At 42.8% G+C, this 142468-nt stretch overlaps 5 protein-coding genes across 27 annotated transcripts in view; 4 read left to right on the top strand and 1 right to left on the bottom strand.

Moving 5' to 3' along the window:
- The window catches only part of SKOR2 (SKI family transcriptional corepressor 2), a 26453-nt gene extending 22500 nt beyond the window's left edge, over positions 1-3953 (top strand). Inside the window, exons 7-8 of the mRNA XM_065662663.1 lie at positions 1892-1956; positions 3891-3953. Coding sequence (XP_065518735.1) covers positions 1892-1954 — 63 coding nt within the window. The 3' untranslated portion in view covers positions 1955-1956; positions 3891-3953. The remainder of the gene's footprint in view (positions 1-1891; positions 1957-3890) is intronic.
- A 21233-nt stretch (positions 3954-25186) lies between these two features.
- IER3IP1 (immediate early response 3 interacting protein 1) lies at positions 25187-29595 on the top strand. The gene is made up of 3 exons (XM_065663373.1): positions 25187-25321; positions 27049-27150; positions 28002-29595. Exons 1-3 carry the CDS (start codon positions 25231-25233, stop codon positions 28055-28057), a joined length of 249 nt encoding a protein of 82 aa, XP_065519445.1. The 5' UTR covers positions 25187-25230; the 3' UTR covers positions 28058-29595.
- Positions 29596-30999: 1404 nt separating this feature from the next.
- On the top strand, positions 31000-43404 carry HDHD2 (haloacid dehalogenase like hydrolase domain containing 2). 4 transcript variants are annotated; one of them, XM_065663369.1, is made up of 9 exons: positions 31004-31061; positions 32567-32700; positions 32847-32971; positions 33763-33867; positions 36825-37033; positions 38932-39016; positions 41026-41242; positions 41568-41631; positions 42623-43404. In XM_065663369.1, exons 4-9 carry the CDS (start codon positions 33767-33769, stop codon positions 42724-42726), a joined length of 780 nt encoding a protein of 259 aa, XP_065519441.1. In that variant the 5' UTR covers positions 31004-31061; positions 32567-32700; positions 32847-32971; positions 33763-33766; the 3' UTR covers positions 42727-43404. The 4 variants fall into 4 exon arrangements, with proteins under 4 accessions (XP_065519440.1, XP_065519441.1, XP_065519442.1 ...); XM_065663370.1 differs by lacking the exon at positions 32847-32971 and having other exon boundaries at positions 32567-32696; XM_065663368.1 differs by lacking the exons at positions 32567-32700; positions 32847-32971 and having other exon boundaries at positions 31000-31061.
- Positions 43405-44849: 1445 nt separating this feature from the next.
- On the bottom strand, positions 44850-81510 carry KATNAL2 (katanin catalytic subunit A1 like 2). 12 transcript variants are annotated; one of them, XM_065663362.1, is made up of 16 exons: positions 81501-81510; positions 70533-70603; positions 69761-69927; positions 68345-68387; positions 67811-67934; positions 66629-66739; positions 66073-66171; positions 65053-65130; positions 62798-62896; positions 62255-62318; positions 60428-60546; positions 57380-57471; positions 55239-55349; positions 48588-48750; positions 47394-47496; positions 44850-45279 (listed from the first exon to the last, which is right to left on the bottom strand). In XM_065663362.1, exons 2-16 carry the CDS (start codon positions 70595-70597, stop codon positions 45140-45142), a joined length of 1578 nt encoding a protein of 525 aa, XP_065519434.1. In that variant the 5' UTR covers positions 70598-70603; positions 81501-81510; the 3' UTR covers positions 44850-45139. The 12 variants fall into 12 exon arrangements, with proteins under 12 accessions (XP_065519434.1, XP_065519427.1, XP_065519429.1 ...); XM_065663355.1 differs by lacking the exon at positions 81501-81510 and adding an exon at positions 77773-77942; XM_065663357.1 differs by lacking the exon at positions 81501-81510 and adding an exon at positions 77773-77942 and having other exon boundaries at positions 66644-66739.
- Positions 79220-115855, top strand: PIAS2 (protein inhibitor of activated STAT 2). 9 transcript variants are annotated; one of them, XR_010608830.1, is made up of 15 exons: positions 81568-81700; positions 94288-94753; positions 97456-97540; positions 98159-98209; positions 98329-98419; positions 102684-102818; positions 106116-106221; positions 106795-106868; positions 108015-108175; positions 108783-108916; positions 109348-109516; positions 111699-111838; positions 112312-112367; positions 113595-113632; positions 115040-115089. XR_010608830.1 is itself a non-coding variant. In XM_065663349.1 (14 exons), the coding sequence occupies exons 2-14, from the start codon at positions 94291-94293 to the stop codon at positions 115208-115210; spliced, it is 1818 nt and encodes a 605-aa protein (XP_065519421.1). In that variant the 5' UTR covers positions 79220-79582; positions 94288-94290; the 3' UTR covers positions 115211-115855. The 9 variants fall into 9 exon arrangements, 7 of the variants coding, with proteins under 7 accessions (XP_065519421.1, XP_065519423.1, XP_065519426.1 ...); XR_010608829.1 differs by lacking the exon at positions 115040-115089 and adding an exon at positions 113115-113276 and having other exon boundaries at positions 109348-109532; XM_065663349.1 differs by lacking the exons at positions 81568-81700; positions 112312-112367 and adding an exon at positions 79220-79582 and having other exon boundaries at positions 115040-115855.
- The last annotated feature ends 26613 nt before the right edge of the window (positions 115856-142468 follow it).

Below are 142468 nucleotides of genomic sequence, written 5' to 3'. Positions count from 1 at the left end.
ATTAAGAACAGTTAATTTCTGACAGAATGTACCCCATTATATTATCTAGGTCAGTACAGCCTGGGAGATGTCCTATATAGTTGGTAGCCATACAAACTGGTGTTGCCTGTTGGACATCCTGAGTGGGAGGGAGAAGGAAAGCAGTTGGTGAAGCATCGTGGGTCTCAGATGAAATGTGCTTGTTCAGGCAGTTTGTTTGTGGCTCCTGTTTGAATTTCAACTGTAAAAATGGGTGATCAGGTAAACAGTTTGTTTGCAGACATCTCTGCTGCAATTTGGACAGGAGTTTTCCAGCCTTTGCAAACACTGTCCTGGAGGCAGCTCTGTTTGAGAATATGGTGGAGGAAAGAGCTCTGGTTTTGGGGGGGGAATCTGTCAGCAAGCTTCCTGATAGCTTTTCAATTCTGTCAAGACAAGGGGTTATAAGAGTAGTCAGACAAAACATCTGGATCCTGGGTCTTCTCAGGTCATTGGTGGTTTTGGCCTCTCAGTTCATGCACACACATTTCCCTTTCCCCAGGGCTGTATAGTGTGGGAAGCAGCATGCCCCTATGAAAGGCTTCTGCTTTCATTCAGCCAGATGGCTCATCTTTGCAGATGCTGCTGCTTCCTGGTGTTGCTGCTTTCAATCAGATTGACCTCCTTTCCTGAGAGATGAAAAGGTTAGCTCCTGAGCTGCAGCTGCTCCTTTCTTTCCTCTCATCCTGAGCCTTCCCTACTCTTTTCATTATTAAGGCAGGCAGGGATGGATACATCTCTTCATGTAATTGCAGATACTACACTTTACACCAGCCAGGAGACATGCTGAGCACAATTCATACAAACATCCTCACAGACTGTGGGCATAATGTAAGTAAAAGCAAAACAGGGATATACAAGAATGCGTGTTAGGTGTATGGTCAGTAGATACGGACGTAAATTGACATGTTTTCAGCTGTGTGGGATAGGTTGCTTCAACTCTATGCGTTTGCCTGGCTCTTCCTTTTGCTGTTCATGCAGGTTAAGGCCTTGCTCCTGACTAAGCTCATCATATTTGTCATCTTGCACTAACATATTTGACATTATTTCTGAATATATTGTGGAGTGCCTGACAGCTGAAGAAGGTCACCTCAGTGTGCAACAGTGTCTAGGAATGGAGAGACATAGATTTCTGATCCCAACCTGAATTCCTCCAAAGGTCCTTCCAAAAGGCAGCATCAAGGAATAGTGAATTTGTAGTCGCTTGGATTCCCAGCTATGGAGAAATCTCAAAGCAATTTAGTTTTGCTGCATTCTAAAGGCCCAGCATTGGAAAAGAGCAGCCCCGAACCATATTCCCAGTAGCCAGCAAGCACATCATCCCACTTTCTTGCTAAATATATCTCTGTTCCCTAATATGCCTATGTATGTTCTCTGTTTTTCTCTAATTATTTGTTCCACTTCAGTGGCTTCCCTCAGATTGATGCAAGTCAGAGATAACTATTAGGAACTTCCCAATTATGGTGCTATAAATACATGAAGCCTCATACTCCCAACATGCTATATTTTGGCTGTGCAGAGATCAATGCATGTTGCTTGCTCTGTTACGAACAGCTGATTTTTGTCATCTTGCAGGCAGCATAATGGGTGGTGGATTTAATTTTTGACAGCAACTGCTAGAAACAAAATATTGGAAGACATCTTTTACATTGGATTTTAAGATCTGTTGTTTTAATTTGGGCCATTTCTGTTTTGTTTCTGAATCAACATTCTTGTGGTTTTGTAAAGAGCTCAATCTTTTCATTTAAGGCACTGTTTCCTAAAATGATACAGGGAGGAAAACAAAACCCTTCATCTGCAGGGATTCCAGTTTAGAAGTTTCATTAGCCAAACCTTGGCTTAAAGCAGTGGCTTTGTCTCTGTGTCATTGCAGATTCCCTATGCAGCAAGCTTGATCAGGAAAGAAAAGCTCGGCACACACCTCAGCAAAAGCTAAAGGTGAGCTTATGAAAGATGAGACTTTATTCTGTCTTACCTGGATGTCATGTTTTTCTTAGCAGCCATTGCAAGATTAAGGAGATCATTCTTTGGCTTGATGTTACTGATTCTGGTCTAAAAGTTCTGTCTGTGAAGGTGTGCTACTGTCTAAAGCTGATAATTGACATGTCACATAAATTCCTCCCACTGGGGTAGGACGTACTGCTCAGAGTTGACCACTGAATGAATCCAGGGCTCATTGCTTGAGCATGTGCTTCAGCTCTGGTGAATAGTGGTGTAAAGGTCATGTACCATCAGTGGAAGGAGGGAAATACTCTGGCATTCAGAAGGCACTAAAAGTTCACACACAGACAGGTAGAAATGAGGTTTTCTGCCCATAGTGGAGCCTTTTCTTGAGAAAGAGCAGTGTATTTTGGGAGCTTTACAGAACAACACAGACTCTCTGTCTTCTGTAGCTCAGTCTCCTGCAGAGGGCAGTTACCCTGCTGCCCTTGTGCAGGATATTCCCAAACCCAACACTGCATTTTTCAGGAGTGTTCTTTAGAAGCATTCAGTTAAAAGAAGCACCATCTCCATCACCATGGTTGATTGGAGATTCCAGTTTCAGGTGCTACAGCCTCAACATTTAAACATTTCCTCTTTTTCTGGTAAAACAAGACATGGAGAGGCAGAAAGCTGGTAGCCCTACTACTGTGATGTGGTACAAAATACGGCTTGTGGATTTACTGAAAAGATCCCTGAGGTAGAGCAGGTGAATTAGAAGAAAAGAGCTATTCATAGGTAGAGGTCTCAGTAATGCACAAAGTAGAGGTTCTCAAGAGAAAATCTGGAGCATCTGAGAAGGTGTTGATAGTATAGATGATGGATGTTTGCCTGAGCTATGGAAGAAGCAGATACTTAAAACATTAGGAGTTAAGTATAGTTACCATATAACCAGTATCTGGCCTTGAGCTCTGTCTGCTGAGATAAGGGGATTAATCTAAGCATCAAGTTGGTCTGTTTTGCCTCTTCTGCATACTTTATTACTGTCTGCCAGCATTTTTCAGTTGAGTCTCATTAATCTGAGCGCTGATTTAAAATAAATTCAGTGGTGTTAATATCCCAAATAGAACAGTACGCTTCCCAGATGAGAAGCAGCAGGTCCTGCCCTGAGTGCCTTGTCCAAAGCACTGATTTACAATAAAAGTCTGCCTGAGGATGGCAGCATCAGATGAACGGCACCATTTGTTCCCATCATAAGGTTTTCATCAGCAGACAGTCCCTGCAAGGAAGGTGCTGGCATCACAGCTACGAGCATTTCCTGATTATTTGCTGCGAGTGTGGAGGATGGATGTATTTCTCATGCTGTTTTTGTTTCCAGTGGCACACCATCCCCGCAGACAACAGGATTTCTCTAAGTAGGCCCTAGTGTTTTTGAAAGATTAGTTGTTACTTAACTGCTAAGCTAAATCAGTCAAGCAGAGAATCACAACTATATTGTTCAGAAGCAATTGCAGATTCTCCATGTGCCAAGCAGAAGAGAGAGTTGCCTCAAGAAGGAACGTGTATGCATACACATACCCACATCGTACACCAAGGAGGTGAAAACCCTGTGCGTTGCAGAGCAACTACTCAGTTAATACTCAGTGCTTCTCTGCTACCCTTGTTGGGCTTTGTGTTCCTTTCCACAGCAGTTCTTGTTGTGTTTAGTGGTACTTCAGTCAGTTACAAGTTGCACTTCATCTTTAATTTAAAAGTATTTCCACCTGGCTCTACAGATGCTCACTAGCAAATTGTCAGAGGATGCTTCTGGAGCAGGTGATCTACATGTATCCCCTTTTCAGGGATTGCAAATTAATGTTATAATTCTGTGAGTAAAGAAATCTCAGGCTTGGGTTTAGTGTTGTAACATTTTCTCTTTTTTCCTTGTTTTTTTTTGTTTCAATTTGCAGCAGCACAGGATCTTTTGCCGCCGTTAACCTTCTAAGTTATTACTTGCCAGTCAGAAACCTGACTTGTTTAAAGACTGAAACAAAATGGAAGATTGGGGATACAGGTTCCTTTGAACCCGAGGACAAGTGACCTCAAAGCATCATGGACAACCATGTAAAATAGAATGTAGCAGCCATTTATTAGTAAAAGCAAAACAAAACAAAAAAATTAAAAAAAAAAAATGCCTGTCCTGGATCTTTTTTGGTGGTACCAAAGTTTAAGTCTTTGTGTTTTTAGAAGGACTACTGAACCTGATAGAGAAAATGCTTTCAATGAATCGTACGGATAAGCTGTGAAAGGAACTGATGCTCCTTTCAATGCCACAAACACTGACGACATCTGTCAGTTCATCTTTTGCTTTTGAATTGTGATTGTTTTATGGAAAGAAATGTGTGTCTTACCAGATGGGCCAGAACCACGTTTGGATGGATGGATGGATGGATGGATAGGGCAGAGTTAGCCATACACAGTGCTTTTTAAAAGCAGACTGGAAATTCTCACACCCCTCTCCCTCGGCCCTCTCCTCCTCTGGTATTTTGCCTGCTGTATGAATTAACGATTGTACTCCTCTGGAAATATTTTACAATTTAATATTGAGTGTAATTAAGAATATAATCGCTGTTATCAAAAAAGGTATTTAACTCTGTTGTAGTTTCTTTATCATTCATGTGGAAAAAAGTCTATAATAAAAAAAAGAAAACTATGAGATCATAGTTGAGCTTCGCTGTAATTTAATGCTGTGATTACTCCACTAAAGAAAAGAACTGGGAAATTTATCCCTAAGAACATCTTTTTAGAAGTATTTTAATTCACAAATAACGTGTCAAAGTATTCCGTGGCAGAAATCCTCTGCCTTTGGTTATTTAGAAAACATTTGGAAGTACATTTAGTGAAATTTCAGGATATTCCTTGTGGATCCACAGAAATAAAGGGAGACATGCCAAAGTGAGTTGACTTCTGAAGACCACAGCAGCAGTATTCCAATTCTTTTCCTGAATGTGCAACATTCTTGTCCATAGTGGCAACACCCCAATTACTAGGGCTTTCCTGTGTGAAATTCCTGCCCCCAGGAAATTCCAGTCGTGGTGTCATCCCTGAGCATACAACAGCATAGAATGTTGTCCACACCAATACAGCACCACCAGATCCGAAAGCAGTTTCAGCCACCCCCAGCATTTGGATGTGCCCCAGAGGTGCTCTCTCAATATTCTCCCCATTCCCAGCAAATCCCTGGGAGATTCAGTCACCTAGTTTTATAGTTCCTTATATCCTAACAGATCGGGAAGGCAGGGAGGGGAAGAAGGGCACAGCCTGTTTTCATGCCCTTCCCTGCACAGTTTGCTCACACAGTATGTGAGCTGGCAGTACTCAAACACAAGACTCACTGAGCTGGCACCATCATGGCTTTTGAGCATGGAAAAAAGCAATGAAAGCACCAGAAAAGCTGGACCAGGTCAGACCAAAAGTTCATCTGTGCCAGTACCCTCTTCCCAATAATAGATGAAATCAGATACTTTCTGAAAGCATGCAAGCAGTTTGAATTATATTCCCAGAATATAGTTTTAGCTTCTAATGATTTACTGCTCATGGGGTTTTTTGATCTAGACATGATGTCTTGTTTTTAATAACCTGCAATGGATTTTTTTACTTACACAAACTCATCCAGTGACTTTTTAAAACCTAGGCACACTTTTAGCAGCTTACAGCATCCTGTGGCAATAAGCTCCACAGCTTAAATGCAGGCTGTGGGGGAAAAGCAAACCAGCTTCTGATGTAAAGAGCTGCCATCCTTTAGCCTCATTTTACGACCTGAGACCAGTTGCCAATTGACATCTGGCAGTTCCTGTCCACTTTTCTATGTCAGTTGTGATTTCAAAGGCATCTATTGAACTTTTTGGTTGTCTTTTTCCAGGTTGAAGAGTCACAGTCATCACAGAATCACAGAATGGTTTGGGTTGGAAAGGACCTTAAAGAACATCCAGTTCCAATCCCCTTCTATGGGCAGGGACACCTTCCACTAGATCATGCTACCCAAGACTCTGTACAACCTGACTTTGAACACTGCCTGGGATGGAGGATTCACCACCTCTTTGGGCACCCTGTACCAGCTCCTCACCAGTAAAGAACTTCTTTGTTTTATCCAAACTGAACTTCCTCTGTTTAAGTTTGAACCTGTTTCCCCTTGTCCTGTCACTACAGCCCCTGATGAACAGTCCCTTCCCGGCATCCCTATAGGCCCCCTTCATAGAATCATAGAATCATAGAATAGTTAGGGTTGGAAAGGACCTCAAGATCATCCAGTTCCAACCCCCCTGCCATGGACAGGGACACCTCACACTAAACCATCCCACACAAGGCTTCATCCAACCTGGCCTTGAACACCGCCAGGGATGGAGCACTCACAACCTCCCTGGGCAACTGATTCCAGTGTCTCACCACCCTAACAGGAAAGAATTTCCTCCTTAGATCCAATCTAAACTTCCCCTGTTTAAGTTTTAACCCGTTACCCCTTGTCCTGCCACTACAGTCCCTGATGAAGAGTCCCTCCCCAGCATCCCTATAGGCCCCCTTCAGGTACTGGAAGGCTGCTATGAGGCCTCCACGCAGCCTTCTCTTCTCCAGGCTGAACAGCCCCAACTTCCTCAGCCTGTCTTCATACAGGAGGTGCTCCAGCCCCCTGATCATCCTCGTGGCCTCCTCTGGACTTGTTCCAACAGTTCCATGTCCTTTCTATGTTGAGGACACCAGAACTGCACACAATACTCCAGGTGAGGTCTCACAAGAGCAGAGCAGAGGGGCAGGATCACCTCCTTTGACCTGCTGGTCACGCTCCTCTTGATGCAGCCCAGGATATGGTTGGCTTTCTGGGCTGCGAGCGCACACTGCAGCCGGCTCACGTTTATTTTCTCATCGACCAGCACCCCCAGGTCCTTCTCTGCAGGGCCGCTCTGAATCTCTTCTCTGCCCAGTCTGTAGCTGTGCCTGGGATTGCTCCGACCCAGGTGTAGGACCTTGCACTTGGCATGGTTGAACTTCATAAGGTTGGCATCAGCCCACCTCACAAGCGTGTCAAGGTCCCTCTGGATGGCATCCCTTCCCTCCAGCGTATCAACCGGACCACACAGCTTGGTGTCATCGGCAAACTTGCTGAGGGCACACTCAATCCCACTGTCCATGTCAGTGACGAAGATGTTAAACAAGACCGGTCCCAACACTGATCTCTGAGGGACACCACTCGTTATCGGTCTCCAGCCGGACATCGAGCCATTGACCACAACTCTTTGCATGCGGCCATCCAGCCAGTTCCTTATCCACCGAGTGGTCCATCCATCAAATTGATATCTCTCCAATTTAGAGAGAAGGATGTTGTGTGGGACAGTGTCAAACGCTTTGCACAAGTCCAGGTAGATGACGTCAACTGCTTTACCCTTGTCCATCAATTCTGTAGCCCCATCATAGAAGGCCACCAAATTGGTCAGGCAGGATTTCCCCTTAGTGAAGCCATGCTGGCTGTCACCAAGCACCTTGTTGTTTTTCATGTGCCTTAGCATGCCTTCCAGGAGAATGTGCTCCAAGATTTTGCCAGGCACAGAGGTGAGACTGACTGGTCTGTAATTCCCCGGGTCTTCCATTTTCCCCTTCTTGAAAATGGGGGTTATATTTCCCTTTTTCCAGTCATCGGGAACTTCACCTGACTGCGATGATTTTTCAAATACGATGGCCAGTGGCTCAGCAACTTCATTCGCCAGCTCCTTCAGGACCCGCGGATGGATTCCATCAGATCCCATGGACTTGTGCACGTTCAGATTTTTAAGATGGTCTCGAACCAGATCCTCTCCTACAGTGGGCCCAAGGTCTTCATTCTCACAGTCCCTGCATCTACCTTCTAAGACCTGGGTGGTGCAGTCAGAGCCTTTGCCAGTGAAGACCGAGGCGAAGAAGTCATTCAGAACCTCAGCCTTCTCCAAATCCTGTGTAGCCAGTTCTCCCGAAAGCTTCCTCAGGGGGCCTATTTTGTCCCTAGTCTGTTTTTGTTTGCTACGTACCTGTAGAATCCCTTCCTGTTATCCTTAACATCCCTGGCTAGGTTTAATTCTAACTGGGCCTTAGCCTTCCTAACCTGGTCCCTAGCTTCCCAGACAACATCCCTGTACTCTACCCAGGCCGCCTGTCCTTGCTTCCATTTTTTATAAGCCTCTTTTTTCCTTTGAATTTTCCTCAGCAGCTCCTTATCAATCCAAGGAGGTCTCCTGGCCCTCCTGCTGCACTTCCTTCTAGTTGGGATGCAGCACTCCTGAGCTTGTAGCAGGTGATCCTTGAATATCAACCAAGAGTCTTGGCCCCCCCTGCCCTTCAGGGCTCTATCCCATGGAAAGTTACTAAGCAGGCTCCTGAAGAGGCCAAAGTCTGCTCTTTTGAAGTCCAGGGCAGTGAGCTTGCTGCACGCTCTTCTCACTGTCCTGAGGATCTCAAATTCAACCATCTCGTGATCGCTGCATCCAAGGCTGCCCTGGAGCGTCACATTCTCAACAAGCCCTTCCCTGTTGGTGAGCACAAGGTCAAGCATGGCACCTCTCCTTGTCGTCTCCACGCAGCCTTCCCTTCTCCAGGCTGAACAGCCCCAACTTTCTCAGCCTGTCTTCATACAGGAGGTGCTCCAGTCCCCTGATCATCCTCGTGGCCTCCTCTGGACTTGTTCCAGCAGTTCCATGTCCTTTTTATGTTGAGGACACCAGAACTGCACACAGTGCTGCAAGTGGGGTCTCATAAGAGCAGAGTAGAGGGGCAGGATCACCTCCTTAATTCCTCCAACAGAAGCAGTCCCATAGCTTGTAGCCTTCATGCACCTTTACCTGATCAGCCATATCCTTTTTGAGATGGAGAATTAGCTATTAGAGTAGTCAAGATGGAGGATACTATATAGCTAATAGTACAGAGTGACTTGATGATACTTTCTGTGATGAATGAACTTGACTGTATTGTGGTGGTAAGATGTCTTACCACTACAGATCAAAAATTTTGCCCAGACATAAAGTAATCCCATTGCTCAATAAGAAATTAACTGTGCTAATGGCTTCTGAGTGCCAGAGCTCCTGGATGTGGTCAGACGTGCAGAGTAACCCATTGTCCCTCACCAGCTGAAAACCAGCCTGTTCAGACCCAGGAGCAGAAACAAAGGGTCTACAGCAGATTGATTTGTTTTCTACTCCCTGCTAAAGCAGTGCTCAGACCATCATGTTCCCCAGTGACTTCCATCAGCAAGTAAATAGTGAGTGAGTAGTGTGTTGCTGAAGTTGTGAAGCTGTGTATTAAATGCACAGTTCACAGAAATGACAGAGTGGATATGCAACAAATAGTTTCAAATGGAACATTCAAAGTTAAAATGTCCAATTTGCTCTCAGTTAAGCTAAGCTCCCCAATCAGTAAATGGAAACACCACTTGTCTGGTTTGTAACTGATCTACAGACTGCAGCTGCAAATATTATGATGGAACATATGTCCCAGAATTAAGCATGAATGGAGTGTTTTGAATTAAAAAGTCATCCCTTGAACTGATAAAGCTCAAGAACATGATCCTAGAAAACAAACACAGGGCAGCCACCGCCTAGACAAATCTACTTTGGTAAACAGCCAACAAAGCTTCTTATTACCATTTGCTTTTTGTTTGCTTTCCTCTTGTGCCAAAGTTTGCACACATTACAGTGATGAGGATCCCATAAAAAACTTGTGTTTCACATACTCAACCCTCAACCTTTACACCACCTTGCATCATAAAGGAAAGACAAAGAAAAGGGTACAGAAAGATTTACCCAGTAGCTGATACGGCTGTTCATGTCTTAAACCTACCCTAAGGCTGTGTCTATACTAACGTCCCCTGTACTTAACTCACCTGTATAGTTAAAGCATTGCAGTGGCCCTGACAGGGTTGTGCTTGAGCCCGCTGATGTCCTAGGCAGCCGTTCTCAGCATGGCTGGTAAGTCAACCTATACTGCAGCCATTCCCAAAGGCACTCTGGACATGGCCACCCTGAGCTGAAAGATGAGGGCTTTGTGGTGTGGGTACAGCTCTTCAGTGCCATGTGGGAATGGCCCCAGACACGGTTAATTTACTGGTACAGGTTAGCCCATATGGGTACCGTCCTTGCTATAAAATAAGAGTTACTGTGGAAATTAAGCATTCAGATATTCTTACACCTGACAACACCTTTAAAAAACACTTGTGGTTGACCAAATAATCACTTCTACAGCTGCTACCACAAGAGAGGAGAAAGGCAGCAGGTGTATTACACATCTTAGTTTTAGCCTTTCTTTTATCAAAACCCCAAGAGAATGGCAAAAACCACAGCACAGGCTACTGAGCTGTGATTTGAGTTTTCCTGGGTGCTTGAATAGACAATAAACAGATTCAAAAGGCTCATTAGCAATTGATGGTCATTTTATTATTCCCTCACAAAGCTGTGTTTCCATGAACTGCCCACAATGTCTCCAAACTGAGCTCTGTCCTTCAGATATGAAAGCACTTCCCCAGGACTCAGAACCTACCCAGTTTGGTTCCAAGATACTTTAGCACAGTTATTAATGTTGAAGAAGTAGTGCACCAAGAAAAAGCACAAAGATATGTGATTTCCCTTACTCATGAGCATTGGACCCTCTTATGGGAATGTATACATTTAGGTGCCTTCAAACCATCTCCCTCAGGTTTTTTTTACCTTTTGTTTTACTTGTTCTAAGATGGGAGGTGCAATTCAGTGACTCATAAACAAGTTATTTGAAGTAGAAAGTATATGTGAGCATTTACTGCTCTTCAGATGGACCATACCAACAAGTACATACCTTGATTACTATAAAAAAGTTATCTCTGCATGAATTGGCCAATTAAAGATGTTAGCAGTGAAAATTTGGAAGTTTCGTCTGAACTGGGTATGGCAAGCAGCACAAGGCCCTGCTATTTAATAGTAAATAAAATGTTTGTGTTGTTTGTGCTACTGAGCAACTCTTGACTGTTCCTGTGCCTTTTCTCTTCTGTGAGAGGTTGAAATTCAGACTTACGCTAAAGTTATTCTTTCTTTTCCAATACTTTTAATAAATCTTCAAGGAAGTTATAGAATCACAGAACCCCAGACTGGTTTGAGTTGGAAGGGACCTTAAAGCTCATCCAGCTCCAACCCCTGCCACAGGCAGGGACCCCTTCCACTAGAGCAGGGTGCTCCAAGCCCCTGTGTCCAGCTTGGCCTTGAACACTGCCAGGGATGGGGCAGCCACAGCTTCTCTGGGCACCCTGTGCCAGTGCCTCAGCACCCTCACAGGGAAGAGCTTCTGCCTAAGAGCTCATCTCAGTCTCCCCTCGGGCAGGTTAAAGCAATTCCCCTTGTCCTACTGCTACAGGCCCTTGTCCGAAGCCCATTTTGTATAAATTCTGCAGTGTACAAAAATTAGCACCTCCTCAGCAAACTTGTATTTTTTAGGCTGTATCAAGAAGGAATTAACAAAAACAAAGCCTGGCAATTGCTCTGACCCTCTTGGATAACCACTTTCACCCCACTGCTTTCACAGCAGAATCACTCTGCTAATCAAAACTGAGGGAGAGCTCCGAAAGGGTATCTCATTATTTGTCTCATCTCCTCTGGCTTTTCTTTCCCCTAAGGAGTTTATCCATGGAGTTTATGCCCAGATGAGCATGGCAGGGTGGTTGGAACTAGATGATTTTTAATGCCTCCTCAACACAAACCATCCTGTGATTCTAAATGTTGTTTGACACAATTTTACTCAACTGGCTTGGATCATTCAGTACTTTTTTGAGAGATTTTTTTTTTTCTATGGTAATGCACACACCAATGTCATACAGTCACAGAATCCCAGACTGGTTTGGGTTGGAAAGGACCATAAGGCTCACCCAGTTCCAACCCCTGCCATGGGCAGGGGCACCTTCCACTAGAGCAGCTTGCTCCAAGCCCCTGTGTCCAACCTGGCCTTGAGCACTGCCAGGGATGGGGCAGCCACAGCTTCTCTGGGCACCCTGTGCCAGTGCCTCAGCACCAATTTATGTTTTATTTTGAGCTTTCTGTTTGATAAAGAGGGAACACACTGGCACCTGCCCAAGTGAAAACTCGTCCCTTCTATGCCTTTTGTGGCATGTACAACATGGAACTGGTTTTTAACATCAGGCTTGTTCTGACTCAAAGCCAAATAAAAGGCCAGTAATGCCTTGGAGGACAGGAGAAGGTATTTATATATTGAGTGTCCTCCTCTATGGATAGTATAGAATGGGTCATTGACCACTGATCACCTTAACCAAGAACATATCTCCCTTTACCTGCAGGCCGATCACCTTAACCAAGAACATATCTCCCTTTACCTGCAGGCCTCTTCTCCACTTGTCACCTCTCCAAAATCTGTTTAATGTAGTTCATTCACTGATTTCTTACATCATAGAGAAAAATTCACAGCAGTGGTCATTATCTAAACATGCTCAGTGATTTGGACTGTGGACATCTGAAACCCTGCCAAACAATCTCCAGGGACCTGGAGAGGTGTTTTGGTCCTGTTTGATATGAGCACCGAGGCAAGAGGAGCTGAAATTGTTTTTCAGCTACCTATCAAGGCACAGCGGAAAAATGAGTCAATCTTCTTTGTTTGTTCTGAAGTATGTGCCAGCCCAAAGTGTATTAATGTTGTGTGTTGAAGGCATGAATGAGAAAGGAGTGTCCACCCTGGAGCACCACTCCTTCTCTGGTCACAAAGCACAGGTAATTGCACTTTTCAGCAGATAACTCAGTGTAGTTGCCAGCTCAGCTCCAATCTCCAGCAAGCACTAGGGATTTCTGCAGAGCAAAATGAGGTCCGCATCTGCAGAGATGTGACTTCCTTAACAGAGGCATGTAAAGAGGTGCAGAATAACATTGATGATATCCTCGTGCCCATGGTGCATTGAAGAACAGCTAAGCCATGCTGCAAGAAACACTTAAATGAAGTATGTTTGAAACCCATCACTAAATTGCCCATCACCAATTAACAGCTCAATGGCTTTTTAAATCCCTCACCGAAAGTGTGAAGACCCAGGTTGGTCTGCCAAACACCCAAACAACGGAGATGGGGCTCAGACTTACTGTGGTCCTGTAGTCACCCCTTTCCCTCACCTGTAGACCACCCAGACCAAGCAGCTGCCTGCCCTCACCCAGCATGCTGGAGGAGACCCAAAGGCACATCAAAGGCATGTTTCTTGGGTTTGTTTCTTGCATGTTTCTGCACTGACTCCTGAATGAGGCAGTTTTGTTGGAGGAGTTCATGCAATCAGCACACCAGGAAGGGTCCAGTGCCCAACAGAAGGGCTGGCAGGGTTCTAGATGGAGACCAGCCATGTCTCCTTCTCCACCAGAAAGATCATGAAAGGAACTGCAACAAAAGCATAGGACCCACCTCCAAACTTCATTGATTGGCTACAAATGGAAGAGATTATTCTGCCCTAACAAAAAACACAGAGAGAAGGAAGTAATCAACAGAGGCAAATGAAGTGAGCAATTAGCCTGAAACCCTTCAGACCAGCTTTACCTTCACACAAGGTCTCAGCAGCACAGTGCTAATGCAAGGATCTACAGCAGTCACAAGGTAACCCAGAAATCTGTAATATTATTCTGCTCTATATTTAAATCACTGTGGTTTATTCTCTTTTTTCAAACTGAAGGGTGACACTGAGGACATCTTACTGCTGTGACAAAAAGAGATTGTGTCATGGGGGCTGGAGGATTCTGTAGTAAGCAGGTGATCTTTTACTTTCAGTAATAGCTCAGCTTTCCTTACACCAGGGATATTTAATGTGAGATCCTGAAACAGCTTCTAGGCCAACTTTTCTGTTTATTCACAGACAGATGCACAAATAGATAAGAGGCAAAGCCTGGACAGCCTGCTTAGCCATAACATTATGCTGCCTGGTTTTACTGTCCAAGCTTTATGAAAACAGCAGTTGTTGCAGATCCATGTTAATAGGAGGGGTGATGGTTGTAGTGACAGGACAAGGGGTGATGGTTTTAAACAGAAAGAGGAAGGATTCAAAGCAGGTAAAAGGAAGAAATGGTTTATGATGAGGATGCTGAGGCGCTGGCACAGGGTGCCCAGAGAAGCTGTGGCTGCACCATCCCGGGCAGTGCTCAAGGCCAGGCTGGACGGGAATTGGAGCAAGCTGCTCTAGTGGAAGGTGTCCCTGCCCGTGGCAAGGGTTGGAACTGGATGAGCTTTAAGGTTTCTTCAACCCAGACCAGCCTGGGATTCTGTGATTCTATGTCATATACAATACTTCCATGGGAGCAGCATTTCAGAGCTGGTGTTATTCCTCATATAAACATGAGCATGGATTTGGCTTGGCTTTTCCCCTATGGGATTGCATTTTCTTCAGTCACTTGCTTTTTTCTAATGCAACCTGTGGCTACACAGATTTTCCACTGTAATTCCATTTTGAGTTAAGCATATTGATGCAAAGAGAGGAGAGCCTGTAGTGCAACATCTAAGACTTCAGATATAAGCTCCTTTTATTTCTGAGAACATATTGGCAATTTATTCTTGAGTTTATTAACTGAATGTCATCAGGGTACATCCTCTGACTCCAAATTTTTTTCTATAGAAAAAGAGCTAGAATAGAATACAATAATTATTGGAAATCCGTGTATCACACAGCAAGCTGGAAATAGGGCTGTGCTTCGGAGTGTGTCTGTGTGGCAGCATCAGTACAAGGTCACACCTGAATCTGACTTGAGCACTTGATTTTTATACCTTTTACTTTACAGTAATAAGCTGTGCGATAGTTTTAAGCTTCTACAAGAGGAATATTATCATAAAAGCAAGAGGCAGGAGATCCCCTTGAAATTCCCAGCCATGCCACAGGCTGTCCAACCGATACGAGGCAAACTGTTCCCCTCAGTTTCCCCAACTTGACATTAAGTTCATGATTTATCCTTGCCTCACATACTTGCTGTTAAAGAAAGCTTCATTCATCATTTTTAGAAACTGCATTCTTGGATGAGCGTTTGGAACGAGGCAGCATTTCTGTGGTAACATAATGTTATTTGCACAAAGCAAGAAATGGTATTTGTGACACCCATTACCTTTCCATCCAGCTGTTGGTCATTCCTAGCTATTTTCTTATGCGGTGGCTGAGGGTTTTTACAGGAGTTAAGCATTCCACTTCTGGAGGCAGTAAAAGAAAAGGTATAAGCTCCACTCAAGGAACCTGGTCTCAGTTACCCTTTCTGCTAAAGTATCCCTGTGCGTCCCATGGCAGACTGGTTTGGGGTTAGATAAAGTGTGTGCTAGATGTGCTACAGTGTGATGCCAACATGCTTGTCCATGCCCAAATTAGATACCATAGCCAAATACAAAGTCAAACCTCAGACACCTCCGGAAGCTCACTGCCTAGAGGGAAACGTTCAGGGTTTTGATGTCAGATTAAATTCTGCCTTTTTGATCTGTCCCGTACCTCATCTTGCTTTGGTTTCCAGTCCGCAAAATGGCTATAGCAGAATCTATCTCACAAGGAAGTTGTCAAGATAAGTTCACATTAGAGGTGAAAGACTCAGACGTCATAAATAGATCTAAAATAAATACACTGGGTTTCAAAGTTACACCTCAATTCAAATGTCTGCTGGCTTTCTTTTTCAGGATGGCCAGTGCTGGTGATGAAGGTTTCCACAACATGGTGGTTTCCACGGAAGAAGGTGTTTCACTCTCCTGTTTGTTTTCATTAGCATTTAAAATCAGTTCTGCAGTGTTCGTGTGGTGATTGTGTGGTGACACTGCTGAGAGGTGCCAGGCAAAAGCAGTCTTATCAAGCATGAAAGATTAGCAGAAACCGAGTGCTGCATGGACTCGAGAGGAATAAATCAGCCATGTTAGACCTGTTTCTATTGAGGTTTTAGAGTGGGAAGAATGGTGGAAATAAAATGCTGTTGCAGCAGAAGAGAGTGTGGGAGACTTGGAGGCACAGGCGTGGACAGGGGATGTAAGACCTATCCACCAAGGAGTGAAAAAAATTCACTCCTTTAAGTTTGGTATTAAATCAAAGAACAAAAAAGGACAGAAGCAGATTGAAAAGGGTGGAAGTGGATGGAAAGTGCTGTCTAGACAGGCAGTAAGATTCAGGATCCTGCTGTGTCTTTACTGTGAGTAGGTAGATAACATACAGAGTAACTTTGTGGTTTGACAGTGCATGGCAGACTTTTCCACCCTCAGATCCATAGGGCTGGGTTTCAGTCTCAGACTTGAAAAGCAGTTTTGCTTTGTACCTTGGTAGATAAAGACCCATCAGTCAGTGAACTGATCTGTGATATTTAAAAGAAGAAGTAGTTCCCAGTTATGCGTTTCGGATAGCTCCCCTCCCTCCATGGTTTGCAGCAGGACTGTCAGTATTTGCAGCCTGTAGCCACCTGGGGTCATTTTGCAAAAACTTTAGATTCTTAAAGCTGTTTGTTGGCAGAATTCACCTGTGATTTCCATACTCTCTTCAAGGTTCACCACCATCTACTTACGAGATTATCATGGTGTCTCTCAGTGGAAGCCTCTTATTGTTGGTTGCCATCAGCGTAGCAATAAGTGTTCTCCGGAGGTGAGTGTTTGGGCAGTAGGAGAGGACCTAGGGCTGCCAAGGAAATGTGTGCAGTGAAGAATTCCTGCAGGAGCCAAGTGTTGTCAGGGAGCCCATGGGAACAGCCTGCCAAACCCTAGTGCTTCTGGGGCTCCTCCAAGGCTCCTTCTCCATCAGACCATCTCGGGGTGCAATAATGGCGGCTGGAGAATCGCTATGGTGGGTGCTTGGGGAATATCAGTTGAAGGCAATGACATTTGGTTTTGTTTTATATCTGGTCCAAATTCTTTTTCCCATTCCCAGACTTTATTTATATATGTGGACTGAAATTTTATTGAGGTAAAATAAGAGACCCAAGCCCTTCATTTCTCACTACTTGCCAACATTTTCTGCTTCTTTTCCAAGAGCAACTTGAGCTCACAGAAGAGGGATGTTCCCTGAGATAATTATTTCTATTATGAGAAATTATGTTTTGAGAAATCTCTTCAACAAGAATTCTGCTTAGCTTTAGTACGAATGCATCCAGCCAAATGGAGAAGAACAATGGGGTCATAAGACATATTTTATACTAAAGGGTGGAAGATTGAGGGAGAGAAAAAGGTCACCTCCATAATGACTTAAATCAGCTCTATCCCAGCTGCCAGTTCTGTACTGCTATTAGTTATATCCTGTTATTAACTGAATTGCATCCGAAATACAAGCAGCTCTTCATGGCTTGTTTTGCTCCATTTTTGCCATGCCAGGTGCTGCACGTCGAATTACTCATCCAAAAATCTCAGTGCACCTGCAGTGGTGGAAAACATAACAGTGGCAAACAGAAGCTCTGATAAGATTTCGACAGTGGATTTCAGTGGTCCGGTGTGTATCAGCTACATTTCTGGCACGAGAACTGTATCCCTGGCTGGAGTTTGCCATCCATGAAGGGATAAGTTCCATTGGTGAGCCATTGTTCTCCTTTGCTGTCTCAATTATGTGTCCCAATCCAGTGCCAGAGCAGTGATGACCCACAGCTTCTTCCACCTGTAGCTTTCTTCTGGAGACAAAAGGGCTTTGGGGTGTATGATGGGGAGCTGACAGACTGACATAACCCACCATAGATTTGGACTGTGAACTTCTACTGCACGAGTATTGGAAAATGCAGGAAAATGGAATTTTTTAATCAAAGTGGAATTTTTTAATCAAAGTGGAGGAAAAGCTGCCTAAGGAAGTCGTGGCTGCTCCATTCCTGGAAGTGTTCAGGTCGGACAGGCCTTGAGGAACCTGCTCTAGTGGAAGGTGTCCATGCCCATGGCAGGGGTTGGAAATGGATGAGCTTTAAGGTCCCTTCCAACTCAAACCAGTCTGGGGTTCTTTTCTTTCTCAGCTGCCTTGGCACTAGGGAGGCTCTCCTTGCCCAGCCGTTTAGTTTTCTCTTTCCCTCCATCATTTTCCTTTTGCTGCTCTTCTGCCTGACAAGATTACTAAATTCTCATTGTAGCCTTTGCGAAGAACAAAGGGCTGTAAAATTGTAGTGCTTTAACTTTTTTATTTGAATACTTTTCACTCTTATGTACTTCATCTCTGTGATGTGTGGTGTTAAAAATTTACCATAAAGACATGCATCTTTCCATAGTATCTCTTTCTGTGGGATGAGTCATGAGGAAAAAAAGACTGGAGGGGATTTCCGGTAATTTTTACAAAGATTTCCCAATCCCTCTGACTCACAGGTGAATCCCTCATGCTGTGCTGAGACCTAACCTTTTGCACATGGTTTCCTTCTACATACATTCCTACTTCAGTTGTGCTGAAGTTATTGGACAGACTCCAATCTCTTAAGGCACCAGGTCTGTGGTTTTGTTTTTGAGTCTGCCCACTTTTACAGCCTCAAGGAAGATACCCTCTATTAATCGTTAAACTGAGAGCTCCAACCTTCCTGGCACTGACGACCTCTGCCCCTTTTGTGGCATCGCTTGCTAAGGAACAAGCCAGGCTGTTCTCCTTGTTCAGGTGGCAGTTACAGGGAGCAGGTTAGTCTGTGATCTGGTATGGAGAGGGGTAAGTGTGTTCCTTGGAAACGGCCAGCCTTGTCCAACTCATTATAGAATCAACTGGGTTGGAAAAGACCTTTAAGCTCATCCAGTCCAACCATTGCCCAGCACTGCCAAGGCCACCACTAACCCATGGCACGGAGGGCCTCGTCTCCACGGTGTGTGAACACTTGCAGGGACGGTGACTCCAGCCCTGACCTGGGCAGCCTGTTCCAGTGCCTGAGCACCCTCTGGGGCAGGAATTGTTCCTCAGCTCCATCTAAACCTGCCCTGGTGCAGCTTGAGGCTGTTTCCTCAGATACCCCTTCTCTTTGCTCTCCTTAATACCCCTTCTTGCTCTTCATGCTGCTCAATGCACAGAGACAAAATCCCCCCCTTTCAAAATTCATGGAGATGTTCCCTCATCCTTCTCTAAATCCCTCCTTAAGACCTGCTGCTGCCTCAATGCCTGCAGATCCTGACTGTCTGTCAGCAGTGAGGCAGGGCAAAGCAGAGGCTTCCAATTCTCTGACAAAGTCTGCTCGGTGGGCCTGCTTTTGATATCCACCATCTTCCAGCTGAGATATGGACTGGAAAATGCCTACTCATGTCATCTCTGAAAGGTATCTATGTGGTACTGCACACAACAGGCTTTGTTTCTGGGCTGATGTGCTCCAGCATGAGCACAATGCCAGCGGTGACTGGGGTGAAGATGCCAATATCATAGTATAATATAATGTAACATAAGGTAATACTGATCTGTTGATTACACCAAGATGAGCAGCAGTGTGTGTGTGTGTGCACATGCACTAGACAACAAATGACATTTTAAGGCTGTTAATGTATAATAAACTTAGGAAATGGCATCAATAAATGCAGGTGTAAATTCAGAATTTTGTCTTTGTTTTTCCCCTGTTCTTCAATCCCCAGGCAGTCCTTTTGTGTGTGAATTAATGTCCTCTGAAGGCACAAAGCTGGCAGGCTGTGTTGTGGAAAGGAATGGCTATTCACTTTCCAAATGAGGAAGGCAAGAGAGGGTACTGCACAGCACATTTGATGTCACAGATAATACAAAAATATTTTCTGCAGCTGCTCAAGGATAAAAACCAGATCTACTGGTTCTTACCCCATACTCTCAAATGTACAAAATATGCTGCATTCCCAGTTTGGATAATTAAAGCAAACAACTTGACATTCAGTTGTTCTGTCCTGGTTACATACTCAATTTGTGCTTGCAAAAGATGCCTTATGTCTGTAGGATACATCATTAACCTTTGCAGCCGTTTGACAGTGCAACAAGTATGATGAATAAAGGATGACAAAGGCTTTAGTACAATTGGGGTTTATTTATAACACCAAATTGAGCCACAGAACCTAAATTTTTCACATACACAGAGTTTTTCAGTTAATGGAGTTTTTCATGGTAGAGATTGTTATGTGGGAGGCAGTTTTAAGGATTCAGTTCCTTGATTCAATACAGTTCCACACAGTACAATGGTTCATGACTGTTCACAGACCCATTAAGGTAAAACCACAATATAGTGAGCTTTTTTCTGGGCTCTGAGGGTGGGTATTTTAGGTTTGCTGATTTTCAGCTATTGAGGGATGACCAGGGCCACTGGCAAAACTCATCTGGACACACACATTTTTTAGCAACCAGTTAACATGAAGCACTGAAAATAGTCCAATGCTGTGTTCCCAGTAAGAGTCTTCATTGGTTATTAGAGAAGTCAAATAAAGGTGAAAGAGTTGCCACCAACAAAACATTTCTCTTCACTTTCAGCTTGGGATGGGTTGGGCCCATTTCCAGCCTTTCCTGCGTCTTAAAAACAATATTCTGCTAATAGTAGGCCAAGTGCAGGGTCCTGCCCTTGAGCTGGGGCAATCCCAGCACAAACACAGGCTGGAGGAGACTGAATGGAGCAGCCTGAGGAGAAGGACTTGAGGGTGTTGGGTGGGGAGAAGCTCCCCATGATCTGGCTTCAGTGAGCACTTGAGCCCAGAGCCCCCAGAGCATTAGCAGCAGCTCAGGGAGGGGATCCTGCCCCTCTGCTGCACTCTGGGGAGACCCCTCCTGCAGCCCTGATCCAGCTCTGGGGCAGCAGCACAAGAGGGACGTGGAGCTGTTGGGGCGAGGCCAGAGGAGGCCAGGGAGATGCTGCGAGGGCTGGAGCAGCTCTGCTCTGGAGCCAGGCTGAGAGAGCTGGGCTGGGGCAGCCTGGAGAAGAGAAGGCTCCTGAAGGGGAGACTTGAGAGCAGCTCCAGTGCCTAAAGGGGGTGCAGGAAACCTGGAGAGGGGCTTGGGACAAGGGCCTGTAGGGACAGGCCAAGGGGAATGGCTTGAACCTGCCCGAGGGGAGACTGAGATGAGCTCTTAGGCAGAAGCTCTTCCCTGTGAGGGTGCTGAGGCGCTGGCACAGGGTGCCCAGAGAAGCTGTGGCTGCCCCATCCCTGGCAGTGTTCAAGGCCAGGCTGGACACAGGGGCTTGGAGCAAGCTGCTCTAGTGGAAGGTGTCCCTGCCCATGGCAGGGGCTGGAACTAGAACCCAAACCATTCTGTGATTCTATGGTTCTATAATAGTGTATATAAAATATCTAAAGGAGGAAATTGTCAAAGCCAGTTCAGAAGACAAACTCAAGAAGATGGTGGCAAGTGAGCAAAGGGTGTAGGGATTGATGTCACGAGGATACTGCCTTTGATATTTACTTCCTTTGGTATTTACTCACCAGGAATAAACTAATCCAGTCCTGAAAACTTGCATGCAACAAGCTCGAGTCTTGCTGCCTGTAGAGGACGGTTACAGAGCTATGCTCTGTCTGATGCTATGGAACAATAAACAGAGAATAAAAAACACCGAGGTCTTCGCAATCCTTCACCAGCCTGAAGTTTAATCCTTTGACATCTGTAAGGTGGTTTAAAACTCTCCTTTATGGTGATGGACTGCACTCTCCACATGACACCACAGGAATTTACTGCACTGAAATGTAACATCTTAATGAAGGAAAAATATAATGCTTTCTTTCTAATGCAAGCAACTCTGTCTGGTTTTGCCTTCAACCATGATTCAGAGATCCCGTAACTCATGATTCAGAGACGAGGCTCATGTGGTCGTTAAGTTGCCATGATAGATTTTACAAGGGGGAAAATCACATCAGGTTTATGTAAGCTTGATTGCAGCTGCTCTTTGGAAATATATCTTAATTATGGGTAAAAATACTAAGCCATAACTTGTATACTTACCTTAAAAACCTCTTTTTTTTTTTTTTTAATCTCAGGGCCATAATTCTAAACATTAGCTCTTTGCTGGGGTTAGTATTTATTTATAGTTGGATACAGTAAGGAGATAGCCCAGGAAATGCTGCTTGAGGATGGTGGTTATTAGATGTGCCTGTTAGTGACCCATCATATTTATCTGTATTTAATTATAGAATTACTGCCATAATGCCCTAAGTCATGCCTGAGAGCAAAAGGCAGTTCCATTTGTGAGACCACTATCTGTCAGCACTCACAACTTCTTAAAAACTGTAATGACCTTTGGGATGAAATCTTTTCAATATTGACTTTCTCTGTGTGTAGGGGGTTTGGTAAAAATCAGGATCAGGTTTTCTTTTATTTATAGATACACAGAAAAAGATGGTTTGAATGGTTAACAAAAGCTTTTTGTAAACTTTGGGGTGGGCCTGGGTAAGTAGAAATGGCTCCATTTTGAAGTGTTAAGATGACAGGGGTTAGGGAGTTTGTATCCATACCAGATTTAAAAATCTAGATGAGAAATACAGAAGTTATTTTGGGATTCCTGAGCCTGCAAAGTGTGTGTTCATGGTGCTGGTGTGCTCAAGTGTTCCCTCTGTCAGCATGAGTTAAGTCAATCCTACACAAAAGTGTTTGCAAAATCAGAGCCAACATTTGGGAATGTTTTTAGCTTCCATATAATAAAAGCTTCAGTATATGCTGAAATAATATTGATCTCACTGAACTGCAATAGATATTTTACTTGCTTCCCTGAACGGAGATTATGTTCCTTTTTGAGACTCAAATGTTAAATAATTTTGACAAGGTGACAAAGCTCTGATGAATAGATTTGACTTTTTGTTCTCTGTTCAATGTCTCTTATGTAAAGGTAGTAATTTGGAGGTAAGTTAGTACAGTAATATATGGTATGGGTCTGATGATCGGGGACCACTTTCTCTTGCTTCCAGTTCCAGCTGTTAAAATACGATGTTATTTAATAGTAATGATAATTTAGAGGCATCATACTACATCATCAGCTATACTGTATCATTGACCATACTATGTCATCAGCTGTACTAAAGGAAGTGTTTTGGAAAGGAAAGGAGAAGACAAGAAGAAGCTGAGTCCTGGGTTACTTCATGGCTAATTCACATGCTGCCTGAGCATCTATTGATCCCAATGCTTAATTAATCACAGAAGTATTAGGTCACCTCATGCTGGTGAGTGGAGCTCTGAACCCAGAGCTGAAGCACAGAGAGAGAGTATTGAAAAACTGTGAATAATTTGCCCACATCATATAATCATATCAGAAGTCTTTGGCAGAGGGAAGAACTGAGGTGGGGTCTCTCCAGTACACCACGTTAAGCACAAAGCTGCCATTTCTATCAAGGTGATAAGCCCAATAGCCATCACAGCACAGTGGTTATACAAATATTGTACCCTGATGGAGTAATAAAAGCCATCAACCATCAGGATTGAAGGGGTTTGCATAGTGTAAGATCACTGAGAAATTAAATCAGCATGATCATGCAAATTTCCCCCTTCAGCCAATGGGACTGAAAGATACAAGGGAAAAAAATGTGTATTTATGCATTGATAACTATACAGTACCCCTGAGTTCCAGTTATTATTGTTATTTGGCCGCAGAAGCAATCAGAGGCCCTGATCAATCCAATATAAAATAACTGTTTTCTTCGGGACTGTGCTAAGAATCCTGACTTCTGCAGTCCTGATGTTTTGGATGAACAACAGTTGGGATCTGAGGTAAACGTGTAAAGGAACATATAGAGAAAATATACAGGGAAAAAAAAACTTGATATTGTCCATATGAAGTATATATATATAGACACTATATAGTGTATATAGTATATACACATATATAGGATATATAATATATATTATGAAATACAGTATAGAATCATATAATCCCAGATTGGTTTGGGTTGGAAGGAAACTTAAAGCAGTTCCAACCCCCTGCCATGGGCAGGGGCACCTTCCACAAGAGCAGGCTACTCCAAGCCCCGTCCAACCTGGCCTTTAACACTGCCAGGGATGGGGCAGCCACACAAACAAATATAAATAAAATGTAAGTAATATACCTTATAAATAGAATCATAGAATCAACTACGGAAAAGGTTGGAAAAGTCCTTTAAGTTCACCAAGTCCAGCCTTTATCCCAGCACTACCAAGTTCACCACTTAAACATGTCACTAAGGGCCTCGTCTCCAGGGTGTGTGAACACTTGCAGGGACGGTGACTACAGCCCTGCCCTGGGCAGCCTGTTCCAATGCCTGAGCACCCTCTGGGGAAGGAATTGCTACTAATCTTCACCTGAACGTTCCCTCATGCAGCTTGAGGCTGTTCCCTCTTGTCCTATTATTAGAATCAGAGAACGGTTAGGGTTGGAAAGGACCTTAAGGACATCTACTTCCAACCCCCCTGCCATGGGCAGGGACACCTCACACTAAGCCATGCCACCCAAGGCTCTGTCCAACCTGGCCTTGAACACCACCCGGGATGGAGCAGTCACAGCTTCCCTGGGCAACCCATTCCAGTGCCTCACCATCTCCTTCTCACCTGGGAGAAGAGACTGACCGCAGACCCCAGTATAACCTCCTGTCAGGCAGCTGTAGAGAGCAATAAGGTCCCCCCTGCTCCTGCTCTTCTGCAGACAAATATGTGTGTATTTCCATATTTATGTATTTATGTCCATCCTGGAGCATTGTGTGCAGTTCTGGTGTCCTCAACATAGAAAGGACATGGAACTGCTGGAACAAGTCCAGAGGAGGCCATGAGGATGATCAGGGGACTGGAGCACCTCCCGTATGAAGACAGGCTGAGGAAGTTGGGGCTGTTCAGCCTGGAGAAAAGAAGGCTGCGTGGAGATCTCAGAGCAGCCTTCCAGTACCTGAAGGGGGCCTATAGGGATGCTGGGGAGGGACTCTTCGTCAGGGACTGTAGTAACAGGACAAGGGGTAACGGGTTAAAACTTAAACAGGGGAAGTTTAGATTGGATATAAGGAGGAAATTCTTTCCTGTTAGGGTGGTGAGGCACTGGAATGGGTTGCCCAGGGAGGTTGTGAGTGCTCCACCCCTGGCAGTGTTCAAGGCCAGGCTGGACAGAACCTTGGGTGGGATGGTTTAGTGTGAGGTGTCCCTGTCCATGGCAGGGGGGTTGGAACTGGATGATCTTGAGGTCCTTTCCAACCCTAACTATTCTATGATTCTACGATTCTATGAAATATACAGATATGCAAATGAGAATACAAATATAAAAATATATAAATGTGCAAGAATGTAAAAATCTAAATGTGTAACTGTACAAACACATAAAGGTAACAACCTCCTTCCTTGGGTGACCCTACCGGTGTCGGGCTCGCGGGCGGACCCAGCACCCACCCCAGAGGCCTCGCCCCCTCCGAGGCCCCGCCCCTTCGCGATTCCCCCCTCCCCTCCCCGCCACGTCGGTTGGCGCGGCGCGGCGGCGCTGGGCCATGGCGTTCATGCTGTACTCGCTGCTGCAGGCCGCGCTGCTCCTCGTCAACGCCGTGGTCGTGCTGCATGAGGAGCGCTTCCTGCGTCACGGTGAGCCCGGGCGAGCGGGGCGCACCCGCGGGGCCTCCCGCGGGCCGGCACCGCGCGGCCACCGCCCATGCGCGGAAAGGCCTGCGGGCTTCGCGGGGACCCCCGGCCGCCTCACCGAGCCGGTGTTGGGCACCCGCTGCGCGGAATGCCGTCGGGGTTTTGGGTCCTGAAGGCCGGGCTCCCGTCGTTGTGTTGTTTCTTTTCTTTTTAAAAAACCCCATAATTTTAGAGGTTTGGTTTTTTTTTTTTTCTGTGCTGTTTGATTCTTCCGCCCTCATTTGCGCCATACCTCGCGATAGCGTGAGAGGGTTTCTTGTGATAGCATAAGAGCGTTTCTTTCATCCTGTCGTTGCCCTTCCCGTGATGAGATGGCACCTCTCGGTCTTGGCACCTTTGTGCTTCCGCGGTACTGAAGAAATTACTGAGGCTGCGCATCTTCTTTCTCAAAACAAAGCCCCACAAAGCACACAAAGATCTGCACAGCCCCAGGAAAAATGACTTGTGATCCAGGGTTTCACAGTGTCCTCGTGGGGAGAGTCCTGGCTTCTCCGAGGCTGAGTGAGGTTTTTGGCAGGAGTGCGGGCAGTTAGCCTGTTGTCCTGTTCCCTGGTAGGATTTGCAGTGAGGGATCTGTTCAGTTTGTGTTTGGGGTTTTCTTGTTGAGCAGCAGTTCGATGAAAAGGAAGATGTGCGGATTGGCAGGATGGGTCAAGTGTCTTTGTGAGCCCCGCGTGATTTGGGAATAGCAAGGGAGATGGGAAAGGGGGAATAAATCTCTCGAAAGTTGTCTGGAGAAAAACACAGAGGTTGTGAATGGCTTTAACCTGCCCGAGGGGAGACTGAGATGAGCTCTTAGGCAGAAGCTCTTCCTTGTGAGGGTGCTGAGGCGCTGGCACAGGGTGCCCAGAGAAGCTGTGGCTGCCCCATCCCTGGCAGTGCTCAAGGCCAGGTTGGACACAGGGGCTTGGAGCAACCTGCTCCAGTGGAAGGTGTTCCCTGCCTGTGGCAGGGGCTGGAACTTAAGATCCCTTCCAGCCCAAAGCAGTCTGTGATTCTACGAATGTCAAAGGCCTCTCCCAGCTCTGCTCTTGAATATTCCCAAATGGTCAAAGGACTCAAAATTCCCTGGACCCATTGCTGGCACCACATGCTTGGCCTTCCTGCAGCAGGTGGGGAAGTTTCTCCCTTGAAGGGCTTTGTAGACCTGCAGCACCTCAATGTTCCTCTGAAAACCTCCCAAGTAACTGTAGTCACAAAAATCACCATCGTGGTTTGGAATTTGTGCTGAGCGTTTTCTGTCACGTAGCTCCTTTCTCACTGCTGAAGCATCATTTCATACCCCACAAATATTTGCTATTTTATCTTCTAGTAAAGAACCATGAACAGATTGTAGTCTGGTTTTATTTTGGAGGGTATTTTTAAACCCAGATACACTCCTTTGTTCCTGTGGCGTGAAGAGAATGGTAGCCTATTAAAAAAGTAAGGGTTTCTTTCAGAGAAACATTGATCTGTTTAGTTATCTGTTGTTAGTGTTGCATTCATGAAAATGTTTTTTAAGTTTTCAGTATATTGTATTAAATTCCGATTGTGAACTAAAACTAATTGGTTTACGTTAATTAAAATTAACCCTATTCAAGACAGATCACCCATTAATATTGCTGACAGCATTTGTTGCGTGGTTTTGGGGGTTCTTTTCTAACATGTCTGGCTTGACTTACATGACACAGTTGGCTGGGGAAGTGATCAAGGGATTGGAGGATTTGGAGAAGAACCAGGAATTAAAGCTCAGCTAACGAACCTCATTCGATCCATACGAACTGTAATGAGAGGTAAGGCTTTGGTTTCAGATATTACTGGCTGTGAAGTTTCTGTGCTTTAGTGAAGTACCATCATTGTCTTCACTCTTCTTTTCTAACAAACAGTTGCTATTTCTGCTCGTCATTCCCAATCTGTCCTTCCTTCATGCCTCGATTCTCGGTAGAAGGGCGCAGGTCCCAGCTAAGGTGCCCTAATTTGAATAAAGTTTAAGACATTCCCTTATTCCAGCTTGTGGTGCCACTGCTGTGTCTTGTCTTTCCTTGGAATTTGGGAGCTTGGTGGGGAGGATCAATCAGAGGGTGCAGTTATCTTCACCATGTGCAGTTCCTGGTGAGGGAAATATAATTCCTGGTATTCTTAAGGGTAGGCCAGGCTTATATACCTCAAAAGATGAGGGGCAAAAAAGAAAAAAAAAAAGACTTTAATTTGTAAGTTACTGGTGGTTTTTCCCTATAAAGCACGCCAGAAATTCTTTTTAAAGGTGATGATAAAGTAACAAATCTTTATTTTTTTTGCCCACACAGAGTAAAAACTGATGCATTTCTTCTAAATCAGAGCAAAGCCAAGGCTAAAAACTGACTTTGAGACGGTTTAGTTTCATTTGGTGAAGGGGTTGTTTGGGTTAGAGTTAAAACATGATGGGCCACAAAAAGATATTAATGATGTTGCTTCTACTAATTTTTAGCTTCCTAAGCTTCGATCCTGGCTCCTTCCACTAATCCTGGATTTTGGCAGCCAAATTAATTGCATTTTTAAGATTTTGATTGATTTTGCTCCTTAGTTTCCTGAGATAATGCAAAGTTCTGTCATTTGGATGCGGAAAAGGAAAATTTTTACAATAACTCCTCTTCTTTCCCTGCAGTGCCACTCATAGCAGTGAACTCCATTACAATCATTCTCCTCCTGTTGTTTGGTTGAAGACACCCGGGGAAAAACATTTTGGATGGCCAAAGAAGCAAGTTATGAACCATCACCACTGAGTTTTTGGGGATCTGGCACGGTTTAGCTGTCAATCTGACATTCAACTTAACATAATAAAGACACTATTTCTATTTATCCTATTTCCTAATTGCAGTTTCATTACACAAGATACGGGGATCAATGCAACAACACTGCAAATATGTTGGACTATGACAAGTTCTGTTGCTGCCTGTTCATAGTGCTGGCTGTTGGTGTGCGCATCACCAGGTGTTGCCGCGGTTGTCGATCGTATGCGGTTTTTAAATATCTCATTCCTCAGGGATGAATTTCCTTTATTATCCTTCACAATTTGTTGTTAAATTAAAAAAAAAGGTGTGTTTTACACTTGCTACCACAGTACTGTTCAAGAGAATGCGAATTAGGCTCAGAAAACATTATAAATTACTGAGGTCCAATTGTGATACTGAGAGACCAAGTGTTATAAATTCTGAATTCCAGTTTTATCCCCCTCAATATTACAAGATGTTATAAATTAGTGAAGTTCAGTTGTGGTACAGAGAGATTTGTGATATTGAGAGGAGATAAAGCATGTCATAAATTACTGAATTCCAGTTGTGATGTTAAGAAGAGATCAAACATGTTTCAGATTTCTGAATTCCAGTTGTGATTTTGAGAACAGATCAAACTGGGTAAAATCCTAATTCAGTTTACATTGGAAATCAAATTTTCCTGGTTTGATTGATACCAGGATTTTCCCTTTGTGTTTCATAAACTTTTCAAACCAGTAATGGTGGCAAAGTAAGTTGAAATTGGGTGCAATTGCTATGCAAAACCTAAAAAAGCTGTATCTGGAGCTGGGTTACTGTGCTGATTTAGACTAGCGAGTGATATTAGTGACTAGTGTTTGTTACTGCTCTGTTAAGGATTATTATACATTTCTTAAAATGTGTGTTAAAAATTGTTTGTGGTGATTAGTGTTCTGGAAGTGGGGAATCATTTGTAGTCTGAGCTTCTGGGGAGGGGAATACTGTACCCTTTTCAAATGCAGTTTTTGTTTAAAAACAGTGTATTTGCAGCTTCTGTTACTGCTGCTTCTTCGCTGCCCTCCATCTTCATTAAAGAACAACTTGGAAGTTGAAACTGAGTGCGATCTGGCAGTTCTGTTGAAGAAACACTGCTAACTGCTTTGGTACAGACCTTGTCTGAGTTAAGCCTGTCAAGTGAGGTCTGATGTTACATAGCGAGTGTGAAATTAAGAAGGCCAATTCTCGTGTATCTTTTCAGAAAAGCTAGAACTCTTACATCTGTTCCTGTGCTGAAGTGTTTTAGCTATTATAAAGCAGTTTATCATCTCTTCTTCCGGCACCTTGATGGCTAAAGCATATGCTCTTTGTATACAAAGATAAATTTGTGAAATGTGTAAATGATCTTCAGTCTCAGTGACCTGCAGAGTAAAGATTATCCAGGAGGAGGGGTTTATGTTGTTTCCTGTTTTTAGTGAAAACTTGTCAATAAATTGTGAATTTCTAAATTAAGCACTCTCTTTCATAACTCACTTTATATCTGTGTACAGCGGGAGTACCTCCAAATTCAGCTCCATCCTCTTCCAGATACCAGACATACAGTTCTTACATAGAACACTCCTCTTTTTGTTTTTCCTCATGCTTGTGGCACTTGCAACTATCATCTCTTCACTATGAAGCTGTATATTGGTTTATATAGCTAATGAGCCATAGTAACATTGGCCTGAGGCAGAATACGATCGTGCTAGTCTTTAAAGTAGTAGATCTGTTATGAAGTATTTGTAATAATCTTTGTGTAGTTCAGTGGCAACGAGGGTAGAGGCTCAATCAGTTATATCTATCATGGAAACTGGACAGTTTGTATGTGGAGCGGATAAAACATGGAAGGTATACAAGCATTTTTGTAAAATCATTGCAGAAAAGCCATGGTAGATGTTTCCATGGTGGATGCACTGGATTGGAGCACTAACTTTGAAGTGAAGCCTGCATTCCATTTCCTTTTCATGCATACTGACTGTTAAAAGACAGCTTGTTCTAAAACAAAGCCAGTACTAGATTACAAACTACAGCTTTAAAAAATGGATGAAAAGGAGTTCCCCCATCTTCCTATCCTTTCAGGAGCACTAAAGCATCAACGTGTGTGACAGCACATGGGCAGATGATTTCAGAATCTATTAGGCATGTGCAGTACAGAGGAGCAGTGGCTCTGCGCAGCAGCAGTCCTGCATTTGAGGCAAAACTGGGACACGTTTCTCTAGGCAGATGCAGAACTGATTCAAAGTGGGGCAGCAGCTGAAGATCGTCTTTCCCAGCTAATGAGCGGGGAAGAGGGCAAAAGGGTACTGAGGATAGAGGCGGGGAAGGGGGCGTAGAGAGCAACTGCAAGGGAATAGCTACACTGCTGGTAGTGGCTTTGAGCAGGTCTGAAGCAAGGCTGCTGTGATGGAGTTCAAAGGCGGCGAAGCCACCTCAAAGCTGGCTCTTAAGCAGGAGCAAGCAGGAAGTGAAAAGGAGCCTGTGCTGCTGTAGTGATTTCGAAGCACAAACAGCATGTTACCGCTCATACCTGGTGCAGGAAGGACAATACCCAGAACGTTTTAAAGCTCAGGATGAGGATGGATTTTTGATGTACCACCACAATATAAACCTATGTGTACCTAACTCACTGATGTCCCTGCCCGCGGCAGGGAGTTGGAACTGGATGAGCTCCGAGGTCCTTCCGACACCCACAGCCATACACTGCACCTCTCGAGCACGCCCCCCTCCCGCAGCCTCAGAGAGGACCCCCTCGCGTCCCTCCTGCCTCTCAGGGGGGCGCCTGCCGCGTTGCCTGTCTGGGACAGGGGCCCACGGAGAATAAGCTCCGCCGCTGCTGCGGCTACGGGCTCTTGTGCGGCCAGCCCCGCTCCGCGAGGACCCTCCGAGGCGGAGCGGCGACGGGCAGTGCGCAGGGGCGGCGGTGGGGCTGCTGGAGGCAGGTGAGTGCTGGGGAGCGGGAGTCACCGCCACGCTGTGCTCCCCCCACCTCGCCTGAGTGGGCCCGCCCGGCTTCTTCGGCCGCGAATGGGCGGGCGGAGCGATCGCGTCACGGGAAAGGGGAGCCCGGCGGGCGCGGAGCCTCCCCTGCTACAGAATGGACCAGCCCATCTGCCCGTTGGGAACTGGCGAAAGAGGCGGTACCATCTCCTTGTGTGGGGGTAGTGAGGGTAGTTATAGCCTTTGTAGCTTCATAACCTTTCCAGTATACGAGGGGAGGGAAAGGCAATCGCCGTTGAAGACGCTGTGGGACAGGGGACCGGTCCTTGGGGACAGGGAGGTCCACAGGGGAGGCTCTGGGGGATGGCCCTGAAACCCGCAGCCCCATCCCCTCAGGGCAGCCTGATCCGGACATGTGTTATGGTTCGCGCATGGCTTCAGGGGCTCCTGCTTCACTGCCCATTGTGCTGCTGTGTCCTGACCAGCCTGAGTTACCGTGTGGCTTCATCCTGTGTGGCAGAATCCTGGGGTGGTTTGGGTTGGAAAGGACCTTAAAGCTCATCCAGCTCCAACCCCTGCCACGGGCAGGGACCCCTTCCACTGGAGCAGCTTGCTCCAAGCCCCTGTGTCCAGCCTGGCCTTGAGCACTGCCAGGGATGGGGCAGCCACAGCTTCTCTGGGCACCCTGTGCCAGCGCCTCAGCACCCTCACAGGGAAGAGCTTCTGCCTAAAAGCTCATCTCAGTCTCCCCTCGGGCAGGTTAAAGCCACTCCTCTTGTCCTGTCCTTACAGGCCCTTGTTAGAGCCCCTTTCCATGTTTCCTGTAGCCCCTTTAGGCACTGGGAGGTGTTGCTGACATGAAATTCCACTCGTGTTAGGTTGCCATTGTGAAAACTGAGGTATTGAAGTTTTTTTAGGACTTCCTCGCTATGCTGTGAGCTCTATACTTAAAATAAGTCCATTCTGAAAACTGGTTCTGCAAATAACTTCCATGCTGCCCAAATAAATATACTGTGGAGACCCAATGGAGATGGATGATAAAAGAGGTGTAAAACTTCCCCCCCATCAATTTCTGCTAAGCTAGGATATTCTGTCCCTATCTGTAGCTGTGCTGTCCATGCAGGTGTGGTGCATTTGCTCTGCAGTCATTGTCTTTAGCTACAGAATTTATGTAATAGCACCTTCTTCAGTTCTTTCTCAGTCCTCTTTTTCATCTCTCTCAGTATCAAAATTCCCTGTGCCAGAGTATAAGCACCTGAGGGAAGACAGGTTTTTTGTCATGGAGATAATGTGGAGTCATGCAAATTAGGTTCTGTCCAGGTGTTTTGTCTGTGTTAAGTATTTTATCGCAGAAGATGTCTTAGAAACCTGGTACCCTCTTTTCCCGCACAGTTGATGAAGCTCCCTTAGAAGTTCCGTTACCAGCTTTATATCATAGATGTTTAACCTTGGACTGTGTAGCAACAGGCATACTATAAAATAAGCATGTTTATTCTTCTTATTGCAGGGAACCAGCAGGAATAATGAAAGCAGAATCCCACAAGTTTTCTGTGCATGTGTCTTGTACCTGAGACATCGAGTTCACATCATCTTGATCACTGATAAAAGCATGCAGATAAAAAATGAGACTTACTAAGGCAGGTTCTAATCACAGTGTTGACTACTCAGTGTGTTTTTTTAAAAGCACATATATGTTACATGTTCTGTCTGTAACCAGAAAAGCTCAATGTGAAGTTGTCATCACTTGGTAGTGATGACAGATCACATTGTTACTGTCTCACAGACAGGAGAAAAGCTTCCACAGTGGGCTTTGGCTAAGAAATAGCCCAGCAGACTTGCTTGTGGAGTAAAATACAGCCCTTGCAGCACACATAAGGAGAAGTACTAGTTCTGAAGACAGCTTTTTAGTCAGGTGACTTGCGCATGACCTCGCTGTTTTCTTCCCCAGTGCCTTTACCCTCTGAATGCTGGCTTCTACTTGGGGCTGAGTCTCGTGGACCTGTTTGTGTGACACAGAAGCTTGCTGTAGAAAAACTGCTTGACTGTCCCCTTTACAAGAGGAGGGGGTAACCCTTTGGGGTGCTGAATATCCCTGAGCGCTTCCAGTCTAACAGTCTGCAAAATCGATGCTGCCACACACATAGTCAACCATCAGCCTGAGTTAGCTCACCTGAATTGTGTGGTGGGTTGCATCACCCTAGGTCTTGCTTACAAAATTACAGTTAACAATATCGACTTTTGCAGGGCATTTTGAGGTTTACAGTTATAGCACTGTATCATCATTTAGTGGTGTTGCATTCATTTTCACTTGAACAGCGCTATTGGTGTCAATGGGACTTGCTGGAATGTGCTTGCTGAGGCCTTGAACCAGCAATACCAGACCTAATGATCCTCTTCCCAACAGTCTCAGTTGTTTAGAGAATTTTTTGACATACACAAATAAAGGCACTTTAAAAACAAATAGCACCTGATTTCCATATATAGAGTCTTTGGGAAAATACCACCCCATCAATTATGGGTTTTTTTTAAACACTGCCTTTTATTTCTCTGTCTAAAGGGGCCCATTTAATACTGCGAGTAATGTTCTGAGTAGTGCCGGGCTTGGCACAAATGAGGCGCTTAACTGAGTTCCTTATTTTTATTATCCATTGTCTGCTAACCAGTTTTCTGTTGTTTCATTTATTTGCCCTCTCCCTGGGGAAGGAGGATGGCAGCTCGGCGTGCGCTGAAAGCTGTCTTGGTGGATCTCAACGGCACACTTCACATTGAAGACTCAGCTGTGCCAGGCGCTCAGGAAGCTCTTAAAAGGCAAGTGACCTTTTTAGATTCCCTCTGATAGGCTATGGCAGCACTGTTTGCACAAAGATGCTTCTTCAAGTAGACAGGCCTGAAGCTTCTGTGCTTTTTGTGCTTTCGTGGATAAGCAAACGTGGCCAAATTCTGCTTGTATTTACACCTGTATTAATACCAAGAGAAATCACTGAAGGGCACTGAAAAGTTGCCTGAGCCCCTGCAGCTTTCCTAAGTTGTTCCATAGGTCTTGTAGTTCTAAGTTTTTTGACACTGTCAGGTTAAATATTGTCCCTTCCAACCCAAAGGATTCTATGATTCTATAGTATTCAGAGTGTTTCTGCTGATGGCAATACAGCCTCAGCCAAAGCGGAATGTAGTTCACTTAACCCTAATTATCCCACGCACACCAGTCACTTCAGCTGACCTGTTCCTTGCTGCTTTGTTTAATCACAGGAGTCTGAGTCCTTAGGTCTGTGGTAAGCTAAAGTGGAATAACAGAATAACTTGGCATAATGAACAGAGCATCCTTTGCAGAGTTCTCGTTTCACTTGGTCTTCCAGCCAAAGCTTTGCTTTATTATTTGTTAAGTTTCTGCTAGGTAAAGAGCCTCAGTTTGGGAAACATCTGATAATAGAGCCCACCTTTGGTAGGTATTCCAATGTGTTAATAAACAGGACAGTTTAGTACTTCTTTTTCTTGTAATGAAAGGGTGTTTAAAGAAACTGAGGCATAGTAAAATGACTTCATCTGGCCAAGTCAGTGGCACAATATGATATCCAGCCCCAGGGATCCTTGTACTGTGTTATGAGACTGCTGGCCTGGAGAAGACATCTTGCAGTGGATGAAGTTAAACACAAAGTGATGTATACTATTGTGATGAGTGAGGGAGGATGCCTTAAGGTGCTGGGATCAGGAAAGAGGAATAGGGCTCACTTAAAGATGAGAAAGTTTTTACTGGAGTTGTATTGGCTGCTTAGAGTTTTTATAAAGATACTGCTCGGAGGAATAGTTCACAGAGGGGTGAGGAAACTCTGCATTTCTATTCACAAGTAGCTCTGTGGAAGTAGTTATCTCCTGAAGGTATACAATTGCAAGGAAGTAAAAACTGCCAAAGTCCTGGGTACTTATTCATCACTGATTCACTGGACCCTGTCTGCTTGGTGTTTCATGCTAAGGGACACATTGTGCCAGGTGAGAGTCAACATTCTCAGAAATCCATCTATATATATATATACATATGTATATAATATAAGTTCTCATATATTGAGAAGAGCTTGGTATCTGTTCTGTCTGCTGCTAGTCCAACCCCTTAGGCAGTAGATTGGACATAAAAAATGGCTTCTGTAGAATCAGAAGACACACTGTTCTCTAAAGTCCCTAATTCTCCTTTGTCTTTTGCTTGATTCCTGCTGAGCTATGCTCATGTGGGCCCTGTAATGGATTTGGCATGTGAGGGGGTCAGAGAAGATACAAGGTGCAATCTGGTGCTGTTTCTCAGCTTCAACCTGCTGGCACAAGTGTGGAGAGGGGGTGCCATTGCATTACAAGGAATGGGCAGATCTTTTTGCATAGAGGTTTGAATAAAATATTTTCTCATATTCTTCTCTGCTGATTCATGTCACTGTCCTTCCTAGAGAGAAGCTGGAATGTTTGGCAGGAAGGGAACAAATAGGTACATTCCATTTTTAGGGTTACTTCTCAGTACTGAGGTCCAAAGGGAAAAGAAAATTACGAATTTTTAATTTATTAGCAACAAGGAGACTTTTTTTACTAGTTCATATGTCTGATGGGTCAGTGTATCTGAGAAACAAGAAGTGGCAGGTGCAAGCAAGTCTGCAGTGTTGACCAACTTTATCCTGATGTTCTCCATGCAGCCTTGACATTAGGATTTGTTTCTATAGCAACAAACAGAAAAGTGATGGTGGGGGAATAATTAAAGGGAACGCTGTTGAAACTGTCACTTAAAATTATTTGATTGTTTGGTAGCATGTATTGTCAGTGTAGGACAATAATATGGGTTTATGTTATAGCGGTGTTCCTCATTAAAGGGAGAAAAGGCTGCAGAAGCTGACACAAAACCACCACAAGGGTAAGGCAAGCTCCTAGAGAATCCTGCATCTCTGAATGAGACACAGTGCTGTGAAATTCACCCAGCATGTGGAGTTCAGTACATTAATTTAGCAACAAGGTTCTTTTGTGTATTTACTTTGGTTCAGGATGCTGCTGAATACAGAATACAGGATCCAGAATACAGGACTGTTTTTTCATAGTGGCTTTCCGCTGTTAAACGGCCTACAACAGAGCTGCAGAGGGACTTTTTACAAGAGGAAGTAGTGGTAAGACAAGGGAGAATGGCTTTAACCTGTCAGAGGGGAGATTGAGATGAGCTCTTAGACAGAAGTTCTTCCCTGTGAGGGTGGCGAGGCGCTGGCACAGGGTGCCCATAGAAGCTGTGGCTGTCCCATCCCTGGCAGTGTTCAAGCCAGGTTGGACACAGGGGCTTGGAGCAAGCTGCTCTAGTGGAAGGTGTCCCTGCGCATGGCAGGGGGTTGGAACTGGATGAGCTTTAAGGCCCTTTCCAACTCAAACCATTCCTTGATTCTATTACGATTATCTAGCTTGAATTAAAAGGTTTTTCATACTAGTTGTTGATCATAGATGTGTTTGCTACTGCTATGAAAATGGAGTTTAGAATCACCATACATTTTCCAGACTTCTCCTGATAGAAGCAATGCAGGGGAGGCTTGGTCTTGTTCTGTTATCTATAATTCTTGCCATCTGTTTCACATTACCCTCCAGTCCACAGAACTTAACAACCTCATGGTCTGGTGTGGCACCGTTACTCTGGGATGTGTAAAGTCTTTTCACCTGCATCCTTTAGATAAACAGTCCCTTTTCTGTCCCAGGTTGATGTATGAGTGTGTAAATAAAAAGATGCTGTGTCCAATATGCCTTTGCTTCTCACCTATCAGGCTGCGTAGTGCTCCAGTTACCATTCGATTTGTGACGAACACAACAAAGGAGTGCAAGAAAGAGCTGCTGGAGAGGCTGACGAAACTGGGCTTTGACATTGCAGAAAATGAGATCTTCACATCTCTGACTGCAGCCAGGAACCTTCTGGAACAAAAGCAAGTGCGGCCACTCCTCTTGGTGGATGATAAGGCCCTGCCTGATTTCACAGGTAAGGTGATCAGAAAACAGTATGGGAGAAGTCATTGATCAGCTGGGGGAACATAGTGCCCTCTGTTTTGTAGAGTGACAATCGTATATGTACTACTCGCCATGATGAAGCCTGAAATAAGGAACTCTCCAGAGTCATAAAGGTTCTCTCTTCTTTTTAAGTTACCATTAAACATTCTGAAGTCATAGCTTCTTGAGGAGTTGTAGAAATAGCAGCCAAAGCCTTCAAAAAGTCAGAATTTGTGTAAAACTTGATGGTTTTTATTACTTTCCAGTGTAAAAAAAAACCCCAAACTTATCATTAGGTCATTGGAGATATATTGCTAATTTGTTTTATAGCAAGGATATGTCAATTTGTTGGAAATAAACTTTCCCTCAGCTACTGTACAGAGGTTTTGCTCATAAAGAGCTGAAAAGCCAGTGTGTAGGCACACACAGGAGGCTATTTCTCTCTTAATAGGTTATTATTAAGTGTGAAATCTCAAAGTAATTATTGTTACTTACATTGTGTTGAACATCTAGGTCTCATTCCATGTACTTTGATAGCTTAACTGGTGACAGAAGGTTCACCATGCTGACTTCTTTAGACTGTCCTCCCTAAAGACCTCGTTAAAATTTGCTTTACTTGCAGATGTTCCCATTTCACTCCCTCAACAATAAGGGCAGTAGAAGACGATATATTCTAATCTGGACAAATCTGGCAGGTGCCTGAAGCAATAGCAATTAGTCCTTGCTTAACCACAGTGTTGTTTCAAGAGCAGTGAAGATGCTCACATTTTTAAGATACTCAAAGTTGAAAACTCTGCTAGTCTTTCATTTAGCTTCAAAAATGTGAATGGTTTACCACTGCTCCCTGCCTCTTGCCTCATGAACTGAAATCCTTGTGGCAATTTAACTTACGTAAAATCTAATCATGCTAGGAGCTGGACATTCCCTGAGAAATTTTAGTGCCATAGGCTAGTTGTTAATCTTCAGAAAGGTAGATGTTGAAGGAGAAAAGCCTCTGTGGGCTCTGTGAGCAGTGAAACCTTGATAATCTGTTCTACCTAACATGGCATCCAGCGAAATATGCCCCCAGCAATATTCTTAGTTTGTATTCTTGGGAAGGCTTTCCTGGGTCAGAAACAGCAGAGACAGCAGCTATTTCACGGGAGGTAGATCAGTTTGATCTCCATGTATTTGGGATCTTTCCATCAGTTTCAGAGTAGCTGGTGCTAATTTTGTAAAAGATGGCAAAGTACACTGGTGGCATTATCTGTATTGCCTGGGTCTGGAATGGATTGTTTTGTTTCTTTTTGCTCTAAGCAGTTTGACTTGTATTGAAACATCTTGAAACATCTAAATACAATGGAGAATGCTTTAAATTCCTGTTAATGGCTGCTGTTGAACTATTCTTGGCTGATATCTCCATAAAGTTGGTCATAGATGGATGAATGCAACCCATTCTTGGTTAAGGAACCCAGATGCTCGTGAGTGGTGTCACAAACCCACACGGCATCTCTGCATGTATGTTTTGCTGCCTGAGTTAACTGAAGGACAGGCAGCAGGAGACATGAGCTGCAACAATGCTCTCTGGAGACCCAGGAGCTCTAGCTGTCCCAGTAAAGGTGTAGAGGATGTGCTGTGTGAAGGCAGAACAGAAACCCCATGAAGTGCAGGATGCAGCTGATAACCTGTCATAAATAAAACTCTCTGGTACTCCTGTGTTCATCGTGAAGGATGGCAGAGTCAGTTCCACAGATGCTTTCCTCATTTCGGAAAAACCTAAAACTAGTCAGTATGATGTGCCTGTGTCAGAAAATGGTCATGTTTCTGTAAAGTGATTAATTGCTCTTATTGACTCAGTTGCTATGTATGAATAAAATTCAGTTCACTTGCAGTCATGTTTTGATTTTCCAGGGATAGCCACTAATGACCCCAACGCGGTGGTGATAGGACTGGCTCCAGAGCACTTCCACTATGAGATGATGAACAAAGCATTTCGGTAAGTTGTAGAATCACAGCTTGACTTGGGTTGGAAGGGACCATAAAGCTCATCCAGTTGCAGCCCCCTGCCATGGGCAGGGACACCTTCCACTAGAGCAGCTTGCTCCAAGCCCCTGTGTCCAACCTGGCCTTGAACACTGCCAGGGATGGGGCAGCCACAGCTTCTCTGGGCACCCTGTGCCAGCGCCTCAGCACCCTCACCGGGAAGAGCTTCTGCCTAAGAGCTCAGCTCAGTCTCCCCTCTGGCAGGTTAAAGCCATTCCCCTTGGTCTGTCCCTACAGGCCCTTGTCCAAAGCCCCTCTCCAGGTTCCCTGCAGCCCCTTTAGGCACTGGAGCTGCTCTAAGGTCTCCCCTTCAGGAGCCTTCTCTTCTCCAGGCTGCCCCAGCCCAGCTCTCTCAGCCTGGCTCCAGAGCAGAGCTGCTCCAGCCCTCACAGCATCCCCATGGCCTCCTGTGGACTTGATCCAACAGCTCCGCATCTCTCTTATGTTTTTGCCCCAGAGCTGAATCAGGACTTCAGGGGGGTTTCACCAGAGTGCAGCAGAGGAGAATCCCATCTCTTGGCCTGCTGCTCACGCTGTGGGGGTGCAGCCCAGCACATGGTAGGGTTCTGGGCTCAAGCACACACTGAAGCCAGATCATGGGGAGCTTCTCCTCACCCAATACCTCCAAGTCCTTCTCTGGGCTCTAGCAGTGCTTTTTAGCTCTGCTGTAGAGCCGTGGCTTGAATGATCACCTTGTAGGAAGCTACTGGGTTGATATCCAACATTAGATTGGTAAATCTAACCCAATATGATTCCCATAACAAGATACGTGGAGTAAGGCCATTCTCTAGGCTCCATTTGAAATGTCTGAGACTAAATTTCTCTTTTTGCATACATGGGAATTTGATGTCACATTTAAAAGAATTCTCTCAGGTGAGATTTTTCTTTAGGCACTGGAGCTGCTCTAAGGTCTCCTCTTGAGGAGCCTTCTCTTCTCCAGGCTGAACCAGCCCAGCTCTCTCAGCCTTTCCTCACATGCTGCTCAGTCCTTGGATCATCTTTGTGACCCTCCTCTGGACCCTCTCCAGCCCATCCACATATCTTTTGCATAGCAGGGCCCAAAACTGGGCACAGTGTTCCAGGGTGGTCTGACCAGCACTGCATTATGTTTTGGTTAGTGTAATTTAAAATTTTTGCATGGGGAAATCAGATAGGTTCTAATGCTACGATGTTCACCTTAGTGAGAAGTGAGGCTGCTTAGGGCAATGGATCTAACTGCAGGAGAGGTAGACAGGATTTAAATATTCTTGTAAAAATCCTAGAGATAATAAACTCTTTATTTGGGGCATCTCTTCTATAGTTGTGTCTCTGGAAAGGAAGGAGCTGTATTTAATGTCCGACATGAATGACAGAACCATAGAATAGTTAGGGTTGGAAAGGACCTCAAGATCATCTAGTTCCAACCCCCCTGCCATGGACAGGGACACCTCACACTAAACCATCCCACCCAAGGCTTCATCCAACCTGGCCTTGAACACTGCCAGGGATGGAGCATTCACAACCTCTCTGGGCAACTCATTCCAGCACCTCACCACCCTAACAGGAAAGAACTTCTTCCTTATATCCAATCTAAACTTCCCTGTTTAAGTTTTAACCTCTTACCCCTTGTCCTGTCACTACAGTCCCTAATGAATAGTCTCTCCCCAGCATCCTTATAGCCCCCCTTCAGATATTGGAAGGCTGCTATGAGGTATCCACGCAGCCTTCTCTTCTCCAGACTGAACAGCCCCAACTTCCTCAGCCTGTCTTCATACGGGAGGTGCTCCAGTCCCCTGATCATCCTCGTGGCCCTCCTCTGGACTTGTTCCAACAGTTCCATGTCCTGTTTACGTTGAGAATGAATGCTAGGTTTTGTTACTATTTGGGCCTTCATGAAAGTCAGTGGGAGTTTTGTATTCAACAAAAGCCTTCAGCTGTAAATTCAACATAGCTTTTGTACTTTGTTCTTCATTCATTCTGTAGGTTGATTTTGGATGGGGCTCCTCTTATAGCTATACATAAAGCCAGGTATTTCAAGAAAAAAGATGGCTTGGCTCTGGGACCTGGACCTTTTGTAACTGGGCTGGAATACGCAACGGACACCAAAGCAACCGTGGTGGGGAAGCCAGAGAAAACCTTCTTCCTGGAAGCTCTGCGGGGGACTGACTGCACCCCAGAGGATGCTGTCATGATCGGTGATGTACGTATGTGTGGTATGAGTGCCATTATCACCTGCACTTGTCTGCGTTGTGTGTGGAGCCTCCCAAATGCTGCAGAGAGATCTTTCTAAAAGTGCTGGGATTAAACAAGGGGTGAAAACAGAACCATCCAGCCTCACAGGATTTCGTATATAGTCCGTGGGGGTCACTGTCTGATCAGGCAAAAGGCACATAGTAATTCATTCCTGTGACACTTTGTCTAGTAGGTAGCTAAAAGATTTGACTCAGCGTAGCTGCTGGAGAATGTTATGAAAAACTTTGTTAAGAAAGTGTCCACTAACCAGCTGATCTCCTGTTCTGCCCCAGGACTGCAGGGATGATGTTGGAGGTGCTCAGAAAGCGGGTATGCGTGGGATTTTGGTACGGACTGGTAAGTCCTCCACAGATCAGTTGTTTCAGGAGGCAGTGGTGCATTCCATGGTCTCACCCTGGGCACTGGCAACCACTGTGCCCAAAGATCTGGTACTTGTGCTTTGCAGACTCCTGCCATTGCTGTGGGTGAGTCAGGATCAGTGGGGGTGGCTGATCTTGCAGATGTGAATTTTGTGCTTTAATGACTGTAAATCCCGAGTACTAATCAAAGAACAGAGAGAACTGTTACTGCGACATCTTAGATTGCCAAAATCAGTCATAGCAAAGTAACCTCTGATCATTCAGAAACTCTGGTGACATTCCCTAACAATTACGCTAGTAATTATAGAAGTAATTTTGCTTCAGAAAAAAGTGGAACATTAAGGGACTGACAGGTATTATCAGTGTTATTGATGGTACTGTGGATGGGGAAAGGGCCTTTCTGAGGTGGCAGCTGCTCATGCCATAGAGTCCATTACATTAATAATGGAAGCAAGTAATCCTACTCTTCCTCATAAAAAGCCATAAGGAAAGATGGTAACATTATTATTTCAAGAACCTACAAAATGAATATCTGAATACTCAGTGAAAGGATAGTGCCAGTACAGCAGAGTGAAACCGGTGCATAAGTAATTCTAAGCCAGAGCCACCACTGGAGAGTTCCTCAGGAAGGCTCAGTCTTCATTTAGGGAATACTTTTGTGGGGTATTTGTTGCAGAACCTCAGATCACAGAATCATGGTTTGGATTGGAAGGGACCATAAAGCTCATCCAGTTCCAACTCCCTGCCATGGGGAGGGACACCTTCCACTAGAGCAGGTTGCTCCAACCTGGCCTTGAACGCTGCCAGGGATGGGGCAGCCACACCTTCTCTGGGCACCCTGTTCAAGAGATGGACATTCTTCCTGCTGTGTCTGGCTGTTACTGATCTGAGAAGGCTGTAATGTTCAGGGGAAGAAAAGGATACTCAAGGTACCTTGGTAAATGCATTATTTTGTTAATCTGTTACAGGTAAATATCGACCAGCAGATGAAGACAAAATCAGTCCAGCTCCTTACTTAACCTGTGAGAATTTCCCAGAGGCAGTGGAACATATCCTGGAGCGCCTGCTATGAGAAGGGGGGGTGTGCTACAAGGAAGGAAATAGTTAGTTTGAAGAAACATCTGTTTCACATAATTTCCTTTACTCTTGCTTCATAAAATTATCACAGGATCAGTGCATGTCTTGCATCAGAAAACTAGCTGTGAGCTCCTTCCACTCTCATTGTGAAAGGGCAGACGATCCACAAAGCCCTTTTCCTGTAGTAGTTTCAGGAGGATGTGATAAGGGACTGTGGACACTCACAGGTGAGACAGGCTGCAGCCTCCTGAATGACATGAGGAGCACTGCAGAGTTCTGTTTATTTTCAGTTTTCAAGAAATAACTGATGAAAAGCCCTGTCTGGAAAGTGTCATGGTTCTGCTGCTGAATGAGCTAAACTGAACTCCCCCTCACTAGAAGTACTCACGTAAATAAACCTCAAAGACTAACAGAGCCTCAGTCAGCCTGTAGTGATTTCACTGAGGATGTCCCTGCTCTGCTCTAATTTAAGGGTGGAGATTATGCATGTTTAGAAGTGACTTGAAAATACCACCATCGTTTAATAATAATTACTGTTGGTATCTTTCCTCTCATTAAGAACAGATCCTGGGTTTTTTGTTTTGGAAATTTGACATAAAATTAAAAACTGTCAGCATTTTACAGATGTTTTAATTAGGTGCTGTTATTAAAGAGAATGAAACTGAAACAAAAACCTGGTATTAAATGCCTTTGAGACTGTGTCTTTTAAAATTACACTTCAGCGGGGTCCTATCGTTGCTACAGTTGCAAAGTGTCACTGTTACTGGAGGATTTTGTTTCTTTTTAACATTAGGGTAAAAATCCCTCACAAGCCATGGGGACAGATTCCAGTTTTTACACAGTTGGTTAGCAGTAAAATGAAATTTAATTCTGCAGTATGCAGTGCTTCTCCTATGCACCAAATCCCCCAGTACGAACCAACTTTGTAATGATGGTAAATAGCTTTTCTGGTCCATTTGCAAACTGCAATAATCCAAGTCCTTTACAGTTGTTTTACAGTGCTCCCGAGTGTTAATTATCAGATTTGTAATTATACATTACTGGATTATTAACCTTATTGAAAAATACAGTTTTGTGTTAATGAGCCATGCTCATTCTTGTTAAGAAAAACCATTGTGATAGATGAATTTCCTTACATGACAGAGTGTGTTGCTGCAGTTGCATGTGGTGGGTGGTTGCCTACGCTCACATTTAATCTCCCTCAGAGACAGGACACGTGGATGGAGTACGCTTTGCAGTGGAAACACAAAAACTGATAAACCTTCCCACCTAAGAACATAAGACATCTTCAGATACCATTTGTGTGCCCTCATAAATTGTTAACCTAGGGTTTTGAGTAAATCCACACATCTCGTGTTCATGCTAACAGTTCTGAACCTGTGTTGGTTTCTGCTTGGAGTACAGAAGGGAGGTCTGTGGCTTGCAGAAAGAGATCCATAAGCAAAGTCCTGTGAACACATTTCTCATAAAGACTTCTGACAAACCAACTGGAAAGTAATACATTTGGCACATCAAGGCTTTGATCTTGGCTGAAAACGATGACAGACTAATCAAATTTACAAGGCACTGCTAAGATGCTGGACTTCACTGAAAGCAGTTAACATTTCATTGCAAAGATGCTCTAGTGAGTTTCAGAAGTGGAGAATTACACTAATACCACAGAATCCCAGACTGGTTTGGGTTGGAAGGGACATAAAAGCTCATCCAGTTCAAACCCCCTGCCATGGGCAGGGACACCTTCCACTAGAGCAGCTTGCTCCAAGCCCTGTCCAACCTGGCCTTGAGCACTGCCAGGGACGGGGCAGCCACAGCTTCTCTGGGCACCCTGTGCCAGCGCCTCAGCACCCTCACAGGGAAGAGCTTCTGCCTAAGAGCTCATCTCAGTCTCCCCTCGGGCAGGTTAAAGCCATTCTCCCTTGCCCTCTCCCTGCAGGCCCTTGTCCAAAGACCCTCTCCAGGTTCCCTGCAGCCCCTTTAGGCACTGGAGCTGCTCTGTCTTGCTGGAATCTTCTCCATATCTTACTGTTTATATAGTATCTAATTATTTTTAAGTGTTCTGTTCCCTTTTTTCTACCCCAAACCTGTCAACAACTGTTGTGAATAAAGACTGAGAAACAATTGATCTTTTAAATTTTTATACATAAAATTAAGGCTGGAGTCCTCGTTACATAGCAACTGCCATTACATTAATTCCATGAAGAATGTTTCTGGAATGGTAATTAAAAATAGCTAATAAAAAATAACCAACACCACACCTCCCACCATTAGAAGAAGGTTTCAAAAAGGTTCACTGTTTCTGAAAGCAAAGATTTCCCTCTGACTTTTGTCTCTGCATTCTCTTTCCTGGAAACTATAGCACTTGGATAGCAGAAGTCTTGGAAGTTTTCAATCTTTGGGTTTTTTCCTTTTTACACTGACTCAAATTCTCTCTGCCAAGCAGTGTACTTCTGGCTTAGATTCTTCACTGATGGCTTGGTGTGGGTGATCACATCCAGGAAGTCTGCTGTGGTAATCATGTCTAATTGGATCACGGGTAAGTTACGGTTACCTAAAGAGAAGAGAATTGATTAAATACTGCTATTATTGCCAGGAGACATTCTTTTATGTTCCTGCATGCGTTGGGTTTGCCTGATAAGGTTTTGGTAGTGGCTGGAATACAGCGGTAGTACCTCTGGGATAATGTGTTTAAAGAGGGAAAAAACCCTGTGTAACTGCAGCCTGAGAGGGGAGTGAGAACATGTGAGAGGAACAGTCGTGTAGACACCATGGTCAGTGAAGGAGGAGGTGGGAGCTGCTTTAGGCTCTGAGGCAGAGGCTCTCCTGCAGCCTGTTGTGCAGCCTGTGGTGGATCAGGCTGCACCCCTGCAGACCACGGAGGTCCATGGTGGAGCAGATGTCCCCCTGCAGCCCATGGAGGTCCCCACAAGGGAGCAGGGGAATGCCAAAAGAGGTTGTGACCTCATGGAGGCCTGCACTGGAGCAGGCTCCTGGGAGGACCTATGGCCCATGGAGAAAAGAGCCCACACTGGAGTGGGTTTGTTGTCAGGAGCTGTGATCCTGCGGGGGATCCACATTGGAGCCATCTGTTCCTGAAGGATGCACCCATGGAAGGGACCCACGCTGGAGCAGTTCATGAAGAACTGCATCCTGCGGCAAGGACTGTTGGAGAAGTTTCCCCATGCTGGAGCAGGGGAAGAGTGTGAGGAGTCCTCCCCTGAGGAGGAAGGAGCAGCAGAGACGTGTGATGAACTGACAACAACCCTCATTCCCCATCTCCTTGTGCTGCTGGGGGTGGAGGAGGTAGAGAAACAGGGAGTAAAGATGAGCTCAGGATGAAGGGAGGGGTGGGGGAAAGATGTTTTTTAAGACTTGGGTTTATTTCTCATTACCCTGTTCTGAATGGTAATAACTCAAGCTCATATCCCCATGTCAACTCTGTTTTGCCTGTGACAGTAAATGGTGAGTGATCTCTCCTTGTCCTTAACTCAACCCAACGAGCCTTTTGTGATGTTTTATCTCCTCTGTCCAGAGGAAGAGGGCAGTGATGGAACAGCTTTGGTGGGCACAAGGCCTCCAGCCAGACTCAACCCACCCCACTGCCTAATGCAGCACTTCGTATCACAGAATCACAGAATCACAGAATCCCAAGGGTTGGAAGGGACCTAAAAAGATCATCTAGTCCAACCCCCCTGCAAGAGCAGGGTAACCTACAGTACATCACACAGGAACTTGTCCAGGCGGGCCTTGAATATCTCCAGTGTAGGAGACTCCACAACCCCCCTGGGCAACCTGTTCCAGTGCTCTGTCACTCTTACAGTAAAGAAGTTCTTCCTGATGTTAACGTGGAACTTCCTATGCTCCAGTTTACACCCATTGCCCCTTGTCCTATCACTGGATATCACTGAAAAAAGCCTAGCTCCATCATCCTGACACCTACCCTTTACATATTTGTAAACATTGATGAGGTCACCCCTCAGTCTCCTCTTCTCCAAGCTAAAGAGACCCAGCTCCCTCAGCCTCTCCTCATAAGGGAGATGTTCCACTCCCTTAATCATCTTTGTGGCTCTGCGCTGGACTCCTTCAAGCAATTCCCTGTCCTTCTTGAATTGAGGGGCCCAGAACTGGACACAATATTCCAGATGCGGCCTCACCAAGGCTGAGTAGAGGGGGAGGAGAACCTCTCTTGACCTACTAACCACTCCCTTTCTAATGCACCCTAAGATGCCATTTGCCTTCTTGGCCACAAGAGCACATTGCTGGCTCATGGTCATCCTCCTATCCACCAGGACCCCCAGGTCCCTTTCCCCTTCACTACTTTCCAGCAGGTCAACCCCCAACCTGTACTGGTACATGGGGTTGTTCTTCCCCAGATGCAAGACTCTACACTTGCCCTTGTTAAATTTCATCAAGTTTCTCACAGAATAAACCTAGTGACATGAAACAAAAATTGTGTTTGTGCACAGAGCACAGACACTGACAGCTTTAAATAAAGCCCTGGTTTTCAGCAAGGTCATCTTAGGTACATGTCTGGAAATCTAGGGTTTAAAACGTCTCCACGCAGATGACAGAGCTCCACCTGCTGGGGTTAACGGTAGCATTTCTAGAGTTACAGAGCAACAGCGGCATGTCCCGGAGTGGATTCTCTTCTCAGAGCTGTGGTACCTGGCTTATGATTTTCTAGAGCATCGAAGATTTTCCTCACAGGTCTCATGGCTGCTTCCTTGCACACGAGTTTTATGTCAGAGCCGGAGTACCCATCCGTTTCCTAGGATGGGATCAGAAGGATACATTACAGCTTATAGATTTATAAATTGGACAGGAATAGGGCTTATGTTTTATATAAATATACATAAAATACCTATAAATTATATTGTCTGTAATATATATGTGTATATATATATACACACATCTATATTTTTATGTGTATCCTCCCTTCAACATCACGTTTCTTGTTTTGAATGCCCACAGTACCTTATAAGAGCAAGGAAAATACTGGAACAGGCTGGCCAAAGAAGTGATAAATGCTCCATTTCTGGCAGTGTCCAAGGCCAGGTTAGACAAAGCCTTGGGCAACATGGTCTAGGGTGAGGTGTTCCTGCCCATAGCAGGGAGTTGGAATTTGATGATCTTAAGGTCCTTTCCAAGCCTAACCATTCTATGACTTTAATACTGGGTATTTTCTTTCTAAAGCGAAATTTGCTGTAAGTTAAATAAAACCCACCTTTCTGTGTCCATTCCTGGCTTTCCTATTAATATAATACCCGTGTTTCCTTATTAACATTTGTGAAACAAAAACTGAGCAGTGTTGTGTCTGTGAACAGCCATGAAGACGGCCAACTGAGTAAGCTGCAAGGTATTTTCAAAGAATCTAGGATGTGACAAAGGGCTAAATGAAGAAAGCCTGGGTATCAAGTGAATCTCTTCACTGTCTAAATGCTCTTTTCTCCTGCAGCAGTGGAGCTGTGGCAAACCTTCCCTACACAATTAACTGTTCATTACCCTGATGAATTGGAAGTGCTCCCAGCCTGGTGAGAAGAGTGATAAAATATACTGCTGCTGGAAGTCTCCCTGTATTTAAGGCTGAAAAGCTGGCCCAACTGAGGGGTTCAGAATACACCACTTTGCAAGCAGGGCTGTGGGAAACCAATGATTTCCACGGGCAGGAACATGCCTGTGAAACACTAAGTGGTGTGCCTCACCCTTTGGCTGCAGCCTCAAACTGAGCTGACATCCTTCCCCCGTCTCCATATGTCACAGATGTGTAATTCCATCAGTGTGGATGATGAGTGTCACTCTTGCATATGGCTCCCACCCAGGAAGACCTGAAGCATCATCCCGGCTGCAGCGCTGTCTCACCTGGCCCAGCAAGCTGTAGTCCAGGTCTGTTCTCATCTCCACTCCTCCACTGTTGCTCAAAGGGGGCAGCCAGTGCTGGATCATCGCCTGCCGTGCCTCTTTGCTTGGGAGGTCAACCAAAATCCTCTTCTCCAGCCGCCGCAGCATGGCAGAATCCAGCTCCCTGCAAACAAAAGAGGAGGAGAATCGCCTCAGTGCATCTCATTATGGAGACATGGCTTTGGCAGCAAGCTCCTCGCTGCAGGGACCGACATTTTTCAACCCCACCTGCAACTGTGTCAGCCTAATCTGAGGAAATAAAAAGAAGGAAAGGGTTAATTATCCAGTGTATTCCTCTTCAGTCTATTAGTGAAGAGATGCTGGCTTGCAACAGGCTGAACAGTAACAAAGAGAAGTTTTAGTTATCTCTGGTACTCCTATGCAAGAAGACTAGTCAGTAACAACCTCTCCCTTTCTCCCTCTGCTATTAATTGTCTGTCTGGGGCACTGTCAGGACTAATTAATTGCTTAGTAGGTATAAAATACAGACTGAAGGTGTTGGATATGAGGCAGTGTTTATGACAGAATGAGACTTTGATCTGAGACTGTTCCTGCTGTATAGATTATAACTAATAAGCCAAAAGGAAAATATCCTTATAAAAAGGATGGACAGGCTGCATAAATGTGTCAGTGAGCCAAACCCCATGATGCTGTTAACATCAACACTGATACAGGTATTTTACAAAAAAAAAAAAAAAAATACAAAAGATTGGGACTACTCTTCATTTTTGATTGCTTGTGATGCATGAAGGAAGCTTGAAATAAAAATTAATGTTTTTCTTTTCTCAGTGTGTTTCATCACCATTTAGGAACAGTCCTTCTGGCCATTGTCCACAGATACCACCAAGTGTCAGGAGTCCAGGTACAGCTGGCATGCCAACTTCTCTCAGACACACATCCAAACAGTTCATTTTAATCTATTCCCCCATTCCCCCCCCCAAGTTATTTTCAGTTGTTTGCATCTAACAGTAACACAACCGAACAACTAAGTACAAATTCCTACTCCGGCTGATCCCTTGCCACTTGTGTAATGGGAATGGTCTACGAGTACTCCAGTCATCCATGCAATTTTCAACAAGAAATAGCTGTTAGTAAATATTTACTCAGTTATAAGTCTCCAGTGCCTTCCAGGAGCTGCTCCAAGCTATTACCTTCCAAGTGCTGTACCCATCTTTCTGTATTGGCCCTATTCAGTCACAGACTTGTTATTTCTGTTTAAAATACAATTCAGTCCTCACACCTGCTGAGAAACTCATCAAGGGGAAACTCACTCCAATGTGTCTTGTGCAGACAGAAAACCAGGAGCCCCAAGCACCATCTCCACCCTTGTTGGCAGAGCAGGAGCAACGAGGGAGGGTTGTGTCTGTAATCTGTGACTGCAGGTACACATAAATAAACCTGCCCCCACGTATCCCAGTTCCCTGGGTGAAATCTTTTTGTCAGCAAGGGCAATATTTAAGCAACACTTCTTGTATGAAACTCCTCTTTAATTTACAGGGAGCTCAAAGCCAGCTCAAGATGGATCTGTAGCACACCAACAGAACTTTATTTCTGTCACCTTTGGTGACTTGTCCTTATTTTTTAATAGGAAATATTTTCCACTGGCATAGCACATGATGAAGAAAACCAAAATGGGCTCCCAAATCTGCACATGGATGCCTGTGTTCCACAGACCTCAGCATGCCCAGCTCTCAGATCAGTGGGAGCAGAAACATTTTCTACTGTGAGGTGGTGAGGCACTGGAATGGGTTGCCCAAGGAAGTTGTGAATGCTCCATCCCTGGCGGTGTTCAAGGCCAGGTTGGACAGAGCCTTGGGTGAGATGTTTAGTGTGAGGTGTCCCTGCCCATGGCATGGGGGTTGGAATCTTAAGGTCCTTCCCAACCTTAACTATTTTATGATTCTATGATTCTAGACCTCTCCCTTTTCCCAAACCTCTTGGTTTGGGAAAGCTTGTTCCATGTGTGCTGAGCCAAAAGCAATGAAAGCAACAGTCAGAAAACCAGATCAATAGGAAGTCAGAGGACGACAGGCTCGAAACCTCAGAAGTAAATACTGTAATTAATGTAATTTGTTAATCAGTGGCTGTTGGTATACTGATATTGATGTTTTTTAAGATGTTTAAGATGCTATCCAGCATTCAGTGCAACATGTCTCACACAGGGTCCCACCCAGAACAAAGAGCCATGTTAGTCCCCACTCTCCTTAAAAATGTATTTTTCACCTCAACTTCTCAAAATTGCTTTACTTGTCTGGAAATAATTGCTCTCTGGCTGACCAATCCCTTGGCTTATTTATCCATATTATCATCCTCTGCATAAACAGGTAAAATTGCAACCTTTCTAGGTAACAGAGCAACTTCTGTGTATCAGTGGGCTTGGTGAGGATGCTCATGAAACTGTGATCTTGGGGGACACCCCAGGAGTGCTCTGAAGCTGCTTGTTGGCTATAGAGGAAAATAAAGACAGAATATTTTTATCTTAAGTGTTTAGGTTGTTGCTAAATTGTTTTGTTAGGAATCAAATGCAATGTTAAGGGACACTATCAAGAATATAATGATAAGCACTAAGCCAACCAAATTATTCTCTCAAACAATAGCCAACAGAAGTATTAAGAAATGCTCATGAAAAGATACCTATAAAAGCAGGTGACTTTATGGAGCTTTCCCAGACTGACATCAGGAGGCATCGTGCTACTTTATCACTCCCAAATTTCATGAAGATAAACAAGACAAACACCTATTTTCATTTCCAGAAAGAAAAAGCGTAACAAATGTCTTCGGCAGAAATTAAGACCTCAAGAACTCCAGAGATGAAACCCAAAATGGTAAGGAGAGCTGACTGGTCCATAATTACTCTCTGCTTAGTGTGACCATCACTGCAGTGCTCTAGACGAAAAGGCACCAGGAACAAGGGAACTTCTCATCCTTCCTACTTCCCACCCTCCTGTGCAAATGGCCTGAGCAGAATCCACATAAGCTGAGGGCTTGGTCTCACTCCATGTCTTAGGGCTCCTCTTAGGGCTTCCCCACACCATCCTCTGCTCTTGTTCCTCACTGTCCTCCACCACACACACCACGCACTGCTAAGAGTGAAGGAATGGGTTTGTTATCGTGTAATCATAGAATCATAGAATGATTTGGGTTGGAGGGTTTCACAGCCCACCTCCCCTTTTACCCATCTTGGCCATTTGCTCATAGCTCCAATGGGACTAGGCTCAGACAGAAACAAAGAGCCTATCAGCCTGCTCCAAAGCTTTACCCACCATGAAGGAGAAGGAGAATAAAGCAGCACTCCATGGAAGTTGAATTAAATGCACTAATACCTTAGGAAACGTTCACTGCATGGTTGAGGATCACTTTATTTCTTCGCTAATGAGGTCTTTATTTAATTACATTGAACCATTTCAACAAGTTATTTGTCAATAGAAAGTGCCTTGTTGATGAGTAGCAGGAAGTGGGACTGGGCAGCAAGCACTCGCTGATGGGGAAGATCAATAGCTGTAGCTTAAAGACAGAATAAAGAGCTTTGTTTAGGCTTCTTTTCATTCATCTAAAAGCAGCTTGGCACTAGTTTTTTCCATGATCAATAAATATCCAAGTTAAACAAATCTCTTGAAATCCAGCTTAATACCAAATGTTTGCAAGAACACAGGACTGTTCCGTGAAGCCACAATCTCAGACTGTGGCACTAGGGATTCTGAAACTTCGTTATGAAACATCCCTATGCATCTGAAGTCTGCATGTTACAGCAGGAGTGAATGTCACCTAATGTACATAAAAATAATCTGTAAGCATATAGCTGAGATCTTAAAAGGGGTTCAAACCCCACTCACCTCTCTGGCAGCAGATACTCCCAAATTCCTCAAGCTTTAAGCTTCAATGGCAATGTAAGATGCTCATGGCTTTCACTAGCTTTCCATCCTCTAAACACCCTTCTAAGCTTACACACAGCCACATCTTAAAGCATGTTCTCTGCAGTAGGGACATTTATGCCAGACAGCCTAGCTATTACACTCAGAGGTTAGGTCTGCTTAAGCGAGGGCAAAACCAAACCTGCTCACAAGCAACACTGTGAAAGTCCAAAGGAAATTCTAAGCTCTCAGGTCTAGAACTGTCAAAAGCCAGACCTGGCTTCTCACAGCATCTCAGCTGCCACCCTCGTACCAACATGGATTGCTTTCTGTGGAAACAGCAATCTTGTCATTTTGGATCTTTCTTTAAAAAAAAAAACCCTGTGTATTTTTGATGTTTCAAAGAAGCAGTTTTGCAGAATTTGGCACTTCAGAATTGAAAAAGGGTCCAAAATCAAATGTGTAAATCACTCCAAACTGTATTCTACAATTTCTGCACAACTTTCCAGAAAGAATTTACTGGTTGCAGAAGGCAGACACATGGCAACAACTCAAACACAGGAATATCTTTCCTCAGAAGCAGAAAGAGGTCAGCTCCATGCTTTCATTAACACATCTCCAAGATCCCTACATCCAGCATTAGCCACACGCTGACCTTCAGACCCTTTGCTGTCTCTGGACTCTTCTTCAGTGGGTTTCAAATACCCAACTTTTCCTTTCAAACCGATGTGCAGGAGTAGAAAGACATGAATCCTCTAAAGACATCTGATCCTTTTTAATACTGCCATGCTGCAGCATTACATGTGAAGCTTTGGTACTCACAGGATAATTTCAGAGACAACAGAAAAGTGCAAAGCACTGCTCAGAGTTTCTCTTTTTAAAGGGTAGTGATACTATAATAACATCAACATCTATAGTGTAAAAAAGCCCCATTTGAGTTATTAATGCATTAATTCTCTTTCAAACTTAAACAGCTACTATGTGTGTGAACAGTTGTTTTTCTGCATTTTGTTACACAGCTGGAACACAATTGAGTCAAATTCTGCTCAGTTCCTTTCATGTAGATACTGTAACACAAAATAGGGTGGATTTTGTACTGATTTAAATTCATGAGTTTGGCCAAGATATAAATCCCCCAAACTAATACACAGACTCTGCTAATACTGCTATAAAAGCCAGTGATGGGTTTGTATTCATGCTGTTGGGTTAGGGTAGGAGCCACCTAACTTGTATATCTAATTTCTACATAAATTTTAGGTGCCCATATAGCTATTCTCCAAGTTAAAGGGCCTGCGCAGGCCATAGAAAGTGGCAGACGAAAGCTTCTGGTTATGTTGCCACTTTGGCACTTGAATTTCAGCAAGTGGCTGTCAGAAGCACTGCTCTTTGGCTCTATGGGAAAATAAGATTTTATATAAGGAAGGAAAATGTAGACGGAAAGACAGGCTTGTAAAAGGAGGTAGACTGCTGTCTTCCCATGACGGAGAGAAACTCCAGCCTTTACATCAGAGAACTGTCTAATTCTCAACCGAGTTCTTAGGTGTTTATTTCAATTTGTCTAATTTTAACGAGGGATACTGAAGGGTTAACACGCTGCCTGTTTTTATGCAGCAACTGTGTCTCTGTGCCTAAAAGACCATTTCCCTTTGGCTTTCTTACATTCAGAAGAGAGAAATAATTAAAATTACCCTCCTGGTACTTAGATGAGGCCCCTGCTTTGATTCACAGCACCACAGAATGGTTTCATGGACTGGTAGCCCAGAGACAGGTGGAATCTTGGGGCAGGCAGAAACCCAGACTAGTTTAGACTAGAAAACTAACTTCAAAACCAAGCCTGTCATCAATGTGCTTCAATTCCCTGTACAGCTGTTGGCTTTTACTCTGGAAAATGATTAGTGAGCTACAAATCAGACTGTTAAAACTAGCTGTGCTTAACCAATAGCCATTGTTATTCCCATGTACTAACTGCAACCACTGGGGGCTGGACTAGAGGATGGGGGTTGGACTAGATCATCTCCAGAGATCCCTTCCAACCCTAACAATTCTGTAATTTGATGATGTTTTGTATGAAAGAGGATGATATTTTACAATAGTTCAAATGAACGATCAAGCCAGATAAACATGCTGGCTCTGGCAGTGGCCATGGCATATGAGCTGGCCGTTTTCTGCTGTCTGTTGGATTCCCATGAGCATCCACAGTTGTTACACTACAAATATTATCTCCCCACCTCATCTTCTCCTCTCTCTCTTGCCCTCAATACATGGCCCGCCCATTTTGAGTACAATGTGATGAAGTGCCATATTTCCAATCTTAAAACTTTCATTCTTTTATTCTAAAACGATGTTAAAGAAACTGGACCATTTTGTCCTTCAACTTTTCAAAGTCACATTTCACACAAATAAAATCCAACATTCCTACTTATGCAGTATCCTTCTAAGTACCAGATGTTTTAAGCACCTTACAGTTCGAGGCTGAAACCCTTCTTAACTTAAACATAGTAAATAACTTGCCTATAAAGTCAAATCCTCCATTTTAAATATTAGCAGCTGGTAAGACCAGCATATGTTGACTTTATTATGGATTATTCTCATGTGACACAAATAGAAAGAATTGTAGAGTTTAAAAGTAAAAGCTCCAAATTAATCTTTAAATGCTTTAACCAAATATCAAGGCTTTTTCTGCAGAAGTCTAAATAAAATCTTTATCTGTGCTTAGAAGCTCATGCAAATGTATTCAAAATGTACTCTTTGGATCTCTTACCATGGCAGATTGGAAGCTGCTAAAACAAATACAAGATCATCAGATTGGGCCAAGCCATCCATCTGCACCAGTAATTCTGTTTTCATCCGTCGACTTCCTTCATGTTCACCACTACCAAGATTCAGAGAAATATTATTTGCTCAGTGCATTAAAGTAATCATCTTTATTTATACAGTGTCATTCACAGCAACTGAGCCCTTGTCACAGTTTTGCCCCACTTCAAATCATGATTAAGCTCCATTAGCTAACATCTAAGCATTAAAAATCAAGCTTTCTAATGATTACTTAAATGGACTCTCTTCAGTCCATTAAAGTGAGGAGAATTCACTAGAATCCATAGAAAATATTTATTCTTTTATTCATATAAATCTATACACAACACTGACGGTTACTGGAAAACAGCTAAAGTTTGGTTGATCTATGTAAGAGAACATTTTTAATGTGATAGTTGCCATTAAATAACTAACACAGGGCAAGCATAGGGCAACTACTGGCATTTTTATGTGAGTTAATGCTAAATGGCCATAAGAAGATTTTGAATTCAGTATTCTGCAAAATGTTCTATCAAAAGCAAACAGAAAAAATATGCGATATTTAAATTAATTTAAAAATGGGGCAGAGACCACACGGAAAGGATCATTCCTCAAAAATAGAAGTGGACCTTAAGCAAAGTGATAAGAACTCTGGCCCTGATCCAGGTAACCAATTATGCAGGAAACCAGTTTGAACTCTTGGTCCCAGATCACAGAATCCCAGAATCCCAAGGGTTGGAAGGGACCTCAAAAGATCATCTAGTCCAACCCCCCTGCAAAAGCAGGGTAACCTAAAGTACATCACACAGGAACTTGTCCAGGCGGGCCTTGAATATGCCCAACGTAGGACACTCCACAACCCCCCTGGGCAACCTGTTCCAGTGTGGAGTTCTTGGGAATTCCAGGATCAAACCCAGAGAAAACATCAGAGTCTTACATCGTAAAAGCTACAACTCGGGTTTAATGGCTTACTTCTGCAAAAGCATAGACACATCAGTGCCAAGTCAGTATTTAATAAGGATGTGTAAAAAAACCTATATAATCTTAGACAAAAATCCTTACTAAAATACATAATCCAGTAATGTTTAAAAGTATTCATGAAGGAAAAATCTGGCCTATAATTAATAGCAATTAACTGACAATTATTACAAGTTGTACCTTTACAATATGCCATATTGTAAAGGTACAAATCTTTGTGAGTATATAATTTACAGTACATGAAATCCACTGTAATGGGCTTCTAATGGATATAACAGTATTTCTATATTTCTCTTGCTTCTTCCCCATCCTAAAGCTTTTCAATCTGTTTTTAACAATAAGCTGTCTATGCCCTGGATGACAATAATGACATCCTCCCATTCCTGCATCAGGAAGTCACAACAACGCCACCTAGTTTGTCCCATTAATGAAAATGTCATTCCACTGTGTACACCCATCCTACCCTGTTACACCTAAGCCTGTCCAGTGTCACAACATCATCTGCTTCTTACTCGCCTCAGACAAGTCATCTGTTGTTTCCTCCCCACATTTCCACTTCAAATCCCTCATCTTAAAACACAGGACCACTGGTTATACACTCTTTCACCTCCCTTGTTCTACCAGTCTCACTGGACCCATAGTCCCTTGCTAATCTCACATAACCTGTCTTTCACACTTGCGTTTCTACTGATCGCATCTATTGTGAATGGAGTAACCACTACATCTCGCTCTTTAAATCCCCACAGTATATGCAGTACTTCCATGAAGCAGTACTTCCAGAGCTGATTGACAGGCATTCTGACAGTAACACACTGTGAGGCTCTGACAGCTGACAACAGAACAAAAGAAAAACTGCTTAATAAAAAGTCAAGAAAATTAACCATTAGCACTCAAAGTAATTGTGATGTCAATAAAATCTAAAAGACGTGTCTTTCAGGGACACAGTCGTGCTCCTGCTGAAGTCTATAGAGTAGCCTCAGGCTCTAGTTTAGCTAAGATTTATCTCTAACAGGTACACTGGATGATTAAACATTGGTCAGCATCTGAACACACAAACAGAGTATTGAAAATACGCAGTAAAAGTGGGAAAAATATTCTCCTAAGGCCATAGTAAATAGTCATATCAGTTACCCAGAAGCAGTGCCTCTTTGACTCATAACTGACTCCAGCTCATCCAAGAAAATTGTGGAAGGAGCATGGTACCGGGCAAGCTCAAATAATACCTGTTTAGAGAGAAGAGTAAATGTGAAAGAGAAGATAAACTTACACAAAAAGGCATTAAGGGCCACTGGACAGAAGATAAATTTAACAGCACCCATTTTCTAAACTCCTAGGACAAAAAGGAGTATCTGCTGGGAAAAAGCTCTGGGTAGGCTGAGGGTCTCTGAGTCCTCTCAGATTCTCAAAGGTCTGTAAAGGAAGTATAAAGAACACAGCCCTATAATCCTATCTCTATATGTATATAGAGATAATAAATGCGCTCGTGGGACCTCACTTGGAGTATTGCGTACAGTTCTGGTGTCCTCAACATAAAAAGGACATGGAACCGTTGTAACAAGTCCAGAGGAGGCCATGAGGATGATCTGGAGCACCTCCCATACAAAGACAGGCTGAGAAAGTTGGGGCTGTTCAGCCTGGAGAAGAGAAGGCTGCGTGGGGACCTCACAGCAGCCTTCCAGTGTCTGAAGGGGACCTATAGGGATGCTGGAGAGGGACTCTTCATTAGGGACTGTAGTGATAGGACAAGGGGTAACAGGTTAAAACTTAAACAAAGCAAATTCAGGTTAGATATAAGGAAGAAGTTCTTTACTGTGAGGGTGGTGAGGCACTGGAATGGGTTGCCCAAGGAAGTTCTGAATGCTCCATCCCTGGCAGTGTTCAAGGCCAGGCTGGACAGAGCCTTGGGTGACATGCTTTAGTGTGAGGCGTCCCTGCCCATGACAGGGGGGATGGAACTAGATGATCTTAAGGCCCTTTCCAACCCTAACTGTTCTATGATTCTATAAATATTTCTGGATAAATCCTATCAGAGTATCCTGTGAATAATGGGATAGAAAATAATGACCAGAGAATTCTGGGAACCCCTCAATTGTTATGAGATTACACACATGTCTTTTGTTGTTGCTCCATTTGTGGTTTGTTATTGTTTTTTTTAAATACGGATTTGAGAGAAAAGAACACAAGTCATCTGAACCATAATGAAAGAAAATGGACTGGTTCTCTTGATAAGAATCAAGAGTTCTTTTGTTTTTCCTGGAGAAAGCAAACATAATCTTTAATCAAGATTACAAAATAGAGTATTAAGCTGATATAAAAAATCTAGGTCTGCCATTTGGAGAAAGAAGTTTCTTCTATATTTCTGGGGACAGGCTTGTATTAGAGGCAAGAGCATACTGTCAGTTCTTCAGAGAAGTATTCTTGGAATTTTTAAATGAATATCACTAACAATATATATTAATTCAGCACTTTCTAATCCGAACACTTTAAAAAAAAACCCCAAATTTAAAAAGATAATATGTATCTTCTACATGTTGGATATGAAGCACAGGGTTTAAATTATTTGCCCAGTCCCATGTAGTCTGTGACCAGTCTATGTTTTTATTACAAATCTGAAATATAAAATCACATCAATACAGCTGAGAACTGAGGAAAACAGGTCGACTGGTCATGCCTACAAATGACTACAAAAGCTCACTTATCCTTCACACAACTTCAGAAGACTCCTGCTCCAGCCTCATGTGATTTTAGGATATAAATTCACACAATATTTCTTTTACAGCTGTCCTGATCGACAATCTTAGTTCATTGTTGTACTCTGCCAAAAACTCAACTAAGGGTAAAATGCTACAAATTCGGTTATCACTGCAAACGCTGCAGCATGTTCACAAAAACCTTTTGGATGATGGTGTAAAAAAACAGACTGTCCCTTCCCTATTCCTGCCAGAAGGGAAACTTTTAGGAAACTACTGAGACAGATGTCAAGAGGATCAATAACATAGTAGGTTAATGTCAGAAGAAAAATGTGCTATTTTAAAGGACAAAGGACATATGAAGAGCAATTATGTTGCAGACATTGCCTAAAATTCAAGAGAGATTAACAATGCTTGCAATGCCATTTGCCAAGTGCAATCTGTTATGGCTATTCACTCTCAAGAGTTCTTTATCCATCCGAACTGCAGCCAACAAGATAAGCATAAGGGAAGGCAAAGAGCTTATGGATTTCTTACACCAGAATGAGGGACATTTATAACAGAGATGTTATGTTGGGCAAGGATGCTACACCTGAATCCCTGAATGTTTTTGTACCACAGTAGAGCCATGCATGCTAATTGCTAGGCTATATGCAAAAATACATCTGCCCATTTACCATCAAACTACCTTCTTTAAAATAACATCACACCTGCATTTGACTGTAAGATCTTTGTGACACAGGAGTTCTTTGCCAATTCTGTGCCCTAAGAACTAAGAACAGTAGTGAATTTGGGAATCTAAATAACATTTTCTAAGGAGCCTAAGAGCCAACCCTTGCAGAAAGGCTATGAAGTACTTTGAAATGGTCGCTAAGCAGACACTACTTTACTTAGGAGCTCTGCTTGCCTGTCTGTTATTCAGTGAGTCAAGAATAGAATCATAGAATCACAGAACAGTTAGGGTTGGAAAGGACCTTAAGATCATCTAGCTCCAACCCCCCTGCCATGGCCAGGAGCACCTCACACTAAACCATGTTACCCAAGGCCCTGTCCAACCTAGCCTAGAACACCGCCAGGGATGGAGCATTCACAACTTCCTTGGGCAACCCATTCCAGTGCCCCACCGCCCTTACAGTAAAGAACTTCTACTTTATATCCAATCTAAACTTCCCCTGTTTAAGTTTTAACCCATTACCCTTGTCCTATCACTACAGTCCCTAGTGAAGAGTTCCTCTCCAGCATCCTTGCTGCCTTCATCAGCTTCATCTTACACTACAGAACTAGAATTCCACAGCAAGAATCCATTGTGAGACACCTACAGAAGTGATGTTATTCCCATTTGAAGAACAAGATACATGTGCTGTTCAATACAGGAGAGATCACGAGTATCAGATGAATACTCCACTGTCCAGTTCTGTGATAAAGTCCAGTTCTTTAAGTGGGAACCTGATGTTCGGTAAAGTACAATAAATGACAGAATAATTCTTACCCGGACAAGTTTTTCTGAGTCACCCCTCCATTTGCTGACAATGGTGGATGCTGATATGTTGAAAAAAGTTGTATTGCATTCTGTGGCAACAGCCTTAGCAAGCAAAGTTTTCCCAGTACCTGCAAACAACAGTGTTGAAGAAAGTCTCTAAAGATTTGTTTAGACTCTAAAGACTGTTGATTCAGTCTCTAAAGAAATACAATGCATATGTTTGAATAATTCCCCTCATTATACTACCAGTCAGATAGAAACAGTAAAATAGAAGTCTTAGAAACATAGAATGATGTGGGTTGGAAGGGAGCTTTGAAGGTCATCTAGTCCAATCCCCCCTAAGATGATCATGAACATCTTCAACTAGATCAGGTTGTTCAGAGCCCCATCCAAGCTGACAGAATCACAGAATCACAGAATCCCAGGGGTTGGAAGGGACCTCAAAAGATCATCTAGTCCAACCCCCCTGCAAGAGCAGGGTAACCTACAGTACATCACACAGGAACTTGTCCAGGCGGGCCTTGAATATCTCCAGTGTAGGAGACTCCACAACCCCCCTGGGCAACCTGTTCCAGTGCTCCGTCACTCTTACAGTAAAGAAGTTCTTCCTGATGTTAACGTGGAACTTCCTATGCTCAAGTTTACACCCATTGCCCCTTGTCCTATCACTGGATATCACTGAAAAAAGCCTAGCTCCATCATCCTGACACCCACCCTTTACATATTTGTAAACATTGATGAGGTCACCCCTCAGTCTCCTCTTCTCCAAGCTAAAGAGACCCAGCTCCCTCAGCCTCTCCTCATAAGGGAGATGACCTTCATTGTTTCCAGGGATAGGGCACCACCTCATCTCTACCACCTGTGTAAGTGTTTCAGAGTCATTCACTAGTCTGAATCTCCCTTCTTTTAGTTTAAAATCATTACCTTTTGTGCTATCATACAGATTCTACAAAAAGCCTCTGTCCCTATCCTTATTGTAAGAATCCTTTAAGTAGTGAAAGGCTGGAATAATGTCTCCCCAGAGCCTTCTCTTCTCCAGGCTGAACAAGCCCAGCTCTCAGCCTGTGCTCACAGCAGAGGTGCTCCAGCACCCAGATCATTCTGTGGGCCTTCTAGGTTTGCCTGGAGAAGCTCAGGTAATACAGTGCTAGAAATGCATTCCTCAAATTCTGAAGTACTACATGCTGAAATGGCTTCATGCCTTTGCTGGCAAGTACATCTAAAGATTCACAGGAACAAATGGAGTTTACTGCAGTGACAGTCTTTGCAACCTGGCTCTGGAGGTACTTGTGCACTCTGTCTTTTTCCAGTCATACTCATGGTGATAATGCTTGTGTCAGAGTGGAGCACAAAGAGCAGTGAAACTGTGCTGACATGAACAACACTCAGCTAGCACAGCAGAGAGAAAGGCTTTCACCCCATTTCTAAAACAACCCAGAAACACAAAAGAAAGAAAGGAAGGACAAAGGACACCTCCTTAAGGAGGTGAGTCCAGATTTATTCACATTTCATAAGATCAGGTCAAGCCAAACTTGATTAATATGGTCCAAGCTGAGTGCAAACAGAGATATGAGTTCTCCCTCCTCTGAACGGTTAGTGTAAGTACTGGTTTTGGAAGATTCAGGTGTAGAAATGATCAAGGGTTGTGAGAAAGGAAAATGGACAGGTTTGAGTGTCAGAGATAGACATAATCATCCAACACTATCTCCTTTTATTTCACATTAGAGAACATGTTCTTCATTAACACATTTGATCTAATTAGCATCAATGATTTATCCATGGGACAAAACCAGAAGCAGTGATAAACGAACAGATAGGGTATAAAGCTCTCCATACCTGGTGGTCCATACAGCAATAATCCTTTCCAAGGAGACAGAATGCCAGTAAACAGCTGTGGGTACTGTGGAAACAGAAAAGTAATTAAGGATTAAAAATGTATCAATTATAAAAAATGCAAGGGACTCTAACCCCTATCTCCACTGTTCAGGAAATGTAAGAAATTTGAAGAGAGGGGGATAAAACCCTCCAAACCAATCTGTGTTTGCTATTTGAAATGTGGTTTAAGTGAATTCTTCAAATGCAATTAGTTTGACATTCTCAAGTCATTTTCTATTGAATTAGTACAGGCCAAATCCAGCACCTCTTGCATTACCAGAGGTGCCAAAAACCAACACCCAATACTAATAATTCTAATACTGAAAGGCCATTTTCCTGTAGGAGAACGGGTATGCCATTGTCAGATGAAACAGGAACAGAAACAGTTTTAACATAACTGCTTACAAAAGCATAGAAATAGAGAACCCTAAAACACCACTGTAATTACAAGGAAAATGCTAATGAGCCAAACAGTGGTTTTCTCAAAACTATTTAGCTCCTTACCCTTATGGGATAAACAACTGCTTCCTTGACTAGTCTTTTAGCCGCATCCAGCCCAATAATATCATCCCACTTCACGTTTGGATTATGGAGATAAATGTCCTGCAACATACACCACATCCTGTTAGTAAAATTTCTTCTGCATCTGGATAATAATTTCTGGCAAAGTAAAAGAATTGACTCAGCTATTAAGAGAGCTATTAAGTGATAGAAACTGTATTATTTAACCTTATGTCCTAGGGACCTCCCAAAAGGAAAGCATACACAGCAATCATTTCTACAGAACTGCTACATTGTGCCTTGTTTCCCCAGAAGCCCCTAGTTTCCCTAAGAGCATGTATACTGCTAAATGTATATGCTGAGGAGATCTGTTTCTCAGATCTGTTTTCTGATAGTTGCTTTTAGTAACCGACCAACACATGAAGAGCTACCATGACATGAACCTTCACCAACCCTATCATTTTGTCTCTTATGCTGGCAAGTATTGAATGTTTAAAAAGAAGCGTAAGCAACAGGAGTGACATGTTGGTTCATATTTACATTCACCAAAATCTGCAACCAAAGGACTTTGATAATTAAAATTACATCATAGTCTTTGAATTCAAACACCCTCTTACCTCTGTTTTGACGTTACTCTGTAGTAATGAGTTCCACAGTTTAATCATGTGCAATATGAAAATACTTTTGTTTAGTTTAAACTTGACACTCAGTAACTTTACAGCCGCACCTATTGCTTATATTATTACTTATAAGGAACAGTGAAAAACTGCTATTTACTCACACTACAAAAGACTTTATATGTTGCAGAAAAAGCTGTGAGAAACTCTAACAGAAGGAAAATATTCCCCTAAGCATCTATCAAAAGATAGTCGGTAATTAGTCTATGCCCTGAAGCACTCACTAAATTAATTTCATTTAATTCATCAAACTTTCCAAATCTTCTATGAATCTTTACATTTGCCTTAGCAATATTTTGTGGCTTTGAGTTCCAGAGACTAATTGTTCTGCACAGAATATCCTATCCTCAGTACAAATACTTTGGATAAATTCTGCTCTCCAGTGAAAACAGGCAGTCCCCAGAGACTGAAGAAAAATTATGTGCTTATATCCAAGGGGAAAATATGATTTAATACAATTAGGGAAAATATTTATATAGATTACACTTTCCCTTTTTATTAACAGCAAATTAAGATGAATCAAATTTCTGCTACTAAGTAGAGACTTCAATAACTGTTTCCAAATGAAATTAGATTGTATTGTAAAATAGATACCATGTGCTATTTATTTTTATTGATTTACACAGTGTTGATTACCATAGCAACTAGGAACATATTAGCGCAGTTTATAAAACATACCATAATGAAGTTTTAAAACAGTTTACAAAACATACCATAATGAAGGTTTAAAACAAGCCTATTGCTTTTTTCTAAGGTAGCAACAAGAACAACATTCTTCTAAAGGTATATCATTAATTAAATTACATTTAATTAAATTTAATGTAATGAGAATTGAATTGAAATTAATGAGAATTTTCTTACTTTAAGGTTGGAAATTTCTTAACAGGTCAATTCTACTAAAGTGCAAATGCAAAACTTGCAGACCAAGAATTTCAGCCATACATAGCTATAAAAATCAGTCAGCAAAAGTTTTACAGATGGTACGTGTGAGCAAAAGCTAATACCATTTCTGATGCTTATAGAAAGTAAGAGTCCTAACACTATCAGATATTGTGATACTCCAAAGACAAATGCCTTTTGGGTTTTGGAAAGTGATGCATGCAAAACATTTACCTGCTTCATAGCCACTGATTCCCAGTAGCCCAGGCCCTGTTTGCTGGACTGCGCCTCAACTCATGAGGAAATGAAACGAGGCTGACAATATTGGAATTCCTTCCAGGTACATTAAATAATAGTTGATATTAGCTACTATATTTAAATATCTCTTTTCAGTGTTGTATACAGCAGTATACAACAGCAGTAAGAACAAACGGAAAAGCTGTGACAGTCTCATGGGTACAGCATGATTAGATTACACGTTTCCCATTAGAAGGGAATGGTCTTAATTACTTCCTCCCATTGTGAATCAGAAAGAAACATCATTATGTAAAGAAACAACCTGTTGGGAGTTGCATGATAAGAAAATATCCTGCACATTCAAGAATAAGCACTATCAGTGACAGTAGAAAGAAACAAACAGAATTCTCAGATGACAAAGATAACCACGATCTGTATAAAACCAAAATGAAGATCCAATCTTACTTTGCTTACAACTGTTGCAAGTTCTCTCATCTCACCAGTCATACCAATAAAAGCACTAAGGGGTTTTAATAATCGTTCCTAAAAAGAAGACAAATGTAAGTTCTTGTCAGACTTCTGTTGTTTTAAAATAGATAAACTATGAAATAGCTTCAAAAAAAGCTGATACATCATAATATCTACTTTGAAAGCTGTGAAAATATGGACAACAAGATTTTGAAGTAAGCCATATTTGCAGTAACTCTTCTCATCTGAAAGAATCTAATCCTGAAGTAACATTAAAATGAGCAGCTCTCTTACTGCACACACAGTCTTAAACATGCCCTACATACATTAAGACGAGTGAAAAATGTCACGAGGGGTCACTGCATAATCACATTCTATGTACTGACAGTCTGCAGACTGCCACCACCTAAGTCCACCTAAGGACACACCTTGTCCACCTAAGGACAGGTTAAAACTTAAACAGGGGAAGTTTAGATTGGATATAAGGAGGAAATTCTTTCCTGTTAGGGTGGTGAGACACTGGAATTGGTTGCCCAGGGAGGCTGTGAGTGCTCCATCCCTGACAGTGTTCAAGGCCACGTTGGATGAAGCCTTGGGTGGGATGGTTTAGTGTGAGGTGTCCCTGCCTATGGCAGGGGGGTTGGAACCAGATGACCTTGAGGTCCTTTCCAACCCTAACTATTCTATGATTCTATGATTCTATATGGCTTGTGTCAAGCAGTTATCACTGAAAATTTCTCTAAACCACCCAAACTCTGTTCTTATCTCAGCCAGGGTGGACACTAAATAACATACTGAATTCAAAGGAACCAGTATTTCATAGAATCATAGAATCATTTCACCCTCAGAAGTTCTGCAGGTTTCTGCAGTATGTTTTTGGGATGAATCCTAAGGCATCATTTGTATTTGTTGCCTTCTTTCATGTTCGGTGGAAACACTGTTGTGGTATTTTATTTTGCTCCTTGTTATGTAAAACTGATGCTCATATTCATTGGAAATATGAACAGAAACACTCACTGATGGATCCAGATCACAGTTAAGGCTGTTCAAGACTATTCCATTTGATGATACTTTGACAGCATCTTGAATCATCCCACGGAAGTCAATTACCTGGCCCTAAAGGAGAAAATAATGTTGTGATAGGCTCTACAATTATGGTAACTATGCTGTTAAAACTGCACTGGTCTAAATTTTGCTTGCCATTACTTTATATATGGTTTTAAATATGGAAAAAACTGCCCCTGGAATCGACGGTAGCAAGGGGAAAAAGAACACACATCTCAGTCATACGACCATTTAAGTGCTGAGCATCTCATTCAGGAATTTGAAATATATCTTCAATTTTAGCTATTACTACTGGGTGTTAAAACCAGAAATATTCCTCCTCCTTGATTATGTTTGAAATACTATTTAATGCAAAGAATTAATGCCCAAATAATAAAATTCACCCTTTGGCTAATTATATATGAAAATTTTATATAAAATTAGCTACAAAAAGCTGGTATTTAATACTTGTGAAAAACTTTAAGATACGTTTCTTTCTACAAACATATTTCTATAATAAATCACATACTAGGTTTCCACCAACCCTTCTTGTGTGAGTGCCATCTCCTCCGCTTTTGCTGATTGCTGAGACGTTTAAGCCAAAGTCAGATTGTTCCACAGTAACTGCACTGTCATTATTCTAGAGAAAAATAAATTTTAAAGCAGATGTGTTACCAAGTAGATGAGTTGCAGCTATTCCATTATGAGAATTATCTCATCTCTTCATATATGCCCAGGCAAACCATATCATTACATGGAAACTGCAAGAGTAATCCCGTATTTGTCAGACAAACACCATTGTGCATTTAGTTAGACTTCATCTAACTGGTGACTGCAGTGGTGAAAACAGTGTCTCTGGAGCTCAGCATTCAAGCTATTTCATGCATGGAGCTCCCAGTTTAAGTTGCAGGTATCTGCATTTTACACAGCTATGAGAAGAAACACAGTGGAAACGACATCCATATATAAGGCACAGCACGTCAACTCAGAAATGAAGAGGTTTTTCAGATTCTAAGTTATTTGGACATACACTTCACAGCAGCTATTGCTGTAAAATCAAAAATCTAATGCTTGTTTTTTTAATTTTATTTTTGAAGGGTGAGAACTGGTCAGAGATGAGGTGCTCTCTATGAAGGAATATAGACAAGGACTTGAAAAAAACCCAGAGGTTGTCCTTCACCTACTTCCTCAAAAGCTGTAACAGACATGGTGCTCGCCCACCAACCTGCTGTTCCTGCTCCATCCTCTGTAAGGGATGATAATAAAGTAGTTTTGACACAATCTTACCAAAATGAAACTCACAAACCCGAAAATTACAGAGCCAAATTACTCCCCCAATCTCACACACCTTATGCACTGTGAAGATGCTTATAACTGACAGCAGACTTTCTACTTGCTTGGCTTGTCCTGCTTTCTGGCACTAAAGGATGAATCTAATGGGAAAACGCTGGTTGCTTTCCATATATGATGGATTATATGACTCTTTTTCCTCTAATTTTTGCTTGTGACTTGCTCCCCAAATCACAGCCAGAAAGCATATTCTCCTTGCATCACTCTGGCATTTATAATCCTTAAATTACATAATTAGTAAAAGGTATTAGTAACACAATTAATAATTGAGCAACTCGCATCCTCTCACTGCCTATAGCCTCTCAAAATAAAGTCACACTAATTTCAACAATAACAGTGCCAAGATAAAACACATGTAAACCTGTTTGGTGCTCTCCTTTGTGGAAGATTTGAATTCTGTTGCACTTCCAGATGAGGCTGTTGACAATGGTTGTTGCACTGTATGATGTCTGAGCCTTGGGAGGTTCTGAAAAGAGCTTGCTGCCCTAGAATTTAAAAAAAAAAAAAAAAAAGACTTTCGTAACTTCTTTTTTTTCCTTCAAAATACCAAGATTAAAAGGCAGTGTTTTCAAATAAAGCAGTGTTGGGATACCTTTGCTCACACTGAAGTTAAAGCATCAATTTCAATCACAGCAAAGTTTAATCTTACTGCTTTCAAATATGCCACCCCACCTTAGCCACACTGCAAAAACTCTGTAAGCTGTCTGGATCTCCATTTGGGAAAAAAAAGTCTCTGCCTTCCTGTAGCAGATACAGAAAAATGTATCATAGAGTCAGCAGTGTGACTGTACACTTTAGTATTCCTGTGGTTCCACAACATTATTTTAACTATGCGGCATATTGCTTTTATAGGAAAATTTTCTGCACAGGAAAAAAAACCATACATTTCTCTTACCTTCTTGGTCTTCCCCTAGTTCTCTGCTGTTCTTTATTTTCTGCTGTGGCAAAATTAATATTAAAATGGAAAATAATTAAGGATATAAAAAAGAGCAACTTGATTTCATTTCCCTCACCCCATTCAAACATACTTTTGAGCACACATTAATGACTTTGGAAATACTGCATAAACAGGAATAGCATGATTATAAGCAACGCAAGCTAGCAAAAGTGTTTTGAAAACAAACTGATATTGGAGAGAGCAGTTTGGCTTCAGGCTTTTTAAATATCAGGTTCAATTCAGTCTTTGGTTTCTTTCCTTATATTTAAAAACCAGTATCATTTTCACTGTAAAATGGACACTACCAGAAATCAGATTAAACACTAAATTAAACTAATTTAATATATCACATGGAACACTTACTTAATGCTATTTTTTTTTTTTCATTGCTGAATTGGGAAATAAGAATTTGCCTTACTTGTCTTAATACTGATTTTATCATGGTTCAACATACCAAGACAGTATAAATGCCACATTGCAATGGTGGTTATCAAACTATGTTTCAAAATCATTTTACCTATACAGGAATTTTTTTGTGTTTATCAAACATTTCATTTACCTGTGATTTGAAAGTTGTTGGAAGCCATATGAAACAATGACAACTGCTCAGAGATGTTCTCTGGTCAATCTTCCCCTTCTCTGATAACTTATATTTTTCTTACAAGACAAACACATACAGATGTTGGTGTTTTCTGCAGCTTTCAAGCTCTTCGAAACTGATTCTTACACAGTTATTCTTCTGGCTTTTATAAGTTACTTTTTGTGCTCAACCACAAAACCACTCAGGATCTCAGGGTCATAACAGAATGCTCATATTCTGATTTGCCTTATTCTGTATCATTCATTAATAACTCAGACTTCAAGTCCTTTGGAGCAAATAAACCTATTACTTTTTTGCCACATTGCCTTTAGGATATGAAAATGTGCAAAAGAAATGGTTAATGAGATGAGTGATGATAAACTTTTAAGCAATAGCTTGGATGAGCTAAGTTATATTTCATTGAAGTGGTTTATTTTAATTTAAAAATTAAATCCAAAATAGAACAGACTTACCACTGTCTCCCCAGGAAAGGAAAGTGCATACATCTATGCCACAATACTTTGTGCTTACATGGCATTTCCACGATCAAAGCAGTTTTAAAAAGACAAAAATACAACCTTCTCGTTCCTCTACAGAAAGACAGATGGAAGAGCAGAAGAGCTCAAAGCCCCATGTCTCAATTCTTACATCATATGTGCTAGAACTATAGCTCTGTAACTGTAAGAGTTCAAACATTAAATGCTGATATACATGAGAAGTGCGGTGAGCACATCAGGCAAATACACATTTTAGGTCTTGGAAACAGTCTTTCGCTTTGGAACACAGCCACATACCAGTATTCAGGACCTTTTTGGTAATTTTAGGATACTTCTGAAATTTTACAAAGTAATAGCTTTCATATTCCATCAAAATTGTCTCAAGATCAATGTTGTCACAAACTTCAAAGCCACGTAAACTTAATTTCGTCTCTTGTTCCAAAGCATATGCAGCATCAACGTACCTGGTAATTAAATAAAAACAACAAACAAAACCAGCAACTGTGAGTCATTATCTTATTCTGATTGTTGAAAAGAAAAAGCAAACAATGGCATTAGTATGCATATGGTATTTTTAACCTGTCCACAACTATGTTTATTATAAAAGCATGAAGTTCTTTCCCGTAAGGGTTGTGAGGCACTGGAATGGGTTGCCCAGGGAAGTTGTGAATGCTCCATCCCTGGCAGTGTTCAAGGCCAGGTTGGACGAAGCCTTGGTTGAGATGGTTTAGTGTGAGGTGTCCCTGCCCATGGCAGGGGGGTTGGAACTAGATGATCTTGAGGTCCTTTTCAACCCTATTCTAAGATTCTATAAATCCCTTAAAAAAAAAAAAAAAACAACTTTGCTGATTTATCTGAAGTATTTTTAAATTATATAGGACATTTTTGGTCCAGAAACTGAAATAATTTAGCAAAGTAAAGAGCCAAGATACGTAATAGCAGTCTACCTCTTCCTCATATGAAACCAAAAGGCCATGCTGCCAACCTGCTCAACAGAAGGACACATCACAAGAGGTCAAACATGTACAAACCTACATACGTAGAACATTATTCTTTAAAAATAACATACCCTTTCTCCATTAAATAATGCAGAATTAGAATGAGGAGATTTTTTCGACGAGCTTCTGTTCGCATCTCATCCTGTGAATTAACACAAAGCTCTAGATCAAATGTAATATTCTCTTTATTGCTGTAAACAGCATCTAAATGTAGCCTGTGGAAACAAACAAATTAAGACAACAGCATGCAAGAACTGTAAAACAACTCACTGTTAATAAACACAAGGAAAGCTGTTTTCAATGTAATTTTTCTTACACATTAGCAGGGCTACTGAATGGGTAGAAACCTTTTCCTAGGGAACAGAACATTTCTTTGAGGTTGCAAAAATAACTTACTTCCCTTACTATGGTTGTGGATCTCCAGCATGTCCAGGCTGCTGTGGATTTCAGGGTAAGACTATTGCAGACCTCATGCACAGTGTCCCCAAGGGCTGTGCAAGGAAACCTTATGCTCCAGTTTGGCTGTGTCCTTCTCTTGCAACTACAAACACATCTTCTGAGTGCTTGGAGAAGTGCGGATGGAGAATAGGTCTGGGATCTGCATGACTACACTAGAAAGACCAGCTGTAATGCTGCTGGCACCTCCCATTTCACGGGCCTTGATAACATAAACACATGTGAAATAGAGCACATGAGGGGTTCATAGTCTGGGCTAACATCATACTTGCCTGATTTTAATACGTGATTGAACAAAGTCGGGTCCCAACATTCAGAAATTTCAATATGGAATTAGTCCCTGGATTTCTTCACACTGACTGGATAATCCAAAGTTATTCACAAATGGCTCAGTGTTAAAACAAAGCAGCACAAAACACCTTCATCATCATTCAGAGAACCCACATCTGGGGGAGCATAAAGTGCAATCAGTGTTGAGTACAGCAAAAGGGGCAGTGGAAACAGAAATCTTGCAAGATAGTAGAATAAAGCCTTAATCTGAGGAAACATGCCATATATACCAAGTGTCTGCAGAGAAACCCTGAGACTTTAGGGTTGCAACTGAAGTTGCTATAAGGAGAGCTCTAAAAATCAACATATTGGGTTTGATCTGCCTCATTGGGATTTAAAGCTGCAACCCCAGGAAAAGCAGGTATGGCCAAACCCACATTTAGGCCAATAAATAATTTCTTTTCCCTTTTAGGGTGCTGGCATTAAGCACTGGGAGCCGCACTCCATGATCCTTAGAGGTCCCTTCCAACTTGAGACATTCTATCATTCTGATTACTTATAAGGACCCAGTGTGAGCATGAAAGGGTTCAGTGGATAGGGAAAGAGCAGTAGTTTCTGTTGACTGCAGAGCACATATATACTCTTCATCACATTGCACAGCAATGCATACACAGACTCCAAATTCCACCCAGTTTCCCTCCCTTCTGTTCCAAATTGATCAGTGCCTGCATCCATTCCCAAGAAAAAGTCTAGCACAAATATTAGGAACCTACAGGTGACAAACCCACAAATCTTTGTCCTCTTCATACTGGAAGCAGAGCCCCAGCATCTGTAGCAATGGCTTTTGCTGCTCTCTGCCACAGCCTGGCACACAGACAAGTCAAAGAATTAGTACTGGGCTTGTTTTTAAATCCCACAAGATGCCTAAAAGAAATATTCACATGGAAAGACAATTTCTCTATCCTTCCTGGTCTCTTTGAAGGAAGCATCATTATAGTAACTTGCAGATAATGAAGAATTAAGGTTCAAAGGCGCTTTTGGGTCATGCAATTTGCTGCAAAACCAACTTTCATCTTTAGCATGCTGCTCCTTTGTCAGGTTAGACCTACCTGCTCCCTCTGCTCTATACACAGCAGTGGTATCATATAGTGCTCTGCTGCCAATTTAAACACTTAAGATAGCACAGTCAGCTATTGTTTTATTTTAAAACTAATCGCTGTGTGTTTGCCAACCTGTAAAAAGCACTGGGCAGAGCAAGTGAAAGCTCTGTCTAGGAGGTATTTTCTGGGATGTCTGCTTCAGACGGGGGGCCATCTAGTGACACAAAGAAGAAAGGGCTGGGGTTTGCTTTTATCAGTGTTTCCTGGGAAGTGAAAAGTGCATTTGCATTTCACTTACAAATAAAAAGATTGGTAGAATCTTCATTCTGGTTTTCTAGAGATAAAACTCAAACTAGCTGCAGAAAAGGGAAGAAATCATATCCCACTAGCCTTTACAACCTTTGATACCCCCTTAATGAAAGTTATGTGGTCACTCTGCTTCTGAGTCCACAAGAAGCTACAAGACCACTTACCTTTCAGTAGTGGTACAGAGATGATTGTTTTAAACCATTTGGGGGAGTAAGAGTGCCGTGTAAACGCTTGAGTGAACTAGATAGGCTCGTGAGAGGTGCTGCAACAAGAAATGAACCAATTCTGAGAACAGTCAGGAGCAAAGAGAAAACATATACTCCTGGGAAAGGATCTTTTCCTTCCTACTGTTCTTTGGTGTTTGGAAAACAGATTTTGAATTGTGGACCTTTTACCATTTCTCCTGGATTATCTAAATCTTCTGAAGCAGGGTTGGAGGTGCAAGAAGGAAGCTGGAATCATCACTCCTGGAGAGTCCCACCTGTGTTCTACATGCAAATGCTTCTGCTGTTTTATGCTGAGAAAAATTAGTGGTTGTGTTTACCCACACATCAAAGGGCAAGATCATAGCTAACTCTGAATATTTAAAACACAGTGTGAGAATACGATGGTTGCTACAGAAGACAAACACATCAAGTGTTTCATGTTAAAGTATTTACATTAATACTCTGACAAGAAATGAATTGCATCTGCCTGATGAACTGACAGGGCTCACAATGCATTCTTGGAACTTTCCTTGAAAAGAATTTGTATTCTGCTGTATCTTCTGCTGCTGTCCATCCAACTAGGTTACTTCTGCTATCCCTCAGGGCATTTGAAATTACAGTGATGGGCAGCATCTCAAATACTCTAAGGAGAGATTTGCTTTGGGTATAGGATAATGTTATGCCTATCCATGCGCAACACACTTCAGCCTTAACCTAGTAATGTTCTTTTCTGTTGACCAAGCAGAAACAAAAGGGAACCTTTACATCAAAGAAGAGACCCATCTAAAAGTCAGAACAGAGTTTAGACAGAGGTTCATTCTGTCTTTATCTCTTGTTAATAAGAATGTAAACAATAAGGGCTAATTTTGAGAGGTCAGATACATGTTCGAAGAAAATTAACTGGATGTTAACCTGTTGATAACTGACAAAGAATTACATTAGATTGGATCTGAAAAAGAGAACCAAGATACGAGTATCTCCAGTCCCAGTTCTGTGAGGCTTCTATAAAACAAAAAATTACGGGCCTTTCAGCATGTAACTGTTACAAAATTATAGGTCTTGTGAGTCAGTGGTGCTTGACCAATCCCAGAAAGCCACCTCTCCCAGCCATTCACCACTCCTACTTTACCATGTACTCTTTCCACGAGGTAGATGAACCTCTGCATGTGTCAGTGCCACCAGCAGCTTCAGCTGTCCACTTAAAAGACCTCTCTGCCGATGAGACAGGATCTCCTGTCCTGGCTCCAGTTTATTTTCTAGGGACTGATCCCCACTGCAAGTATGTCCACATAACAATGTGCCTGCCACAGTGGATGAAACCCTTAGTGTCATGGCTTACTGGTGGGGACCTAGCAGTGCTGGGGTAATGTTGGACTTGATGATCTTGAAGGTCTTTTCCAACCAAAATGATTCTATGATTCTGTAACACTGGCCAGGACTTCTGCTGTGCTTAGAGAGGAAATGGTAAATCTTACAGCATGAAAAAAATAGGAACACTTATAAGTGAAAAGTTACTTAAAATTCTGTTTAGCTTTATAGTGATTTAGCCTTCCTGTTTAATTAGTATCTAGAATTGCATGTTGTTTATAGCCACTGGTGTTTCAATAGATGTTTAAATGTTTAAAGTTTAATAAGCTTCCATTCTTAAAAGAACAAAAAATGTATGTAATTAAATTTTCAATTACTATAGGGGATTTTAGGGTCCATGCAATTAATAAAAGCTTAAAGCACTTAAGTGTGATCTTGTTTTAAAAACTAAAGAGTTGAGCACTTAACTAATTAGCTCCCACACTTATAGTGTATTTCCAGCTTAACAAAAGTGTACGTATACCTTTCTTTGAGCTGTTTAAACTCTATTAGAGCTATGCATCTTTAAATGCCATTGTTTGCATAGTTTTTCCCACACCTTTTACTAAAATGCATTTACATGGTAAATCAATCTGATCTCTTGTGTAATTCCATTAAATACTGAAAGATGAATTTAACCCTATAATGCTTTATTATAATTTGATTCTGTATTTCTGCATTAATATATAGGGTAGAATGAAGAAAAAAATTAGAGTAAGTCATGGTGTGGGAAGCTTGGAAACATAAACAAGAAGAAACCTGGAAAGGGGCTTTGAACAAGCAGCTGTAGGGACAGGACAAGACGAATGGCTTTAACCTGCCAGAGGGGAGACTGAGATGAGCTCTTAGGCAGAACTTCTTCCCTGTGAGGGTTCTGAGGTGCTGGCACAGGGTGCCCAGAGAAGCTGTGGCTGCCCCATCCCTGGCAGTGTTCAAGACCTGGTTGGATGGGGCTTAGAGTAACCTGCTCTAGGGGAACGTATCCCTGCCCATGGCAGGGGTTGGAAATGGATGAGCTTTAAGTTCCTTTCCAACCCAAACCAGTCTGGGATTCTATGTTACTGTAGTGCTGTGCCCTTGTACATCCAGCTGGTGCAGTCAGATGAATACAGAGGGATCTGTGGTTAGGAATTCAGACAAGAGGCAAGCAGTTAGCTCTACAATCACATAGGGCAGCCTAATAATACATGCATTGTCCCTTCCTTCTTTTGCCTTTGAGATCCCCGGATGGCTGCAAAGTATAGGCTTCCTCAAACTAGCATCATATCAGGGTAGATAGAGTCACTGAGGCATGATGGACCTTCATAGTTTCCCACAGCCTTCCCTCTCCCTTAGCCCCTAATATGATACATTTGCAGCCTCGCCAGGCTTCTTTGAAGTCTGATGTTCAATTATTGTTTGGCTTGCTTGCAGTATTTCTTGAGAAACACAAGCAGAGAAGGGAAATAGTGAGTTTCGGACGTGTAACTTGGCTGCCAGTGAACAGAATTTCCCAGCACCAAGAAAAGGCACTTTTTTACTTTCTTCTCTCTTCCAAATTATATAAACTTGCTACAAACAATAAAGTGGACAGTTTCTCAAGATGGATTACAAATAGCTTTCATAATTAAAGATGTACAGAAAGTTCACACAGACATTACAGCTGTCCTAGTAATTACACTAGGATGCATATGGGAGGTGTTACACTTAAAATGTAAAGACATTTGCAGTCTGAGTTTGGTGCTCTGAAAACAGAAACCTTCCAATTTCTCCACCCATTACAGTATTTCCATGCCATCTTTCATTAATTCATGCTTCAATGTTAAAAGACACTCAGGGACCACTATTATCTCCCTTTTTCAAGAGGAACATTGCTGAAGCCAGGTTTTACGCTGTCAAGACTTCACTAATTTGAAGTGATACATGTTATGAACACATAAAAATTAATTGACATGAAGTATGGTGAATATTAAGCAATACAAATTAAAGATGTTGAATTCACAAATTAATAAGCATTAACTCTCCCACGCATTTGTAAGAACTGTACTGCAGTTCACAATAATATTACTTGTCAAGACCGATTTGCAGAACATGAGAAAATATTCAACAGTGAAATGCCTCACAAAAAAGATTTCTTTGATTGTAAGACTACACTGGATAACTGTAAACAGCTATAGAGTTTTAATGCATGTAAGAATTTATATTTACAATGGAATTTATTTTTTAAAACACTTTTCCCTCGTAATTACTAGAAAATAATTATTTCCATTCTGTAACACACATCAATGGGGAAATGCAGTACAGCTAAGGATAGGACTGAGTAACTTACAGTAGGATTGGACTGAGTTATTTAGTGCTACAAATTAAAAACGTAGCAGCCTAACTTTTAGATACTGCACTGAAATACTGGCATTCAGAAAACAGGAATTAAATACCTAGGCTCCCTCCACAGAAGTCAAGAACCTTAGAGCAATAATTAAAGTAACCTCTTGGCAGCTGCAGGTTGTTCCTTAGACACTGACTGACTTTAAAAAAGCAGGCTCCAAACTTCTGCCTCTCTGAGGAATAACTCTCTCTACTCTGTACCCAAAACTCTGATCTTCTCATCCATCCTGCCAAAAGCCTACAGAGAAGCCACACTACAAAGCAAACCAACCCATATCCAGTGAGAGAACTCACGGAGAAGGGTTCTTGAGCTCCAGGTCCTAGTCCCAAAAATGTTTCTGCATTTAGCAGTCAAAACCATCCTTGGGATCAGGGCCAGCCAAATCTCCATTGGTGAAGTTACAAATCAGTCCCCTTTTTCTCGTTTTTCCTTTTGCACATTAACATAATTTCAACACCACACCGTAGATCACCACTCAGTGACTTAGATCTGAACCTACTTTAGGGCTCAGAAGGACACTGCTGTAGGCTCCTGTTCTCAGGTGCATCTATAACCTATTAATCTAAGAGTCCGGCATAACCTAAAACTCAGTCTTGGAGCCCCTCCCAAAACTAACCAATCCTGTCCTATTCATACACATCAAGAACGCAGATTTACTGTATGCATTCCAAGCGCCCAACACCTTTGTGGGAAAGGTTTTCAGCAGTCCTGCAGTCCATCTTACCCTGGCTAAATCTGACCAGCAAATGGAAACAAAAGAACAGCTTCAGAAAGTCAGAAAGCTCCTGCTGCTTCTGGGCTTCCTGGAGCTCGACCGATCCGTTGGATGGAAGCATGGCGAGGCAGTACAGCCTTGACTTGTGGGAAAAGAAGCTGAAGGGGGAAGGAACGTGGACTTGTCCCCTTTCGCTGTATGTGCTCTTACTATAACCATGCAAAGAACAAGCCCTACAGGCAGCAAGACGCCCTGCCCTGAGAGGCGGACAGGACAAAAGCACTTCCATCCTGCAAAGGGAAGGGAAACAAGAAGTGGGAGTTGCATGATGCCCACCCTTAAGAGCCAGGACCGACATCATGCCGGTAACTCCGAAGCCTCCAGACCCCAAGACCAACGCCGAGCCAACCTCATCCCGGCCGCCATGACACAACCAACTCCCCTCCACCGCATGCGCAAAAGTGCTACGCCACTCCTCCCTCCGCCTCACCCCCGCCCCGCCGTTTCTACAGCAACAGTAACGCGCGGCCCACCGGTGCTTACCGCTGCCCTCGCCTGGTAGGTGGTTCTCAGCGCCTCGCAGGAGAGCTCCATCGGGGTGGGCAACTGGCCCGAGCCCGGCCACGGCAGCAGCAGCCAACGGGGGAAGTCACGGCGAGCTCCGGACAGCGGCCGGCCCCGCACCCGGCGGAGGGCAGCGAGCGCCGTGTCGGAGAGGCCCGCCCTACCGCACTCAGCCAGCCAATCGAGAGGCCGAGGGGTGAAAGTTGCCGAGGAACTGCCCAATCACGAGTGGAGCAGGGGGTCACCGTTTAACAGCGGGGACAAGCAGGGTATAGGGGAAGGTGGGGCTATGTCCAGTGCTGGGCCCCTCACTCCGAGAGAGGCGTTAGGGAGCGGGGCCAGAGAAGGGCACCGGGGCTGGTGCAGGGCCTGGAGCACAACTGTGATGGGGAACGGCTGAGGGACCTGGGGGGTTAAGTCTGGAGAACAGAAGGCTCAGGGGGGACCTGATCGCTCCCTGCAACTGCCTGGCAGGAGGTTGTGGCGAAGTGGGTCAGTCTCTTCTTTCAAATGACAAGTGACAGGACTAGAGGAGATGGCCTCGATCAGACATTGGAAGAGGCTGCCCAGGACAGCGGTGGCATCACCCCATGTAGACAAGACATGTTCACAGACCATGTACATGAGGCTTTTAGTTACACAGAGTCATAGAACAGCTAGGGTTGGAAAGGACCTTAAGATCATCTAGTTTTGACCCCCATGGTTTAGTGGTGGCCTTGGCAGAGCTGGGGAACAGCTGGACTTGATGATCTTCAAAGATCTTTTCCAACCTAAGCAATTACACGGTTACAAGATTCTGTGACTGCTCTAGAGAGCATGGGCACTCAGCACCACCCCTTTACATTTTTGCCATCCACTTTCTGTAGTGTTACATTAAAAAGTAAATGGCTGTGGGTTAGGAAAGGTGATGGAGAAGCCTAAGGCTCCTCCAGCTGGCCTTATAAAGTTCTTTTCTTTAAACAGTGCACACATACACAAATAAAATCTACTCATCTCAGCTGATCCCTTCCAGTTCTCTAACTGCTTGCAAATGATATACAGCTGTCCATTAGCAGCACAGAAGGAGGTTGCTGAGGTGTAATGCTGATGAGTGTAATTGTTGCAATGCTGAGAGCAGTTGAAAGATGGGTTGTTAGGCTTTTTTGGTTGGTTGTGTTTTGTTTGTTTTGTTGTTTTTTTTTTTTGTTTTTTTTTTTTTTTAACTGTAGCTTGTTTTGTGGGAAGCAGGGAGGGTTTATTTAAAAGATCAGATGTTTTGGGTGGGTTTTCTTTCCCCAACAAGCTTAACTCAATTTAGGGGGCAGAGTGATTAGCATCTGTAGGCTCGTTACCCTAATTAGGGCCTAATGGGTAAAAATTAAGCACAGGAACAGCTGCAGTAACATCCTCTCACAAAGACATATGATTGCTTTGGAAACAGGCAAGTTGGGTGTTCCTACAATGGCTAGTTCTAAGGTGGATGTTGATGCTTGTCCTGTAAATCAGGAAGAGGAGAGAGTGGGAAATGACATAGGAGCCGCAACAGAGAATTCTGAGGCGGAGCAGGGAGTACAGAAGAATTATAACAAATGGAGGAAGCAGCAGCAGCATGTGAACGCTGAAGCGCGGATACTGAAGTTAAGTCTTGAAAGTTTGGTGGGAAGAGATATTTTTGGGGAGGTTGAAGGTTTGGTAAGCTGCTAAGATGGCCTGGTAACTGAGGAGTGTAAGTCTGGAGTTGATAAGTGTGTGAAGACTCTTGGAAAAACAGTGGGATTTTGAAGAACTAGAACAAAAGGAGAGACTGATTGTAAGTACTGAAAAGAATAAAAGAGGGAGACTTGGATGAAATCTTGGTGTGGAGATAAGATAATGGAGTGGGAGAGGCTGGGCCTGTGCTTTTGTGGATAGGACCTAGGAAAGAGCTTGGGGAGGAATGTAAGTACTGAGTACTTGTTTTTTTTTTTGTGGGCATGGCCCCAGTGTTGAGTAGAAGGCAGGCTGCAAGGGAAAACTATGGGAGAATAAAATATGATGAAGAGAGAAATCTCAAGCACAGAAATTAGGATAATATGTAAACTCATCTTACACATGTGAGGTGTTAAAATATTAAGTATGGTATGTTTGCTCTTATGACAGTGGATGTTTGGGATGAGATGAATGGGAAAGTCGAAAGACGTTATGAAGTGAACATATGTAAGAGAAGAAACGCCAGGCTCTGACGTGAGCTTGAACACTTGATGGCTGTCTCAATGTATCTGAAGGAAGAAACATGTGAAGGTGTGTTCAGAGGTGCCTTTGGTCTGGCCTGTGCTGGTATACGCTTTAATAATCAAAGAGATCCTCACGTGCAGCTTGCCCCTTTGGTCTGATACTGAATTGCAGTCAAAAAGACATGTTTGATGGACTTAGGAGCTCAACTTGTGCAGTGGTGTTGCAGACACCATGCTTTGTTAGGCTGCAGATCCCTCACAAAGGGGGTCTGAAATGAGCAAAGTCCCTATGTTCAAATATTCAAGGAAATGGCTGCTACAAGACCAAGCACAGAACCACTTTATGCAGAGAACGACTAGCTCTCTGTGGTTACGGCTAGCAGAAATAAGAGTTTATCTTGGATTAGCTGGTAGTAAATGAGAAGGAAGGCCTGCCTTAAAAAGCTATTGCAAAATTACTACTAATAATGTTATCTAGTTCTTACACTTCCAGATCTTGTAGTGATGTTGAATGACCATAGCTAGTGTGTTTGGTGGGTGCTAGTAGCCTCTAGACAAGCTCAGTTAGTTGTTCCCAGCATTGCCTGCCCAAATCCCTCTCTAGCACAGCATTCTGCCAATGTGTCCTCTCTCCTGGCCCATGAAGAAACTCCTTGTGTAGCATTGTCACATTTGCTCTGACACGTCTTACGGCTATAGTTATCACTCCAAATCCATTAATTGTGCAAAAATTGCTGCGTTTTGGTTAATATGGGCAAATATGTTTTGCATTTCAGATCTTCTTCTCCCCCCTTCCCCCAAATGTCTCTTCAGCTTTGTGTTTGGGCTGGTTTGGCTGTTTGCCTGTTTGTTGGCTCAGTTTTTACTTTTTCATTCCTATTTTATTGCAGTAAATCGGTTGTTTGGTTTAATGGCACTGTTGCCAATGAAACTGAATATTGTGACTAGGTAATTATTGTGACTAGATAATGATCTCTCGCTGCTTTTGAAAATAATATTCTCAGCTGCACCTCAATGTTTATTTTTCTGTAAATGTCTCAACATTTCCCTTACAGCAGGAAACCCATTATCCAAGTTCTGAAGCTTACAGCCAGTGACATTTTCGCTTCATTTTTTATTAATAAAACGTGTCACATCACCGTTATAATGCAAATTATGAGACCGTTCTTGATGAGATGTATAAAGCTAAGAAAGCTATAGCGCCGCAGCAAGTCTGACCTTTCCATTCCGTGCAATGCAGTAGCAAGGCTATATTACTTGTTTTTCCTTCTTTATTTTCAAATGAATATAATAATAATGTTTAACGGCTGAGTAAGTCCCCCTCGCTGTTACCCATGAAGGGAGGGAGCGCGGCAGCCCTGAGGGGGCGCAGGCCCGCTCGCCTTTATGCCGGGCCAGGGTCCGCTGCGTGCCTGAGCCGCCTCTTCGCGTCAGCCCCGCGGGTCTGGGCACCCCGAGCGGCCCGGCCCGGTACCGCGGTGTGTGTGTGTATATACAGAAAAAGGCGTGTTTTACCTCACGACTCCTCTTCCCCGTCCCCCTCCAGGGCCGCCCCGCCGTGTCCCACCCCTTCCCCGCTTCTCGCCGGAGCCGCCCTCCGCCGTCACGTGCCGGGGGCGCGCACCGGGTGCACGATGGTGGCGGCGGGGCCCGGCGACGGTGGCGGCAGCAGCAGCAGCAGCGGGTAGAAAATGGCGGATTTCGAGGAGCTGCGGGTGAGGAGGGAGAGAGGCGGCGGAGGCGCGGGTTGAGGTGCTACTACCCCCGGTCCCTCGGCCTTTCCTCACCCGTGGGTGCGTGCCTGAGGAGGAGCGATGAGCCCGGCCAGAAAACACCGGGGCCCTTCCCCGGGGAGGAACCGCTGTCTGAGGAAACCTTCCCTTGCACTGCCCGCCCCCACCCCGGGGGAGCCCGGCCAGGCCGCTCTCCATTCCCGGCGTGTGGTGTCGGTGCCTTTCTGCCACCCCCCCATCCCGCTCCCGACATCTTAAAAGCTGTCCCATGCGGCCCAACCGGCTGGGAAGCCGGGCCCTGAGCCGGTACTGGGGCTCGCATGGCGACGGGCCGGGCTCCCTCGGCCTCAGGAGAGCGCAGCGCTGCGAACCGAAGGGAGAATGCTGAATAATTACCGGAGCCTTGAACATGCTAATGATTACTGAGTTGTTTTTTTTTTTAATTCATTAACTGCTTTCTAACCGGGAAAGCTGCGCCTGTGAAGTGTAAAATCTTGTATTCCTTTTCCAGACCTGTTTTCTCTTCAGTTCAATGGCTTTATATTGCAGTCGTGGACTTTCTGTGGCAGCTTTTTCTGTGTGTGCGTGTGTGGTGGCTTTTCATATTTTAAGATGTGTACACAAAGAGCTGACTGCATCGTTTCTGTCTTTCCTCGCGTTTCGTGAGCAATCTGTGAGTATCTTTGTTCAGAAGGAGCAGGTTGTCCTTCTGCAGCACCCACACCTGCAGAAGTGCCGCCGAGGGAATGCAGCATGCACACTGAACGCACCCGTTGCCCCGACCTGGACTTCCCTACAGAAGGAGTAAAAGTCAGCTAAATAGGAACCGCTGTGAGTGAGGCTTCAGTGTACAGGAAGGTCTCATGGCTGAGTTGACTGTAGTCTGACCAACAGTGGGGAATACCCAATTGCCAGAGAATCGCCTACACTTAAGCCTTGTTCCAGCACTTGCACTGCTTGGGTTGAAGTGGCTGTAGTGTAGCTAGGGAGCTCAGTTATATAAATCTCATGGAAAGAATTGATGAGTTTCTTTATTTGATTAGTTCTCTAACTCAGTTTTAAGGAGGGTTGGCTTATTTTAAGTTAAACTTTTTTAAAAAACTTTTTTATATTTGCACATTTTCTTGTTTAGTGTTCTCACTCATTTTCAGCTACATTCCAAGGTCTCTCAAAGGGTTTTAGCTACATAGGTGGCTAAAATCCTGGTGTAAACTTTGTAGCAGGGATAACTTTTCTTAGTGTGGCTCCTCTTCTCCAGGCTTGAGCTAGAGCAGTGATCCACATTTTCCAAGTGCTATGATCTCTTACCTAGATAGTACTGGTAGTACTATCTAGAGTACTGAGTACTGATAGTACTGGTAGACTGCTGGGAACTGGGTACCTAAAATACCTTTGAAATTATATATACACCTGAGTTGCTTGCTAGAAGTAACAGTATGGAGGAAAAAGAGGAATGAGTTTTAGGCCAACTACAGGAGTGCCCTCTCATTACTCAAAAAAAGCTGCCAGGTATTAGTAGTTAAAGATACTAGTCTGGATAAGTGTCTCTTGGTGTTCCCATTCATCTTACTTGTGAACTAGGGTGCCTGTGAAATGAATGTTAGCCTGGAGCCTCTCCATGTCTTCAATATCCAGCTGATAATAATTCATGGTCAATTTTGGGAAAGCTCTACATGTTTTTTGGAAGAGAATATAGTACACTGCCTCACGTCTTCAGGGTCTTTACTGCCTTTATTTTTTCCTTTTTAAGGAGGAATGTGCCTGTATGAATAGCAGGTACTTGGTCTGCAGATTTAAGGGCTTGGGTGGTTTTGGTTGGTTGGTTGTTTTGGTTTTTTTTCTGTTTTGTTTTTTTGTGTGTGTGTGTTTTTGTTGTTTTTTTTTTTTTTTCCCCACAACACCAATTATTCCTGCTTTTGGCCAAAGAAGAGACGCTCCTCCCTCCCCCACCAATAGATTTCATTAATTGACCTTTTGGAATGATTTAAACTGCTGCTTTATAGGTTAAGGTACTGGACGTTTTTATGGGAGTATTGTTTGCTGCTCTATTGTTGATTGTAACTTCCTTTCGTATGCGAGTTCTACCTGCCTTGTAAAAAGCCACTGGGGCAATTCAGACGGTTGAATTTATTTTAGTACATTGTTAAGGATTGAAGGCAGGAGGTGAGAGTTGTCTCTTAAATCCTGTTTATGAGGGAAACATGTAGGGGCAACATTTTTCTGTTCTCAGGACAAGGGATTGTTTTAGTACTTGTTAGAATATTGCTATACTCTGGGTCTCCAGAGTAAAAGTTCTGGGGAGCTGTGACTAAAAGTTTATTACTGAGAGACTGTAGTGAAAGAAAACAGACTCAAAGGAACCTGCTGTTACATCATGCCTTTTGACAATCTTAAGTTTTCTTAAAGGATTCGGAAGCAGCTGTAACCACAGTCACTGCTTCTCAAGCTATTGCTGAAAATGTCTAGTATAAGGTTTACCCCTCCAGACCTTCAGATTAACCCCTGATTAATTGGTAGTGCTTATTGAATTCTGTAGCTTACCAGTTCCTGGAATATTAGTAAGTGGCTGAGAAGCTTTGGTGAGCACAACTTCTATTTTTAAGGTACAGTTACCAGGCCTTCTGTTCACAGCTGTGTTCTTAAACATGGCTCATAACTTTATCCATAATTTGCACTCATGGGCAGCCCAATGAATGTCAAAAGGATTACATGGGCATAGGCAGACATGGAACAGAAGTCAGCAGTATGGTGTGGAGGCCAGATTTGGCATGTGAACACAAATTTTGAACAGAATTGGCCCAGGAGAGGGGAACTACAGCTCCTTGTGAGAGCCATCTGTGAGACAACAATTCCAGCTCCAAGCAAATTCTGATCAAGATCTGGCTTGAATCTGCAGTTTGCATCACAGCAAAATACTGCTGTTAAGAGGATAGGTTGTATTTACTGCTTAGAGAAAAAGACAGTTTCTTGGGTCCTCTAAGTTTCTGCTGGCATCCTGACTCTAATTTGGAAACAAATAATATGTTATCCTTGAAACATTGCAGATCCCTAGTTTAGAAGATAAGAGCTTCAGTCTAATAATTTGTGTTTTGTTTTGTTGGGTTTTGAAGTAATGTGTTAGTTTTATCTTCATGGACAAAAAGAAAATCTCTATACACAAACAAATACGGTTGTGTGTCCTGCTTTCAGCTAACAGTTAATTAACAGTTAATTTTCCTAGTAGCTGATGCAGTGGTGTGTTTTGGCTTTAGCCTGAAAATAATGCTGATAGCACAAGGATGTTTTAGTTGTTGCTCAGAACTTACTCTGATAAAGGACTTTCGAGCATCTCATGCTCTGCCAGTGAGGAGGGGCACCAGAAGCTAGGAGGAAGCAGAGACACGACCCCTGACCCAAACTAGCCAAAGGGGTATTCCATACCACAGCATGTCACGCCCAGTGTATTGGTCTCAGAGTGGCATTATGTCATATCTTGCTTGCAGTATGCATTCCCTGTTTTGGTGTTTATTGCCATTGGGGCTTGGGCTAAGGTATTCTTTGGTACTTTAGTGGTTTGTAAAACTGTTCTGGTATGTGTTACCAGCGCTGCCATCACCTCTATACTTTATGAGTTATCTAATGGGAACTATTAATAATCATACTTCTTACTTTTTCTCCTCAAGGAGATATTCCCCCTCATCTCCCCCACTAGGATATTTAGAGCAGTGTTTAGAAGTTTGAAAACTTTTGAATATTCTTGGGATGCTGAAACCAGCCTGTCCCTATTGCTAGGTGTTGGTATGTTGTTGAATATGGTTCATATCTTGCTTACGGTTAAAAGCTACATGTGGCAGCTTCAACCTGCATGAAAAACACTGTGGCTCAAAGGAGAAAAAGAGGGACCAGAACTCCATTGACAAGGAAATTGGCTACTTCAACCTCTGCAACACACTACAGCTACTCAGCTCCCAGTACCAAAGGTGTATTATGTACCATGGCATGTCGTGCCCAGTATATGAACTGGGAGCAGTTACCCAGAAGGGCAGATCACTGCTCTGATAGGTCTGAGTATCAGTCAGCCTGTGCTGAGCAATTGCATTGCATATCACTTGTGTTCATAGCTTTCATTTCTTCTCCCACTGCTCCCTATTACATTATTTTTAGTATTTTTTCTATTATCACTGTATTTACTTTGTTGTTAAACTGTTCTTGTCTCAGCCTGTGGACTTTACACTCTTTTGATTGTCTTCCCCTGCGTGAGGGGGGAAAGGAGGAGAGTAAGTGAGGGGCTGTGTGGTGATGGGTTTAAACCACAACAGTGCCAAAAGTAATTTGTGTGACCCTGGCAATCAGTTTCAGGGCCACTGTGGGAGGAAAACCTCAGTGCGAGGAGATTGATGTATGCTCATATTTCCTGTGCAAAAGGGGAGATTATACAGAATTTACTGGAAATCAGGGTTTATAAATGGTGAAAGGAAGTCCTACTTTTAATTTTTGCTCTTGCACAGCCAGTACTGAAGTCATGAGATTCAAATGTGAAGAGCAGTATGGTTTGAATGCTGTACTAAAATACAGGAATTGAAATTTCCTTCTTGTGTGTATTGGATCTTTTCATACAAGACTTGGTAGCTTTCCACCCCTCTTGCTTTATTTTTCCAGTTTGAATAGACAGTATTTGCCTGTTTACCAGGTGAAGCAGTGCCTAGTGCTAAATTGGTAGACAAGAAGAAATCAGTTTTCTTGTGTCCTTTTCAAACTGATCGCCAGACCCTCTGTTGTATTCTGCTTTGTTTTAGCTGTGTTAATAACATTCACAGAATCTCAAGGGTTGGAAGGGACCTCAAAAGATCATCTAGTCCAACCCCCCTGCAAGAGCAGGGTAACCTACAGTACATCACACAGGAACTTGTCCAGGCGGGCCTTGAATATCTCCAGTGTTTGATTTGATGTAAAAAATCAACTATCTTTTGTTGGTCTGAGGTGAACTTAAAATGGATAGAATAGAAACCTAGTTTCTGTTGGTGATGTAGTGATACTTAAGTTGCAGTTAATATTGAGTATACTAAATAAGATACCTGTGATAAAATACTGTTAATAACCTGTGAAAAGATATTTTTATTTTGTATCTGTATAATTCTCCTGTTCCTCCTAGATGCACAGTCACATTTTCAGACCAGTGAGGCTGCAGTGAGTGGTATCTTAAAAGTTTGTATCTAGAATAATTAAAAATTAATGATTTTGCTGAGACACAGTGATGGGGGGAAGAAGGAGTTAATGTAGCTTATTGTACTTAAAAAATGAGTCTGCAGTGGAATGGGTCAAGCTTTGTTTGGACTGTCTAATGTGAAATGAATGCAAACATTTGATTTAGGATTTTCCCTGTTACATTAAGTACATGCAACTTGGAAAATTAATGGCTAATTCAGGAGCCAGGCTAGAGGTAGTCCAAAGAAAAATCCCTGCAATACTGAGGACCACCCCAAGACACAAGTTGTTCTTTCTTACTGCTATTAGAATCATAGAATCATAGAATCATAGAATAGTTAGGGTTGGAAAGGACCTCAAGATCATCTAGTTCCAACCCCCCCTGCCATGGGCAGGGACATCTCACACTAAACCATGCCACCCAAGGCTTCATCCAACCTGGCCTTGAACACTGCCAGGGATGGAGCACTCACAGCCTCCCTGGGCAACCCATTCTAGTGCCTCACCACCCTAACAGGAAAGAACTTCCTCCTTATATCCAGTCTAAACTTCCCCTGTTTAAGTTTTAACCCGTTACCCCTTGTCCTGTCACTACAGTCCCTGAGGAAGAATCCCTCCCCAGCATCCCTATAGGCCCCCTTCAGATACTGTAAGGCTGCTATTAGGTCCCCACGCAGCCTTCTCTTCTCCAGGCTGAACAGCCCTAACTTCCTCAGCCTGTCTTCATACGGGAGGTGCTCCAGTCCCTGATCATCCTTGTGGCCCTCCTCTGGACTTGTTCCAGCAGTTCCATGTCCTTTTTATGTTGAGGACACCAGAACTGCACACAGTACTCCAGGTGAGGTCTCACAAGAGCAGAGGGGCAGGATCACCTTCTTCGACCTGCTGGTTGCGCTCCTTTTGATGCAGCCCAGGACATGGTTGGCTTTCTGGGCTGTGAGTGCACACTGCCGACTCATGTTCATTTTCTCTATTTTACATCTCTAGCTCACTATAAATAAGCATGTATCTTTTGCAAAAGATGTCACAAATATGGCTCTCTGCTATGAGTGTCCAGAAAATGTCTCAAAGCCAGGACTAAGGATCTGTGGGGTTGGACCTTCATATTTTTTTATCGATACAGCTTTCATGCTCTGCAGAGAAAGTGTGGAAGTTCCTGGGGCTGAAGCAGGGATCTTAGGGGAGACTGATGAGAACTCTTGAATTGCTTCTGCTGATTCGAGTATAGGATTCAGTACTTGAGCAGTTGCTGTTGCCCTAGAAGCAACAGTTGTTTACTGTAGACATGTCAAGAATTTAACAGACACTCTTGGTTACCTGTCATTCATATATGTAAGTACAGTGGCTGTTTCAAGTAGTTTTGCAGGGGGAGTGTGGAGCATCGTGTATGTCTTGAGGGAGACCTTAGTTCCCTTACTTTGCTCTGGAACATTTCTGCCCTTGGTTTCTGTGGCATGTCAGTGTTTTTTGGACTCCTTAACATCACCCCAAGAAATGAATGCCATTCTACATAAACCTACAGCTTAATGCTTTAGAGCAGTATTTCTGCTTATGAATCATGCCTGCTATACTTTAGGAGTAAGAAACAAAAAAAACCCCTGTGAAAATTCTTATGACCTTCAAGTATGAATTTGAGGGGGAAAAATGTTTCTGGAATATAGAAGTGCTTGAATTATCTAGTTTGATTTCCTTCCGTAAAGTTCTGTGGAACTACTCCTTGTGTTCATGGAGGAACATTAAAAATGAAGTGGCTCTGGTCTTCTGTATTAAAGCTGTGTTAAAAAAGCTTTTTCTTGGGCTGCACAGCTGTAAAGAACTTCTCAAGAGAAAATTGATGGCTTTTACATGACACAACTTGAGTGTCTAATCTTAATTCAGTGGTGTGAAAAGCATGCTAATAGCTAGGCTGCAGTCTTTTACAATATTGCTGGAACTCCCAAAAGAGCCTAACTTGGTAGAGTTTGTTTGAAGTATTATCTGTCTTTCACCATGATCAGAAATGCTCCTAAGCATATGCTATGCCTCCGTGAAAGAGTGTTGATCGTAACAAATGCCCGCTTTGATGTATCTATAAATGGAGTAATAAGCTAAAATGTGTAAAGAATTATAGGATGGTTTGGGTTGGAAGGGACCTTAAAGCTCATCCAGTTCCAAACTGCTGGCACAGGCAGGAGCAACTTCCACTAGACCAGATTGCTCCAAGTCCCTGTGTCCAACCTGGCCTTGAACACTGCTAGGGATGGGGCAGCCACAGCTTCTCTGGGCACCCTGTGCCATCACCGCACCACCCTTGCAGGGGAGAACTTCCTCCTAAGGTCTTATCTCAGTCTCCTCTCTGGCAGGTTCAAGCCATTCCCCTTGGCCTGTCCCTACAGGCCCTTGTCCCAAGCCCCTCTCCAGGTTTCCTGCAGCCCCTTTAGGCACTGGAGCTGCTCTCAGGTCTCCCCTTCAGGAGCCTTCTCTTCTCCAGGCTGCCCCAGCCCAGCCCTCTCAGCCTGGCTCCAGAGCAGAGCTGCTCCAGCCCTCACAGCATCTCCATGGCCTCCTCTGGCTGTGCTCCAGCAGTTCCATGGCCTTCTTGTGCTGTTGCCCCAGAGCTGGATCAGGACTGCAGGGGGGATCTCCCCAGAGTGCAGCAGAGTGGCAGAATCCCCTCCCTTGACCTGCTGCTCATGCTCTGGGGTGCAGCCCAGCACTCAGGGGGGTTCTGGGCTCAAGTGCGTGTGGCCAAGTCATTGGGAACTCATCAGCCAAACCCCCAAACTCTTTCTCAGGGCTGCACCATCTGGTCTTCTTCTGCTTGGGTTTGTGCTTGGAATTCCTCTGACCTATGTGCAGGATCTTGCATTTGTCCTTATTGAACTCCATGAGGTTCATACGGTCTCACCTCTTCATCCTGTCCAGGTCTGTCTTGATCCCACCTCTTCCCTCCAGCCTGTCAATAGCACCATACAGCTCAGTGTCAACAGCAAATATGCTGAGGGTGCACTCGATCCCACTGTTCATGTTGCTGACAAAGATGTTAAACAGTGCTGGTCTCAACACCAACCCACGAGGAACATCACTTGTCACGGGTCTCCACTTGAACATCGAGCCGTTGGCTACCTTATCCTCTGAGTGGCCCATCCATCAAATTAGAATTTTTCTCCAATTTAGAGATGAGGAAATGAGTGGAGTCCAGGTAGATGGTGTTAGTTGCTCTTCCCTTGTCCACAAATGCCATAACCCTTTCATAGAAGGCCACCAAATTGGTCATGAGCAATTTGTAGTTCAGATTAGCTGTGTTATCATGCATGTGGTGGTTGCCTTAAAGGGAATACACAGTCAGCTTCAGGAGAAAATGCTGCAAAAGCTGTTGTTTAGTAACTTCGGTAAAACTCACTCTCGTAAGACTTCTTCCAAACGCATGTGTAAGATTTTTGCATTGATAGGCAAAACTGGAATTTTTTTTATACTCTTACATATTTTATACTTAGCTTATAGAAGAGAAGTATACTTATATAAGATACTTATACGTTTTATACTCATATTGTTTTTATACTCTTCATTTTTAATGAAGGTGTTAATTTAAAATCTTGCTGACTCTGATATTGAAGCCAGCCTGTGTCTTCTAATAAAATGAAATCCATGCTGTAACGAAATGCTAATTTGTGGAGTTTCAGCATAAAATGTTAGCCGTTTCAAGGCATGATTGACTGCACATTTCACCTTGACTCACTTGCGGGCATGCACAGAAGGTAGCAGGCAGGGTAAGAGGCAGTATCTTGCAGTACATGCTATTTCCTTAATCTCAGTGTAAAGGATTATTTTATTCATATGCATTCTGATTATGGAATCTAGAATCATGCTTACTGCCTGCCTCTGAAATGAAGGAGGTGATGTTGCTATCAAGCTTATGTTGTCAAAGCAGGTAACACGAACTTCTCAGTAAATTCTTGAATTTCAGTATTGTCTTTTAACACAATTTCTTATGTGGCATGACTATAAAGCTGTTAAAGTACTTCAAGCTATTTTTTTTAATGAATACTGAAACACTTAATTTTCTTAACCCTGTTTGACTGTGAGACTAAGGAAAATTGGCAGGGGATTGCCAGGTGGAAACTAGCCTTCTCCAGCAGCATGCAAACTGAATGGAGTTCTATTTCCCTCTCCTCTTTTCTTGTATTGTGCTGTTGAGAGAAGCTGCTGGGATGAAATTAAGGTAACATCTGCTGTTGGCCTCTTCTTGAGGTGAACCACTCAATACCTCATGAGATGCTGCTTTCACTGGTAATTGCATCTGTGTGCATTTATACATGAGGTGTTGGGGGAATACCAGACTGCTGGGGTAGCTCCCTGATAGCTACTTGATAGAAGCATCGCTGTTCCCAGACTGGCTGTCTAGAAGTGTTGAAATAGAATAAACCTCATCCCATCAGCAATAAGGAAAGGGTGTGGCTCTTTGCAAGTACTGACAGTATTTTAGATGGTGGTCTTGATTTGCATGAGTAATGTGGCCCTTGAAAAGGCTGCTTGCTCCTGCTGTCTAGTAATGGCACAAGAAGTTCTGGGCAGGCTGGATAGATAGGCTGTGAGTGATCGTAGGAGGTTCAGCAAGGCAAAGTGTTGGGTCTTGCGCTTGAGCCACAACAACCCCATGCAGCGCTCCAGGCTTGGAGAAGAGTGGCTGGAAAGCTGCTCATGGACAAGGACTTGGGGGTGCTGATTGACAGAGCTGAACATGAGCAGCTTGTGGCCAGGCAGCCAAGAATGACAGCAGCATCCTGGCCTGTATCAGCAATAGTATGGCCGCAGGGCCAGGGCAGTGATCATCCCCACTGTACTGGGCACTGGTGAGGCTGTACCTCAAATCCTGTTCAGTGATGAGCCTCTCACTACAAGAGAGACATTGATGTGCTAGAGCGGGGCCGGAGAAGGGCAGTGGAGCTCGTGCAGGGCCTAGAGCACAAATGTGATGGGGAACGGCTGAGGCACCTGGGGGGTCAGTCTAGAGAACAGAAGGCTCAGGGGTCACCTTGTTGCTCTCTACAGTGAGACAAGGAGGCTGTCTTTCCGAATCAACAACTACCCGAAAGGAGGTTTTAGTGATGTGGGGTCAGTGTCTTCTCCCCAGTAGCAAGTGATAGGACAAGATGTAATGGCCTTGAGCAGCGCCAGGGGGGGTTTAAACAAGGTATCAGGACAAATCCCTTCCTGACAGTGTTTTGAAGCCCTGGAACAGGCTGTGCAGGACAGCAGGGGAGTGCATCATCCCTGGTGGTATTTAAAACCATGTAGGTGAAGCCCTTCATGATACGGCTTAGTGGAGTCCTTGGTAGTGCTGGGCAATGGTTAGACTTGACGATCTTACAGGTCTTTTCCAGCGTCAGTGATAATATGATTTGAAGTTCAGTTTTCATCTGGCTCAGTTCTCTGATCTGTCCTTCTGTAAAATCAGTTAGAATCATAGAATCATAGAATAGTTAGGGTTGGAAAGGACCTCAAGATCATCTAGTTCCAACCCCCCTGCCATGGGCAGGGACATCTCACACTAAACCATGCCACCTAAGACTCTGTCCAGCCTTGCCTTGAACACCGCCAGGGATGGAGCATTCACAGCTTCTGTGGACAACCCATTCCAGTGCCTCACCACCCTTGCAGTAAGGAATTTCTTCCTTATCTCCAATCTAAACTTCCCCTGTTTAAGTTTTAACCCGTTACCCTTGTCCTGTCCCTACAGTCCCTGATGAAGAGTCCCTCCCCAGCATCCTTATAGGCCCCCTTCAGATACTGGAAGGCTACTATGAGGTCTCCACGCAGCGTTCTCTTCTCCAGGCTGAACAGCCCTAACTTCCTCAGCCTGTCTTCATACGAGAGGTGCTCCAGCCCCGATCATCCTCGTGGCCCTCCTCTGGACTTGTTCCAACAGTTCCACATCCTTTTTATGTTGAGGACACCAGAACTGTACACAACACTCCAGGTGAGGTCTCACGAGACCAGCGTAGAGGGGCAGGATCACTTCTCTCAACATTAAGGAGAAAACAGGGAGCAAGCAGCTAGGGGCACAGGGGGAGTTCTGACTTTTTGGTGTCTGACTGCATGGTTGTGTTACAACTTCAGTTGACATCCCATTTATGCTAGAATACATGGCCGTAAACATTGCAATAGTATAGTAAGGGTTAGGGAAGGTAAACCCCAAACACTGCGCTGTGAGATGTATTCCTTCTGAAATCAATGCCCAAAGCTTTAAATATTTTGCATTGGACTAAATTTAAAAATTAACAATGCCCTTCTGAGCTGTTTTTAAAAGTATCTTTTATCATGCCAGATGTCTGCTAATGCCTACCTTCTCTGTTAAGGTCTTAATCTGCCAGTCCTTGAATGTGGAGCTGGTACGGTACAGCAGTATAGATTAAAGTTGGATGTTCCTTAATCTTTAAAACGTCATCTCCTGGTTACAGTGAAAATGTCACACAGAAATAGGAAGGTTGATGGCTTAGAAGAATTCTGGATAATTTTATACCTCTGAAGAGAGCTGTCTCACAAAAATTTGAGATCATGTGCCTATGCCAAGTTACTTGTTTGTAGTAATGGGGGGAGAAAATCACCTCCTTCTCTGAGTTTGCATTTTAATTTATTTTGTTTTTAAATGAGAATATTTCTGTTTATCAACTTAATAGATCAGTCCTCAGTCTTCCACAACAAACTCTGATAAAGTAGATAGTATTGTTTTGTTTTGAAGAGATCTTTGTGTTCCACAATACCAGAATGTGGTATGAAAAGGACAAGAAGCTTACTGTGACTTTCTGGAAGAATTAATTATGTTGGTTAAACAGTTTTTTTAGTGTGATATGTACCTCTTAAAAACTTTCCACCTTGTTTTGCCATCCTTTCAGGAATGAGAACTGATGTGCCTGTCTCTGTTAAAGCATGCGTTCAATGGACTGCCCAAAATAAAAGATGAACTATGCAGAACTTAAACACTTCCTTATTTCTTAAAATGTGTTGGAAAAGTGGTGATAATACTGATTTATTTGTTTTTTCTTTATTTAATGGAGTGGAATACTTTGTGTTAGAGCTTATGTTTCTGACTGTGAATTTGAAGTAGCACTGCCTGGGTTGCATTAAGGTTTTGTTGTTGCTCTTGCTTGAGAGGGGAGACAATTAGAAGTCTTTGAAATATAACCAAATATAATTTAATAAAACCAAACTCAACTTTCAGCCTGGAAACTTTATTTCTGTGTTTTAAACTAACTATACTTTTGTGCTGGGAAAGGGTATAGGATAGTATCTGAGATAACAAGTGTGAAACTAGAATGATGGAAGCTCTGGTGCTTCACTGTGGTCCTCAAAATGTTCTGCTCAGGGTACCGTTTGTTCACTTGTGCTTATTTTTCTTTTTATAGAATATGGTATCAAGTTTTCGTGTTTCTGAACTACAAGTATTGTTGGGGTTTGCTGGACGTAATAAAAGTGGGCGGAAACATGACCTCCTGATGAGAGCACTGCACTTACTGAAGAGCGGCTGCAGCCCAGCAGTTCAGATAAAAATCAAAGAACTCTACAGACGTAGGTACCCAAGGACAACTGAAGGTCTTCCGGATTCACCGGCTATAAGACCTGCTGCTTTCAGTCTGGACAGCAGTTCCTCTGTCGAGCCTGACCTGGCTGCTGCTGGCATTCACCCGGTCCCTTCTACTTCAGTCACATCTCAGTCTCCTCCTTCGTCTGTCAGTTCTGTGCTCCTCCGAAACACTAAATCCCACATGCAGCGGCCATCCCCTCCAATTCCACCTGTTCATCCTGATGTCCAGCTGAAAAGCCTACCTTTTTATGATGTGCTCGATGTGCTCATAAAGCCTACAAGTCTGGGTAAGTGTTTATTGGCTCTGCATGTTGCTTAATTAATGGAATAGGTCTTGCTTGTGACAGCACTAACTCCAGGCTTAAATGGCTTTTGCAGCTGCGGGTAAGGGGAAACTCCCTTCTCCTCTTTACCTTTGCTTTCTCTTCAACACTTGTCCCTAAAAGTGCCAAGCCATGCTTCAGAAAATAGTGTGCTCTTTTGTAAATATTAGAGGATTAAAGATCTTTGTCTTTTTTAATATTAAGTAGTAGAGGAGGCTAGTTTAGTTAGAATGTACCTACAGTAGTCATTTAACCGGCTGAGCTGTTAAAGAGGCACTGTTCAAATGCCTCTTAAACACTGACATGCTTGCAGTGTTGACTGTCTCTCTAGGAAGCCTGTTCCAGTGTTTGACCACCCTCTCAGTAAAGATGCTTTGTAGTATGTAGCCTGAACCTCCACTTCTGGCTGAAAGATTTGGACCTGAAGTTTCTGCCTGGTACAAGTGAGGAACACTTCTGTCGGGGCCAAAAGGAAAAGGATTTTAGTAATTATGAGTAATTAACAAATTGCATTAACATAATGAGAACAAGTTCAGTGATTTGTTAATGTAGTATCTGCAGATACTGCATGCACATTACATGCAGATCACTGTGACAGTTCTGCAGGTTCTGACATGTGGCACTGAAATAGTGTAGCAGAGTTTAGTACTGTGCTCATATTAGCACAGGCTGGAAGTTTGTCAGCCTACAGGTTGTTGCTGTACTGTGTGCTAAAATGCAGAGTGGACCTTTGTTTTCTGAATAAACAGGTCTCAGTTTAGCTTTCTTAAATGCTTCATTCAAACGTAATTCTTTAGAATTATTTTTTGTCTTGAAATTCAACATTTCTTACATTATATGGTTGCCTAACTATTTAGTAATGTAGTTTAGAAACATTTCAGCATTTTGTAAGCTGTTTTTATTCTTTTAAAAGTTTTAGTTTCTTGTCTAATAGTCTTTTAGCTGTGATTTGTACCTCAGTGAGGTATACTCTGATCATCGGTCACCCCCCAGTACCTAAGCAGCAAACATTACTGACATTACTTACAATGCCTGCTGTCACTTTTGAATTCTGACACCCTGTTAAGAGTTTGCATTGTACTTGTATATCGGTACAATCACTGCTTTGGTGTTGGACAGCTCATGCTGCCACAACCTTTACAGAGGTAATGTGTCAGTGTCGCAGTGCCCTGGCTAACTCCTGCTTGCGTTCACTGTGTGCGGCAGCCGAGTATCTGAATTAGCCTCCTGAATTATTCTGTGCTGTGGGCCAGCTGCTGGCTTATAATTAACTGGGACTGGTTGCCGGCCACGTAGTCACTCCATTCCATATAATGCAGCATGTGCCGCACATTATATTTCTGCTGTGTGCTGTGCAGTTATCTTTTGTTTCCTGGTCAATGATTTGTACAGGTGGTTAGAAATCTCTCTACAGGCTCTTTTCCTAACTTTGGAAATCATCCGAAAAGGGCGATTTCCTTTTCTGCGAGGAGAAGACTTTCTTGGGAGTATCACCATGTTATAATGTGTCTGAGAATTAAAATTTCAGAAACCAAATGGGTAGCTCAGAGAGCTAGGAGTGTGGTCTGCTTCACTGCAACTCTTTAAAAGGGATGAGTGTAACTATTCTTTTACACTAACATCAGAACACAAGAGCAGTTGTAGGTGTGGGGTTTAGTTTCAACCCACACTCAATTCAATAACAGAATATTTCCATGATCATTTTTGAGTGTGCTCAAGTAATATTTTAAAATATAAAATGCTGTCTGTGGTGCGTGTGTCTGCGCACAATGTTGCTGTTTTGAATTGTTTGAGGAACTTGGTGTGTGTTTGCTGCACCTGGGTCCTGTTTCATGTTTGTGTTCCTTTTGTGTGTGTGTTCTGGGCGTAGAGACCGTGTTTTCAAAATGTCACAGTGTACAGGGCAGTCTGGCTCTTCCAAATGTTCCTGGCTTAGTTGTGCTATTCCTGTGTTCATCCTCCTTGCTGGTTACTTTAAACTGTTGGACAAGTTCAATCTGCTTTTGTTTCAGGTCAAGATTTCTAACTTCTCAACTCACAACAAAGTAGAAAAGTAACATCTGCATCCTGTGGACCCTTAATACTAATGTATTTCTGCTTCTCATCAATGACAGACAAGTAGGATTCTGACATAAAAGCTGAATTTAGTTAATTTTATTGCCAAATGTTTCTGAGGGGTAAGTGCCAGACATGAAGTCTAGCTGGCCTCTCTGGCAGTAGGGGTTGTGCTCTTCCCCTTCCTCCCCAAAGGCTTTAGCTGTTTCTGCATTGAGTGATTTTTCCAGCTGTTCATTTATAAGTTCTGGTGCACATTTTCTTCTTGTAGTACATAAAAACAAACATCTTCTATGTTTTGTCAGGTATTCAGTATTACATTTGTTGCGTGTTTGTTTGAACCCTTCTCCTTTGGGAAAAGGGATTATAATGTGGCTTGCCAAACTGCTTTAGTACTGAAGTGTAATGTGATATTAAGCCACCTGAATATGGTTGAATGAATGATTTGTTCCATTGCTTTCCTCTTGACAGTTACATGCAGTTTAACCACAATTTGATTGTATTAAGTGACTTATGCCTTGTTCCAGAGAAAACTCAATTGCAGATCCTGTTTTAATTAATGACTTTAATAACCATGCTTAAATCTCTTCTGTCTTTTTTGTGTTTTCTAGTACATAGCAGTATTCAGAGGTTCCAAGAGAAGTTTTTTATCTTTGCTTTAACACCTCAGCAGGTCAGAGAGATCTGTCTTTCCAGGTAAGTAAGAGTGTGTCATGGTGAGGAGAAAGTGTGCATTTTTTATCCATTAATGCATCATATAAACTCAGAGATACAGTAATAAAGTCAGCGTAATTTTGGAGAGGATTATATGTTCAGTTTTCATCAGGAACTACTGTGCACAGAGTTTATGTGCATCAAGGAGAAATCCTGCACTACTAAAGAGGTAGCAATTACTTGGTTCCAAATAATATTGTGACTGTTTAGAGGGGTGGTAAGCTTTTCTTCCCTGCATGTTTCCTGGCTGCAGGAATGGGACACTGCTTTTATCTTTTATACTGGGTTTCATGTTGTTGCAAGACCTATGGTGTAAGCCAAGAGAATTCAAAGAGTATTTTGTTCTCGGGCAACATCATATTTTATTGTCACTATGAACTCTTGATGGAGGATGCTGATCCTGAAGTTCTGCTGAAATTGCAGTAGCTAAACAGAGGTGCTTATAACACATCTGTAACAGATTGCTTATAAGGTCTGTTCACAGCTTAATAAAAGGATAAAAGCAAAGTTTAGTGATGTTTGGGCAGGTGTGCCAGTTCTTTTTGCATACAACTGGAATGTAAGTTTTACCGTCTAAATAGGTACTTCTCTTTGTCACAGGGACTTCATGCCAGGGGGCAGGAGAGATTACACAGTCCAAGTTCAGCTAAGGTATTTTTTTCATAATGCTCCCTTAATTATAACTAGCTAATGTAACAGAAGTCTAGATGTTTGTGTGGATGTACCAATGTGGTGACACTTGAAAATGTTTTCTCTTTTTTGGGATGTAGGTTTTGTCTAGCAGAGACAAGCTGCCCTCAAGAAGATAATTACCCTAGTAGTTTGTGTATTAAAGTAAACGGGAAGCTGTTTCCATTGCTGGTAAGCTTCTTTGTATGTATTTGTGGCAGCTCTGTTACCTGTGGTGTATGTATTTTGCTAAAACAATCAAGCTGCTTATTGTTATCACACAAATTTCTAAAGTTACTAATGTTAGGCATATGCTGTGTGAGATAGACATTACTATTATTAATCTTGCTACAGCCACTACACGGATTAATTGTGTTTTAGACATTACTATTATTAATCTTGCTACAGCCACTACACGGATTAATTGTGTTTTAGCCACCTACAGCAAACATCATCTGTTGCAGTTAACACTACAAAATATGTTAAAAAGAAACCAGTGTCTGCATGGGGAGTCCTCATCATAAGTCTTGACTTGACTGGTAAGAGACCTTGATGGTTGGCTTGAGTTCCCTCTTGTTATGAGGGAATGGTATCACCCTCTTGAGTACATGTTTTTATGCTGCTCTGCATCTGTCTGGATAGAGCAGAATTCATTGTGGGGATGAAGAACAGACATATCTGATGGTTCCTAGTATTTGATGGTACTGGAGCAGAGCAGTGTTGGCAGTCCTACACTTCAGTGGCATCTGATGTTGTAAAAGTGTGTGGGCAGGGTCACCTTAAGGCTTGAATATATAGAACAAGGGGAAAAAACTCTGTTTTCTTGGGAGATCTCTGAAACTGGTATCTCTACAATAGAACAGAGAAACTTACATGACTTGTTCTGGAAGCTGTAGAAAATGGAAAAAGTAGGAGTACAGAGGCTTATTTTCAGCACTGGGTTTTGAAAAATGCTGTATAAAGAAAGGAGGTGTGACAGACTCTTTTTCTGAATGTTTATCACCTTCTTGGTATCAGATGTGTTGTCCTGTACCATGACATACACAACCATGACTGCTTTTTTGCTTCTGCTCAGCTTAAATGAGACTCTGTAGCTTCTCTTCCCCCTACTTCAACAATTGCATCACTATTCTTCCATCTGTCTTCAGTGTGGAAAAGGATTTCTTTTCAATGTTTTCGGGTGAGTATTTCCTTCAAGTGCCAGTTACATTCTCTGTGATAAAATTGAGGATTTTCTCCTTCCTTCTTCAGATTCTCTTCCTTTAAGCTACACGCCAAGAAGAATTGGGTCTGATGTTACCTTGTGGACATCAATGTCTGCTGATTCTCAGTCTTGCTAAGGAAGTTTACATTACACAATGCATAATATACGTCAGTCATAGCAAAAATAATTTGTAATTGTGGATTGTTGCTTTGCTTTTGATATAAATCCTGTGAGTTTTTCTTGTACATCGTAAGATGATTCTTTAATTTGTCAGAGGGAAACTTCAGGTGAGAAAGTGAATAAATGACAGTTGTCTTAGTAACTTTGTTTCCTCTCCTTCACTGTGAGCTGAATGGCAAATGTAGTCTCAGTCTTAGTGCTCCTGCAAACGTTTTTGCGGATTTGGTTAATGTCTGCATCCCTCTTGTGTTTCCTTTTTGTTGCAGAAAATGTAAGATGACTTCTTTGCCTCAAAGACCACTATTGTCCAGCTCAGTAGTGTTGGTGTTAGGTAATTAATCAGTGCTGCCAGCCTCATTTGCCAACTTACACAATTCTGAAGAACTGCTCTGTTTTAACAGTACTGTTCTGTACTTACATGAGTAAGTACTGTTCCCTGGTATAGCATTTCATACCACTGCAGGTGTCTGCATATTATTCTTTGTCATCTTGTTGGCTGCAATATGTACCAGAAACTTCAGTGAAATGCTGCCAGCACCGCTTCAGGTCATGCCAACCCATGTTAATATGGTGTTTTCTTGTATTCCTACAACTGTCTGCTTCCTCCTTTTTCAGTGTTGGTTCTGATTTAAAAGGAGTAAATGCAGAGCCTTACCTGGTGGTGTCTTGGCAAGTAACAAGGATTTTACACATAATGTACTACAGCAGGTGGTTCTTCTGACTTCTTTTGTAGGAAGGACAAAATGTGCAAGTTCAAAAAGGTAAATTGCTTTTCTTCTCAGGTGACTTCCACAGACCACTATACATCTCTTTCAAAGGACAGAATCAAATATGTCAGGGCTGGTTGGAAAAGGCCAAGTAGAAGAGCAGTTCTGCTTCCTGTTGATCGATTTTCCTGGTTATAGCAGATTCCACCTGCTTTGACTGATGGTTCTTACAAGTAGTGTGGGAGACTTGAAGACCCAGATAATGTTGCCACTTGCTAGCCACTAGAATTGGCAGCGTGATTAAACAGTGCTGGTTGTGGTGGTCAGGTAAAGTGCTCTTAAGTCTTGGAAGGCTAGAAAGGAAAGGTTTAAAGTGTTTTAGGGGTACAGGATTGAATCTGATCACAGGGTCATTGCTCTGTGGAAGAGAACATCAAAAGCTTGACTGAAATGAAGCATGTGTGCAGCAGAATCTGTCTCTAAAAGAGAAAATAAATATAAGAGAACGTCTATCCTTGCTCCCTTGAAAACAAGACAGCTTCATTTGAGGTTGGAGACCAGCAGGTTTACTGTGGCTGGTACAGTATGTGTGAAAATAATCTCCTAAGTATTGTAGGGATGGTGTGTTTGTCCACTTGAGCTCATTATAAAGTCACCCTAGGAAAGAAAAGCCTTCTACAGCAAAACATTTGGGATGTTTAGTCTATAAATGGCTGCAGCTGTTCTTTTTGATTAAAGAAATGGCAAATCAGTCATTCTTTTAAGTCCCCATACATCTGCTCCCTCTGTTCTGCAATAAAGCATACACAGCAAGGTTTCTCATAACTCCTGGGCACTTTTCTGGTGAGGGAACCATTTCAGAGAGGGTCCTTCAGCAACTGCTGTCTGCTGCTCTGGCCTCACAGACCTTCCTGTAGAAGCTCCATGTCCCTGTGCTGTCACTGCAAGGAAGAGTCCTGCATAGTGTTAGTAAAGGGCAGTGGGGAGACACAACCAGGGCTTGGTTGTCAGATGAAACGTGGATTAGTAATAGAGTGGCTTTGGAAACCTAGGAGTTTGTGACCATTGTCATCCGCCTTGGATTAAAAGCAGTGATCACCCTTTGGTACACTTGGTTGAGGGGGTGCAGAGGCTACTTATTTCTGTTTATCTTCAGACCGAGCATCTTTCAGAGTAACTCATTATTTCCAAGCACCAGGCTATATGTGTTTCTCTGGGTAAAAGAAATGTATGTGTGTGTGTTTACTGGCACATCCCTGCCGGGAGAATTTCATGTATGGAAAAATTTGTCTTGAACTAGATGAGATCTGGCAGTCAGTTTTGTCAGAGACAAAGGGCTGCAATCTTCTGGTGGCATCCTTCTGGTGCAGAATGATGTCGTTGAGGTAGTGGACTGCAGGCTGGCTGTGCGAGCTCAGAACAGATTCCCAGATTTCCTGCTGCTGACTGGCTTGTTTTCATGGTGACGGATGCAGGGTGAGATGAATAAGCTGTGTGCTCTGTCACAGAGCATGAGTACTTCCTGTCTGTGATATGCTGGAGAGCATGCTTGCCTAGAAGCAAAAGGGAACTGACTGGCTTCTGATCCTTGAGGGTCCTTTGCAACCTGGTGTTCTGTGATCCTATTCTGTGATTTGATTTGCAAACATCATAAAGGAAATAAAATTACAGAGAAGTCATCCAGGTTCTGAAATTCATCATCAAAGCTGAGCAAACAATATCTAGTTTATTTGGTTCCTGCAGACAACAGCTAAGCCTGTTAGCTCTTAGAGCTGATACTCTGTGTAGAGCTCTTCTTCGGGGGCCTTGGTAGAGTACAACCTATCACTACTGAGGCTAGGTGTAGCTGGTGCAAAGCAGAGCACACTTTGAGGGGATGTGGAGCTCTTGGAACAAGACTTTGTTTCTTAAATCAAATCGTTGAAGCGTTTACTAGGTGTGAAACACTAAATTAACTCCTCATTACTTGCTATATTTGTCACTAGAGGCTGTGTCCTTGTGGTGTTCTCATCTTTCAGTGGGGTGGAAGAAAAAAAGGACAGAAAGCATCAACATTACTTTTTACTCTTCTAGTGAACTTACCTGTCCTTAAATTGCATTCTCTCCCACTTTTTTAGCACTTCCATAAAACCACTTTAGAACAAAACAATGCTTTAAAATTGTGGTTGACTTGTGGCATTAAGACTTCAAAGGCTGGGATTTCTCAGAGTAAGTGTTGAATTCGGACTCCAGCCTAGAGAGCTTCTAGGTTTACTTGCTTCCCATAGATCTGTTTAAAACTAACAAGCCTGCTTCATCAGGTTTCAGAGTACAGTGGGGAAACTTGGTAACTCTTATTGTCTGTCCTGTTCTGTTCTGTCCACAGGGATATGCTCCACCACCAAAAAATGGGATTGAACAGAAGCGACCTGGACGTCCCTTGAACATAACATCTCTAGTTAGGCTGTCATCAGCTGTGCCAAACCAGATTTCCATTTCCTGGGCTTCTGAAATTGGGAAGGTAAACTGTATGTTCTGTAGGATGTGGGAAGTTGTCTAAATAACCTCATTTAATAATAACCTGAGAAAGAATGTTCAGTATTGCTGGCCAGGTATACACCAGCAAGTGCTTAGTATTAGGTGGCTGAACTTATAATAAGTTCAGGAAAATCAGGAAATATTTGCTCTAGAAGTATGGTAATTTACAGTAGCATATATAAGATTCACATACACATGGCAATGACCTTCCTTATGGAATACACATTAGAAAGCCAGCTGTTAGGGGTTGCCTGAAATGTGTGTCAAAACTACCTGAAACTACTTGTGGCATAAACAGTACAAAACAGTCCAGACATGACAAAATAACAAAAGGAAAACCTGCTTTCTTCCTTGTAGTCTCATAGTGTAAAAAATGGCTTTGAGCAACTTGGTCTAAGGGGTTGGAACTGGATGAGCTTTAAGGTCCATTCCAACCCAAACCAGTCTGGGATTCTGTATTCTAAGGCATTTTTCTCAATATCTGTCCATTAAGAAGCCAAAGAAGGCTTTTAAAACTTGGATGTGCCAAGGCCGTGATAATGTAAACATGCATTTGCTTTTGAGGGTTTTGTATTTTCTAACCAAGTAATAAGTAGTAGTTTCACTGAAGCAATTCTGATTTCATAGGAAGAACTGCTCAATGGATATTTCCATCTTTGTTCTTCTGAGATTCCTTTTTTTTTTTTGTATGTGAAAGTGGTTTCTCTATGAGTCAGTTTAAAATTGAACTTACAAATATACCAAAAAAGGGGTGGAATTTGCAGGCAGGAAGGGTTTCCTGGGGAGGTGCCAAGCTGTTTCTGGGCTTGATGGGTTTCAGACATGCTTCATTGGACCCTACTTGTGCAGGTGTGTGTTTCTGAAGGAGGATGTTTGAGCAGTGTGTTCCTTAAGAAATGACCATACATCATGTGTGTTCTTTCCAATGAAGAGTATTCTGGAAGTTTGGGTGACCTGAGGGAGAAGTGACTCAGTGTGGGGAGGGATGCAAAGTTGGAAGGGAAAAAATGAAAATCGAAGCTTCTGCTGGAACAAGTCCAGAGGAGGGCCACGAGGATGATCAGGGGACTGGAGCACCTCCCATATGAAGATTGGTTGAGGAAGTTGGGGTGTTCAGCCTGGAGAAGAGAAGGCTGCGTGGAGACCTCATAGCAGCCTTCCAGTACCTGAAGGGGGCCTATAGGGATGCTGGGGAGGGACTTTTTACCAGGGACTGTAGTGACAGGACAAGGGGTAGTGGCTTAAAACTTAAACAGGGGAAGTTTAGATTGGGTCTAAGGAGGAAATTCTTTCCTGTTAGGGTGGTGAGGCACTGGAATGGGTTGCCCTGGGGGGTTGTGAGTGCTCCATCCCTGGCAGTGTCCAAGGCCAGGTTGGATGAAGCCTTGGGTGGAATGGTTTAGTGTGAGGTGTCCTTGCCTATAGCAGGGGGGTTGGAACTAGATGATCCTTTCTAACCTTAACTATGATTCTATGATTCTGTGATTCTATGATTCATAATTGAGTTCTAAACTTCATGGAAAGCTGCAGTGAGGGGAAGCATACTAGACTTGAGGTGGCAGGAGATAAAGGAGATGGTGACTGAAACATACCTGTTGCTTCCTAGTGCCTGCAGTCATTAGTCATAATTGAAAAGGGATTAGCCTTCAAAATGACTGTGTGTCTGTTTAGAAATCTCCCTATGGATTTAGTAAGGAAAGGAAGGGAGAATGTGAAGAATTTCTGACTTCTTCCTAGGTTTGCGTAGCTGTTGCAGCAGCCATTTCAGCTGTTGGTAGGTCAAAAACTACTTACAGCTCTGTCTGTGATTAGTGTAAATGATCTCCATTCAGTTACCAAAGCAGTTTACTTCTTACTTTTTTTCTTCAAAATCAAAGCCCGTGGACTGGAGACACACCACGTTTCAAAGTGAGACTCCAGTATAAGCTTTTATACACCAAATACAATTTAAAAAAGAACCTGGGAGAAAGCTAATGTTCAGGAAACAAGTGAAGGGCAATGCTGACAGCAAAGGTTTTATTTTTCAGAGGTGGAGGGAAAGATGTATGCCACTTTTTTCCAGTCATAAAGCACAAGGATCTGGAAATGGCAGCAGTGTTGTGTGTGGTCTTGGCCTGTCCTGCTGATCCCTGCTTTCTTTCTCCCCTCTATATTCCAAAAACATACTGTCATGGAAGGAGATGAATTGGAGGTTGTCCCTGCATCTCCCCTTGGCCCTGAGAGGTAGAGTTCGTTCTTTGGGTTGTTGGTGCTCTGCTCTAAGTATTAGAACTCACAAGGGAGTTGTCATGATTCATCCTCTTAAATAAAACCCCCAGGAACAGTTTGGAGTGAGCTTGTGAACGTGTTGTTGTCTGATAGTGGAGGGCTTCTGATCAAAGGAGGCATTAACCCCACAGAGGTGGTCAGCCTTGAGCCAATAGAGTTCTTTCTATAGGCAATAAACAGTGCAGTGTATGGTCATTCTTTAAGGGGGAAAAAAAATACCAGTTTGTTTTAGTGGTTTCCCGTGCATTTAGACTACTTTATTGGCTCATCAGGGTAAGAGCTTTTTTCATGTGGGTGGTAAAGGAGGAGTAGGGTGGTACCAGAAAATATAGGAGCCATAAGAAGATGGCTGGCAGGGAGGGATAATAAGAGATCACAGGTTGTGTTTGTTATATTGATTAAACCATTATTATTCTGCAGCAGTGGAACTTGAAGAATTTTCACTAGTGACCTTGAAGGGAGACTGAACAAAAGAAGCTGGCAAGTAGTGTGAATTAGGGAAGAGAAGTGAATGACAGGGAATGTGGCCAGCCTAGGAGGAGTGGGTATGGAGTAAGGAGGCTTGACTTAACAGTGCAGAGCAAGCTAAAGAACAGGTGCAAAGAAGTCGGTGCAGCTGCATGCCATTTGAGGGTGTTGTGGTTGTATCTGAAAGACCATTCATGTTTTGTCACTTTGAGCTCCCCATAACAGATTGACACTGAAAAAAGGGAAGGATTTAGGAGACAGGTGTGAGAAGTTCTCAAAGGCTGCAAGCACAGGCAGGTGTGTTCCGCTGTAAATCATCTTTCCGAGAAAAGAGCGCAGACTGGATTGGCAGGAGAGTTCTGGCAGAGTACTGGACTCTTTCACAGTACTGAAGTCATCTCATAAGGCTTTCATAACTGTGAAGCCCAAAACTGGCAAGTTTTTGTTTTTACTGTATGCTACAACTAGTGTAAACGGTGATCTGTTGTCATGGTGAAAATACTGTATGAAACCAATATTTAATCTTTCATCACTCTCTTTGTAGAATTACTCCATGTCTGTGTATCTTGTCCGTCAGCTCACTTCAGCGATGCTTTTGCAGAGATTAAAAATTAAAGGCATCAGGAACCCTGATCATTCCAGAGCACTAAGTAAGTCATATTGATTTGCCTGTTTGTACTTCTTGAGGGTGGTTGGTGGCTCTTTAACTGTTAATCCTTAGGGGATTTGCAGCATTCTGAAAGAAGTCCATGCCTGGAGTATCAAACTTCCCTTTGCTATTGCTGGGGTGTTATGCACATTTTCAATGAGGGTACCTGTGCTGGTTGGGAGCACATCTAAAGATCCTGTCCAGAATGTTCTTATGGGAATTCCATGAGCAGCCGTTACTGAGGTGGGTTGTGAGGTGCAGGCAGATGTCCTAAACTCACTTCACTTCATGTTGTGCTGATTGTCTCTGTCCCTCACTCACTGATGATTGGCTTATTCATCTTTGTATGCTGGGCTGTTTGCTCTACTAACCATTGTGTCTGTTAATGCATCTGCTGCACATCAAACAGTGTTTGCCAGTTGCTTATAAATAGTGAAACTGTTGGTAGTTTGATATTGCTATGAACTAGTTTCCTAGGTGCTTAATTTTTTTAGATAGCTGGAAATAAAGTACAAGTACTGGCAAATCAAGATTAGCAGTTTAAATAATGTCTGTGTTGTAACTTCTTTAATAGTTAAAGAAAAACTAACTGCGGATCCTGATAGTGAGATTGCCACCACCAGTCTGCGTGTGTCTCTGATGTGTCCTGTAAGTATGGCTGGAAGTTACCATATGCAGATCTGTATTTTCATCTTTCTAAAAGCAGCCCCACTTTTTTTTATACACTGATTCATTAATGTAAAACAGTGGGGAGAAGAGTGCATGTATGAGCACCCGATTACAGCAATGTTCAAACAACTGAATGCAGCTGTTGTAATACAGTTAGAATCAAATTGCTTCTTGTGTGTAATGAGGCCTTTAAAAGGCATAATCTTGCATATTGAGGTGTTGAGACTTAATTGGGTAGGGTGACAATAATTAAAGGATTTGGTGATAAATAAAACTTCTGATATCCTCATCTTGATGGTATTGGTTATGCTGCCAGCTGCTATGACAGACAAAATGATCACTGTGTAACAGGTAATGCTGCCTTGGGGTGTCTCTTCCCAGGTAATAACTGGCTTTGTGTTTGTGACTGGTCTGTTAAGCTAAATGTTAAAATGGCTATTATGCCATTCTAATGTAACTTGAACTCAAACTCCCCTTTGAAATACTTGGCTAAAAAATGGCAAAAGCAGGAACTTTGGTAGGTCTTATTTCTAGGATTCAGTTTTTATTCACATTAGTTATTGGAAGGTCATTAGTTATTAGTAGATCCATTAGAAATGTTTCTGGCTGCTTTCAGTTCAGTGAAGACTTTGAGGATGGCTTTACTGTTTAAGAACAATGAAGGGTGGATTTGCTTGCAGTATCTTTAGCACTGGGCACCTCTGTAGAGACACTTACTCCACTGATTGCCTATAAAAGGGGCCTATTAAGAAAGATGGGGAGAGACATTTTAGCAGGGCCTGTTGTGACAGAGTGAGGGGTGATGGGTTTAAACTAAAAGAGGGAGACTCAGGCTGGATGTGAAGAAAAAATTCTTTACTATAAGGGTGGTGAGGCACTGGTATGGGTTGTCCAGAGAGGTGGTGAATGTTCCAGCCCTGGAGACATTCAGGGCCAGGTTGGACAAGGCTTGGAGCAACCTAGCTGAAGATGTTTTTGCTCATTGCACAGATATTAGACTAGATGGCCTATGAAGGTCCCTTTCAATCCAAACTATTCTATGATTCTGTGCTTCTGACTTTGTTAGCCATCCAGATCTACTTCACTGCCTTATGTTCTGACATTCTTTAAATGCCTCTCCTGCAGCTGGGAAAAATGAGACTGACAATCCCATGCCGTGCTGTTACTTGCACTCACCTGCAATGTTTTGATGCTGCTCTTTATCTTCAAATGAATGAGAAGAAGCCCACCTGGATCTGCCCTGTCTGTGACAAAAAGGCAGCCTATGAGAGCCTGATCTTGGATGGGTAAGAGACTGGGCTTGGAGATCACACAGTTAATTTTTTTTCATTCTGTACTTGATAGCTACTCTTGCAACTTTTGTGAGTTTTAGCCATTTAATACAATTTTTTTCATCAAAATACTTTGGACTGGGAGGGATCATTAAAGACGTTTCTGTTCCCATGTAACAAACTTACAGAAATTTATCTCCAGACTGCCATCATCAAACTCCTGATCCTCAGTGTATTTCTTCTGGAGAAACCCAAATGTGACATATAAGGATTGAGCTCCCTTTTAGATAACCATTACTCTTAAGCTGTTAACTTTAAATTTTAATTTAAACTCATAAGCAAGTGTCAAACATGATTCACAGAATGATGACTTCTGCTTTTGTATGAATTCTGTGAATTGCAGTAATGTTGGAGTGGAATATGGGTAGGTCAGGTTGCTCTTCTAGGCTTTGTCTGTGACAGCTGTAATTACAGGCTTTCAGGTAAGATTAACTAGGGAGAAAGTACATGCAGTGGGTTGAAGGTGTGATCATAATTAGCTTTTCAACTGTGTCTTCTTTTCATTTACGATAAAAAAACTCACCTGGAGTCAAAAATAAAACCATTCACCTTTATGTTTCAGGCTTTTCATGGAAATCCTTAATGAATGTTCTGATGTGGATGAGATTAAATTCCAAGAAGATGGCTCTTGGTGCCCCATGAGGCCAAAGACAGATGCTGTGAAAGTCTCAGGTCCACAGTGCACTAACATAGACAGTACGTACATCTGGTGACTGTATGTACTGACAAAAGTCCTGAAGACTTAATTGCATCCTGGATAATTCTTACGGATGCTGGTGTTTTGTTTTGTGGAGGGCTTAATACTTCTTGCCGTTGAAACAAAAAACAAAGGGTTGCTTCTCAAACAGTGTGCATTTTGGGTCTTTGCTCTTCATAATAGCTGTTAAGAGAACGGAAAGTTTCTCTTATTTAAGGTCCTTACACTGATAAAGGAAGACTACAGTTTGTGCTTTAATAATCTCAGCATGGTACAGAATGCTAATAAAACAGTTCCTGGGCCATAACATTCTCTGCAGTGGCCAGGAAGATGAGCTAAAACAGGATTTGCATTCCTGGTCTGTTGCAGATAGAAACTGCTAATGTCAACAGCCTTTAAAACAACAGTGATACTTTATTTTCTCATTTAGGTTCCAGCGTTGTTAGCAAACAGTGTTCCGTGACAGTGGCCAGTGAGGCAAACAAGAAGCAAGCTGATGTTATTGACTTGACAAAAGAAAGCTCTTCTGATGAGGACGATACTCCTCCCAAAAAGAAGTGCGTTTATAAGTCTGGAACACGTGGAAGCCAAGCCAGAGGGTTTGTCAATTTTAAAGTTAGTTGTTATTCTGTAATGTCTCAGATAAACTGATGCATAGACAGGCGGACTTGTAATCTCTGTTCGGGATCCAGCTCCACACTTCCAGAGGAGAATTTCTAGGCCTCTCCTTGTAGAAGATACAGGACCTTTGATACACTACCTTTGTACAGGTGAAACACGATTAAATAGTTGTGCATCTCACAAGACTTGCGCTGACTATTGCTGTGTTTGCAGGGATATTTCTCCATAGAAAAAGAGATTCTCCTGAGAAAGCAGATTATACCAAGTGGAGGAGTTTTGTGCATTCTTGCTAAGTTAGTGTCATCTTAAAAGCTTTTCTTTTGCTGTCTGTTACACCCTTGAATCTGCTGTGGTGTCCAGGAAACGAGGCTTCATTGTGTGTTTCATCCATCCTGTTGGTCTTGGAAGGGAGGCGCTTTGCTGTTTTGAATTAAGACAAATTTTTCCTCCGTCTCTGTGTTAAAATCTGGCATGTTGTGGATACTGTTGGCTGTGGTTATCAGTCAGTCCTGCACCTCAGTTAGCACAGGCAACAGCTTCAAGTCCCCTTTCAACTGATCTATCTTTGTAGATGTGCCAAACTTCAGTGTCAGGTTCAACCAGATTCTTTGCTGTTGTGCTGCCCTCTGTCTTGTCCCAGTCTGTGCAACTTGGATGCAGTTTGTTTGTGGCTTCCATAACATTCTTGCTCTTGGCCTTTTGGGTGCGGGAGACCTGCAGGGAGACAGGGGCACTGGTTAGGCTCACCAGCAGTCGCTGCACCATGAGGCGGTGCTAGTCATGGCTTAGTAGTTAGTGTTGCTGCCTGCATGAGGTGTGTGTCTGTGTCTCTCAGCATAGTGGCTTATGTCTTGTACTAAAATAATAGTAATAAAACCCAAACCCCTTCTGTTTTGCTAGCTCTTGAAGTAATGAGCAGGTGTGCTGTGTTTCTAGTCTGCAGGAATGTGTGGTCTTTGGTGAGCAAATAGCTGGTCGTCATCAACAACTTTCAGCAGTGATACTGACATGCTGTTGCTTTTTGTGAGGATTGTGGAGTAGTCCTTCTGCAAAAGACTTTATTTTCTAAGAACAAAATAGCTACAAACACATCTCTTAATGAAGTTTCAGAAGGCACCAAGACTTCCTTCCATGCTCCTGTGTTTGAGATGGCTACCTGCAACCATAATTGTAGGAGGACTGAGTTTTCTTGTTTCTCTGTGACCTTTGTATTTTCCTTGCTGTTTGGGTATGGAAATGGCATGTTTTCCTTCTTCAAATCCAAGTCAAAGCCAGGCTTTTGGGGAATAGCTTATCTCCTGTGAACACTGTTGCCTGAATGCTGGCTTTGGCAAAACTGTGGGATGCCTTCCTGTAGGCAGAAGCAATGTAGGCTGAAGTGTAAGAGGTGCTTGAGAAGGAGGGTCTGAAATCCAAGCTTCTGAAATCAGAAGCAGCATGAATGTACCAGTGCAGCAGTGTGGGGAGGAGAATGTGAGTGAGTAACACTCATGGCTGGAGTGGAGCAGCCAGGAGTGGGACTCTGGATGTTTCTGCTTGACTTGGAGCTTATGAAATACTTTATGCATGTGGCTGAATGAGTGTTGTGTTATCTTTAACAGTGCTGCAAAGTAATTGGGCTGAAGGTGGGGATGCAGAAGGGTTTAAACTGGTTGCAAACTCCTGGACAGCTGAACTTAGCTTGGGCTTAGCCTCTGAGTAAAGGCGGGTTTGGTGTTTAACTCTTATCTGTGCTCCAAGGGCTGAGCAGTGTTCAGTCATGCCCTTGGTGGGATGGAATAGCACCAAGGAATGCTTGGGAGAAATTGAAATGAGAAGTCTTCTCCTAGCTCCGGCTACCTGCAAATCCCTCCAAGGGTGCTCCTCAGATACAGATGCCCAGTTCTGTGTCTGAATGGTAGACTGCTGTACATGACTCCAGCACTGTACTTTGTTTTAATGCCAACTTGCTCTTATGTCACAGCTGCTGTTGAGAGCCAAGATACGGTCATGTTATTGTGAAGACTGTTATGAAAAAGGAAATTAGAGTGGAATACTGTGTAGTGAGTAGCCATGCTATAGCTGTATTATCACAGAGTGATCTTGTGAGTAAGAGTGTGTGCTTTCTGCTCTGTAACTAACGGCCAGGTTGTTTGTAATTTCCCATGCTGTTTAAAACAGGGTGCTCATGTACCAGCCATCTACGGTCAGAGTGCCCAGCGTGACAACGGTCAATGCTGCTGCTATTCCTCCTTCATTAACAGACTGTCCAGTACCATTCCATCATCCACGAATTTCCAATATTTCATCAGATCTGCCAAGTAGGTGGTGGCTATTTATAACGTTTGAGTTTGTGGGGTGGGTGGAAACTGGAGAATTGATTAATATTTATTGGTTTCTTCTTTAATGGAACAAGACAATATGCAGTATTGTGCTGATGTGATGTGTAAGACAGTAGAGGCTGTTTTTTCCAGTTTCAGATTGCACTTGGCAACATTGATATGAGAAACATTACTTCTGGGGTACAAATTGGTGCTGTGGAACAGCAGCCAGAAATGCTCTTTCTGTATTCAGTTAGACTTTGAGTCAACATCCTGTTATTACGTACTATAGATGAAAGGGAGAGTAGGTGCTTATTTAAGTTATAGACGTGTGATGACACTGACTCATCCCAATTCTAGACACAGAGATAGTTCTGTTAACTGATTCTAATGGTGCTCTGTCTAGACTGTATGAAAAAGGTTAAGGTGAGCTACAATATGTAAGCTGACCTCTATTGACTTTCTTTATCTAGACAAACCTAAATGCCTATGATGTATTCTTCAACACTGCTGCTAAATATCAGACAAGGTGGGGATACTGATTGTTTTCTATCCTGGCTCTTTGAAAAGAACACTGTATATAAGGGACTCTGGGGGTTCTCTTTGCTGGCTGTATGAACCCAGAGCCGAGGAAATGGTGACTTGTGGTGACAGGTGTCACGTTGGCCTCCTGTACTTCCCTCTCTTCCCTTCATTGCCTGTCTCCATTTCTCCCCTGCAACATCTCTGGGTTTTTTCCTCTTCTTTCAGCACCAGTTTGGCAATGGGATGGATATCATTCCCCTTGTTTCTCTGTCCATTTTGGTTCCCTTACTGCTCCCTCCCTCCACTTCTCCCTTCTTAAGAATTTGGCCGTCTTCCCAAATAGCAGAGTAAGCTGAGAGAATGGGAGTCTAGAATTGTTGCCCATCTCTATCAATTGAAACTTTAGAATGTGCAGGAATAAAAGAAGCTGCCAATTCTGCAAAAGTAGCTGAGCTTAAACCTCCATGGAGGAGGAGAGATGCCACTAGCCTGAACAGATTTGGAGGTGAAGGGAGAGGGAGGGAGTAAGTTTCCCATGTCTTTCTGTTGACATAGCAAACACAAGGCCAATATTTAGAAATCAAAAAAAAAAAAGGGTGTAATTTCTCATTTATTTTGTAATTTTAAACATCTTGCCCTAAATGCTTACACGCTAATGGTGTATAAGATGGACGCTAGTTGTCACTGCTCTTGGAGGATATACCTTGAACTACTTGTAGTTTCCTCTTCTTCATTCCTTTTATTTGTCTAGACACAAAACGGGGATGATATTAGAAATGTTTCCTTATTGGCTGCCCGTGGGTGGAGGAAGAGACCTGCTGCTTGTTTTTGGACTTGTGCATGTTGTGACTTTACTTCATTCCAGCATCCTTAATGTGATGACACTCTTCATGTCCCAGTTTGGCCAAGTCAGGTACAATATGCAGTGAAACTTGCATTATGAACCAACAGCTCCAAATGGCAACCTCCATCTAAGCAACCACATTGAACCACCCTGCAATATCCAGTGAATAATACATCATTATGTCATTCTCATTCTTAAAAAGAGCCACTTTGTACTAGATTACTCGTTTTGCTGCTGCCTGAAGTAGTCGTTGAGAGTGGTGTCACAGTGGTATATTCCATATAGAAACTGTAACAAAATCTATGACCACAAAGAATAGAAAGTTCCTTAAATTTGTGGTATATAAATAAAAGACTCATCCACTTATTATCCTTCTCTTCTTTCTAGGTTTGGATTTCCTTTCGCTTATCCCAGTAGATTCTCAGGTATGTGTCTGAACTGCTGGGGGTTTAATTTCTGTTGTTGGTTTGTTTCTTTTTTGACATACTGCTCAAGTAATTCTCAGGGTACAGGCACTGTCCATATCATGTTTGAGACCACTTGCCTAGACCTAACCACAACCCAGAATAATCCAAGTAATGAGGACACATCATAGGAGGATTCTGTTTAGGTGTAGTATGATAAATCCAGACCTCAAAACTCTTATCGATAGTTCGCCCTTCTTAAGTGGAAACTAATTTGAATATACCCATCACATACTCTTAGTTCCTACTGTGCATCTGTAGGCCAGGTGGAGCCTGCAGATATACTTCACCAGTTGTTAGTTTTGGTAATAGTAGGAGATGAAGTTCTAAAGAAAATATCTTCATTAATTTGATGGGCACATGACTGCACACTTTTATAAAAATTCCTCTAACACTCAAACCCGATGTATTGGCTGTGGATCTGAAGCAGACCTTCTGCTTTATCTTTGTCCCTAGAAGACAACAGCAGTAGGACTTTCCTGTAGAGTTGACTTTCTGGTGTATAAAAAAAGGCTGAACTTCCTCCTTTCCACTTAACTGCATCTCGCAATGCTTTGCGCCTCACTGCCAAATGTGAGAGTAACATGTGGGAGGCTGGAAGCAGATATGCTGCCATGAAGTGTCCATTTTGGACAGTTCAAACAGTTCAGGCTCAGTTCCATGCATATGTCCATCGTTGGAACCCACAGGGTAAAAGAAAGTGAGATGTGGTAAGCCTGTGTGTGTGCACACAGGGGGTGCCTTACACTGCCCTCCTGTTTGACACCTGGCAGCCTTGTGTTTCTGAGTGCTCAGAATGTTCAGCTCTGCTTTCAGGAGGCTTGTTTTCCACCTCAGGGAGGTTAAACCAACTTAGTAATTTTTCTGAGTCAGACTTGATCAGGGCTCATTTATCACAACTAAAATGTTTAGAGACCTGAACATATCACGGCATAGACTTTGAAAATGCAGCTGCTGCCGTGAGGGGAAGGAAATTACTCTGACCTCCACTGAAGTAGCAAAAAGCACTCTGCTGCCTTTCATAATGAAAGGAGCAGGAACAGGTGGTTGTGCCCGGTAGCTGTGGGCAGAGAACATTTTCCAAATAATGGGTTTTTTTTTCTTGTGGATGTGGCAATGTTTTTTAACATGCTAGTAAGTGCTCAAGCTAACCAGTTAGTAAGGGAAAACCAAAAAGAGGAGTAAGAGGGAGACGGGCTCATGGCCACAGCCTGCTAGCTCACTTGCTGGTTTTGCAGAACTCTGGTTCTTGCTGTGCATGTGTTATGTAATGCATTTTTGTGCCTGTTGTGGGGAAGATGTATGTTTAGAGCATGCATTTCCCAAATGCAGTTAGTATCCTAATTCTTCATTGTTTGCTTCAAGCAGTACTGTCGTCCTATGTTTTTGGATAGTCTTTCCTCAACCTTAACAAGCAGCACACCTGGCAGCATCATCACATCGACCAGTCACCATGAGAGCAGCACGCATGTTAGCTCCTCCAGCAGGAGTGAGGCAGGAGTGATAACCAGCGCTCCCGACATCATCTCGCTGGATTGAGGCAAGGGGCAGCATGCTGGACTGTGGGATGCATTGCACAGAGCCGCTGCTGCTCTCTCTGGACCTTCAGCACCTCTCAAGTTACTCTGATATTTATTGAAAGGATTTGCCTTGTGGGGAATGGAATAAATTCACCTACGTTAGGACCATAAGTGATAGATCTTCTTTTAGTTTTTCTGTTGCTCATTGAATAGTTGGTATAGAAAAGGTACCATCTGATCATGCTTTCATGCTTTTGGCTTGTTCTGGGGAAACTGATGACTTGTTGCTGGGTGGATTTAACAAATGTTTTTCAGTTTTGTTGTAAAACACAGCAATAATGTAAAAACAAACTTTTTTTTAATATATATATATATATATATATATATGAAAAGGCACTTAACCACTCTGTAACAACCACCATGACCTGGACTTAGGTGCACAAGTGTATGTGTTAGTGAATTTTTAGTATTTTCACTGGGCCCTGTAATAAGTTTCAGACAATGGAGCTCTGTGAAATAGCCATGCCTTGAATTGTATGTCTCTTGTTCCTGGCTTCCCCCTTAACTTGGGGATATAGGGGAAGCCTCTGTAAATGAGATTTGTTTCTCCTTTTTTCCTCCTGATTTCATGTTTTTCATAAAAGTAATAAAATCCTAAGCTGTGGCTTCTTCTTGTACTGTTCTTTGGGCTGGGGAGGGGATAGACTATCTATGCAAACTCTGCTTTATGTCACCTCTGCAGTGCATTGTCAGAATTGGGCCACCTCCCTGCCACCAAAATCTCTAAACTGTGTACCATTGAGCTATAGTTAAATTTCTGGCTTGATAAATTCAAGAAGTGATAGTAAAAAAGAAAACAACCAAAAAAATCCACCTTTAAACTCCATTTTAGATTATGAGGTCCTCGGTGGCCCTCTCTGAAGCTGCTGCCCCATACCAGATGACCAAGGGAAGTGCATATTTCCTCTAGAACTTTAAGGAGGCAAAACGAATTCCTTTACCCAGTGCAGGAATATCTTCTATGATCTCTTACTCTCATGGCTTCTGGCACCGCAGTAACTGCTGTATGCTGTTTGGGAACACCACACTCTCGCTTGCCATGGTGGAGGCTTGGCTTTTAGGAAGATGAAAGCTGTTCATAGATGTACAATATTCCCACCTGACTGAAACTATTATTATAGAGCAGTGACACTTTTTGCCACTTTACACAGCCTTCTCATGGCTTTTGTAATTCAGTGGGAACACCTTCCTTCTGTTTTACTCCTCTGCAAATGGGCTGCTTTGCTGTGTGTCTCCCAATGTGCCTCCCAGTATAACCTCAGCAGTGCTGTATGCGGAACAGGTTCCAGGAAAACCAAGTTGTATTCACAGAGCTGGAATAGTAGTATTGTTTGTGTAGGCTGACATAGCGGCTTTTCCAAGTGTTGTGTTTCTGCTGAGTAATCGTATTTGAGATTATTCCCTTTGTAATGGCCAGCTTTCAGTTTTCCCTAATTTTGTGTTCCTGTTTTATGTCTTTAGTTGGATGTCTGGTGCTTTCTGCCTTCTGTTACTATTCCAGTAGCTGAACGAAGTACATGGATAAGAAATACTGAAGCAGGATGTATTGTAATTCTTGTCTGCCCTGCAGTCCCACCTTTAACACAGTGCCTTACAATTTCTTTGCCTTGGGGCTTTTTGGTTTTTTTGGTTTTTTTTTTTTTTATCTTCCACAGCAGCCTTCAGTTGACATGTTGGTCTTAATACTTTCCTTATCTGCTGATTTTTTTATTTTTTTTTTTACCTGTTACGAATCAGTTTCTAGCATGATTTGTTTCTAGTAAAGTCGTGCTGCTCATGAAGCTTTTTTTCTGCTGATGGCTGGTGGTGTATCACTGTTTTCTGCATCCCAGTTGCACAGTGACTTCCACATTCATTCTGAGTAATATGTTTCAAACTGGTTTCTACTGCAGAAGATGCTATTTGTGCTTCTAATGTCCAACTGAAGCATTCAACTGCTCAGTAAGGGCAAGTGCCATTTGTAGGACGTGCTGTAGACAATGGGTGTTGGAAAATAATGGCTGTAATGTTGGTAATTGTTATGCCCTGTGTAGTAGTTACTTCTCATGGCTAAGGCATGGTTGTGCAGGAGTTTTGCAGCTACATTTATCTTTAAACCTTCTAGTGCCATGACAGCAATGTCAAATGCAAACTCCAGCCATTTGAGCCTTGCCCATTTAGAAGAGTGCTATCGTGTTCTAGGCTGTGGTGAAAGACATTGAGGTGAACAATGCTGTTTTCCTGCAGTGCTGACTGATGTACACGCAGTAGGTGATTACAAGGCTCCTTTCATTCACTTGAGGTTGTGTCAAGGGTTGGAGTACTCCAGTGCAGCCATGTCACAGCCAGGAATTTATGCAGGGGACCAGGGGGTGCGACTTAGTCAAGTCTGTACCCCATTAGCCCGGCTCTGAACAAACCTGTCCATTACAGCTAGATGATTTTTTGGTCTGTTTTTCTTTCAGTACCTTCTAAAGTGCATCAGGTTCAATGACTTTTTTTTTTTTTTCCCCACTATCTGGTTACTGCTTTGAATCATAGAATAGTTAGGGTTGGAAAGGACCTTAAGATCATCTAGTTCCAACCCTCCTCCCATGGGCAGGGACACCTCACACTAAATGATGTCACCCAAGCCTCTGTCCAACCTGGCCTTGGACACCGCCAGGAATGGAGCATTCACAGCTTCCTTCGGCAACCCATTCCAGTGCTTCACCATTACCTTACAGTAATGAACTATAGCAAATAGCCCTTCTGACAATCTGCAGAAGGGAAGTAAATGAGCAGCATGCTGCAAGAACTGGCCTTTTTTCTTTCCCTCACCCATCCATTTGCTGCCTCTGTTCCTGCATTTTCTGGCAGTGAGCTGGCTGCTAAATCCTGGTTACATAAGGGCTGCAACTGTACACCTGTAGGCCTTTCAGCCTGAGCCAGCTGCTGGTTTTCATACTTCCAGGTCAGATTGGTCTGAAACGCTCAAGAGCCACACGGGCAGGCCCTTGCTTCCCAAGAGTACAGCCCCACGGTGTTCTGCACACATCCAGCAGCAAGAATTTGGGCATTTTCCACCTTAGTCACTGCCATGAACAAGATGCTGGGCTAACTTAGCATTGAGTCTGACACTAAATGACCATCACATTTAACTGTAGGTGTTTCCTGTGCCGTTTCCTCATCTGCATGCGGTGTCATCCCCTTCTCCCAAGTGTTCAGTCCTGTGAAGAGCTGCTGCTGTGACCTGAGACTTTGCTACTGTTTAACCACGAGTTTATAGGAATACCAGTACTTTCCTGTGTCTTTAGATTGCTGATTTAGCAAGAATCAGATTTGGCAAAGCACTTAAAAGGCAGATTTCAAGAATGTGGATGTTACTATGCTATGTAAACTGAGACTGCAAGCCCAATGTAACACGCATCCCACCAAGGCTGACCTGTAACACTTACTGTTTTTTCCATGTTTGGAAAATGGGTCTCTTGATGAAAGTGTTTTAAGCTCTAAGGAAACACGGAGAATGGAAAAAAACCCAAAATACTCAAAACCCAAATACAAAAATTTACACAAACACATGTGTAAATTGTTTTCCTAAGAAGTTAAATTGCCAGTTCCAACTTTAAAAGTTAAGCATCAGGGTTTCATCCCTGATGATTTTAGCAGTTACCACACTAATGTCCTTTGACAAAGAAACCTCCTCCAAAATAAAACATGACACTTCTTACAGTTTTATGTGCAAGGAGATCCAAACACATCTCATGAAACTGGTAGATGTCTGTCACGAGGTCACAGGATAGTCCTGAACAGCATTTTGAGTGGGGAAAAGGGAAAGGGAATACACAAACCACAACATGCGACTAAGGGCTCTGTACCATGCTGAGATATTAGAAGTTTCAGTACAGCATAAGAAGGATCAGACTATCATTTTAAAGACAGATTAGCGAGAGGGGGCAATGACATTTAAGATACTCAGGCTGGTGATCTTCTCTTAAAAGACTCAAATTAGTACCAAATTTTCTATCCTGCTGCCACTGAAGATGAATTCTTCCAGGCTTGTTTCAAAGGAAGACCTTGATTTATAATTATGAAAACTGAATCTGGTGTACACTGGAAAGCCTTAATATGCAAAAAAACATTAACATTTTTTGGCACCTCCTGCTGGCACAGAAACCCAATAAAGTAGGCAGCAGGAAAATAAGGAGTAAACTCTTTGTTCTGAACTGAAAATGCAAAAGGCACAATAGGAAGAAGCTTGGAGTTAATAAAACAGGAACTCTGCAGTCTCTGATCCTGCCAAGGTCTTTCTTTAATTGCATGTGGGTAACAAGATATCCTACTAAATGACTCATTTACAGGTAGATAATGCCTTGACCACAAATGCTGGAGATCCTGCCACTTGGGATTCTTCAGAAACATGTCCCATTTTTGTGTTCAGCCCACCAGCCACTAGTTCTGGGCACTATAAGAAAAAAAAGTCAAGTTACATAAAAGGAAGAGATCACCAGTCATTAAAATACAGCCAGGCAGCATTAGACAACCCCTTTAGACAGTTCTTGATATTTTTCTCATGGTGGCTCCTCATAGACAAATTTCTCTCCTGTGTAACAAGTGGCTTCATTCTTGCTTCCAAGACATCTTTCAGGAGGTCAGCCTGCCTTCTCTGCCTCATGTGACAGTGAAGTTTCCAATTACTGTGTATAATGACTGTACCAGACTGCAGTTTATAGACACAAAGTGAGACAAAAGTGCATATGCTCAGTGAATACCTTCAGCAGTCTTTGGGAAAGCCAGCAGAGTCCTCTAGTCCTTTGTAGTAAATGCATTTACTACAGGATGCAAGCTTTACACAGACGCGATCTCACTGTACCTTCCATTAGAACTTCAAATGTGGCTGACAAGGAATCTAATGAAAGCTGTACTTAAAAACTCCCACATTTTCTTACAACCATACTAGTGAGGCTCCAAAGCTCTCCTGCTTTGTCATCATAGGTCTCACACACCAGCAAAGTGAAAAGGCTCTCCATTCTGCTGTTTTGTCCTTTCTTGTTCTCGTCTTCTTCAGCCCTCATGGCCAAGTCATGTTTTAAGTAACTGAACTGGTAGATTTCCTTCCCACCACCCAGCACTGTAGTCTGGAATTATTTTTAAAGCAAGTTTTAAATCTTGCAGTTGTTTTGAAGACAAATTGGTATGTGAGCAGCTGTACTGGATGATAAATACTTTTAGCATGGAAGGTATTTTCCAAGCTTTTTCATAGAAGAATTTAATTTACCAAGAAAAACAGTTGTTCAAAGCACAGAAGTTAATGTCTAAATAGCTTAAAAAAAAAAAAGGAAAAAAGCTTATTTATAAAAATTAAAAAAATCCTTGCTTCTTTTTCTGGTTATTTAGGATACCCATTGTTTGTTCTCCTGAACGTTTACAGCAACAGAAAGGAAGAAGGGGAAACACCACTCCGACAAATCATAACTTTCCCAAAGGTACTGGCAATTCATAAAGAACAGCATAATTAACCTCCCCACCTACATTTTGCTGGTTCTAGTTAATCTTCTCTTAATTCTGGAATGAAAAACCCCTTCCCAAACACTCTTTGCCACCACTGATCTAATGGACATGGAACAGAGCTGTCATGGTTTATTGGGAAGAAAATAATTGTGGAGACATGATTATGTATCTATCTGTTGCATCTCTGCTGTTGGCAGTGTCCGGTTTACAGCTGGATGTAGAAGACCCTTGATGATTTTAAGGGTCTTTTACAGCCGGAAAGATTTTGTGATCTCATATATAACAACACCCTGTTGCATACCTGTATTTCTACCAGACAGATGACCTCCATAAGCCTGGTTTATGCTGTTTAGAGACATGCATAACCCTCCTTGCAGCAGGAATGATTTGCCCACTACTACACTAAATAGCATAAGTGTGCAGAGTGAGATCATGGGTTATCAAAGCACTTCTCGTATTGTCCTCACACAGGACACCCTGCAGGAAAAACCAAAGGGGTGATACTCCTCAGGAATTTCTGAGACACTGATCTTCACTTACAGGGATTCTGGCCTGAATTAAGTCACTCCTGCAGATGCTGAACAGTTAGATTTGGACCAAGGCAGTGTATGCTATACACACAGCAAGGTCCTTCCAGGAAAAACAGCATCTGAGAACTCACACATAGAACAAACATTAAGATACTCACTGCAGTGGCTGTGGCTGGGGCAGAGTCAATTTTCTTCACAGTAGCTAGTATAGTGCTATGTTTTGGATTTGTGCTGGAAACAGTACTGGTAATTTTAGGGATGTTTTAGTTACTGCTGAGCAACACTTACAGAGGAGCAAGGCCTTTTCTGCTTCTCACCCCAGCAAGCAGGCTGGGGGTGCACAAGGAGCTGGAAGGGGACACGGCTGGGATAACTGACCCCAACTGACCAAAGAATATTCCAGACCATATTACCTCTGCTCAGCATGTAAAGCTGGGGGAAAGAAGGAAGGACGTCTGCCTAACCATGGGAAGTGGTGAATTAATTCCTTGGTTTGCTTTGCTTGTGCACACAGCTTTTGATTTCCCTGTTAAAGTGCCTTTATCTCAACTCACGATTTTTTCTCACTTTTCTGATTCTTTCTCACATCCCACCACGGGAGAGTGAGTGAATGGCCTCACACCCCCTCAGACAACACTATGTTCATTACACAGGTTGAGTGACACGTTGTTCAGTGTGGACATATTCCAAACAGCCCACTACCCTGCTCTTACCAGTTATCAACAGTTTCTAAAGGCTTCACATGAATCCTGCTCAGATGTGTTTCGGTAACACATGATACAACACACAGAACTACACTTGCCTCTTTTGTAGCCCACTGGAAATCAGCAACAGCACTGTCTTTGGTTTCATTTAGATACTGGATACCCTCTGGGATGTCAACTAGGATATCTGGACCAGTACCGTCAAGTCTAAAGCACCAAATCTGACATGTCTCAGACACATCCCAGTTGTTATTTCTCTGCCAGGTAATGTACACTGCTCCAGTTCTTGAAAGTAACTGACTTCCTCTTTGCCTACATCCTCTGCCAGGCCGTCAGGAAAAGGTCCAGCCTTCGTACACAACCTTTGTGTTTGGAGATTTAGATGAGCATTCCTGGCTTTACTCAGCACCAACAGCCTCATGTAAGCACAACTGGGTCTCAGTTCTGTCAAGCAGATCAAAGACAAAACCATCCAAAGCATAAAGCTGATCATTTCCACATACCAGTCCGAAGCCATTCAATAAACTGCAGCTTCTCCTCCTAAGGCAGTGCGTTAATGGCAGGTTCACTCAGTCATCCAGGCATGCTTTGCTAGCTTCATCAAGAGAAACAACATTTTCAACAACACGTTTGTGGTTACCACCGTTGTTCAAGTTATTTTTTGTGTTCACTGGGTTTTCTTCATATCTGTCTTAATTTTAAGGTCTTTGAGTGTAATAATAAAAGATTTCTTACATTATTTAATTGGTCAGACTCCTAAAAGGTTTCAAATTGCTTTAAGGAAGATGCTCTAAGGAAACCAACAACAGCATATTCAGATGTTATTTTAAAGGTTAATACTTAAGTCATATTCTATACACTGTGGTCCACAAAAATCCTTGAGTACCTTCACGTGAATACAAGCATGATCTTCTTCCGGATCTTTAAGGCAGATTTCTGGATGCAGAGCCCCTGCTCCAGCAATGATGTGCTCACAAGACTTTTCAATATTGAACTAGAAGAAGAAATCGTAGGGAGTACACCTTTTAAGAATTTATTAACAGAAATACATACAGACTAAATCAGAAAAATGTCAGATCGCAAAAGAGCTCAGCCCCAGGTATTCAAAATTTTAAAAAATTATCATCACTACATGGTTTCCAGGAATGCTCCAGAAGGAATCTCCTCACCAACAAAACTGGGTACTCTCACACTAAACAGTTCCTACTGAAGTAGCATTAAAAAAAGAAGAAAAAGTACTGCTCAAACCCCCAGTGTCAGCTGCTGCGGAGATTGTGTTTTTCCTCAGGATCTTCCTATTCAAACATCAGAATGTTTCTAAGAAAAAACAGAGGATGAGCAACTGTTGTTGAATACTTGTTTTATCCCCAGTACTTCCAAAATGGTAAGCTTTTTCACACAAAGCAAAATTGCCTATTATTTGTCTATAATCCCTCTGGATTACTGATTATATTGAACAGGAAGAGAAGACTCTTACAAAGAAATAGTATTTTCATTTCATTAGGATTCCAAAAACTAAATGCAAGTATTTGCTTTTGCATGTATTGCTCTTCAAAAGAAATACTCTATTTCCATCTACCTTTGAATGGATTTTAGGTAATGATCTTCTTTCCTGCCAGGTGTGTAATCTGGTCCCATGATTTGAACTTTCTGTCAAGTAGAAGTGATACCAGAGAAGACTCACCCAAAGGCACCCCTTTGCAGATGTGGGGATCATTTTGGAAATACACATCATCAGAGGGCCTTTGGCATCACAGTTTTTGAGACCTGCAATAAAGTATGTACCTGTATCAGACGTATTTTCTGTGAGACTTCAAAACTTAGAACTATATACATATTATTCCAAAACTCAGTGAAACTTATTAACATCTCCTCTCTAAGTCAGTAAAGGACAAATGTGTGTGGACAGATGTATTATAGCTATGGTAGTTATCAATGATTCATTGTTAAGGTAAGGAATCATCACCACTGTTCTTTCTTTCAATACTGAGACCTTTGTTTTAGTACATATTCCCTGCTTCCCCATGCTCCTCTCTTCTGGTAGCATCCATGGTATCAGTACATCTCCCCTAGTATGAACTAGTACCAGGAAAAGTTTTGAAGAGGGGGATTTAAAGATTCTCTGTAATCCATTAGAATCTGGAACACAAAATACAGCGCTAGAAGTATTTTGTGTCCTCAGTGATCATATGGAAGACATGGTCAGAAGCAGGGTCTCTAACCAGAAGTCCTGTTCTGGTTTTGCCCTAAAAAGGTATCAGTTTATTAGAGGACTAAACACATGTGCCATCACAGATCAGCTTCTCTTCTGACAATACTGGACTTGAAAATTACTTCAAATATGATTTCTTTATTTCAACATTTGTGGATTTCTGAGGGAAGTGACAAATCTACACACACAAAAAAGTAAATCCTCTTGAAAATACTCAAGTTGATGATTTTAGTACAGATGATCAGAGCACAGATGAATTCTTCAAAACTTAACTCCTCCTTATCAATATCAGACTAACAGCCCTGTATCAAATACAGCTACTTGCTCTTTATGTAGTCATGATCTCAGCCACACCTACTGGTTTTAAATTGATAGAGGAGAGATTGAGGTGAGCTTTTAGGCAGAAGTTCTTCCCTGTGAAGTTGCTGAGGTGCTGGCACCGGCTGCCCAGAGAAGCTGTGGCTGCCCCATCCCTGGCAGTGTTCAAGACGAGGCTGGACAGGGCTTGGAGCAATCTGCTCTAGTGGAATGTGTCCACTAGACTAGGCAGGGGATTGGAACTGGATGAGCTTTATGAGCCCTTCCAACCCAAACCACTCTGGGATTCTATGAGTCTGTAATATTGACTGAAATGCTAAGAGAGAATTCACGGGAAATTAAAAACTAGTTGGCTTATTCCTGCCACACAGATAAATCTGCTCTAAGAATGGAACAGAACTGTAATACAATCGTAGCTGAGAGTTCTTTGTTTCAGATAACTAGATTTTCCTTGTCTCTAAATCGGAGAGACATCAATTTGATAGATGGACCAGTCGGTGGATAAAGAACTGGCTGGATGGCCACACACAAAGAGTTGTGGTCAACAGCTCAGTGTCCAGCTGGAGACCAGTAAGGAGCGGTGTCTCTGAGGGATCAGTGTTGGGACTGGTCTTGTTCAACATCTCTGTTGGTGACATCGACAGTGGGATTGAGTGCGCCCTCAGCAACTGTGCCGATGACACCAAGCTGTGTGGTTCGGCTGATACGCTGGAGGGAAGGGATGCCATCCAGAGGGACCCTGACATGCTTGTGAGGTGGGCTGATGCCAACCTTACGAAGTTCAAGCATGACAAGTGCAAGGTCCTACACCTGGGTCGTAGCAATCCCAGGCACAGCTACAGACTGGGCAGAGAAGAGATTCAGAACAGCCCTGCGGAGAAGGACTTGGGGGTGTTGGTCGATGAGAAAATGAACATGAGCTGGCAGTGTGCGCTTGCAGCCCAGAAAGCCAAGCGTATCCTGGGCTGCATCAAAAGAAGCATGACCAGCAGGTCGAAGGAGATGATCCTGTCCCTTTGCTCTTGTGAGACCTCACTTGGAGTACTGTGTACAGCTCTGGTGTCCTCAACATCAAAAGGACATGGAACTGTTGGAACAAGTCCAGAGGAGGGCCACAAGGATGATCAGGGGCACCTCCCATATGAAGATATGCTGAGAAAGTTGGGGCTGTTCAGCCTGGAGAAGAGAAGGCTGCGCGGAGACCTCATAGCAGCCAGTATCTGAAGGGGGCTTATAAGGATGCTGGGGAGGGACTCTTCATCAGGGACTGTAGTGACAGGACAAGGGGTAATGGGTTAAAACTTAAACAGGGGAAGTTTAGATTGGATATAAGGAAGAAGTTCTTTACTGCAAGGGTGGTGAGGCACTGGAATGGGCTGCCCAAGGAAGCTGTGAATACTTCGTAACAGGTGGTGTCAAAGGCCAGGTCAGATAGAGCCTTGAGTGACACGGTTTAGTGTGAAATGCCCCTGGCCATGGCAGGGAGGTTGGAACTATAAGATCTTAAGGTCCCTCCCAACCCTAACTATTTTATGATTAAGCTGCAGACAATTTTAGCCATAAAACAAGCTCATGCAGGATGATCATGTTTAAACTAAGGGTCTGAAAACTCCGATGAGAAGTTTTGTCTTGTAACTATTTTGTGGAAAAATTAATATCTGAAGATACTTGATTCTGAGGATTCCTTAGTCTAACAGCTGGACCACCAAAAGAAGAATCATAGAATCATAGAATAGTTAGGGTTGGAAAGGACCTCAAGATCATCTAGTTCCAAACCCCCAGCCATAGGAAGGGACACCTCACACGAAACCATCCCACCCAAGGCTTCATCCAACCTGGCCTTGAACACTGCCAGGGATGGAGCACTCACAACCTCCCTGGGCAACCCATTCCAGTGTCTCACCACCCTCACAGGAAAGAATTTCCTCCTTATATCCAATCTAAACTTCCCCTGTTTAAGTTTTAACCCATTACCCCTTGTCCTGTCACTACAGTCCCTGACAAAGAGTCCCTCCCCAGCATCCCCATAGGCCCCCTTCAGGTACTGGAAGGCTGCTATGAGGTCTCCACGCAGCCTTCTCTTCTCCAGACTGAACAGCCCCAACTTCTTCAGCCTATCTTCATATGAGAGGTACTCCAGTCCCCTGATCATCCTTGTGGCCCTCCTCTGGACTTGTTCCAGCAGTTCCATGTCCTTTTGATGTTGAGGACACCAGAACTGCACACAATACTCCAAGTGAGGTCTCACAAGAGCAGAGTAGAGGGGCAGGATCATCTCTTTCGACCTGCTGGTCACGCTCCTTTTGTTGCAGCCCAGGATACGCTTGGCTTTCTGGGCTGCGAGCGCACACTGCCGGCTCATGTTCATTTTCTCATCAACCAGCACCCCCAAGTCCTTCTCTGCAGGGCCACTCTGAATCTCTTCTTTGCCCAGTCTGTAGCTGTGCCTGGCATTGCTCCAACCAAGGTGTAGGACCTTGCACTTGTCATGCTTGAACTTCGTAAGGTTGGCATCAGCCCACCCTACAAGCGTGTCAAGGTCCCTCTGGATGGCATCCCTTCCTTCCAGCATATCAACCAGACCACACAGCTTGGTGTCATCGGCAAACTTGCTGAGGGCGCACTCAATCCCACTGTCCATGTCAGCGATGAAGATGTTAAACAAGACCGGTCCCAACACCGATCCCTGAGGGACACCACTCGTTACTGGTCTCCAGCCGGACATCGAGCCATTGATCACAACTCTTTGCATGCGGCCATCCAGCCAGTTCTTTATCCACCAAGTGGCCCATCCATCGCATTGATGTCTCTCCAGTTTAGAGGCAATGACGTCATGTGGGACAGTGTCAAATGCTTTGCACAAGTCCAAGTAGATGACATCAACTGCTCTACCGTTTTCCATCAGTTCTGTAGCCCCATCACAGAAGGCCACCAAATTGGTCAGGCAGGATTTCCCCTTAGTGAAGCCATGCTGGCTGTCACCAAGCACCTTGTTTGCATGCTGTCCAGGAGAATGTGCTCCAAGATTTTGCCAGGCACAGAAGTGAGACTGACTGGTCTGTAATTCCTCGGGTCTTCCATTTTCCCCTTCTTGAAAATGGGGGTTATATTTCCCTTTTTCCAGTCGTCGGGAACTTCACCTGACTGCCATGATTTTTCAAATATGATGGCCAGTGGCTTAGCAACTTCATTCGCCATCTCCTTCAGGACCCGCGGATGGATTTCATCAGGTGCCATGGACTTGCGTGCGTTCAGATTTTTAAGATGGTCTCGAACCAGATCCTCTCCTACAGTGGGCCCACGGTCTTCATTCTCACAGTCCCTGCGTCTACCTTCTAAGACCTGGGTGGTGCAGTCAGAGCCTTTGCCGGTGAAGACCGAGGCAAAGAAGTCATTCAGAACCTCAGCCTTGTCCAAATCCTGTGTAGCCTGTTCTCCCGAAAGCTTCCTCAGGTGGCCCATGTTGTCCCTAGTCTGTTTTTTGTTTGCTATGTACCTGTAGAATCCCTTCCTGTTATGCTTAACATCCCTGGCTATGTTTAATTCTAACTGGACTTGCAGTTGACTTTCTTTAAATTTACAATTCTCAGCTGTGATATAGCAAATAGTATTTGTCTTTCTATTTTAAAACCATCCTTTCAGAGGTATCATAGAATCACAGAATGGTTTGGGTTGGAAAGGACCAAATCTTGGAAATATTATCTGCTTCTAACCCCTTTATCATGTACATATCCAGCATATTATGACATAATTAATGGTAAAGTAACAGAGACCTACATCTTCAGATCAGAAAAGAACAAATTAAATGTCTTACCAGTCAGGAATAGCAGAAAGGCCATGCTTCTTGTCGTGTAAGTGACGGAAGCAGCAAAGTCAGGCACAGAAAGATAATCTTACAGCTTTTAATCCTTTGCCTTGAACTTCAAATCATTGTTTCCCTTCAGCAGTTTGCCCCAGGCAAATGTCTGACATTTGATGTTTGAATGACATTGAGCAATAGCTTCAGGTTACATGTTTTGTTACTCAGAAAGTATCATTACTTTCAGGATGTTCTGCTTTATGAATTCTCTCTCCTAGTGGCTTTCGCTGCCCTATTGCTTGGTCTGAAATAATGTTCCCAAAAGAAAAGGAATTAAACACTGGGGGTGAAAGGGGACTGAAGAACAGCTCCTTCAGGTTGGCCACAGATCTGAACTGGCATAAATGTTTGCAATTGTTTCATATCAAGACTGGTATTCTCCAAAATACGACTTCAACCACAGCAAAGTTTTAGTTTTCTTTACCATAATTTTACTCACTGGTCCAGTTTCAGCCTCTCTGTAGGTGGAAATGATGACACTGACAATTTCCACAGCACGCTGAAATGTCTTGCTAAAGTTTCTCAGGCTCCAGCTGCAATTGCAGCAAACCATGATCCATTTTTTTCATCATCAGTATTCATTTGATACATTTTGCAACAGTCTCTGCAGAACAGCCTCTGCCTGTACACAAACCCTTAAAAAAATATATAAGCACAATTAAAACATAATTATGGCCAAGATCTCACTGTACTTTTACAGTGGTGACTGAGAAACTCAAACTGGGAATATGGTGGTTGTTTCAGTGCTCCCTGAAACTGTTGCTACACAGTTGGTTGTATCGCTCCGTTTTCTAGCTGAAGGAGGGAAAGAATCACAGGCAGCTCCAGTATCTGAGATTTTACCGAAATGCAGTTAGTCTGCATACAACCCACAAGCACGATAGGAAGTGAATATAATCCTCCAAGGTACAGGAAGGGCCATGGGCTAAGACTGCAAATCAGAATTCATACCATTAGAAGTTAAACTTTCAGAGAAAGAAGCTTCTTTCATCACACATGATTCTTATTTTTTTTTGTTTAAGAGGAAGAAAATACACTGAGGCCTTTCTAATTAGAAGAGTATGCTTACCTGAAACACAGTCAGCCACATCAAGGACATCATTAATGACATGGAAAGATGCTGTAACTTCAGAGGAAAAACAAACATGTCCAGGGGAGCCAATTAAGTTAATGAGATAACCTGAACTATCCTACACTGTTTGATGAAGGCCAAGTTGTTGTTTGAGAGTTCGTAACACATAGAAATCGCCCTGTAAGAGAAGACAATTAATAATTTAATAAGGTTGCATAATTTGCTGATTTTAAAATCTGCATTGGTCAGACAAACAAACCTGCTCTGTTACAGTCCTAATATTTCTTGATGTATTTAAAGGAATAACTACAGGACTTCAGTATTTCCATTTCTAAAGATTTTAGGATCTAAAATTCTGCTTTGGGTTTAATTAGGTTTTACTCTTACTCAAAATCAGCACCTCAAGATAGTACTCACAGCATAATACCACTTTCAGACACTTGTAAAGTCACACTCCAAATCATTTTGCAACTTCTTAACTTTGCAGTGAAGACTTCAGAGTTCATAATAACAAAACAGAGCCCACTGCAGTGGCTTGGGGGACAGGGTGCTGGCCTGTAAGCAAGCCAATAAAACAAAATAAAAATAAAAATAAAAAAGGTTACTACTAAGAAACTTTCTGAAAGCACCCTTTTCCATAGTCAGAAGCAGGTAAGAAGGGTTGCTAGATATCACTTAAAAGCTCTACTCCAACAGTGGACAGATTGCACTCCAAAGACTGTGAACTTCTGCTCTGTAATGCACAGCTTGATTTACACGTCAACTTAAGAAAGACCTGATAAGATGTAACGCTTTGAGCAAACTATTTTTTTGTCTTCCCACTAAAAAGAAAGAAAGAGAGTGAAACCCAGAGAAACCAAGAGAAAGAGAGAAAGTGAGAGAGAAAGAAAGAGGAAGAAAGCAAGCAAAAGGAAGAAAGTGGAAGAAAGAAAAGGGAAGGAGGGAGGCAGCAAGAGAGGGAGGGAGGAAGGGAGGGAGGGAGGGGAAGAGGGAGGGGGAGAAGGAGGCGGGAGGGAGGGAGGGAGGAAGGAGGGACAGAGGGAGAGAGTAAGGAAGGAAGGAGGGAGGGAGGGAGGGAGGCAGTAAGGAAGGAAGGAGCGAAGGAGGGAAGGAAGACAGAAGTTAGGAAGGAGGGAAGGAAGACAGACGGATGGAAGGAAGGAAGGAAGGAGTGAGGGAGAAGGGAAGGAAGGAAGGAGGGAAGGAAGACGGAAGGAAGGAAGAAGGGAGGAAGGAAGAAAGGAAGGAGGGAAGGAAGACAGACAGAAGGAAGGAAGGAAGGAAGGGGGGAAGGAAGACTTAAGGAAGGAAGGAGGGAAGGAAGACGGAAGGAAGGAAGGAAGGAGGGAGGAAGAAAAATTCTTATGTAGACTTGATTGTGATCTTTCTTGCTCATTTTCCTGTGTGTCTGTGAACCATGTTTCTTTGGCTTTGTCTGATGCAATGATGCCTGCTTTACACACCTTTACACAAGGTTGATTTGCCATGATAAGCATGAGCAACCACCCATATATTCCTAATCTTGGCCTTCTTATCCAGGATTGGTAGCCATCTGGTCTATTGTGAAATTCACCTAGATGTCGGAGAAAAAAAAACAAACAACAAAATCAGCTATTGTTTCTTGTTAAAATCTATATACATTTATGTGTAATTTTAAACTTTTACTATTTGTTATTAAATTCAAAATTCAAAGAAGAAATAAAGTTACTCATACTTTTCAGCTTACTATTATAAATAGCAGTTCACATTTTTGGCATGTTTTTGTAAGTATGAAGTGTGGAGGCATAACTTAAAACACAGCTCAGATTTTGTATCACAAAATGTCAACCACCACAAAACCGAAGAATCCACCTGCGGAGAGAGAACAGCTCATCCCTGCCAAATGGTACAAGCAGGTTAGCACACACAGCTGCAAGATGCAGCTCTCATAAGAAATCCTGCACACACCTGCCCTAAATCTCCCATGTTTTTCCAGGTGAGCTACTCTTCCTGTTTTGGGGAAGAGGCTGGGTCTTCTCCTTCTGTAGCCAATATACTCTAGAAACTGAAGTCAAAAACCTTTAAGACTTTGATTATCCAAGTGCAAAATTTGTAGAGCTCCTTTCACAGATGATAACCCAGAAAAAACTTTTTCTTATTTCTGTAATTGTTCTATTGTTCTATCTCCGTATTAAGAACAATTCTCCTTCAATTTGCAGGAAAGAACATCTTGACCTTCAGAAGCAGTGGTAATTATCTATTGAGCAGAATGACAACTTAGCGAAGTAAGATGAGATCGTACTAATCTTGGTCTGTCTCATTCTGTAATGAGTCACCTGTAGGTCACAGGAGTACAGTTAATGTGGTTATTCTTGCCAATCCCTTTAATGCATGAAGTCCTTCACCAGGACATGGAAAAAGACAGACCTGGGAGGAGAAAATGAAGGGAAAAGTTAAATAAGTAAAACCAAATGTCATTATGCCACATCAGTTGTTTATACTAATTGCTCAAGTAAGAAATTTGTACCATAAAAAAAGACTTAAATAGGCTCCTTATTTGTGCTGGAGTTGCAAATGACAGAGAAATAACACCAACAAAGGTTTCTAACACAGTCTGGGTATTACTAAGTGCATCTGAACACAGAGAATTTGTCTTCTTACAAGGATAAGATGTTAATTATAAAACCCCCAAAAGTCCCAACCATTCAGCCCTACTCAAAATATATGTAGGAAACAAAACAAGTTTGGTTTTGGCTTTTTTTTTTACGTGAACAGATGCATTTCTGATAAAAATCATATTACTGCATAATCTCATACTAACTTTGGATCTTAGGTTCAATTTTTTCATTATATGTTTCCTCCAGAAAATTGTTCTTATTAAGAAAATAAATACTTAAATTAAAATTACATTAAGATAGCCAAGATCCTTTTAGAGGTGAGAAATATCCAAAATAAGCAGCAGCTTGGCCTCTTCCCCCCAAAATGTATTATTTCCCTGCTCTTCCCTACATTTACAGTTTCTCTCCTATCTCCAAGTCTGCAACGGAGAAAACAACCAACCCACCCCCATCTTTTTTTGTGCAAAAAAAAAAAAAAAATTAGTACAAACATAACTTTTAAGAGTATGCTTATGGTTTTGTCAGTGATCTGCCTCAAATGAAGGAAATTAATTTCTAGTTTTATTCTGCCAGGTTATTTTTCAGTTTAAAAAAAGCCACTGATACTTCTTTTTCTAGAATCTTCAGGTGTGTCCTGGCATCCAAAGTCTCATTCACAGCAAAATTTACATATTTTTTCTGATACCTGTAAATACTTCTTTCTTTTCCTTTCTTCTATTTAAACAGCACCACTACTTTTATTTTCTACTTTCATCATCTTTCCTGTTTCAAATTGTGCTGTGCTAAAAATACCCAGTATTACTAGTGACAATTCAGTGTTAGAGCTGCACCATATCCATTTAATTCATGATGTAAATAAACACTTCAGTACAAGAAGTATGCCTGTGTATACCTCCTCTTTGTATTTGCTAATTATATATTTAATGGATCAAGTGAAATTTACTTTAGATAAATGCTTAACTAGCACAGATACCACATTTTTAATTGAAAGCTGTATTTTTTCCACTGTCTCCCAGCACATTTATATACATAGGCTACACTGCAGTTTTGTTTTGGGGCATGGAGCAGAGATGACCAAAAAGGTTCATTTCTCCCTCACAGTTTAAGCACAGAGGCCTCCTATGCATGACCATGTATGTTAATTCTAGATGTAAACATCACACACATATTCCTTCAACAGAACTGGATGATCTCCTACAGGCTATTTATGCAATTAATATAATCTGAGAAAGGAGGGTATCAGGTTTGTAAAACCTTGAATTGTGTCTAAAAATAATGGAGCTCTCCATCTGGATAAATTCTCTCTCAATGTTACAAAAGTAGAATGAAAAGACATACACAGAGGTTCTGTAACACATGACATGGATATTAAATGTTAGTTTTGTGGGTTTAGCTGCTTGGTGTTTCAAGAAGTCTTTAAAATATTACATTGTGATTGGGCTGGAGCAACTTGGGTTTGAGATGGAAAAGAATTGCTAAGTCATGGTGATGGGAAGGAGAGATGAAAAGCACTAGAGCAGGGTGAAGCAGTGCTGGGTGGGAAGAGAAGGACAAGGACAACCTACAACCAAGTTTAAGCGGTTAGATGGACTGTGGGACCCAAAGCTCCACAGTATTACAACTAAACAGAAATCACCACGGTCAAGAAGAAAAAGAAGCAGGCCTCCATAAATGACCTCAAAGCTTCTGCTGGTAAGTCTCATGGCAAGCCAATGCCAACAACATGAACTTATTTTTATTTCAAACTTTCCACCTCAATCACAAGACTGCACCTCTTCCCAGAAACTGAAAGTCTAGTGTCTTAGATACTACTGCATTAGTACTTTTGGCCAGGCCTATGACATTATATCATATGTGGGCATTACACTTTCAGCCTGTAAGAAGTTAATACTGAGAACCACGGTCAGCTAAGTGCCACTCCTTTATTACTTCTTGGTTCATCCCTTGGCCTAAATGAGTATTTTTAAGAGCTAGCGCACTTTTAATTCACTTTGTTATATCACAGCAGCTGTTCTTATTAATATAACTGGGTGAACCCTTAAGTTTCTTCTAATTAGCTTGTTAATAAAATATACTATATTAGAAAAGATAGAGTTCAATCAAGCATTAATATTAATGTCTTACCAGACCTTCTGGCAGGAACTTTGGGATTATGTATTAATAAATGTTATCCACTTCCAAACATTTTACTCACCACTTCATTTACATAAATGCCAAACTAGAGTTTACCATATGTGCTGTTCTTTAAGAAAGAGGCACTGGCATCACATGTTTTTGGGTCATAAATGGAACTGAAAACACAAAGCCCAATTAAAAATTAATTGCTATTTTAATCTTAAATGTTTTCCATTAAGGAGCTGTTACAGAGTTTCTGCCCTGCTGTGACAGACAGCAACCGGATCAAAGTTACTTTGCTGTGAAATTCTTGTTACGGGGCTAAGCTCTTCTGTGTGCAATAGCCAAGGACAAAAACATGAAGGAGATGAAAGCAGCATTTTCAGAAGGTAGAAACTTCACTGCTTTATTACAAACAGAACATCACTTCTGCCTAAACCCTCAAGTTTCATGGCCACTACAATCTGAAAATGACTGTGTTCTTTTTAATTACTGGATTATATCATTTAGGTAGCCTATACTGTGCCGCTTATCCCTGGCTATCAGTAACAACTCCAGAGTAATTGCCTTTCTCTCCGCCAAGACATCTCTTGCTCTTAAAGCTGTTCAAATTCGTACTATAATGAACCATTACATAGCTTCAATTCATGGACACATATCCTAAAAACAAAGAAAAATGAAACAGTAATACATATACAGTGAAAGATTACAAGAACTTAAAGAAAGGAGGAAGGAGTTCCAATGGCACTATCAAGAAACACAAAAATGCACATGCATCTGTTTCTCAAAGAAACAGGGTGGTAAATTCTGATTCAGCAGGAAAAAAAGGCTCAAACCAGTCGAAACGTGTGAAATGCACTATCAGAGCCATGGTGATTTAAAATAATGGGGCAGGCTTGCTAAAGGGCAAAATACATTTAAAAACTAAAACAACTCACCCTGCAGTCTTTCTAAAAGAGACTGATTTCTCTGAGAAACTACTAATTTGATTCAGGTCAGATCATTCTACCTCGAGATAAATGCAGTGTAGCACATGTATTCACACGTACTTGAGCAACCAGCCCTAGCAGAAGGTGTCCCTGCCCGTGGCAGGGGGTTGGAACTGTAAGGTCCCTTTCAACCCACTCTGTAATTCTGTGACATGCATGGCCTTTTCCCAGTCCTCCTACCGTTGTAAACGTTATAAAGCTGTACGCCCTAACAAAGGAACATGAGTGGGACAAGAACGAATAAATAATCTCAGCAGTCCCACAGCACGGTCAGGGCCACCTCAGCGCTAACGCCCGCACTCCTGTCAATACCGGCAGAGGGCGGGAACCGCCTTCCCCGCTCCTGAGCCGGACCCCGGGACTGAGGCGAAAAGAGGGAGAGCTCCTGACAAGTACCGTGCTCCTGCGAGGGTCAACCGCAGGTGCTCTGCCCTGTCCCAGCCCGCCGTGCCTCACAGCCTGCGCTGGACAGGCGCGGAGGGAAACATGGCGGCCGTGCCCCCGTCGGTGCCGGCAGAGCGCGGCAGCCTCAGAGCACCGCTGTGAGCGGTGTCTCGGCCGGCCCCCCCCGCCGGAGCTCTCACTCACCGTCGCAGCGCATGGCTCCGGATCCCACCGGCAGCCGCCGCCTCAGCCGGGAGGCGGGAACGAGCCCGAGGATCCCGCTCCCCCCGCCGAGCGGCCGGGGTGTGCCGAAGGGCGGGCTTTCTCCCCTCACGGGTGCCTGTCCCGCTCGGCCGCCGCCTGCTCCCGCTGTGATCTTCCCCGGAGGTGAGCTGCCCGCTCCCGCTGCGAACCTCCCGGCCGCTCTTCCTCGGAGAGCTCCCAACGGCGTCCCTTTGACCCTCATGCCGCCATGACCCCCGAGGGTCTCTCGCTCCCTCAGACGGGCGCCGGCCCCCGGGGTACCGTGAGGGGGCGGGGCGGAGCACCAGGTAGAGCCGCCACCACAGGGGGTTATGGCTGCCCGTTGGTAGCCCCATGGCTGCGGGGAGGTGGAGGAAAGCCCCGATTGCCACCATCGCGTTAGTGCGTTCGGGCTCTTGTCAGCTCTCGGGTAAACGTTAGGTGGAGCCCCTTCCCTTCCTTCAGCCAAGGGGGCTATGGTGGTTTTCCGCTCGGCCGCAGCGGTGGGTTTTCTCTCTCCGGATGTTTAGTGTCGGAGCGGCAGGTTTGATTGCCTTGCGTTGAGCACGCTTCGGTGCCGTAACCGCTCATTAGTCTCTTTAAAAAACAGGTTAAATGACTGATGGCTTCTCTGCTGAAACGTGAAGGTGACATCGCGTGCCTTTAAAAATAACTTCCTGTCATGGAAGACGGTGAGGTAATAACAGCGCTTCACGTTTTTAACACAGACGTTTAGCCGCAAATGTCTCTTAGAAATGTTGGGTAATTAAACTGTCAAGCACAGAGTGAGCACACGAATACCTTCACTGAAAGCACCAAATTCTGGGATCAAACTAAGGGAAAATCTATAAAGTAATACTTCCTAAGTGAAGATAAGACTGTAGAACCAAACTGTTATGTAAGCATATTACCATATTCATCAAATGAGTAATAAAAAATTATTCATCAGGACCTGTAGGGACAGGCCAAGGGGAATGGCTTGAACCTGCCAGAGTGGAGACTGAGATGAGCTCTTAGGCAGAAGCTCTTCCCTGTGAGGGTGCTGAGGCGCTGGCACAGGGTGCCCAGAGAAGCTGTGGCTGCCCCATCCCTGGCAGTGTTCAAGGCCAGGTTGGACACAGGGGCTTGGAGCAACCTGCTCCAGTGGAAGGTGTCCCTGCCCGTGGCAGGGGTTAGCACCGGATGAGCTTCAAGGTCCTTTCCAACACAAACCAGTCCGTGATTATATGATTTTCTGTATAAAGCACTGTGGGTAGAATAAATGGCCATATCAGCCACACAGAATGAATGATCCTATTCAGAAACTGCTTCCAGCTTCAGGCATGGAAAAATACTGTCCTGCTGCTTTCATTAATACTTATGCCCAAGCAGAATTTGCAGGGTTTTACTGGATTAGGCAAAGTTTAATACGTTCAAATACATTTAATGTATCAAAATAGCAAGAACAAGCATTCAGTAGCAGCAGAAAGTGGGAATGTGATTAGAAAATGTTGGCTGGCAGGTTTTTTTAATTTCTGTGGTCATAAATGGCCCGCAGGAGTTCAGAATTACACGCTGCCTCACAGGTATTACTCATTTTATCAAAGTGTTTATTAAAGGTGTTAGTTGCTTTATACTCCTCAAAGCAATACTGTAACAGAGGAAGACCTACCTCAGGCAGATGCTTAGCAACTTCGCACTGAAGGTTGTAAGCTTGTATGCACAGTGGGGCTGTCAGTTCCTGTATTTGAAATAAAATGATTGATTTGACCAAAGTCCTTTATGTGGCCAAGAAAGAAAAAGGCTGTGAGCTCCAGGGAGACCTTAGAGCAGCTCCCAGTGCCTAAACGGGCTAGAAGAAACCTGGAGAGGGGCTTTGGACAAGGGCCTGTGAGGACAGAACAAGAGCTAATGGCTTTAACCTGCCAGAGGGGAGATTGATTTGAGCTTTTAGGCAGAAGTTCTCTCCTGTGAAGGTGCTGAGGCACTGGCAGAGGGTGCCCAGAGAAGCTGTGGCTGCCACATCCCTGGCAGTCTTCAAGGCCAGGTTGGATGGGGCTTGGAGCACCTACTCTAGTGGAAGGTGTCTCTTCCTTTGGCAGGGGGTTGGAAATGGATGAGCTTTAAGGTCCCTTCCAACACAAACCAGTCTGTGATTATATGATTCTTCCCACTCAGCCCCTGTGACTTTACACTGCTGTTCTACTCATCTCTTTCTCTTGAACAAGAAGAAATATTTACCAGGTACTTTGCTGGTAAGCTTTTCCTACCCAAAGGCTCATTTTTCTTCTAGCATATCTTACAGGGACTGTGAAGCAGATGTCAGAGGTCTTCCTGTAATCAATCTGGTTGTGTCACAGCAGAGGAGAAGCACTATTGTTTTGTTCTGAAGATCTGGGCAGCACTAACATGGGCTCCCTTATGAAGACTGAGCTCTGTGGACAGTTCTCTGTCAACATGTAGTGTTCTTTCTGAAGACTTGAGGGCTCATCACAGAACCAGCTTTTCCTTGTGCCTGTGTGCATGCATACAAGCTATTTTAGGGCCATTTTCACAGCTCGTGTTCAACCATGACCCTATAAATATGATTGAAATTAGCTTCATTTTCCTTTATCTTTTATTGCATTCCAATTTATGCCAAACTCTGCAGGAAAACAAAGCTTTCAGAGTAGTTGAAAAGTTTACAATTTAACAGTCTCCCTGAAAAAAAAAAAAAAACAACCCAAACCCTCAGTGTTTACTGGCTTGGCATCTTCGTGGGTATTTTATTCTCTATATGACCTCCTTTCCATTTAAAAATGAGAACTCGTACACAGAGTACTTTTCAGCCTGTACACTACCCAAAGAATCTTCTTATAGGTGCCAACCCTTCCTTTTCCCACATTTGTTTTTCCTAAGAGCACAGCCTCATTTTTTATTTCTGGAGCAATTACTTATTTTCACCTTCACAGCATCACCTTCAGCCATGGATATAGAGAGTGTTGTACTAAACCTCGTCTGATTGTATCTGCAGTAAAAACAGTCAATAGAGTCAGCTAAATAGTGCCTCAAGAATTAAAGTTGTGCCTATAGAAATAGATGGCTGCTTGGTATTCAGTGCAAATTTTAAGGGCATAAGTAAAATTGAAGCAATACATTACTGTTCTGCCTGGCTTCTGCACTCTGACTTGATTTTTTTTTTATATGCTGTGATGTGCCTAGGAGAATCTAAAATCATTTCCTTAATAACAATTGCTCTGTATTTAGAAAGGTGTAAATAAGAGTAGACTGTAGCAAATTTTGGAGGTTTGGAAAACTCTGAAAAGAGAGGTTTGTAAAAGCTGTAGCTTCATGAAAAGAAGTTGCTCCAAATGCACTCATTATTTCTTCACAATTGTAGTAGTGGTACAAAGAGGCAGTCTTTATTCAGTATAATGGGAAAAAGATTGCTTTGCGGGCTTGTAGCTTTATATCTGTGCAGCAGGAGCAGTCATGATGGAACAGGAGGAGCCGTTTTCTACTTCCAGTGTTTCTTTAGAGTTTTTAATCCATTTTTACTTACCTGTTTTGCTCTGGATCCTCTCTTTTTCATACATGTTGCATAAGTTGTTCGTATGTAGTGCTTGATGCACTTTGGTCTAGATTCTGCTTTCTGTTCAATTCAGATACATTTGGTTTTCTTTGTAGTGCATGGAGTACTTGCTTTTCCATGGCTGTAACTGAAAATGTCTATAGAAATTAATTTTGATAACTTTCAGTAGCTTAGAGGATGGATGTTACCAAAGTTTATTTGTGCATAGACTTGTATGGGCAGGCAGGACCTGCTCTTGCATCCAGGTTATCCAAGCAGAAGGCAGCTCTGATGTAAAGGCAGCCAGCCTATCTGCTCGGGTTTTGAGACAGTAATGTCCCTCTTTTCTCAGGGTGGCACTCCATTATCATTACTGTATAGCTTCCACACTGGTATTGCCTCGGATCTTGGGAGTTTTGAGTGCATCTGAAGAGCTCAAGTCTGTCTTTGCCTGCTTGTATATAGGATTTTCTTCCAGAACAGTTCAGATTTGAACCCTTTTTGGGTAAGAATCTTACCTTATCCACCTTAGCCTTATATCACCTTAGCCAACAACTTAGCTTGTTCAGTAAATCCGGGGTCTTATTTGTGTGTTATTCAAATGTGTTTTCTCATTCACAGTATTAGTACTCTTAAGACACTGCAGTTAACCGAGATCGAGCGGTAGCCTGTATGTTTTATTTAAAATTTCACTTCTCTAAACCAAACCGTCAACACCTCTGAGGAGATCCTCTGAAGACAGCAGGTTTATCCATGTTTCCGTGTATTACCTATTTGGATCCAATTTCTAGTAATGGTGCATAAGCAGAACAAAAATGCAACTTTATTATTAAACCAATCTAAAAGGAAAGCTTTCACTGTTGTAAGGTGCCTGATGGAGTTTACAGCTCTTTGTTTACGGCTGATGATTCACAGCATTTTTGGACCACTAACAGAGACCAGCCCTGCACATTTTTCATCAAGGAAGCAGTTGACCATTTCCTCAAAATACTACTGTGAATATTCTGCTTTGCAGTATTTCTGTATGGATAAAAGCCTCTTATGGATGTGCTTGTGACAGCAAAAAGGTACCTGACCAATACAGTGTTAGAAATTACGTGAAACTGATGCCAGTAAACCTTGTAAAGAGCAGAAAAAGTCTAAAATATTTGATTTTTAGGACTGTGAAAAGAAAATTGTATTAGTTGCAAGTTGAAGCTGAATGGTATATAATAATCTTGAAAGGCAGAGAATAATTTCACCACCAGCTTTTGGGATATTCCAGCGTAGCTCTGCCTTTAAAGCAGAAAGTTTTCTTAATCTGTTGCCATAGATTTTTTTAACTTACTAACCTTTCATCTCGAGCAGCCTGTGGGTTTGAACTTTTGACTATCCCACTAAACTGAATTTCACTCTGAAACTTATGTAACCAAGGATACATGGTTATATATTAAGTATTACTTTAACTTATTTCCCTCATAGGGTTTTTCTTAACAGCATGCAACTTGTTTAAAAATATTAATAAGCAAGCTGATGAGTTCTTTTCTACATTTTTCCTTCGATTATGCATTTTCTATAGTCAAGCAGTCTTTTCGGATTTTGTCTGCACCCCAGAAATGCCTGGTTCAATCTCACAAAATATTAGACTTTTAACAGAGTTGTGGGGCCTGCCTAGCGATGGAAAGAGACAGGCACTTCAGGAAGGCATTTCAGCTTTTTGTTTGCCTACGATTTGTTGTGGCTGAATGACTTTATGACACAGGGTATTACTTCTGCTCCTTCACTGAATAGTTTGCAAGAATATACGATATTGATACTAACACATAAAAGCAGCACATGTGATTTTCAAAAGCACTGTCTTTGTTGCATTTATTCTGTTCTCCTTAGATCAGTGAGACTGAGGTTGTCATTGGTTTGAAATAGTTTGTGCCCAAATGACTGTTCTGGAAAACCCAAGCTGTAAAAATGATATTTCTAAAAGCCCAGTATGTGTAAATTTGGAATGGATCATGTGATAATTTGTGCTAGTGAAGCATACTTGCTTGTGTACATGCACCTAATGAACAAGAACATGACTGAACCAAGTTAATTTGAGTTCAAAGTTGGTCTCCTAAATAGAGCACCTGACTTGGTTTGGGAAGTGAATGATACTGCTTACCTACCTTATCATAATTCATTATTATGATGCATCTTATAATTAAGTACAGCTATTTCACATAATTATATTGAATATAGTGATATGGATGTAGAAGCAATGATGTTTTATCAACGACTCTCTAGTGTTCATTCAGTTCTGGTTATAAAATAGCGTGAAAAGGAATGAAGTGTTTCTGTGCTACAGGAAGAATGCAGGCAGGCTTTATACAGTGAATTAAATAAGGGATGCCACTCACCTTCCTGATAATTTTGCTACATTCAGAACATCTGCCAAATTGCACTGAAAAGGTCACATCTGTTTATCTGGAGCAAGGTACATTCCACAATAGATTGAAAAGAGTGGTATAAGCCAAGTGGCAACGCAGTAACCGTGCCCTGAGCAAACCCAGTGCAGAAGTAAACTCAATTTCAAGAAGCTCTATCAGGAACGAGCAGTCTCGGTGAACCCACGTGTACGTGGTTTGAAGTCTCTAAGGAATTTCTAGATCTTTATTACTCAGATATAATATATATTACTCAGCAAACAGATAAAGACTGAAAGCTCCCAGCTTGAGCCAAATTCAGCAGCCATGTTCCTTGTTAAAGCCACAGTGAGCACTTTCAATACTGGAATGGGAAAGTTGACATTTCGAAGCCCAGTTGTATCAGCCACTTGGGGCATTCGGACTTTATCTTTGGCTACAGCCTGCCAAGGCAGATGTGCCCCTTTCAGACAATGACTTTCACTGGTCTAAGGTGCAGTGTGATGGCTGGAGGAAGGGCAGTCTCACTGAAGGGGGTGGAACAATAACCACAATGACCAGGTTGGACGGGACTTGGAGCAACCTGCAGTAGTGGAACTGCTCCCTGCCCGTGGCAGGGGATTGGAACTGGATGGGCTTTGAGGTCCCTTCCAACACAAACCATGCTATGAAACCATGATTAGTCCAGGCTGGTGAAGGAAATTTAGAGTTTCACCATCTTCCTCTCCTAGCATAACTGCTGTGAGTCTTGTAATAATCAGCTTTATTCACTTTTTTTGGGAAAAACTGACTAGAGCAGAATAGAGCCAAGATAACTC

The sequence above is a fragment of the Lathamus discolor genome, chromosome Z (assembly GCF_037157495.1).
Source record: "Lathamus discolor isolate bLatDis1 chromosome Z, bLatDis1.hap1, whole genome shotgun sequence".
Lineage (NCBI taxonomy): Eukaryota > Metazoa > Chordata > Aves > Psittaciformes > Psittacidae > Lathamus > Lathamus discolor.
Note: the sequence above shows the minus strand (reverse complement) of the source record. Positions and strands in the feature narration are given on the sequence as shown.

Excerpts from the sequence above, each read along its gene's own strand:
- HDHD2 (XM_065663368.1), top strand. The coding sequence starts at position 33,767 with ATGGCAGCTCGGCGTGCGCTGAAAGCTGTCTTGGTGGATCTCAACGGC. Across the intron at positions 33,868-36,824 it reads GCTCAGGAAGCTCTTAAAAG|GCTGCGTAGTGCTCCAGTTA; the intron begins GCAAGTGACCTT and ends CTCACCTATCAG. Across the intron at positions 41,632-42,622 it reads TGGGATTTTGGTACGGACTG|GTAAATATCGACCAGCAGAT; the intron begins GTAAGTCCTCCA and ends AATCTGTTACAG.
- PIAS2 (XM_065663348.1), top strand. The coding sequence starts at position 81,677 with ATGGCGGATTTCGAGGAGCTGCGG. Across the intron at positions 98,210-98,328 it reads ACAGTCCAAGTTCAGCTAAG|GTTTTGTCTAGCAGAGACAA; the intron begins GTATTTTTTTCA and ends TTTGGGATGTAG. Across the intron at positions 113,633-115,039 it reads TTATCCCAGTAGATTCTCAG|TACTGTCGTCCTATGTTTTT; the intron begins GTATGTGTCTGA and ends TGCTTCAAGCAG.
- IER3IP1 (XM_065663373.1), top strand. The coding sequence starts at position 25,231 with ATGGCGTTCATGCTGTACTCGCTGCTGCAGGCCGCGCTGCTCCTCGTC. Across the intron at positions 25,322-27,048 it reads GGAGCGCTTCCTGCGTCACG|TTGGCTGGGGAAGTGATCAA; the intron begins GTGAGCCCGGGC and ends TACATGACACAG. Across the intron at positions 27,151-28,001 it reads CATACGAACTGTAATGAGAG|TGCCACTCATAGCAGTGAAC; the intron begins GTAAGGCTTTGG and ends CTTTCCCTGCAG.
- KATNAL2 (XM_065663355.1), bottom strand. The coding sequence starts at position 77,823 with ATGGAGCTCTCCTGCGAGGCGCTGAGAACCACCTACCAGGCGAGGGCA. Across the intron at positions 68,388-69,760 it reads CAAAAAGGTCCTGAATACTG|CAGAAAATAAAGAACAGCAG; the intron begins GTATGTGGCTGT and ends ATTTTGCCACAG. Across the intron at positions 66,172-66,628 it reads GAAGGGTTGGTGGAAACCTA|GGCCAGGTAATTGACTTCCG; the intron begins GTATGTGATTTA and ends TTTCTCCTTTAG.